Below are 144179 nucleotides of genomic sequence, written 5' to 3'. Positions count from 1 at the left end.
CGCCGCCACTGTCCGCCCGCCGCCGCCACTGTCCGCCCGCCGCCACCACTGTCCGCCTGCCGCCACCACTGTCCGCCCGCCGCCACCACTGTCCGCCCGCCGCCACCACTGTCCGCCCGCCGCCTCCACTGTCCGCCCGCCGCCTCCACTGTCCGCCCGCCGCCGCCACTGTCCGCCCGCCGCCGCCACTGTTCGCCCGCCGCCGCCACTGTCCGCCCGCCGCCGCCACTGTCCGCCCGCCGCCACTGTCCACCACCGCCACCAAAGCCGCCACGGTCCGCCCGCCGCCACTATCCGCCACAGCCGCCACTGTCCGCCCGCCGCCACTGTCCGCCCGCCGCCACTATCCGCCACCGCCGCCACTGTCCTCCCGCCGCCACTGTCCGCCCGCCGCCACTGTCCGCCCGCCGCCGCCACTGTCCGCCCGCCGCCGCCACTGTCCACCCGCCGCCACTGTCCACCACCGCCGCCAAAGCCGCCACGGTCCGCCCGCCGCCACGGTCCGCCCGCCGCCACTATCCGCCACAGCCGCCACTGTCCGCCCGCCGCCACTGTCCGCCACCGCCGCCACTGTCCGCCCGCCGCCGCCACTGTCCGCCCGCCGCCACTATCCGCCACCGCCGCCACTGTCCGCCCGCCGCCACTGTCCGCCCGCCGCCACTATCCGCCACCGCCGCCACTGTCCGCCACAGCCGCCACTCTCCGCCGTACAGCCTCCCCTCTCTCCGTTAGTAAATAATTATAAGTGTTAGTAAATAATAAAAGAAATATAAATTATTAGATTTTTTTACCCTTAAATTGGTTTTAATATTTAAATTGAAAATAATAATATAATATAAAATATAATAAAAATAATATAATATAAAATATAATTTAATTTCAAGAAATTTAACTTTAAACACAAAGTTGTAAAAAGGGTTCAGATTATTGGCTCAAACCTTTCATAAGAGATTCATATTGGTATATGAATGGATTATGAATGACTCATGTTAGGAGTGTAAAGTTGCCACAACATCTCAAATTAGTGTTAGATACATATGTCTTGGTTATAAGTTTTGGAAACCTATTTAAGTCCACACACAATATCGTATCTGATACGATAAAACAAACGTTTCCAATACTTTCAAATACTTTCCAGATATGTTGTGGCAACCTAAAATTGTTTGCTGGGAGGTCTGTGTATGGCTGTAACAGAACCTAAATAATCCTCAGTGCTTAAGTAGCACTCAAAATCGAGAAAGACCACATGGGATTGGGGGTAACTTTCCCCGTATTTTTGAAATGAAAGGTGTCCCCCTCCTGAGGGTAAATAATTTTCTGAGTGATCTCACAGGAAGATGTATGATTTGCTGGATCACTAGAATTATGATATTCTGAAAGACAGTTTCTACAGAAGACAGTCTTTCATCTGTGGCTGCGAGTAAAGTTCTGTAGGAACTTGTTGAAGCCATTGATAAGGGCCACATGAGACTCCCCCAACAACAATAATGGTACTATGACCGAGTACTGACTACTGCCACGTCGGCAAAGTGAGACGTCTGTATGTTTGTGTATTGAATACAAAAAAATGGAGAGTTTATTCCTATTCTGCAATTTAGAGATTTCTCATGAGAGAGGGATGGATAAATGACCGTATTTGACCATTTTCCTAACCCTAGTGTGAGACTCTACAAGTCTCCCTATATGTCTCCATTTCCATCCTTGTTGTGACGCCAGAAAAGCAGCAATGCATTTAATAATGCATGTTCTATTGTTACTGGAGAGGATTTGGGTTGAAGACCTCATGTCGCCCCCTTAAAAAGGGGAAATAAGGGACATAATCCCCCAAATCTGACCTTACACTAGCATTACAGATAACGATTTTGAAGAAATCAACATTATATAAGATAAATCCACTACCTTCAGTTTCTGAAAGGAGATCCTCCAGACGTGTAATCATATAACCCACCCAGCTATCAATAAGATTGCCCACCTCCTCAAGTGTTCCCTGTCTAGCAGGTGTCGTTATGAAGTGTTCCCTATAGTCATCATCTTCTGTGAGACGTTGTTTTAAAAGTGTTAGTTCCACTTCAAGAATGATTTTAAATGATGAAGTAAAATTGCCATATCCCACAAGAGAATTCATGTAATTCTCTATTTCACTGGAGTAATACCCCCAAAAGTTGCTTGGGAGTCCTATAGGGCTTGTGGCATAGGCTGTGAGGATGGAATATTCCATTCTAGTAAGGAGATCCCCCAGGGCCCCCACCCTATTAATTAAGTGGGGGTTGTCAATAACATCATCCCAATCTGACGAATTTTCATCACTTATTAGCCCACTATCTCGATTGTTGTCATGAGGTCTAAGACCACTAAGGCCTGCCTGAGAGATGTCACCACCATCATCATCACTCATCACTTCCTCTCTCCCCTCCCCCCCCCCCCCATTTGCACTGGGCTGTCTAACTCCACTACCGCCTAAGAGGCTATTGTCACGCTGTGCTTTGTCATATTTTTCCCCTCCTACCAGACCCTGTGACGTCTTTACCTGCTTCTGAATCACTTCTGGAAATAATAATAATAATAATAATAATAATAATAATAAAGGCAACAGCTCTAAGCTGCTAAACCCCATGACATAAGCACTCAAGATGCTTCTTAAGAGAAATAAAGCAGGTGAGGGTATATTCACACACCTTGGAGACATGTTTGTAGATGTTCAGAGGCCAAGTCCCCACACAGAGAGGTCCCACAACGATCACAGGTGAATGTAGAGTGAGGCCTCAAGGTAGTATTACCACACAAGAAGCATACAAATCCGTCCATTCGGGTAGGAAGGGTAGACGAGTGATGTTTATCTCCTAACAAGAAAATAACATATAAATATATAAACTCACACTCTCACTCTCATACTCGCAAAGATAGGGAACCATCTTAATATTTCGTAAATAAATAAATAAATAAATAAATAAAATAATCATACCTCTACTACACGATTCCCTGTGAACACCACTGGACTGAACACAGACAGTTTCCCCACAAAAGAGACAGCAGTAAGTCGTATGCACGAAGAGCGGGGATGACCCCAGCCACAGAATCTGCAAATATCACCCGGTTGCAACATCACTCTTTACCTAAAATACTATGCCCAAGATTACCATCCGAGTGCCGGCTGAGAGGTGGTTCAAACAGCTTCGGCTATCACCTCCTTATTGTCCGGTCATGATGGTTGAGTGGATTAAGGTGTCCTGTACATACCAGTTGCATTGCTCCTGGAAGTATGGGTTTGAGTCAATTCTGGGATGTGAGTTTTCAGTTGCATATAGTCCTGGGGACCATTCAGGCTTGTTTGCATTTGTGTTCCTCACGTGTGCCCCAAAGAATGAGGTGATTTGATAAAATACCATGCCCAAGATTACCATCTGAGTGCCGGCGGGGAAGTGGTTCAAACAGCTTCGGCTATCACCTCCTTATTGTCCGGTCGTGATGATCGAGTGGATTAAGGTTTCCTGTACATACCAGTTGCATTGCTCCTGGCAGTATGGGTTCGAGACACTTCTGGGGTGTGAGTTTTTAGTGATATATATATATATATATATATATATATATATATATATATATATATATATATATATATATATATATATATATATATATATATATATATATATATATATATGTCGTACCTAGTAGCCAGAACGCACTTCTCAGCCTATTATGCAAGGCCCGATTTGCCTAATAAGCCAAGTTTTCATGAATTAATTGTTTTCCGACTACCTAACCTACCTAACCTAACCTAACCTAACTTTTTCGGCTACCTAACCAAACCTAAACTATAAAGATAGGTTAGGTTAGGTTAGGTAGGGTTGGTTAGGTTCGGTCATATATCTACGTTAATTTTAACTCCAATAAAAAAAAATTGACCTCATACATAATGAAATGGGTAGCTTTATCATTTCATAAGAAAAAAATTAGAGAAAATATATTAATTCAGGAAAACTTGGCTTATTAGGCAAATCGGGCCTTGCATAGTAGGCTGAGAAGTGCGTTCTGGCTACTAGGTACGACATATATATATATATATATATATATATATATATATATATATATATATATATATATATATATATATATATATATATATATATATATATATATAATACATATATATATATATATATACATTTATATATATATATATATATATATATATATAAATATATATATATATATATATATATATATATATATATATATATACATATATATGTATATATATACATATATATGTATATATATACATATATATACATATATATATATGTGTATATCACGAAAGTAAACACGTGATTAAAAATGTGACAATGTCAGACCACGGAGGAAAAATGAAACAGGAATTTCCTTAAGTACTTTCGTATATTAATACATCTTCAGAAGGAGTGAAGGAGTGAAATCTCCTTCTGAAGATGTATTAATATACGAAAGTACTTAAGGAAATTCCTGTTTCATTTTTCCTCCGTGGTCTGACATTGTCATATATATATATACATATATATATATATATATATATATATATATATATATATATATATATATATTTATATATATATATATATATATATATATATATATATATATATATACATATATATATATATATATATACATATATATTATTAAATATGACCGAAAAAGTAAGATTAATAATTCTAACACGAATTTTCTCAATCTTTCGTACATTACGCTTCACTGTAGGAGGTAAATCAAAAATCACTTCTCCAAAATTCATTTTTATTTCTAGTCTGACGCGACACGGGCGCGTTTCGTAAAACTTATTACATTTTCAAAGACTTCACAAATACACAACTGATTAGAACTTGCGTTTCCCTGATTTTATATCTACATTTGAGTGAGGTGGGAAGGATGATGTGGCATTACATTTGAGTGAGGTGGGAAGGGTGATGTGGCATTAACACAAGACAGAACACTAGGGGATATTAATAGGGTATTAAAAGTATCAACACAAGACAGAACAGAAACAATGGGTATTGAATAAAAGTGTTTGTAGAAAGCCTATTGGTCCATATTTCTTGATGCTTCTATATTGGAGCGGAGTCTTGAGGTGGGTAGAATATAGTTGTGCAATAATTGGCTGTTGATTGCTGGTGTTGACTTCTTGATGTGTAGTGCCTCGCAAACGTCAAGCCGCCTGCTATCGCTGTATCTATCGATGATTTCTGTGTTGTTTACTAGGATTTCTCTGGCGATGGTTTGGTTATGGGAAGAGATTATATGTTCCTTAATGGAGCCCTGTTGTTTATGCATCGTTAAACGCCTAGAAAGAGATGTTGTTGTCTTGCCTATATACTGGGTTTTTTGGAGCTTACAGTCCCCAAGTGGGCATTTGAAGGCATAGACGACGTTAGTCTCTTTTAAAGCGTTCTGTTTTGTGTCTGGAGAGTTTCTCATGAGTAGGCTGGCCGTTTTTCTGGTTTTATAGTAAATCGTCAGTTGTATCCTCTGATTTTTGTCTGTAGGGATAACGTTTCTATTAACAATATCTTTCAGGACCCTTTCCTCTGTTTTATGAGCTGTGGAAAAGAAGTTCCTGTAAAATAGTCTAATAGAGGGTATAGGTGTTGTGTTAGTTGTCTCTTCGGAGGTTGCATGGCTTTTCACTTTCCTTCTTATGATGTCTTCGATGAAACCATTGGAGAAGCCGTTATTGACTAGGACCTGCCTTACCCTACAGAGTTCTTCGTCGACTTGCTTCCATTCTGAGCTGTGGCTGAGAGCACGGTCGACGTATGCGTTAACAACACTCCTCTTGTACCTGTCGTAAAATGTTTTTTGGAGCTTACAGTCCCCAAGTGGGCATTTGAAGGCATAGACGACGTTAGTCTCTTTTAAAGCGTTCTGTTTTGTGTCTGGAGAGTTTCTCATGAGTAGGCTGGCCGTTTTTCTGGTTTTATAGTAAATCGTCAGTTGTATCCTCTGATTTTTGTCTGTAGGGATAACGTTTCTATTAACAATATCTGGCCGTTTTTCTGGTTTTATAGTAAATCGTCAGTTGTATCCTCTGATTTTTGTCTGTAGGGATAACGTTTCTATTAACAATATCTTTCAGGACCCTTTCCTCCGTTTTATGAGCTGTGGAAAAGAAGTTCCTGTAAAATAGGCACCCTTCTTGAGCCCGGATGGGCACATGTATAAGCAAGTAGATGGGGTCGCCATGGGTTCTCCCCTAGGTGTCCTGTTTGCAAACTTCTACATGGGTACCATCGAGCAAAAAGTCTTAGTCGACATGAACTTGAAACCGGCCATATACTGCAGGTATGTTGACGACATTTTTACACAGGTACCTGATGTCAGACATCTGCAGGAGCTGAAGGAGGCATTTGAGCAGAGTTCCGTGCTGCGTTTCACTTACGAGACGGAAAAGGATGGGAAGCTGCCTTTTCTAGATGTAATAGTCATGGAAAAGGGCGGAGGTTTCCACACTGCAGTCTACACAAAGGTAACAAACATAGGAATGTGCCTAAATGCCAACAGCGACTGCCCTGACAGGTACAAGAGGAGTGTTGTTAACGCATACGTCGACCGTGCTCTCAGCCACAGCTCAGAATGGAAGCAAGTCGACGAAGAACTCTGTAGGGTAAGGCAGGTCCTAGTCAATAACGGCTTCTCCAATGGTTTCATCGAAGACATCATAAGAAGGAAAGTGAAAAGCCATGCAACCTCCGAAGAGACAACTAACACACCACCTATACCCCCTATTAGACTATTTTACAGGAACTTCTTTTCCACAGCTCATAAAACAGAGGAAAGGGTCCTGAAAGATATTGTTAATAGAAACGTTATCCCTACAGACAAAAATCAGAGGATACAACTGACGATTTACTATAAAACCAGAAAAACGGCCAGCCTACTCATGAGAAACTCTCCAGACACAAAACAGAACGCTTTAAAAGAGACTAACGTCGTCTATGCCTTCAAATGCCCACTTGGGGACTGTAAGCTCCAAAAAACCCAGTATATAGGCAAGACAACAACATCTCTTTCTAGGCGTTTAACGATGCATAAACAACAGGGCTCCATTAAGGAACATATAATCTCTTCCCATAACCAAACCATCGCCAGAGAAATCCTAGTAAACAACACAGAAATCATCGATAGATACAGCGATAGCAGGCGGCTTGACGTTTGCGAGGCACTACACATCAAGAAGTCAACACCAGCAATCAACAGCCAATTATTGCACAACTATATTCTACCCACCTCAAGACTCCGCTCCAATATAGAAGCATCAAGAAATATGGACCAATAGGCTTTCTACAAACACTTCTATTCAATACCCATTGTTTCTGTTCTGTCTTGTGTTGATACTTTTAATACCCTATTAATATCCCCTAGTGTTCTGTCTTGTGTTAATGCCACATCACCCTTCCCACCTCACTCAAATGTAGATATAAAATCAGGGAAACGCAAGTTCTAATCAGTTGTGTATTTGTGAAGTCTTTGAAAATGTAATAAGTTTTACGAAACGCGCCCGTGTCGCGTCAGACTAGAAATAAAAATGAATTTTCGAGAAGTGATTTTTGATTTACCTCCAACAGTGAAGCGTAATGTACGAAAGATTGAGAAAATTCGTGTTAGAATTATTAATCTTACTTTTTCGGTCATATTTAATAATATATGTCTACAGGAAAGACTGCTACCAAAATATACTAATATACATATATATATATATACATATATATATATATACATATATATATATATACATATATATATATATACATATACATATACATATATATATATACATATATATATATATATATATATATATATATATATATATATATATATATATATATATATATATATATTATTAAATATGACCGAAAAAGTAAGATTAATAATTCTAACACGAATTTTCTCGATCTTTCTTTGTTTCTTTTCACTGTTGATGGTAATTGAAAAATCAATTCTCCAAAATTTATTTTTATTTTTAGTCTGACGCGACACTTGAACGCGTTTCGTAATAACTTATTACATTCTCAAAGACTTTTAGTTTACACAGACACAACTATTACCTGCAAACACTAAACAGAGTTCTTACTTATGCTATGATTTAAACAGCTTTCATTTTTCATTTTATACCCGCATTTTGGGTGAGGTGATATGTTACAACAGTTTTGAATGAGGTGAACAAAACTTTCAACACAGGATAGAACACGAAACAATGGGTATTGAAGGTAAGAATGGAAGTAATTGCAGAGGGCCTATTGGCCCATATTTCTTGATGCTTCTATATTGGAGAGGAGTCTTGAAGTGGGTAGAATATAGTTGTGCATTATTTGGCTGTTGATTGCTGGTGTTGACTTCTTGATGTGTAGTTCCTCGCAGATGTTAAGCCGCCTGCTAATGCTGTATCTATAGATGATTTCTGTGTTGTTTGCTAAGATTTCTCTGGTGATGGGTTGGTTGTGGGAAGAGATTATGTGTTCCTTAATGGAGCCCTGTTGCTTATGCATCGTTAAACGCCTGGAAAGAGATGTTGTTGTCTTGCCTATATACTGAGTTTTTTGAGGCTTACAGTCCCCAAGAGGGCATTTGAAGGCATAGACGACGTTGGTCTCTTTTAAAGCGTTCTGCTTTGTGTCTGGAGAGTTTCTCATGAGTAGGCTGCCGTTTTTTGGCTTTATAGTAAATTGTCAGTTGTATCTTCTGATTTTTGATAGAACTGAATTTTGATAGAACTTTCTCGATCTTTCTTATGTTTCTTTTCACTGTTGATGGTAATTGAAAAATCAATTTCTCTAACATACCAGAAAACATTCTAAGGAAACTACTCCAAGGTTGTACTAAAGAGGCACCCTTCTTGAGCCCGGATGGGCACATGTATAAGCAAGTAGATGGGGTCGCCATGGGTTCTCCCCTAGGTGTCCTGTTTGCAAACTTCTACATGGGTACCATCGAGCAAAAAGTCTTAGTCGATATGAACTTGAAACCGGCTATATACTGCAGGTATGCTGACGACATTTATACACAAGTACCTGATGTCAGACATCTGCAGGAGCTGAAGGAGGCATTTGGGCAGAATTCTGTGTTGCGTTTCACTTACGAGATGGAGAAGGATGGGAAGCTGCCCTTTCTAGATGTAACAGTCATGGAAAGGAGCAGAGGTTTCCACACTTCAGTCTACACTAAGGAAACAAGCATAGGAATGTGCCTAAATGCCAACAGTGACTGCCCAGACAGGTACAAGAGGAGTGTTGTTAATGCTTATGTCGACCGTGCTCTCAGCCACAGCTCAGGATGGAAGCAAGTCGACGAAGAACTCTGTAGGGTAAGGCAGGTCCTAGTCAATAACGGCTTCTCCAATGGTTTCGTTGAAGACATCATAAGAAGGAAAGAGAAACGCCATGCAACCTCTGAGGAGACAACTAACACAACACCTATACCCCTATTAGACTATTTTACAGGAACTTCTTTTCCACAGCTCATAAAACGGAGGAAAGGGTCCTGAAAGATATTGCTAATAGAAACGTTATCCCTACAGACAAAAATCAGAAGATACAACTGACGATTTACTATAAAACCAGAAAAACGGCCAGCCTACTCATGAGAAACTCTCTTGACACAAAGCAGAACGCTTTAAAAGAGACCAACGTCGTCTATGCCTTCAAATGCCCTCTTGGGGACTGTAAGCCTCAAAACACTCAGTATATAGGCAAGACAAGAACATCTCTTTCCAGGCGTTTAACGATGCATAAGCATCAGGGCTCCATTAAGGAACATATAATCTCTTCCCACAACCAAACCATCACCAGAGAAATCTTAGCAAACAACACAAAAATCATTGATAGATACAGCGATAGCAGGCGGCTTGACATCTGTGAGGCACTACATATATATATATATATATATATATATATATATATATATATATATATATATATATATATATATATATATATATATATATATATATATATATATATATATATATATATATATTATGGTGTTCATAAGTAATTGAACCATTTATGAGGAAAATATGGAGGAGTGTACTTTTGTTACAGTCGACCAACTTAATATTTTTAATCAACCGGCGAGAATATTTGTAGCTGGATTCAGCAACTCTGGGAAAACTACATTGGTGGTAAATTTATGTGTTAAATACCACAGAAAATGCTCAAAAATTATTGTCAACTGCAAATAATGCAGAACATCCTCTTTCAAAAATCCCCATTCTGCGAAACAAGATTACTCTCTTCCAAGGGCTGATTAATCTGTCAGAGTATCAGAATCCTTTTTTAAATAAATCAGTTTTGTATAAAATTGATGACTTATACCTGGAAGCCATACAGAGTTCAATTATAACCAATTTCTTCACCTGAGGGAGGCAGGATAATATTTCTGTAATTCTAATTAGTCAAAATTTGTTTTCCTGGGGGAAATATGCCAGAACAATAACTCTCAATTGTAGTCATTATATATTAATGAAGCAGAGACACAACCCAACTTGAAATTTTAAGTGGGCAGTTATATGGACGAGAAACTATTAATAATTTCGTTGAAATATACCTCCGGGCAATATCCCAGAGCAAGTATAGCAATTTATTGTTTGATCTGAAGTTTCCTGAGGCATTACAACTATGAACGAGCAACGTCAACGAAGACCAGTGTGAAATTGTTTATCAAATGTGAACAAAAAATGCCTCTAACGACACAGAAACGGTCAGTTCTTACCTCCAACTATAATGATTTTTCTAGCTTGGGTGATTTTACAGGGTCAATTCAACAGCTATATAAATCCGCCAGACTTAAAGACACCCCCATCAGTATTGCACAAGTGAGGGAATTTCTTCGTGGCGAGCGATCTTATACCTTACATAAGAGAAATATTGTTAGATTCCCTCGGCGAAATATATTAGCTCCTAAGCCCCTCACTATAATTGCCTGTGATCTAGGAGACTTTTGTAGTTTACAAAAATACAATAATGGTGTTAAATATATTTTGATTTGTGTTGACGTTTATTCTCGCTTAATGCAGGCTCAAACATTAAAAACAAAAAATTCGGGGGAAGTGCTAGCTGCTCTAAAGAAAATGTTAAAGGAAACCCCACAGTTTCTCAGTGTAAGACGAATATTCACTGACCGAGGCAGAGAATTTTACAACAGGTCAGTTCAAAATTATTATAATAAGAAAAATATTAAATTATAGTGTGTTTTCGGAAATGAAATCTAATATAGTGGAGCGTGCCATCAAAACCTTAAAATATAAACTGTATCATTATATGACCCAAGCTAATTCATTAAAATACATTCACATCCTCCCAAAAGTTGTGGTCGTTTACAACCACACTTTCCACAGAATACTAAAAAATACTCCACATGCCATTCATAAGTTACAAAACATTAAAGATATGCGTAGACAGTTTAAGGTCATTTATTTAAACAATGACTTCCCCCATAACCCCCATCAGTCCACAACTGCAGGTTGGGCAGCAAGTGCATCTGGCAAAGCATAGGAATACATTTCATAAAGGCTTTTGGCTCCAAAATACAGAGGAAATATTTTAAGTGTCACATATTGAAGAAAACACAACCAATCCCAACCTATAAAATCAAAGATTTAAGCAATGAGCCAGTCAGTGGAATGTTTTACGAGCAAGAGTTGATACCAACCTCACCCTCAGACTATTTCCCTATAACGATATTACAGACTAGGAGGACATCGAAAGGACACAGAGAATATTACGTCAAGTGGAGAGGGTACCACTTGACGTAATATTCTTACCCGACTCTAGCAATTGCTGGATTAAAGCTCAAGACATCATCAAATTTTGAGAAAAAATGACAGTTCATCACGACTCTCTCGTAGAGAAACACCATCAACCGTTATTTTTATTAAACAATTTATCGCCCAAGAAGCGGAATATACTAATCAAAGCTTTAAAACGGCAGGAAAATGATTCAATTTGTGAAATTTTTGCTAATTTTCAGAAACGAAACATCCCAGTTAAACCGCAGATAATTAATGGGTTACAGAGGTATCAGAATGGCATTCGTTGTGTAGCACATAAGAAAACCCCACTGTACACAAAGAAGCACATCCTAACCTCTAGGCGAGGTGGGGCTTTATTGGCAGCATTATTACCTTTAGCTGTATCGTTAATTTTCTCCCTAGTAAAGTAATTAAGTAAATAAATAACGAGGGAAAATATGGTGAAAGAATATTGTCTGGTACCACTGCTTGTTGCTGAAAAATATTTATTCAATAAAAACAAGACTACACCATCACCTCTTAATGTGATGGCTCCACCCTCTTCCACCAGGGGTAATGGTGGAAGTAAGTCCTTCTCTTTAAAAAACGAAAGTAAATAGGACAATTCTCCTCAGAAACACCACCATTATTTAGGTAATAATGTTGGTGGATATGGTGGTAGCTGTAAGCACCTCGACTGTGATGGGTGTGGGGGGGGGGGAGTGGACGCTCCCCCACACGCCTGGTAACAACAGGTTGTGGGCGGTGTTGTCACGGTAGCACCTGTGAACGTTATAATTCTACCACCCAGGCGAGGCGGGTCAGACAACCTTTAAATGACATCGCCGCCACCGCCGCCACCACGGTGCCCGCCGCGCCGCCACCACGGTGCCCGCCGCGCCGCCACCACGGTGCCCGCCGCGCCGCCCTTTAAATAAAAAATCATGCGGGCTGGGAGCGACCATCGCCTTTTAAAAAATCAAAACAAAAAAAGGAAACATTCCACTCTACCACCTGAAATACAGGTTGTTGGGATCACCCCCATAAAGCCACCATCACCCCCCCTAAAGCCACCATCACCCCCCATAAAGCCACCATCACCCCCCCATAAAGCCACCATCACCCCCCATAAAGCCACCATCACCCCCCATAAAGCCACCATCACCCCCCATAAAGCCACCATCACCCCCCCATAAAGCCACCATCACCCCCCATAAAGCCACCATCACCCCCCATAAAGCCACCATCACCCCCCATAAAGCCACCATCACCCCCCAAAACCCAAGTCTGCAACCCATGCTTTGTGGGATTGTTATGACCGTCTTGTGTTGAGTGCTTCCCCCAGAACGGTTTTTTAAGTCATTTACCGAAACGGTGAAAAGTTATGAAACGTATTCATCTCAGGAGATCCAGACGGAGATTTGGAAGATGGAAAAATTAACCTTCCAACATCGAGACATGATTACAGCCTTCAAGTCATGGCGGAGTGTCTATGGACTAATACGGTGAGGAAGGTGACCTCTACCCCACACCCCTACATCCCTCCCCCCATGTGTGCCACAAGTGTATTTAAAGGTCCCCTGCATAGGTCCTGGCCACTATAGAAGTGTTGTCGACACGCTCCTCACAACCACCCTCTCCAACCACCCTGCCACTCTACACCATGGCTCTTCAAAACATCAAGATAATCTCTGCTGACATCACTGACCTCCACGCCTTTAAGGTTTGTGATGTTATTATTTATGAATTGCCAGCCACCATTGTGCGACCCTATGGACTAAGGTCGATTATGTGGAAAACTTACCCCTATTCACGCGTGGAACGTGTTGCTCTGACCAACGTCAATAAGGGCCATAACACATTCACGGGCCACCCCAGGGAATATGGACGTGAAGATAGCCCCACACCCCACCGACGGACAAGACCTCATGGAAGAGCCCGTCCTGTATTTTCGCCCCTCAACAATGGCGATGATAACTTCGTTCGGCCCAGGACCAGCCTTCGAGTCCAACCCAATAGCACAGAAGCATGTGCAGACTTCCGCTGACATCCACTGCGTCACAAATATCTTCCTCGATTCAGCTAAAAACGTATCTACTGGCTGAAAACAGCCCTAACGAAGGTGGGTAATCTAATGGTGAGAACCCCAACCATGTTTCGTCTGGTGGTGCCCTATGGTTTAGGGGCCAGCCGCAATACCATTGACAATTGGCACAAGGACATCAGCCCCATGTTGCTCTCACTACATCACGAACTAGAGAAATACAATAAGGAGCTCGTCCTCCTCAAACGACCTGCTGCTGTTGCCTCATCAATGGTACCCCTTCCGATTGACGACCCTAGAGGTGATGCTGACGGTAAAACTATTGCCCTTGATGTGGTGGTGGGAGAGGGCAGTACCACCCCAGGAATCTTTTCTCGTTCTACACAACCACCACCAGCTACCCCCAGGAAGAAGAGACAGCTGCAGAAATACTCATCCAGCACCACCACCCCACCACCATCTACAGCAACAACCACAGCCAAACGACAGATTGAAGCTGTCCTTGACATCGAGTCTCAGGGAAATGGACGGATCGACACCATCCTCGACGGGGAGCTGTGGTGTTGTGTGTTACTGAGGAAGCCTTGGTTGTAGGGTTGATATAAAGTCATGGCTTGGTTACTGACTTTAATACTTAAACTGATACATGACTAGTGGCTTCCAAGCTGGTAGCGTCCTGTACGCTCCATTGTTTACCTCTCTCGGCGTCTGACTCGCCGCACATAGAAAACGGATGGTACCATTTTCTGTGAACATGACATCCCTCCTTTTCTTTAAAAAGAATGAATACAGGATGTCTACCATGCTTGTAGCACAAAGCAAAGTTATTGACACAAAGTAAGTTATTAACATATCAAGAGATATTGCATACATTTAACATTAATTAAGCACACAAAGAATTTAAACAACTTAATCTTTACCACAAAGGATTTCAATGTTAAAATACATATGCAATGTTAAACATGAAAGAAACTGTAATACAAGGTTACAAAATATTGAATGAGATATCTGCATTATTCAAACAATATTAAATTTAGTTTAGCATGATAAGTAAATACTTTGCATTACATAGGAACACAATTAATCATCAAATCGTGTAAGGCGTTTAACATGACGTTTAGGACGAGAGTCCCCAAATACAAGAATATCCCTTGATGAATTGTTTATTGAGTTATAACTCATTTTTTCTTTTTCCTTTACACGACTTTGCACTTCATCATTTTCTACACTAGTTGGAATCACTTTGAAATAGGCCATATTACGTGTTATACTATGATCTCTATTACTAGCTGTTACCATAGTTCCTTTTACACTAATCACTTTATATGGTTTTGTATCATACGGCATATCTAGCTTTCCCTCTTTTTTCTTTTTAACTAGAACAGTGTCTCCAACCTTTATGAATTGTTCCTTTGCACGTTGACCATGAGCAATTTTCATTTTGTCCTTGGCTAGTGCATCCTTCTGAGCGAGACGTTTATCCGTTACCTCGGCTGGCGTGACAGGTAGTGTGATCCTCATAGGACGTCCAAATAAAAGTTCGCCAGGCGACTTGCCCAGTGTTCCATGTGGTGTTGCACGGTAGTTCCTCAGAAAAGCATACATAGCTTGTTTCCAGGATCGTCCTTCGGCAAGAGCACAGCGTACCGCTTTCATGAAAGGTTACATGAATCTCTCAACTTCTCCATTTGGTTGAGGATGTAGTGGCATCACACGGCGGTGTTTGAATCCAATATGCTCAGAAAAGTTGACGAAGTCTTATCCATTGAATGGGGGTCCATTGTTCGTCTTGACAACTTCAGGAATGCCAAAGTTTGAAAAGATCTTGTCTAGTTTCGGGATGACAGCCTTTGCAGATGTGGAAGTGATGTTTCTACTTCTGGATAACGTGAGTGATCATCAATGACTACCATCAAGTACTCTCCAGTTGGTAGTAGTCCGCAGAAGTCCATCGATACTTCCGTCCATGGTGCAGCAGGTAGTGGTGAAGGTTGTAGAGGTGTTGGTCTTGAAGTATCCACTGCAGCTTGGCAAGGGACACAGGCATCATGCATGTCCTTTGCTTGATGATCAATGCCAGGAAACCACACTTTTTCTCGTAGCTGCTGTTTGGTCCTAGCAAGACCTTGGTGTCCTTGATGTGCAAGCTTCAGAGCACGTTGCTGGAGAACAGCTGGAATGACGATACGAGTACCTCGCAGCACGGTGTCGCGTTGTTGCGTAACACTTAATTCTGTCTGGATGCGTTCAAGTGCTTTGAATGCATCTTGGTCAACTCCTGAGGGTGGGATGCGTGGAAACTTTTTCTTAGTCAATGCTTCCACTGTTGCTTGCAGAGTTGGGTCCTCTAGGGTTGCTGTACGGATTTCATCAAGAGTGAGAGCCTTAGGGACTGCATCACAGGTTACAGAGTGTACATATTCCTCGGCAACTTGCTGATGCTTGGTGATGGTGAAACTGTTTGCAGGATGTCGACTGATATAATCAGCAGGATTGCCTGCACCCGGCTTGTACTTCACCGTAAAGTTGTATGGTTGCAGACGAAGAGCCCATATCTCAATGCGAGCTGGTGGTTTGGACTTTGGATTATTGAAGATGGTCTCCAACGGTTTGTGGTCAGTGGCTATCGTGGTGAAAGGCGCACCAAGCAGATACACATTGAAGTGTTCACAGCCCCATACAAGAGCAAGAGCTTCCTTCTCTGTCTGACTGTATCGTTGCTCAACATCTGTGAGAGAACGGCTGGCGTAGGCAATTACTACTCTGGAATCTGGTTGACCAGGTTTGTGTTGGGCTAAAACAGCACCTAATCCAACAGGACTAGCATCTACTGTTAACTCAGTGTCCATTGATGGATCAAAGTATGCAGCAGTCGCATTCTCTACTAGTGCATCTTTCACAGCATCAAATGCATTTTGTTCGATATCGCTCTAGTACCATGATGCATTTTTCTTCAGGAGCTCACGTAGAGGCTTCGTAATGGTACCAAAATCTGGAATGAAGCGAGAACAATAGTTTGCCATTCCCAGAAAACTATGTACTTCAGTGGACGTTGAAGGAGGTGCAGCATTCTTGACATCTGCAACTTTATTAGGATCTGGAGACAGACCTTTGTCACTAAGTACATGTCCAAAGAATTCAATTTTATGTTGATTGAACTCACACTTTGCTCGGCTTAGCGTCAGATTCTTTTCTCGTAAGCGTTGCAATGTTGCACGAAGAGCTTTGTCGTGTTCAGCTTGGGTTCGGCCATAAATAATGATGGCATCACACATGTTGTCAGCATTTGGTATATCTTGCAATACCTGGCTGATGATGTGCTGGAATACCTCGGCAGCACTGTTAATACCAAAACCCAGGCGCTTGTACCTATACAGACCTCGATGTGTCGTAAACGTTGTGATGAATCGACTCTCATCATCAAGTTCAAGCTGATGATAGCCCTTGTTTAAATCTAACTTGCTGAATACAGTTGCACCATTCAGGCGGTAGATCATATCATCTACAGTGGGTGTAGGATGGCGTTCACGCATTATTGCTTTGTTGGGAACACGCATGTCCACACAGATGCGTATCTCATCTGGATTCTTCGGGTTTGGTGGAGTGACAATTGGGCTTACCCATGGTGTTGGGCCTGTTACTGGTTCAATGATATCTAGTTCTATCAGCCTATCCAGTTCGGCATCAACTTTCTTGCGAGTATGGAATGGTTGTCGGCGATGTGGTTGGGCAACTGGAATTACATCTGGGTTGATATGCAGATGTACTTTGCTATCAGTATAACAACCTATGGATTTAAATCGATCAGAAAATTCAGCAACAATAGCATCAACATTGTTTGCAAATTCCACTGCTACAACATTAGAAAGCTGAAGTAGCCCCAATTTGGTTGAAGTCTTGTAACTGAGTAGAGACTCCTTTGCATTCCTAACAACATGGAATGTAGTAGTGAGCAATGCACTTTTTGACTTAATCTCTGCAGTGAAAGTTCCAATCACTGGCAAGGCTACCTTTGAAGCATAGGCAGTGGCTTTACCATTGTAGTTTTCTAGCTTTGGGAACTGTTTTTTAAATTTCTCATAGTGGCACTCAGCAATGGTGTCAATGTTTGATCCAGTGTCAATGAGAACTTTGAGACAAATACCAGCAATGTATACACATGTCTCTGGGTTGTTTGGAAGATCATTCCATTCTGTGATTGATTGTACTCCATAAGTATAATCACATTCACTGTCACCTGAGACTGATTGTAATGAAATGTTGTCTTGTACATTATTAACATTCTGGATATGAGGTGCAATATTGTGTTTACCACCTCGACCCCTATGACCTGATCCTCGTACAGTGCTTTTATTCATTGACTGTGGTTTCTTTAGTGCGGAACGACACATAGCACCAAAATGACCTAGTTTTCCACACTCATAGCACTTCTTACCTTGAGCAGGACAAACATTATCTTGGTGTGGGTAGTCTCCTCCACAATTGTAACATTTATTGTTGACACCCTCTGATGTGGGTCGTTGTGATTGCTTGAGTTTTGTTCCTTGACCCCATTTGTGATGTGGTTCTCGGCTCAATTTGCTGTTAGGTTTGTCATGATATCTTCTATGATCACGGTGTCCTCCCTGAACCTTACGTACCTCATCACTGTTAGTAACAGTGGCAGAACCGTTGTTGGCACTGCACTCCATGACACGAGCATCACGTGCAGCATCTTCCATTCGACGAGCCATATCCAGTATCTTGGTAAGAGAACTTTCATCATCAACAAGTTCTAGAGCTCTTCGACGAAGACGTGTAGATGTGCATGATTCAATTATTTGCTGTTTGATTTCTTTGTCAACATCAGCAAACTCACAATGGGCTGCTAAACCCTGCAGACGTGTGTGGTATTGATCAACGGTTTCATTAGAGAGTTGTCTGGCTCTCCTGAAATGCATAATTTCCATTGCAATATTTTGTCTTGGTTTGAAATGTTCTGTTAATTTGGCTTTGGCAAATTAACAGATTATGTGTCATAATCTTTGGCACCACCAGTGTCTTTCAGTGTATCAAAGATGTCACAAACTCGATCACCTACATAATGAAGTTGAAAGGCACGCTTTCTTTCAGCACTTCTGATGTCAGAAACTATCAACATATTTTCAAACCTTTTAAGCCATTTGATCCACCTCTGTGACAAGTTTGTCTGGGCACAGTCAGGATCAAATGCAGGAAGCTAAGGTATATTTGCCATTTTTACTGAATAAATGTAAACTTATCACTTAAATGTTCCTCAGAATACTAAGCACTTACTGCACTGTATATGTTAGTTAAGAATTCACTGTAATTACTTTAATTTTGCAAAGCACACAAGAATTTTAATGCAAAATTTCACAGCAGAGCACAATACAGCAGCAACTGACTTCTTACCTAGCCCTTGTGTCCATGTGTTGTTCCTACTCACAGCAACACAGCAGTTGTCAGCAGTTGGTACAGCAGTTGTTAGCAGTTGATACAGCAGTTGGTACAGCAGTTGTTAGCAGTTGATACAGCAGTTGGTAGCAGTTGGTACAACAGTTGGTACAGCAGTTGTCAGCAGTTGGTACAGCAGTTGTTAGCAGTTGATACAGCAGTTGGTACAGCAGTTGGTAGCAGTTGGTACAGCAGTTGGTAGCAGTTGGTACAGCAGTTGGTACAGCAGTTGGTAGCAGTTGGTACAGCAGTTGGTAGCAGTTGGTACAGCAGTTGGTACAGCAGTTGGCAGCAGTTGGTACAGCAGTTGGTACAGCAGTTGGTAGCAGTTGGTACAGCAGTTGGTAGCAGTTGGTACAGCAGTTGGTAGCAGTTGGTACAGCAGTTGGTACAGCAGTTGGTACAGCAGTTGGCAGCAGTTGGTACAGCAGTCAGTTCACAGCGTGAAGAATTGTAGCACACAGCGCGTTTCGTATACAAAACATCAGGTTTTGTATGCAGCATCAAAGCGTCATTTCGTACACAGCGTCGGCACACATAGATTGAAGATTTCTCAGTACACAGCTTGTCAGCACAGCTTGGGTAGCATACAGCATGTTAGCACACAGCATCGTTTAGCACACAGCATTGGTTAGCACACAGCATTGGTTAGCACACAGCATTGGTTAGCACACAGCATTGGTTAGCACACAGCATTGGTTAGCACACAGCATTGGTTAGCACGCAGCATCGGGTATGATGCTTACAGACAGCACGACTTCCCTCCTCCTCCGGGCGTGAGACAGCATGCTTCTCCCTTGTGTTTTAAACTGAACAAATACCTGCGTTCACAGTTCATGCTCGTCGCCAATGTGGTGTTGTGTGTTACTGAGGAAGTCTTGGTTGTAGGGTTGATATAAAGTCATGGCTTGGTTACTGACTTTAATACTTAAACTGTTACATGACTAGTAGCTTCCAAGCTGGTAGCGTCCTGTACGCTCCATTGTTTACCTCTCTCGGCGTCTGACTCGCCGTACATAGAAAACGGATGGTATTATTTTATTTGAACATGACAGGATTCACAGGAGATATTCCTACTCTCGTCCCCACCAAAAAAAGCAACGAAAGCTGTAACCACCACCACCAGGAAAGAAGAGGCAGTGGGGGCGGCAGCAGCAGTGGTTAATCACTATTCTTAAGGTGACTTGTTGAGGGATCTTTCCCGATGTAGTTCTTTAAAGCAAACAGTACAATTACCATTATGTAGTTAAATAAAGAAAATATAAGCAATGTTGTTTATTTTCCCTTTCATACAAAAACTCCTCCTTTTTCTATTCCTCATCATTACATATCAGGACAATGACAGACGAACATTACATACACCTTACTAGTCTCGATCATGGACATATATACAACAACATGAGTTCAGCATTTACAGACATCATTCCCACATTACATTAAACCCTTCCATAAAACAAGAAATTAGTTAGTAAACATACTCCTACCCAGACGAATTAATGCCATTATCAAGGATGAAGGGGAGTCTGGTATAGATATCTACGCTACTTTTAAACGTGGAACTCATTCTGAGAGTCCAGAACATTTAATATATTCTTTTCTACCTAAAAGCAACATCTTATCACGAAACATCAAATACATAACAAGCGAACTTAGCCGGCAAATAACCACCAATATGAAGCTAAGTTTTAAAGGTGATTTTAACACTTACTTCTCAGATAAGGAACCAATCCTCTCCTACGACCAATCTTTAGAGAGGGTATTACTAGCTTCAACTCTTAACAGTAGAGGTACTGGCTCATTATATTCTCTCAGCCTTCAATTTGAACACAGAATAGCTAAGGGGGCATTATCATTGTTTGGCCGAAAAAATTCGGCCAAACACGAAATATTTATAAAAATACTACAACGTTCTGGCAACACCGTGGTGCAAACCGTTTAATGTTATGATAATAAATAACGTAATTAGAGTAAATTTTCCAGCCGCAATTGTCCGAAATCTGGTCCTCGCGGCTCGGGTGCGCCGTAGGGTAATGCGTCATTCGTTGTAAGCGTCTAGTATTTCGCAATAGAGTGGAAAATATCTTGTTATGCATATACAAATTATAAACACACTCATTGGCAACTGTCTTGTGTGAGAGGGAGGGTCGATAAGCCGATTACTGGCTCAGTCACCCCCTCTGTGTCTGTGCAGGCGGTCGTATGCCTGACGCGCTCTCACAGATCGTATTTTCTTGCATATACTGCACAATGGATATAGTATCGGACAAGAGGAAAGCTCTAAAGGCAAGAGCTCTACGCGTTAGCCAAGTAAAGAAGGAGCGTAAAGCCACACTGAGGCAAAACAAGAGTTCTCTTGAGTGAAGAGAGAGGGCAGCCTCCCGCCCCACAACACACTACCTCGCCTCACTCCCTCACACAACCAGGCACCCACACCTCCTGTGGCACCTGCCACACCTCTGTGGCACCTGCCACACCTCCTGCTGCACCTGCCACACCACCTGCGGCACCTGCCACACCACCTGCGGCACCTGCCACTCAAGATCTTAGACCTGCAACTCAAGACGTTCTCCCTCTTGATGTTGCAAGATGCTGCATATTTCAGACCAATTATATTAGGTTAGTATGTATTATTTTTTATATCTTGATACTACATCATAAATAATTGTAAATATAAAGCTGCTGTCTTTTTTTTTATTTTTTTTTTATTTTTTTTTTTATTTTTTTTTTAATAATTTTTTTTTTTTTTATCAGGCGATCTTCATGGAACTTACACACCTTACTGAAGGAATGCCAATCTACAAGGGTGGTAATTTTGATTGAAATTGGTCGTTCATCAACCTCAGCCAAAGGTGGCTGAACTTTGATCTTGATTTTTTACAGGTAACTAATTTGCAACTATATGGTTGAATAACTTTTTTATTTATTATTCAATTTACATGGAACTTGCACATTATATGTAGAGTCTGTGCCTCTAAAAACCCAAGTTATATATTTCCCCTAAGATCATTTATTGATTTTATATATATTTATAAACATCATTTTGTTGCATAATTTTTTGGGTGAACTTTGAAAATTTGTATTATTGCACTAAATAGGTTTGGGATAATAATGCCACTAGACAACCTTTATTATATAGTATTGTGATAGGTGAGTATCATAGAAATAATTTCAGTTGTTATTTGTATTTGTTATATCAACTTTAAAACATGTAAAAAAATGGTTAAAAAATGTTTTTTTTTTTTCTCCCTCTCTATTTAGGCTGCGATGCTGAAACTTGGACCACTTGCAGCCCTCCTCACGTGTAACACGTCAATAAATTTTCATTGCACTAGAACAACTTTTATGAACCCTATCTAATCCCCCCTAATGGACTTGGTTTTGACAGCAGTCGCAAATACACCATTTATCGAGCAAAAACAGATGACCTTACCATAGCCTTCAAGGTTGTGGCCTTATTCCCCCCAGACAATGACGGAGGTTGTGACTATTTACTCATTTATAGTGACGTCATTGAGCCGGAATGATACGGAGGACAGATTGTAAATATCTTAGATATATGAGGTGGCCTCGTAGCCTGGTGGATAGCGCGCAGGATTCGTAATTCTGTGGCGCGGGTTCGATTCCCGCACGAGGCAGAAACAAATGGGCAAAGTTTCTTTCACCCTGAATGCCCCTGTTACCTAGCAGTAAATAGGTACCTGGGAGTTAGTCAGCTGTCACGGGCTGCTTCCTGGGGGTGGAGGCCTGGTCGAGGACCGGGCCGCGGGGACACTAAAGCCCCGAAATCATCTTAAGATAACCTCAAGATAGATGCGATTAATTTTCATGACTCATATTCTAGAGGAGCACACCCCCTAATGTACTAGACATTAAATATTAACACACTGGAGAAAGTCAGTATTAAAATAACAGATCAGTTTGGGCAAATGGTTAGTTTTGAAGATGGAAGATCGGTTACAGCAATCTTACATATCCGCCCTAAAATATAGCAATATATATATAGAACTGTTTACCCATGACTTTGGTTATTATAAGAAGAGACGTCAAAATGCGCATACCTTTTCACCTGAGTATTCAAAATGAATTTAGGGAGATATTTGCCTCTCCCTCTAGGAGACAAGGGTTGAAAGGGGGTGGGATGAATGACATACGCACATTCCAAGCTCCTTATCTCAGATCTGGTGGCGTTTCTTCGGAACCTTGGCTGGTATGGCCCGACGGGCCATACCATTTATCATGAGGGCTGTAACGCCGAGTGCTATCGATTTTGGGAAAAATGTACTTGGTGATTTATCCAGCGGTAAACGGGATGAAAAGAGTGCTCTGAGAACTCATGGTACTGATCCTCCTAAGAGTGTGGGGAAGAAATTGCTAGCAGGAGGAAAAATTAAAAACTCTCTAGGGAAAAGATTCTCTCTAAGGGAATAAAAAAAAAAAAAAATGTTAACGAGGTCTTGGCTATAAAAATGACGTATTTTCACTATCGTAAGTAGTCACTGTTTGACTTTCGGGGGGGGATCATGGTAGCAACTAGTGGAGCTGGGGTGAAAATACCACTAGAATATTATAGCTCCATTATTATTTACCAATTTCCTAGAAGTAACAGAATACGCAATGTGGAGAGTTCAATTGCCTCTACGCAACAAATAGACATTCTACCAGTCAACCTGCCCATCAATCAATGTTTGCGGGATAATTACTTAGAATTCCGCATCCCTGGTACCCAGGGCGCCTTTTTAGATCTAGCTAATATTGTTATAGATTTTAAGGTATCTTTAACCAAAGAAGACGATACAACAAAAGTGGAAGAGGATGACTATGTGGAATTATTAGAAATTATTTATTATTATTATTGAATTATTGGAATTAACATAGAGGACATCAACCTTGCAGTACAATCTTTTCTTCAAAAAACTCTTAGCCTTTATAATACCCACTGTCCTATGCTTACAAAACAAGTCACAACCAAAAGGCTTAACAATCCCTGGCTTACAAAGGGAATACTTAAATCTATTAATAAAAAACATGACCTTGAGAAGAAGTATAGGTTAGGAATTGTCTCCAAAGAATTCTCAAAGAATTACTCATTATTGCTGTCTAAGATAATTAGACGAGCCAAAACTAAATACTACGAAGATAAATTTACCCAAATAAAGAGCAACATTAAACAAACTTGGAAAACAATTTCTCAAATATTGGGATCAAAGAAGTCTTTAAATAACAAACCGACTCTCCTGTCTAATAACGATGGTCAGCTTTCAGCCTCTGATTCTGCTACTGAGTTCAATAGGTTCTTCTCTTCCATTGGTTCATCCCTTGCAAATGATATTCCATCTTCCAGTGCAGACATTAATGACTATCTTTCAGGTAACTATCCACAGTCTCTGTACCTAAAGCCTATTAATTCCACTGACGTCAATGAGATAATCCTTTCCCTTAAAACCAAGTCTGGTGCCCTTGAGGAGATACCAACTTTAATTTACAAAAAAGCCTCCAGATCTTTAGCCCCTGCTATTGCTTTGCTCTTCAACAAGTCACTTGAACTCCAAACCTTCCCAGATATTCTAAAAAAAGCGAGAGTAATGCCTGTCCACAAATGTGGTAATCTCACAGATGTTAACAACTACAGACCTATATCTATCCTGCCAAACTTGTCAAAAAATTTGAAAAACTAATCTATAAGCAGCTTTACTCATATCTAGCCAAACTCAATATACTTAGCCCTTGCCAATATGGCTTCAGACCCAAAAAAAGCACTAACGATACACTTATTAGTATGCTTAACTCGATTCATACAGCTCTTGATAAAAATGAGTTCTCTGTTGGGTTGTTTGGGGACCTGCGTAAAGCTTTTGACACTGTCAACCACCAAAACCTTCTTCTTAAATTACATCATTATGGAGTCAGAGGACACTCCCTACAATACCTCAAATCCTACCTTACTGACAGGCTCCAATATGTTTCTGTGAATAATACAATTTCTCCCACCCTACCCATCAACATTGGTGTTCCCCAGGGCAGCATACTTGGCCCTCTCCTCTTTCTCATCTACATTAATGACCTTCCAAATGCCTCCCAACACCTCAAACCAATTCTATTTGCTGACGACACAACCTTCATTTACTCCAGTCCTGATCCCCTTGCTCTAAATGCCACAGTAAATACTGAGCTAAATAAAGTCCATCTGTGGCTAACTGCCAACAAACTCACCCTTAACATTGACAAAACCTTTTATATTCTGTTTGGCAATAAATCCTCTAATCAAATAAATCTCAAAATAAACAATACCCAAATTTGTAACAAATTAGATGGCAAATTCCTTGGCATTCTCATTGACCACAAGCTTAATTTCCAGGGACACATTCTAAACATATCAAAAAAAGTTTCAAAAACTGTGGGCATTCTTTCTAAGATCAGATATTATGTACCACGCCCTGCCCTGGTAACTCTCTATTACTCCCTTATCTATCCATATCTCAACTATGGTATTTGTGCTTGGGGCTCTACTACCCAAAATCACTTACGTCCTCTAATTACTCAACACAAAGCTGCTATTAGGACAATATCCAATTCTGGCCCCAGACATCACTCGGTACCCCTACTTAAATCTCTGAATATGTTAGACATTAAGTCACTGCACATTCTCTCATGTGTATTATACATATATAAAACGCTAAACTATAATGCCAATCCTGATCTCAAAAGCTTCATAGAAGGTTGTATCAGAACCCATGAGCATCACACCAGAAATAAATACAGTTTTGATATTCCTAGAGTACGACTTAATCAAACTAGAAATGCTCTACAAATCAAGGGGCCCAGAATGTGGAATGACCTTCCCAACCATGTTAAAGACTGTACCTCTCTCAACCAGTTTAAGTTAAAAGCGAAGCTATACCTAATAAATATCCTGTAACCTACCTTACCCTTCTATTGTCAACCAATGTCTGTTTTTTTCTTTAAAGAGCGCTGTTTGTCGACATAATTGTATTTGTGCTGCTTTTTCATCTATGTTTTCATTTCTTGTTTTCATTCTACTCATTATGCTCAATTAGTATTAAGCTTGTCATTTAAGTTTATCATGCCCGAAACGCTTTGCGTAATAGTGGCTTTAGGCATTGTATGTACTAGCTATACCTATAAGTTAAACAATCCTTGTAAATATTTATTGTATGTATGTACCTTACCTAAATAAAATTGTATTGTATTGTATTGTTGTATTGTAATTTGTGAATGGGTTGTCAAATACCATGTTTAAAGGTGTTCAGGTGTTTTTAGGGGAGCAGGTAGTTGAAACAAATTCTAATTTTAATTATTGGTCTTTTATTAAATTAATTACCTCCATGCATCTATCAAAAATGTCTTCCTTGGAGAGAATTGGAGCCTTTCGTAGGGACTGGAATGATGACGATGGTATAATCACTAATGAATTCGCTAATACTTATTTTACTGGAGCAAGCATCAAGGATAAAAAATTTATGTCTGATTTAAAAAGCAAAGATTTGTCAATGTGTTTCCCCCTAGTATTGGATATAAGAACCCTAGTATAATATGTATTGGACAATATAGATGTACGTCTAAGATCTGAGCGCTCTCTTCATGCTTGGGTGCTAAATATAAGTGTGACCGATGGCTCTAAGTATCGCATGCATATGGATTATGCTAAATTATAGTTCACGCGTGTGTTCCCCTTCTCAAGTGCTTACCTAGCCTTAAACAGTTCACTGTTAGCATCCCCTGATACCATAAGCTATACTTTCAATAGAACCATTTCTAAAACTTATGTCCTAGCAGGGAATCAAGCTAGTCTCTTAATTGATCATCCTTGGGCTCAAGTAATTCCACACAAGATATATATGGTAATTGTTCCAATGAATTATTATGGCGGTCTTCACCAAGGTAATGTTTTATATTTTGAAAATGCAAAGCTGAAAAGTATCGTCATGTATTTGAACAATAATGCAATTTACCAAATTGGGGGAGATTTCAACAACCACTATTCACGTCTTTATTACGAAACTTTGAAGACATTAGGGTTAAAGCGTGACTCACTACTGGGCTATGACACTTTTAATAAGGGAAGATCAATATTTGCCTTTGACTTAAGCACCATTCAAACAAAGGATTCCCTCCCTGTGGAGAAATCTGGCAATTTGCGTATGTAGCTTGAATTTGGTGGTGGTGTTACATATAACAGACTGGTTTTACTGTTCGGGGAAACGACCGGGGTACTATCCATCGACGGGCAGAGAACTGTTCTATGTGATTTGTGGGCTTAAAACATAATGAATTGTTATAATAAAAATATTAATTTAAAAAATAATCTGGGGGATCGCATGCTCTACCTAGGTAGTTATAATGCAGAAGAGATATAACATTTAAATATCACATCAAGGAAACCTGTAGTCTTTATAACTAATATATTACCATCATACAGTAGAATAACTATGGGGCATTGGGTAGGTATTTATGTTGATAAAGTTAAACATTGAATGTTTTTTTTATAGTTATGCAATGTCACCGGTTACTTACGGGTATTATTTTGAGGGATTTATTAAAACTAACAAAATAACAGAGGTGTTTGGAATATGCTACAGATTCCAGAGTGATTTTAGTCTTGCCTGCGGGCTATATGTTTGTTATATGCTACATGTTTGTTCACAGAATAACCCACCTGGGGTTGCCTCCGACACTACATTACTTACATAATGTATTTTCCAGCGTTACTTTAAAATTAAACGATAAACGAGCCCTTGCTTATGGGAGGCGATATTTTCCTATGAAACAACATTGTGTTAGGACATTTTGTAGAGGTGTTGGGGTTGGTTCTTTTAGGAGGTGTAGAGAATATTTTTGTTAGTTAGGCAACCTAAATATCTTTCTAGGGGGGGGTGAGTGGGGTGGGATTACCCCTATAAAAACCCCTCTCACTCTCAGCTTTTCCAGAAGACCACCAACCCCTCCTACAAAATGGACGGTGTCTCTCCAAAAACACCTGCAGGGACGATTGAAGTCCTTGAAGGACCTGGTTAGTATTGCCCACACTTTCTGGTAATATTTATTTTATTTTATTTTATTTCTATAGCAAAAAGGTTTTTATATCCTCTATTTTTGCCTCTATTTTTCTTCAGTACAGTTCTTGGGACCCGTCCATATTTGCAGAGTAGTAAGTCTACGTGGAGTGTCTGCCCCAAACAAGATGCTGTTACATAGCCTAATTGACGATGCCTGCTGTAAAGGACACAAGGCCGCACCTGCAGGGGAAGAGGTATGTGGTAGTTGTTCTTAGAGAAAATAAAATATTTTTTCTAATAAAAGATATAATCCTATAAAAAACTTTAAACACTATAAATCATAATTTTTTTCCTCCACCTCTTCCAGAACACTCCCGATGGGGGAGAGAAGGAAACTCGACCCAAAGCCACCCATCCAACTCACCCCCTACCCCCAAGTGAAGAGGATGGGGGTCAAGATCTTCCCCCACTCATTATTGACGAAGAGACGTCAATTCTACCCAGATGAGGATGGGGAAGTGGAGGAGGGTGAGGAATATGAGGGGAGCCATAACTACCATTATTAACTATCATAATTAACTTATACATTATTTGTGGTCTTTACCTAATGAAAGCATTAATAAATTATTTGATATTTTTTTAACCTCCCTGGGGATATTTATAATATAATACTTCTTAAATACTCTTATATATAAGACCACAGACTGTATAAAGCTCATAATAATGATATATAGTAACCTCTGAGGAGGAAGGGAACCCACTCCATTCGAGAGTGGAACCAGTTCAGCAGACAAGACAACCAGCTACCACTTGTTGAGGGTTGGGGGCCACTGTCCTACTGGCTGAAACCTGTTTTACAGCTGGGGATTACTGGATGCAACTACCTCAGTATTATATTATATATACTTATTACCACCCTCTTTTGGTGTATAAAGCTCATGGACATAGTGGTACCTACTGACACTCATGTTTATTATAATATATTATGATCTCTCTCTTATGGTACAGACAAGCCCCAGTCAGGTATGGGGAGGGGGGGGGCCACCCTACTGAGAGGAACCTGTTTTACACTTGCCCATACAGACATCCTGCCGGGGCACTTTTTTAGAGGTGGGTGTAGCTGGCACCCACCTATGCTTACTATATACATTTTGTGACGGTAAACGTTGGTGGTCGTGCAGTGTCTGTAATGCCAGTCACAAAATATTAAAAAAAAAAGAAAAAAAGTTAAACTGCAAAGGTGTCTTCACAGTGTGGTAAACTGTAGGATAAAGCACAGGGAAAAAACATTTAAAAATACTTTACTTTAAAAATAAATTAAACAAATTACAAAAAATATCCAGGCTTGGCTTTAATACAAATTGTGCAAAACAAACAAGATGAACAATCAAATTTACGTTACGTTAAGACGCAAAATAAAATATGGTGCGGAATACCATGAGCTAGTCTGACTAAATGCGCTACCACACCAAGATGTGTTAACAGGTCTACTCAGTTGAGCACTCAGGAGTAATCTGAATCTTTGAGAGCTTGGAAGCCCTATTTATACAGAATATCGGCTGAACGGATGGCGCTGATGTCTTCTTTTAACTATGAACCAGCTGTTAAACTGCTTGTTATGGAGAGCGTGGCCTCCCAGCGACCCAGGTGCGAGGTGGGGTGACGGGCCGTGGTGCACGAGGGAGATTGGTAGACTGTCTAGACGTCTGGAAGTAGTTGTTGTTGTTGTTGTTCTTGGCTGCAGTTCTTGATTACATAGACGTGAATGAGTAGAATAGGCGATAATGGAGTAGGCCAAATCTATTCCTAGAGATTTTACCGTGACAGCTATCCCCCGAAGCCTGCTCCTATTGCCTACTCGACTGCAGCGGAGTGTAGAATAGTAGGAGTGGACGAGTCCACCCCGTGGACTCATGAAAGTGCGTTGGCGACGACGTTGTCCGAGCCTTTGATGATGATGATGTTGATGTTGATGTTGAAGTTCTGTAGGTGTAGGGTCCAGTGAAGCAGATGTTGGTTGGTGAACTGGGTCTGCTGCAGAAGCTGGAAATGATGGTGCTTGAAGATATTGAGGTAGTACTGCAGGACTCTGTGAAGTATGAATTTGCTGTAGTATCGAGCCTGCTGAATGGATCGACGAGAATGATGATCCAAGGAGGTGGTGAGATTGTTCCTCTGATGCAACACCCAGCGTAGCAAGCACTGATTGGAGAACTGGGCTAGCAGTAGGATTTGAAGGAGATTGTGATACGTGATGTTCACATGAAGAAAGTTGAAGTCCGAGGTGAAGTTGAAGTTGTAACCTAGTAGATTGGATGATACGTTGTGTTGCATGTCGGGCAGGATGTTGAGTGGCTCCTCTCTGATGATTGTAGCTATAGTTCATGATCCCATCTCGCAATGGTATGATGGTGTTCCTATCGCCAGGGGTGGAAGTCTGAAGGTTTTTTAATACCTGGCAAGGCGAGAATGGAGTTAGTACTAGACAAGGATTTACGCCTTTCAAATGCAATGGAAGGCAAGTTTGTCTTACAATATTTTAGCCGAGGGCTGGTAAAGCAGTCTGGAGGAGCACGTTTATTGGGATTTGGTTCGTAGAGAGAGGGAGCTTTCCTGGTGTTGGAATTGATCGAGAATTTAGAACCATTGTAGTCAGTCCAAGTACAACGAGAAGGATTAGATAATACCTTGGTGATAGTGGTTGTCTTACTCAGGTCGTTGGAGAAGATGGTATCACACTTTTCCTGACGGTGTCCATACTGCGGGCACTGCTTCCCGAGGTGTTTCACAACGTTAGAAGCTGTACTGTTCTGGACGGAAACTGCTGCAGAATACCTGATGGTAGAACACGGGATAGAACACAAAGCACCATTACCGGAGCCTGTCTGGGACAGAGGCTTGTCATAGCTGATGGTATGGCTGAACAGCTCAGAAGACACTGGTACCTGTATTAGGGATGTCTTTAATAGAGGAGCGTTCGGCTTGTCTGTCATCTGAGACCTGCGACAATTTTTTACGAAGGTTTTGACATCTCGAATCATACCTGGCCAGTAGTAGTCTTGTTTCAGGGCCTTGTAGAAGCCGTAGTGTGAGCGAGATCTCCGGTCCAGACGCAAGATATCTGATCGTAGGCTGTAGGGAACTACCAGTTGTTTGATGTTGGCCCGATCGTCGTTCACCTTCAATTTCCTGGTTCTATAATGCCGGTACAACACTTTATTTTCTACAAGGAAACCAGGGATAGTGTTAGGTTGAGTCTCAGTCTGTAAGAATAAAGATGTTTACCCATGAGAGGATCCCAGGAGGGATCCTCTCTCTGCAACTTACAGAACTCCAGCACTGAGATTCGATGGGAGGCTCGGAGGATCTTGAGGAACAGCTGCAGCAGCTGGTTTCAGGCTAGCAGCTGTGGCCAGCTTCGTCACCACAACAGGAGGGAAGGTATCGTTAGAATCTTTTGATTGGACCTCTTCACCCAACTGCAAAACAGGGTTTTCCACTGCCGAGTCACATACCTGGGGATCTTCCTTGATGATTACATTCGTAGGCTGTTGATCTTTTGCCAAGTCGTTACCCAGAAGAAGTTGAACTTCTGACATGGGAAAAGGCTTTTCCAGGATGGCGACTTGGACTTCACTTTGCATAAACGGACAATCCAGGCGGACTCTGGCAAGTGGATATGGTGTAGTAGCAGTTAGGTGATGAGAACAGTTTCTTCAGTGTAGGTGACGCTGGGTATAGCTGATTTCAAAAGAATGGACTGTAGAGCAGCTGTGTCCCTCAAGATCTTCCCTTTGAACCTTTCCTCCGAATTTCCACGGCTGGCAAAGACTGTTCCAGAGTACAAGTGTCTGTTGAAGAGAGAAAGATCATTGGAAGAAACAAAAATATTCATTACAGGCTTAGGACTCTTGTGAATTTTAGGAGGAGGTGATTTGGGCTTATTTTCACTGCTGACCTTACAGTGAGGATTGGTACACTTTTCTATGGTATGCCCATAGTCTTTGCAATAATTGCAATACAACGAGGAGTTCACATTACAGGTACTCACTTTTTCAGGACTAAACCAGGAGTTCTTACTTGATGGCGGGTCGGCTGGTACTCCATGAATAAGACTGTAGGAGTCAGCCAATTGAGCACACAGGGTAAGATCGTCTTCTTCCTTGTCGGCTAGGTAGAGACGTATTGAAGTAGGTACAGGCCTGAGGAATTCTTCTACTAAGACGAGATTGACAAGATCTGTAAAGGTGGAGACTTTTGCGGCTTCCAGCCACTTCATAAAATATCTCTTTTTGTTACTTGCAAACTCTAGATAAGTGGTAGCACTTGCTTTAAGGTAATCCCTGAATTTACGTCTGTAGGTCTCGGTGGAGAGGAGGTAGGCATCGAGCACTGCTTGCCTCAGTACCTGGTAGTCGGTTTCAGACGCAATAGTACTGAGAGTCACTGCAGCTCTACCTGTTAAATGAGACCTGAGAAGCACAGACCATTGATCCTGAGTCCAGCTAAGTTAGGTAGCTAGAGCCTCAAATGAAGTAAAAAAGACATCTACTTCTGCCTCAACTAAAGATGGCATTAACTTAATTGCATGTGAAAGGTTAAAACGTACTAGAAGTTTAGCTTCAGCTTGTTGGCGCCGAGTGTGGTGTGTAGTTTCCAAGTCGAGTCCTTTTCTACGGTGGTCTAGAGCACTATCGGCTTGCTTCTTATTGTGTTCACGTTGTATCGCCAGGTCGAGTTTTTTTAATTCAAGCTGTTCCCTCTCACGCTCACGTTGTAGGGCAGCTTGTTCTTTCTGGAGCTGAAGAGCTTCTCTCTGAAGGGTGGCTTCCCGTTCCTTCCTTTATAGAGCTTCTTTCTCAAAGGCAGCTTAATTTTCAGACGTTCACGTTCGGCATTAGCGAGTTCTAGCTTCATTTTCTTGGCTGCCAAGGCGTTCTTGTCTGCAAATAAGTAATGTTCATGAGATTCAGGAGTAATAGCATCATTGTCTAATAAGTGGTCCAGGATGAGGTTGTGCAGATCAGTTTTAGTGGCTCCAAGTGGGGCTGTAAGGTGGTACTCAATTACTAGAGTCAGCATCTCCGCCTTGGTGGCACGAATTAGTGTGCTCACTTCATCGTTTGGATTCTGCCTAAATGTGCAAAGACGAAACATTGTGAATGATAGCAAATATATGCAAAAGAATAAATACTCAGGTGGATGTACTAAAATATGAAATGTCAGTGACAGGATGACGTGGCAACGGTAAACTATCCAGTTAAACTTAATAATGAAGGTTACAATCAAGATCAAAAATGAAACTAAGCGTTTCAAGAAAGTAGGGAATCTTGTACCGAGTATTCTATATGACGAGGATAAGGGCAAGAAGGATCCTACTTGAATGTGAGACAATTGTCTGGAAGGTAGTCCATAAGATGTAGGGATTTTTTACCTTGTCTCTAATGATGAGAGCAAAGTTAAGAGGTTTCCTACTAAAACTAGATAGTACTTACAGAATTAAGAATCTTTGTGCTCTGGAAAAGAATGTTAACGCCCTACCTGTGTAAGTACCATACCGCTGACCGACGCATAGGGGTGCGAAGTGTCAATTAATGACGAGAACTGCTTGTAAGGGGTCCCAACCTTACAGCATAATCCGTGCGAGAGGAACTTTGGCCCTCTATATCCTCCTACGTTTGAGTTACAAAGATGTGGGTGTACTTGACCCGAAGACAGACCAAAGTACCAGGGTACCAAAGGGGGTGATCTGTCTGAATGAGAACTCTCCTGTAGGGACGAGAATAAGGTGGAAACACAGGATATAGCAAAGATTATGGAACAACCAGTCACGAGTATGACTGTGGCCACAAGACACCACGTAATCCAAAGTCATTCAACAATCAAATAATGCTACATCTGGAAAGCAAACAGTATGAAGCACCATTAAACTTAGTCAAAGAATAAGAGTTCTGAAAAATTTAATTTGTAATAAAGCCAAGTACAGTTACCACAACTTTAAGTGAAGAGTCTAGAAGCATTACCTGAGTGAGGCTCCTTGACAGGCCCCCAATTTGTGATGGTAAACGTTGGTGATCCTGCAGTCTCTGTAATTCAGTCACAAAATACTAAACATTACCACACTGTTTTCACAGTGTGGTAAACTGTAGGATAAAGCAGAGGGAAAAACATTTAAAAATACTTTACTTTAAAAATAAATTTAACAAATTACAAAAATATCCAGGCTTGGCTTTAATACAAATTGTGCAAAATAAACAAGATGAACAATCAAATATACATTACGTTAAGACGCAAAATAAAATATGGTACGGAATACCATGAGCTAGTCTGACTAAATGCGCTACCACACCAAGATGTGTTAACAGGTCTACTCAGTTGAGCACTCAGGAGTAATCTGAATCTTTGAGAGCTTGGAAGCCCTATTTATACAGAATATCGGCTGAACGGATGGCGCTGATGTCTTCTTTTAACTATGAACCAGCTGTTAAACTGCTTGTTATGGAGAGCGTGGCCTCCCAGCGACCCAGGTGCGAGGTGGGGTGACGGGCCGTGGTGCACGAGGGAGATTGGTAGACTGTCTAGACGTCTGGAAGTAGTTGTTGTTGTTGTTGTTCTTGGCTGCAGGTCTTGATTACATAGACGTGAATGAGTAGAATAGGCGATAATGGAGTAGGCCAAATCTATTCCTAGAGATTTTATCGTGACAATTTATATATACATTTTATACTTATACATACTTTTGGAGTATAAAGAACATGGACATAGTAGTATATAATGGATACCTATCTACACTGTTTTTTGGTTGGCTGCCACACCCCCCTCTGATGACCTAATTTGGATGGCTCTTCTCTGACACTCTGCCTCTGATTTCCTTCTGATTGCCATGTATAGGTGAAATTATCTGACTCTAGAATAACTACTAGGACTTGCCCGAAACGCTACGCGTACTAGTGGCTGTACAAGAATGTGACAACTCTTGTATATATCTCAAAAAAAAAAAAAAAAAAAAATATAACTATAACTATTGTTATAATATATAATAACTACTAGTAAGGCGTAGAAAGACTCAATTTATGTTGAAGTGTATTAAAAACATAATTTTCAGAGGTAACCAACATACTTTCTCAAGGCACTTTAGACAAAGTTCACAACATTTTATACAACACCTTAAGAAAGGATATAGGTTTCCTCCGACAATTTTGTTTTTAAAACCCTTAAACATTAACTGGGTATTTCCTTCGCCTTCATTAAAACACTACGGCTTTGTATTAAGTTTCTCTATAAATACTACTATCAATAATAACATACTCAACAGTAATAACAATCTCAAATGTAATAAATTGAAAGTTAAACTGTATTTCAAAACATTTTAAGGATATACAGGAATAAATTATTATCAAAGAAGGTAAGGAGAGTGGGATTTAAAACAGACTTTCTTTGCATGGTGAATAGCAATAGGATGTATATAAATATTGTGTTAAACAATGTTCTTGATTGTAATGTTGTGTTATCTAGGAGTGTAAACTGTGTTGGTGAATGTTCTTTGTGAACATGTCATAGTATATAATCGTGACTGTGTATATATGTAAGGATAATATATATTTGTATTGGGTTATATATGAATGCTTTGTCTAATGCTAAGCATTTATTCATTAATAATAATACATAGATTCCCTAATATAGGCCATATTTTTTCTGTCTTAGGCTTTTATTTTACTTCTAAACGTGATTACAATTTATGTTAACAAGAATGAGGGGTGGCTATATCCTACTAGCAAGAAACACCCACAACAGTATTTTCTTATCTCAGTTGACATTAGACGAGTTGATATCTGAAGACTTCTGTATGCAAACACTCGCAGTTTCCAGCAGCAACACCAGGAGACCAACAACATAACCTCCAAGCACAATTATGAACATTCCCTAAAACAACAGATACAAAAATTAGAAAATAATTACAATTTATAATAATATGTTTATAATTATACTGGTCGTCATTACGAGTAAAAAGCTGCATTACCCAAAGGTCTGAAACCGCGAGGGCCGTGTTTACAGTGACCTTGATGGGTGGGTAGGCACAGGTTGTTGCACTGGCGCCTGAGGCCAGTGAGTAGAGGTAAAAACCTGCCTCCGTCAAGTCCAGCACTCTGAAAACCCATAAATAATTATATATACACTAGATAGGTTAAAAAGAGTGCACACGTCAACCCCAAAAGGTATAGAGAACCCCAAAATTTGAAGATGACTTGCAATGCAAAAACAGCAAGACCCTATCAAATGAAGAAGTGGTTTCTACCAGGTCACCAGAGTTATCCTAATCAAAGAACACTAAATTAATCGACAGATTCAACGACAATAGAAGATTAGACATTGACGAGGCGCTACACATCAAACAGACCCAACCACCAAAACATTAGCGAGGCCCTGCACATCAAACAGACCCAACCACCAAAACATTAGCGAGGCCCTGCACATCAAACAGACCCAACCACCAAAACATTGGCGAGGCCCTGCACATCAAACAGACCCAGCCACCAAAACATTGGCGAGACCCTGCACACCAAACAGACCCAGCCACCAAAACATTGGCGAGACCCTGCACACCAAACAGACCCAGCCACCAAAACATTGGCGAGGCCCTGCACACCAAACAGACCCAGCCACCAAAACATTGGCGAGGCCCTGCACACCAAACAGACCCAGCCACCAAAACATTAGCGAGGCCCTGCACACCAAACAAACCCAGCCACCAAAACATTGTGATGTTATCATCACAACATTATGCTCATCATTATCACAATATTATCACATTGGAGTAGGACAGCACCTGCACCCAAATCGGAAGTATCTATATACATTATATAAGGCTTATTAAAATCAGGACTAGCGAAGACTGGAGATGAAGATAAGAGACTTTTTAAACCATCACAGGCTTCTTGACACTGGGTAGTCCACTTAAATTTACTTCTCTGCTGCAACAAATCAGTCAGCGGTGAAGCTACCATAGAAACGTTCTCACAGTACCTACGGTAATAGGCACACAGCCCTAAAAATCGCTGAACCTGTTTCTTGTTATTCAAGATAGGATAATTAACAATGGCATTAGTTTGGTCAGATCAATCTACCTTGACCAACCTCGTGCCCTAGAGAGACAATTGTACCTTTGGTAAAGTTATATTTCTGAGGGTTAACAGTAAGATTGACCTCCCGCAACTTGGCAAACAAACATTTTAAACCCTGTAAATGGTCTTGCTAGGAATCACTAAACAAAACAATGTCATTTAAATAAGCACGACAATTGGGAATATCCTGCAACAACAAATTCATTAACCTCTGGAAAGTTGCTGTGGCATTCTTAATACCAAAATGCATAACAGTATTCTGAAAACGACCATTAGGTCTTATAAAAGTTGAAACTTCACTAGCTCGACTTGTCAAGGGCACTTGATGATAACCTTTTGACAAATTGAGTTTCGATATAAATTGACAGTGACCAATCTGGTCAATACAGTCCTCAAGCAATGGTAATGGAAATGTATCTACTGCAGTTACCTTATTCAATCGCCTGTAGTCAGTACATAGGCGCCATTTCCCATCTGGTTTAGGAACTAGTAAGCATGGCGAACATCAGGACCTTTGACTGGGTTTAACTAGACCATGTTCAAGGAGGAACTCCACTTCCCTCCTGATAACATCCCTTTTTCCGGTGATACTCTATACAGATGCATGCGAATAGGGGTGGTGTCTGTGAGCTGAATATCATGACTAATGACACGGGTCTGGGTAGGCACTTCTCCAAACAGATTAGAATACTGGTGTAGTAAGATTCTCAATTCTCCCTTTTTCTCCTCATCCAAGTGTTCCAACATCTCCTCAAAGCTAGAACGACAAGGGGTAGGATTAGACAAGTCGTCAGTTATATGGTTCTCAGGGGTGACTGTCCGGTGCCACACATATGACACTGGCCTGGAGCCTTTTATTCCTTTCAACCTGTAAATGTGGACTTCTGAATCTTTGGAAGGGTCCTGCAGAATTATAATTTTATAATTCAATTCAGAGCGTCTGCAAACAACTTCAAAAGGACCTTCAAAATGATGAGCTAAAGCAGCCTCCACTCTGGATTTCAAAACAAGAACAAGATCACCTGGCTGGAAACATCTCAACTTCACCCTGAGCTTCTTGGTATGGTGTTGTTTCATCTTAACACCTATTGACCCAAGACCATAAGGTATCAGGTGTCCTGTGAACTCTTCACATTTTCCAGGGAAGGGAAAATGTCTGTAAATTATGTTATGGTCGAACAAGAGAATCACAAACGTATCTTCAAAACTCAAGTTCAATCAGGGAAAATTGCCAAACATTATCCACTTAACTTCTTCAGAGTAGGAGCCATCCGCCCAAGACAACCAAGGAGCACACCAGGAGTTCACAAAGACCCGCCAACGTATGAAACTTCTCGGTCAAGCTTGCACACGACACCATCTCACTGCCCTGAGGTCTAACCAGACGATAAGTGTTACATGCACATATAAATCTGGGCCGCTGAAGAGGAGTGCATGACAGCAGTAATGAGACACAGTGGTGAAATACTTGTCACGTGTTTCGGTGGTTCTCGGGGAAGAGTAGGTGCAGGAGTCCAAACTCAATAACAATATATGCAATAACTAGAGTTTTAAATGTTTTTTGTCCCGACGAGCGAATTCAGTAACGGCACTCATTCTCTGAATGAAACCTGTGCAATGGTGGCATGTACAATACTCCCATAATGGAGAAAACTAGCTGGGTTGTTCAGCATGTCACTTAGAACCAGTCTCAGCTGGGTTGTTTATCGTGCCATGTGCATTGAGACTAAGCGATGACTTACTTCAATGTTTCAAGTAAACTAATCGTCAAGCATGGAAATTGACATTAACGATATCATTAGAGGTACAAACTGGAAAAATCTTGAGTATTTTCCTTACAAAAACAATATGAGATTTAGTGTACACTACATATTTTTGATGCATCACAGATGGGCAAGATGGTCTAAGTGCTCATCTTCCTCCATGTTCCACTTTACGCCGTCCTCGCTACCAACCCGAGTTTGAATGGGTATCAAAGACGAAGTCTCACTATACAATATACTGTTAGTTCATGTATAGCTATATAAACATGAAAGCACACAGTCACATATGTGGATATAAGATCACACATACACATCAAACTATTCATACGCATGTCCAAGTGTAGTTATTCACACATTAATTACAAGTATTTACACATACAAAAATAATAACACAAACATAATAAAACATACAAACCAAATAATTCACATATATAAACATAATTATTCACACATAGTTATTCACATATACATAATTATTCACAAATACAACTAATTATTTACAAATTCAACAAATTATTCACATAAACACAATTATTTGCTCATAAACCTACATTAAGGGGCAGGGAGACTGATTTCTCAACTTTCCTCAACACTCAAACATTTTTGTGCATAATCTACATGGTAAATGCTCCAACTTTTAATAATGGTTCAATATCATAACATGAACAGGAAATATTAAAAATAAATGAAAATTTCACAATTTAAAAATAAGCTGACAAATTTAATATTTCATCCATTTTTATTTAATTCATTATGGGCTCAGAATGGCATATAATGTTCATTTTCCTCAATTTAGAATTTTGTTTGAGAGTATAGTTACTGTAAACAAAAATAGTCACTTAGGCCTTCAAAATATGCGAAAAATGTAGACGCAAAAATTTAATACTCCCAAAGATATAGGTTTATGAATAAACGCAATTGAAGAAACTTTAAAACTAAGAACTTTGCACATAATATGTAAAAATGGTTAGAATCGCTCAGAAACTAAATTTAACAGCTTGTCTCAAAGTTGAAAATCCTGTACATGGAGAAAAATGAAGGTAAACTTCTTGACAATAAATGCAGTATTTATGTCAATAGGTAAATATGATAAGGACCGCACCTGGTCTCTGTTCTTCAATACAACCTAAAAAGACAAAGAGAATTGAGCTTGAAATCTGTAATTGCCACCCCCCCCCCCAAAAAAAAAAATCACAAAAGTCACAAATTCAACCTGTAACTGATTAACTTGTTGATCAATTTCGTTCACCAGTCACACTCATAGTAACGGGAAGGTATTCCCCGAGATGCAGAGGCTACAACAAAATCCAAATATAAACAAAAGGCGAAAAAAAACATTGCCCCCCCCCAAAAAAAAAAAAAAAATGTTGGACATTGGTGAAGCTAACAGATGTTGGAATTGTGCAATGTATGTATGTATATGATATGTAACAAAATACAGCATAATAACATACTCATTATTATTTGTGTTATTACGCATTACTCAGTAATGCTAGAAAGGCACCAGCTGTATATCCACTTTGTGGACCCTCCTTACTAATGTTCTTCTTCTTCGTGCGTCAGACAGGTGCTTGCATCTCTTTATCACTGTATTATCCCTCAGTTTTAGTTAATAGGAACTGTTCTCCTTATTATCAGAACTTTTTTTTGTTTTTAATATTCGTATAAAATCCATTTCTTAACATATTGAAATGAAATTTTCACGACGCTGTTGTCAAATAATTGGAAATTTGAATACAATTTTTAAGTAATTATCATTAAATTCAAATATTTTTGGGTCTCCCGGCCCCTTATTCTAGTGAAATAACACAACTGATATCATACATTTACCTGCTAAAGAAATATACAAATTCATTAATAGATGAAACATGGTAAAAGAAAAATAAATGAAATCACAACTACCTTTTGTTAATTACATGAAGAAGAGGACTGTTTTTCTGCAGGACTAGCGAGTATAGGAAGCACAAGTACCCTTGTTTGGACTTATAAAAATCACACTTTCCTGTCAAAACAAATATCTGTATATAGCAGGAGCAATACATAGTCATATATAAATTAATAGTTATTAGGGCTGGTGTTGCAAATCTCACATATGAAATGTGAATATGAATGTATAATGTTTTATTATCAATATTTTCATTGTAATCGATGCAGTTAAAAAAGGTATTATGTCTCAATAGTTCAATCTTCCAGAAAAGTGAGTTATAAATCATAATAGATCTTAAATTAGATTATATCTCTCATTTAGGGAAAGGACTTCATACCACCACTGTTGTTTCAGGCAAGGTCACAGTCATGGAAAAGAGCGGAGGTTTCCACACTGCAGTCTACACTAAGGAAACGAACATAGGAATGTGCCTAAATGCCAACAGCGACTGCCCAGACAGGTACAAGAGGAGTGTTGTTAACGCTTATGTCGACCATGCTCTCAGCCACAGCTCAGAATGGAAGCAAGTCGACGAAGAACTCTGTAGGGTAAGGCAGGTCCTAGTCAACAACGGCTTCTCCAATGTTTTCGTCGAAGACATCATAAGAAGGAAAGTGAAACGCCATGCAACCTCTGAAGAGACAACTAACACAACACCTATACCCCCTATTAGACTATTTTACAGGAACTTCTTTTTCACAGCTCATAAAACGGAGGAAAGGGTCCTGAAAGATATTGTTAATAGAAACGTTATCCCTACAGACAAAAATCAGAGGATACAACTGACGATTTACTATAAAACCAGAAAAACGGCCAGCCTACTCATGAGAAACTCTCCAGACACAAAGCAGAACGCTTTAAAAGAGACCAACGTCGTCTATGCCTTCAAATGCTCTCTTGGGGACTATAAGCTCCAAAAAAACCAGTATATAGGCAAGACAACAACATCTCTTTCTAGGCGTTTAACGATGCATAAGCAACAGGGCTCCATTAAGGAACATATAATCTCTTCCCACAACCAAACCATTGCAAGAAAAATCCTAGTAAACAACACAGAAATCATCGATAGATACAGCGATAGCAGGCGGCTTGACGTCTGCGAGGCTCTACACATCAAGAAGTCAACACCAGCAATCAACAGCCAATTAATGCACAACTATATTCTACCCACCTCAAGACTCCGCTCCAATATAGAAGCATCAAGAAATATGGACCAATAGGCTTTCTACAAAATCACTTCCATTCAATACCCATTGTTTCGTGTTCTGTCTTGTGTTTAGGAATTTAATACCCTATTAATACCACCTCACCCCATCCACCTCACTCAAATGTAGATATAAACAAATCGAAGATGTGTAAGTTCTATTCAGTTGTGTATGTGTAAGCTAAAGTCTTTGAAAATGTAATAAGTGTTGCGCAACGCGCTCAAGTGTCGCGTCAGACTAGAAATAAAAATGAATTTTGAAGAATTGATTTTTGAATTACCACCAACAGTGAAAAGAAACTTACGAAAGATTGAGAAAATTCGTGTTAGAATTATTAATCTTACTTTTTCGGTAATATTTAATAATATATGTCTACAGGAAAGACTGTTACCAAAATATACTAATATATATATATATATATATATATATATATATATATATATATATATATATATATATATATATATATATATATATATATATATATATATATATATATATATATATATATATATATATATATATATATATATATATATATATATATATATATATATATATATATATATATATATATATATATATATATATATATATATATATATATATATATATATATATATATATATATATATATATATATATATATATATATATATATATATATATATATATATATATATATATATATATATATATATATATATATATATATATATATATATATGTTATTAAATATGACCGAAGAAGTAGGATTAATAATTCTAAAACGAATTTTCTCAATATTTCTTATGTTTCTTTTCACTGTCGATGGTAATTGAAAAATCAATTCCCCAAAATTCATTCTTATTTCTAGTCTGATGTGACACTTGAATGCATTTCGTAATAACTTATTACATTTTCAAAGACTTTAGTTTACACACACACAACTATAACCTGCAAACACTAAACAGAGTTTTACTATGCTATCATTTAAACAGCTTTTATCTTATATACTCGCATTTGGGTGAGGTGATATGTTACAACAGTTTTGGAAGAGGTGAACAAAACTTTCAACACAAGACGGAGCAAACTTTCCACACAAGACAGAACACGGTGCATTGGGTATAAATTGGATAAATTAAAGGGAAGAATGGAAGTAACTGCAAAGGGCTTATTGGCCCATATATCTTGATGCTTCTATATTGGTGCGGAGTCTTGAAGTGGGTAGAATATGGTTGTGCATTAATTGGCTGTTGATTGCTGGTGTTGACTTCTTGATGTGTAGTGCCTCGCAGATGTCAAGCCGCCTGCTATCGCTGTATCTATTGATGATTTCTGTGTTGTTTCTTAAGACTTCTCTGGTGATGGTCTGGTTGTGGGAAGAGACTATATGTTACTTAATGGAGCCCTGTTGCTTATGCATCGTTAATCGCCTGGAAAGAGATGTTGTCGTGCCTATATAAATATATATATCTCATAAAATATCTCTTTATAAATATATATTATAAATATCTCTTTGATATCCCCAGAGTTAAACTTAATCTGTGTAAACACTCTATGCAAATAAAGGGACCCAGTTTATGGAACTCACTCCCTACTGAATTGAAAAGCAGTCCAGCTTTTACATCATTCAAAATCAATACTAAAAAGTACCTAATTTCATCTTCATAGTTTTCACTTTTTGCCTTAAAATTGCACTGTATCAATTGCTACCCAATCTCCCAACCTTTATGTTCCCAATTTGAACATCTTTACCATTGTGATCATTGCTGTTTTCTTATATGTGCTGCCAATCTGTTGTATGGTGTTTATAAATCTTGTTTATCTGTATCTTTTGCTACCCAGTCTCCCAATCTTTATGTACCCAATCTGAACATCTTTACCATTGTGATCATTGCTGTCTTATATGTGCTGTCAATCTGCTGTATGGTGTCTATTAACCTTGTTTAAATTACTAATCAAGCTGTCAATGTAATCAATCAGAGCTTTAATAGAACAATGTGCTTTAATATACCTACTTATCTCTCTCATCTCATTTTTCTCTTGTAATGTATCTTTATCATTTATCAATTCTGATTGAAATTACCTACTTAAAATTATCTGCTAGATTAAGGACCTGCCCGAAACGCTGTGCGTACTAGTGGCTTTACAAGAATGTAAATACTGTACTATCCAATGTATTCTCACAAACCCAATGTACCTTCTTTTATATATATAAATAAATAAATAAATAAATAAATATATACTGAGTTCTTTGAGGCTTAAAGTCCCCAAGTGGGCATTTGAAGACATAGACGACGTTGGTCTCTTTTAAAGCGTTCTGCTTTGTGTCTGGAGAGTTTCTCGTGAGTAGGTTGGCCGTTTTTTTGGTTTTATAGTAAATCGACAATCATATCTTCTTATTTGTGTCTGTAGGGATAACGTTCCTATTAACAATATCTTTCAGGACACTTTCCTCCGTTTTATGAGCTGTGGAAAAGAAGTTCCTGTAAAGCAGTCTAATAGGGGGTACAGGTGTTGTGTTAGTTGTCTCTTCAGAGGTTGCATGGCGTTTCACCTTCCTTCTTATGATGTCTTCAACGAAACCATTGGAGAAGCCGTTGTTGACTAGGACCTGCCTTACCCTACAGAGTTCTGCATCAACTTGCTTCCATCCTGAGCTGTGGCTGAGAGCACGGTCGACATAAGGGTTAACAATACTCCTCTTGTACCTGTCTGGGCAGTCACTTTTGGCATTTAGGCACATTCCTATGTTTGTTTCCTTCGAGTAGACTGCTGTGTGTAAACACCCCCCCCCCCCGCTCCTTTCCATGACTGTTACATCTAGAAAGGGCAGTTTCCCATCCTTCTCCATCTCGTAAGTGAAACGCAACACAGAATTCCGCTTAAATGCTTTGTTTGTTTGCGAACTTCTACATGGGTACCATCGAACCGAAGGTCTTAGTCGACATAAACTTGAAACCGGCCATATACTGCAGGTATGTTGACAATATTTTTAGACAGGTACCTGATGTCAGACATCTTCAGGAGCTGAAGGAGGCATTTGAGCAAAATTCTGGGTTGCGTTTCACTTATGAGATTGGGAAGGATGGGAAGCTGCCCTTTCTAGATGTAACAGTCATGGAAAGGAGCGGGGGTTTCCACCCTGCAGTCTACACTAAGGAATCAAACATAGGAATGTGCCTCAGTGCCAACAGTGACTGCCCAGACAGGTACAAGAGGAGTGTTGTTAACGCATATGTCGACCGTGCTCTCAGCCACAGCTCAGGATGGAAGAAGTCGATGCAGAACTTTGTAGGGTAAGGCAGGTCCTAGTCAACAACGGCTTCTCCAATGGTTTCGATGAAGACATCATAAGAAGGAAAGTGAAAAGCCATGCAACCTCTAAAGAGACAACTAACACAACACCTATACCCCCTATTAGACTATTTTACAGGAACGTCTTTTCCACAGCTCATAAAATGGATGAAAGCGTCTTGAAAGATATTGTTAATAGAAACGTTATCCCTACAGATAAAAATCATTAGATACAATTGACGATTTACTATAAAACAAAAAAAACGGCCAACCTACTCATGAGAAACTCTCCAGACAAAAAGCAGAACGCTTTATTAGAGACCAATGTCGTCTATGCCTTCAAATGCCTACTTGGGGACTGTAAGCCTCAAAAAATTCAGTACATAGGCAAGACAACAACATCTCTTTCCAGGCGATTAACGATGCATAAGCAACAGGGTTCCATTAAGTAACATATAATCTCTTCCCACAACCAGACCATCACCTGAGAAGTCTTAACAAACAACACAGAAATCATCGATAGATACAGCAATAGCAGGCGGCTTGATATCTGTGAGGCACTACACATCAAGAAGTCAACACCAGCAATCAACAGCCAATTAATGCACAACCATATTCTACCCACTTCAAGGCTCCGCACGAATATAGAAGTATCAAGATATATGGGCCAATAGGCCCTTTGCAGTTACTTCCATTCTTCCCTTTAATTTATCGAATTTATACCCAATGCACCGTGTTCTGTCTTGTGTTGAAAGTTTGCTCCATCTTGTGTTGAAAGTTTGCTCCATCTTGTGTTGAAAGTTTGCTCCATCTTGTGTTGAAAGTTTGCTCCATCTTGTGTTGAAAGTTTGCTCCATCTTGTGTTGAAAGTTTGCTCCATCTTGTGTTGAAAGTTTGCTCCATCTTGTGTTGAAAGTTTGCTCCATCTTGTGTTGAAAGTTTATTAATCATATAACATTATTAATCATATAACATTATTAATCATATAACTTGTGCTTAATCACTTACTAACCACGGTGTAGTAGTTTAGCTTAAATATATTTCATTATTTGTGGTTACTAGTAGTGTACTACATATGTTAGCCTAACCCACACCAATTAATAATATTTGCTATCTATACCTCATTACCTTGTGTAAGGTAGCATTAGTGGGACACAGTCAGTTGCCCACAACACTTAGACCCATACCTTACACTGAGGTAAAAAATTTCAGGTCACCAGGAGCAACAGCTCATAACTTTTACAATAATTCACATTTTGCAGCCAGACCATATAGGCAAAACCTGGCATCCGATGGTGTACACCTGTCAGGTGAGTCTAGGTCACATGTTGTTGACAAATTGGTCAACACTATCAACCATCACAAAGGGTTGTGTCTAGCAAGCCAAATTTAGCTGTATATATATATATATATATATATATATATATATATATATATATATATATATATATATATATATATATATATATATATATATTCATAATCTCTACTTGTGTGTGCATGTGCACATTTATCTATTACAGAATATAAAAAACAAAAACACAGCACAATTATATTAACATTACTGCACCAGTAGTTAATTTATGCCAACCTTGATTAGGTAGGAATTTAGGCTGTGATTGTGCTAAATTTTGCACAAATGTAGACTAAATAACTTAGTAGTTTCATAAGTACAAATGATCACAACTAGTCTTGAACTAGTCATTAGCGTACATTTATTACATTTACTATTGTGCTGACCCTGATTAGGGTAGGATATAAATCATGTATTGTTTATTCACTATTTTGTGCACATATTTTGAGAGCTACTGAATGTTCACTATCCCATCGAATGGTGATAAAGAAGGGCTAGCCAGATGAAATCCAATAGTGACATTCAAGTATTACTCACATCTTAACTACTGTTAAGCATCTAGTTTAAAACAAAAAGTTTTTAATAAGAAGAGACATGTTCAATAAAAATACTTTACATCATCCTACATCTATGAGCAATAAGAGGGACAGGGATCCTCACATACAGTTTCCAAACATTACAATGCTGGCGAGGTAAACACAACATAATCAAAAAGACAAAAATAGGGGTTTTACTACTATTACTACTACTTACTACTTTACTACTTTTTTACTACTACCCTTTTACTACTACTAATTTTGTTCTGAATACAGAGATACTTGATATGAATACAGGGACATAAATAATGTGTTTAGCGAAATTAAAAATATGTCTATCTCTGGCTATAGTCATTATTTGATATGAATACAGTAACATATATAATGTGTTTACTATTTTTTACCACGTTTATCCAGGATTGGGGAAATGTGTAGTGGGGAATTGTCGAGTAATTTGTAACTGTCACCTGCATGGGAGGGAGTGAGGGGGGAGGAGAGGGTGCGACACATGACACTTCCTTGATGTGAACACAGTCCACTCCTGCGTGGGCCGTTAAAGACCACACACTGGTCATAAACCCTCTGCTACGATGTGCTGGTGGTGGAAAATTACATGACTATGTGCTGCCGCTGCTGCTGCTATGTGATGGTGTGAGCTATGCTAAACTGTATTGCTGTCATTCAATGCAGTAATGCCTCAGGCTTCAAAGAGCTGAGCCGTACAAATGCTTGCTCCCACACACACATACATGTGGGCCTGTGGGTATGTGCTCGTGTGATGGTGCTGGGTATGTTCCACTCTGGAAGCAAGATAGGGGTTCATCCCCTCTTTACAAAAACAATTATGGGTCATTGACACACTCCATTTGTTGCTGAGACGCTCTACTGCGACATTGGAGACCTACGCCAGAAACAGATTTGGGTGCGAAAGTTATACGTTTTTCTTAAAAAATAAACAGACATTTTGTTTGAAAAAACACACGAGAATGAGACCCTGGCTATCAGTCAAAGCTACGGCCTACCTCCCTGCTCAGTCTCCTGCCCTGGTCCAACCATGGGAAGGGGGTCCCTCTAGGCCCTCAACATATCCTTCCTATATACTCTTATTTAACTATGTATCTACATACGATTAACTCTACGGCACATATTCATACATATTCATCTACTACTACTACTACTATTGCTTACCTGTTCAGTTCACTACTCCCCCCTTTTACCCTCAGCAACCCTCAACGCCACGGGGGACGTCACCCTTCCTGCCTCATCTGCGAGCATCCCCTTCCCCTTCTCTCTACCTTTGTTGATGTACACCTGTCCCATATTTACCCCCCCCCCCTCCCCCTCTTACCCATACACACTCCTTTTACCCCCCGCGACACACAACGTCCCCTGCGACATCACCCATCCCACTCTACAGACTCCCCCACCCACTTTTGATGTAGACTGAGTTCGATCCCCGAGGTTCTCCTCGGGGTATGGGACGGTCTACATCTCAATTTACACTACTAACAAGCACCTATATGTGCTTGCGGGAGTTGAGCCCTGGCTCTTTGGTTCCCATGTAAGTATTTACCTAGTTGTATTCACCTAGTTGTGCTTGCGGGGGTTGAGCTCTGCTCTTTCGGCCCGCCTCTGAACTGTCAATCTACAATCAATCAACTGTTACTAACTACCAAATAACAATTTTTTTTTCACACACACACACACACACACACACACACACACACACACACACACACACACACACACACACACACACACACACACACACACACACACACACACAGAGGAAGCAGCCCATAGCAGCTGTCTAACTTCCAGGTACCTATTTACTTCTAGATAACAGGAGCATCAGGGTAAAGGCATCATCTCTGCCCATTTGTTTTTCCGCCGACTGCCGAGATCGAACACAGGTCCCTAGATCTACGAGTCTAGAGCACTGTCCACTCAGCCACCCAGCCCTTTAAGCCCCTGTGTGTGTGTGTGTGTGTGTGTGTGTGTGTGTGTGTGTGTGTGTGTGTGTGTGTGTGTGTGTGTGTGTGTGTGTGTACTTACCTAGTTGTGCTTGCGGGGGGTTGAGCTCTGGCTCTTTGGTCCCGCCTCGCAACGGTCAATCAACTAATGTACACTTTCCTGAGCCTACTGGGCTCTATGATATCTACACATGAAGCTGTGTATGGAGTCAGCCTCCACCACATCACTTCCTAATGCTTTCCATTTGTCTACTACTCTGACACTGAAAAAACTCTTTCTAACGTCTCTAGTGCTCATTTGGGCACTCAATGTCCACCTGTGTCCCCTAGTGCATGTGCTCCTCGTGTTAACAAGTCTGTCTTTATCTACCCTATCAATTCCTCTGAGAATCTTGTATGTGGTGATCATGTCCCCTCTAACTCTTCTGTCTCCCAGTGACGTGAGGTATAATTCCCGTAGTCTCTCCTCGTAGCTCATACCCCTCAGTTCGGGTACTATTCTGGTGGCAAACCTTTGAAACTTTTCCAGTTTAGTCTTATGCTTGACTAGATATGGACTCCATGCTGGAGCCGCATACTCCAGGAATGGTCTGACATATGTGGTATATATTGTTCTGAAAGATTCCATACACAATTTTCTTAAGGCCGTTCATATGTTAACCAGCCTGGCATATGCCGCTGATGTTATCCTCTTGATATGAGCTTCAGGGGACAGGTCTGGCGTGATATCAACCCCCAGGTCTTTCTCTCTCTTTGAATCTTGAAGTATTTCACGTCCCAAATGATACCTTGTATCTGGTCTCCTGGTCCCTACACCTATATTCATTACATTACATTTGCTTGGGTTAAACGCTAACAACCATTTGTTCGACCACTCCTGCAGCTTGTCCAGGTCTTTTTGAAGCCTCAAGCTGTCCTCCTCTATCTTAATCATTCTCATAATTTTGACGTCGTCAGCAAACATTGAGAGGAATAAGTCTATACCCACTGGGAGATCATTTACGTATATGAGAAACAGGATAGGTCCGAGTACAGTGGCCTGTGGGACTCCACTGGTGACTTCACGCCAATCTGAAGTCTTACCCCTCACTGTAACTCTTTGCTTCCTATTGCTTAGGTACTCCCTTATCCACTGGAGCGCCCAACCAGTTACTCCTGCCTGTTTCTCCAGCTTATGCATCAGCCTTTTATGGGGTACTGTGTCAAAGGCTTTCCGACAGTCCAAAAAAATGCAGTCCGCCCAGCCCTCTCTTTCTTGCTTAATCTTTGTCACCTGATCATAGAATTCTCTTATGCCTGTAAGGCAAGATTTACCATTCCTGATCCCATGTTGATGGGGTGTTACGAAGTCCCTTCTCTCGAGATGTGTTACTAGGTTTTTTCTCACGATCTTCACCATCACCTTGCATGGTATACAAGTTAAGGACACTGGCCTGTAGTTCAGTGCCTGTTGTCTGTCACCCTTTTTGTATATTGGGATTACATTAGCAGTCTTCCATATTTCCGGTAAGTCTCTCGTTTCCAGTGACCTACTATACACTGTGGAGAGTGGCAAACAAAGTGCTCCTGCACACTCTTTCAATACCCATGGTGAAATTCCGTCCGGCCCAGCAGCCTTTCTCACGTCCAGCTCCAATAGGTGCCTTTTGACCTCATCTCATGTAAATTCGTACACTTCCAAGGTCGCCTGGTTTGCTGCCACCTCTTCTAGCGCCATGACCTCTCCTTGTAATATTGTAAAGATCTCCTAGAGCCACTTGTTGAGTTCTTTACACACCTCTTTGTCACTCTCTGTGTACCTGTCCTCACCCGTTCTAAGTTTCATCACCTGTTCCTTCACTGTTGTTTTCCTCCTGATATGACTGTGTAGAAGCTTTGTTTCGGTCTTGGCTTTATTAGCTATACCATTTTCATGCATTTTCTCAGCAGCTCTTCTCACACTAACTCGTTCCTGGTTCTCTGGAATCTCTCAATGCTTTCTGGTGTTCTGTTATTATGGAAGTTCCTCGAAGCCCTTTTGTTCAGCTCCATTGCTCTCATAAATTCCCTATTAAACCCCAGATTCTTCTTTTGCTTCTCGGTTTTTCCTGTCAGGTTGGGATGAACCTGTTTACCGCCTCCTGACACTTTTGGGTGACATAGTCCATCATGTCTTGTACGGACTTAGTTCTGAGTTCTGTGTCCCATGGTATATCCCTTAGGAATTTATTCATCTTCTCATAGTTTCCCTTTCGGTACGCCAGCCCTTTGTTTCACTGTTTTTTTTTTGGGGGGGAGATAATTCCTAGCTCAAACAGATAAATAAAGCTCAATACACTATGATCACTCATTCCCAAGGGGGCTTCCAACTTAACTTCTCTTATATCCGACTCATTTAGGGTAAATATTAGATCAAGCAAAGCTGGTTCATCCCCTCCTCTTATTCCTGTTGGTCCCTTGACGTGTTGACTTAGAAAGTTTCTTGTTGCCGCACCCAGCAGCTTAGCTCTCCATGTGTCTGGGCCTCCATGTGGGTCTCTGTTCCCCCAATCTGTCTTCCCGTGGTTGAAGTCTCTTCATGATTAGTAGTCTGAATCCGCTCCTGCTAGCCACAGGATCTGCTCTCTCTATTATATTGATGGTGGCCATGTTGTTTCTATCATATTCCTGTCTGGGTCTTCTGTCGTTTAGTGGGGGGTTATATATGACTACTACTGTATTTTTCTGTCCTCCAGTTGCTATGGTGCCTGATATGTAGTCACTGAAACCATCACAGCTCTGATTAATAATCTCTTCAAAACTCCAACCTTTTCTTATCAGCAAAGCTACACTACCTCCTCTCCCTTCTCTCTCTTTCCTCACTACATAGTAGTCCTGTGGAAACACTGCACTTGTTATGGTTTTCGTTAGCTTTGTTTCTGTGAGTGCTATTATGTCTGGGTTTTCTTCTAGTGCCCATTCTCCGAGTTCACTTGTTTTATTTGTAATCCCATCTCTGTTAGTGTACATTGCCTTCAAGCTCATTATTTTCTGTTTGTTTTCTTGTCCCCTTCTTGGTGAGCGTTCTGCTGGTGGGGGAAAGCTGTTCCCTGGGTGAGAAGATCTGTGAGGTGGTTTACAGGATCTCAGAGGATTTTGGGTGGGGGTGGGGGTTCAAGAGAAGGGGGGACAGGTAGGATATGTGGTAAGGAGATAGGGGAGACTTGGAGGATACGGGGTGAGAGGGGAGGAAGGATAGGGAGGGTTTGAGATGAAGGGGGGTGGGGGGACAGGAGGGGAAAGGCAGGAGGGGGTACATGGTGGGAATAGGGGGAGGGGTGACAGGGTCAGAATGGTAGGGGGCAGGGAGGGTTGAGTGACCATTTGAATGGGGGCAGGTAGGGTGGGGGAAGGGAGGGTTTCTATGTAGAGGGGGGAGGGGGGTGTTGCCCTCCCATCTGGTGTTGCTGGGATGCTGGCTGTGGGTTCCCCTCTTGTCTCTGGGACTGTTGTGTTGGGGCTGTGATTTCCGGGTATACTCCTCTCTCCCTGCGCTTCCTCCTTGCCTTTGCTGCCCTGGCTCTCTCCTCCTTCGTCCTGTCTCTCTGCAGGAATACTTTTTTGTATTCCTCCACATACTGCAGATGACTCTTCCTTTCTAGAATAATCTCCTTCGTGGTTTTGTTTGCGAACACCACCTTTACCAGTCGGTTTCTGTCCTTGTTGTACCAGCCCAACCTGAAAACCTTCTGAATGTTTTGTTCAGCCCCTTCCATCTGTAACCCCCTCAGTATCCCATGTACTGCCTCTGTCTTTGCTATTCCATTCCTGCCTATTGGACCTTTTTTGTTCTTTGATGCCTACAACAACCACTGATCTTTTTCTTTCCAACAGGTGACTGGTGCACCTTGCTGCTTCCTGTGAAGTGGCTGCTTGCATGGCTACCTCCCTCACTGTGTCCATTGCTTCTGAACTCTTTCTCAGTATTTCTGCAAATGTTTCAGGTACAGAGGCATTTCCTTCAACATACCCAACTTCCCTTTGGATGATAATCTGATATTCAGCCTCTTTATTTTTCTTTGTGAGGGATTTGATCTCCTCACTTGCTGATGTCAGCTCACTTTGCAGGTTGTAATCCTCATTTCATGCATCTCCCTCTTGAATTCCTTCAAAAATTGGACTAACATTTCCTTCGTTTGGTTACTTTGACTAGAGCAGGTGAGAGAGCAAGAGAAACAGAACAAGAGATAGATAGCAAGATAGAGAGAGCAAAAGAGAGAGAGAGAGAGAGAGAGAGAGAGAGAGAGAGAGAGAGAGAGAGAGAGAGAGAGAGAGAGAGAGAGAGAGAGAGAGAGAGAGAGAGGAAGAGAGAGGGAGCAAGAGAGAGAGAGGGCAAGAGAGAGAGAGAGGGCAAGAGAGAGAGCAATAAAGATAGGGAGAGGGCGAGAGGAGAGGAGGGGGGAGAGGGCGAGAGAGGGAGAGGGCGAGAGAGAGAGAGGGAGAGAGAGAGAGAGAGGGGTGGGGGGGGGAGGAGGGAGACTGTATGTCACTCTATCTATAGTGTCCAGTTGAAGTGTAGGAAAAAGGGAGGGAGAGCAGTGTTACTCTGATTTGTTAATTCCTACACAAACAGTACAATTCAGGTCCCAACACAGTGTGTTACTGCCTCATTCGCTCTCAATCTATCAAGATTACTATTCTATTATGGAATGAAATGCATTATATGTGACTACTATATGATATTATATAAGCACACGTGTTAAAGACTTCAGAGAGAGGGACACTTACCAGTCACCAGCCAACAAGCACAACCAGGCAGTTACATGGCGGGTCTTCCCAAGCTGGCCGTCAGGTCTTGTTGCTCCACGTGGTTCTCCACTGTATATGCACCGGTGATGCCACTAGCTCCACTTTGGTTTCTTCGCTCTGTTGCTTGCGATATGACTATGCTACGTTGCACCCTGCTTGCTACACAGTAAGAGGCCAAATACTATGATCTAGCCTCTATACTCCTTCAATGTCCCGAATATTTGAGGAATCTCCGTGGACCTCACTAACATGTGTGTCTCTCACCAGGGCAGCCTACTACACACACACACACACACACACACACACCGGCAGCTTATATGTGTGTGTGTGTGTAATTACCTAAGTGTAGTTACAGGATGAGAGCTACGCTCGTGGTGTCCCGTCTTCCCAGCACTCTTTGTCATATAACGCTTTGAAACTACTGACGGTCTTGGCCTCCACCACCTTCTCACCTAACTTTTCTTTAGAATTTTCTTATATTTCTTCGGCATCTGTGTTTAGCTAGTTTAAATCTATGACCTCTTCTTCTTAAAGTTCCAGGTCTCAGGAAATCTTCCCTATCGATTTTATCAATTCCTGTTACTATTTTGTATGTAGTGATCATGTCACCTCTTTTTCTTCTGTCTTCTAGTTTTGGCATATTTAATGCCTCTAACCTCTCCTCATATCTCTTTCCCTTCAGTTCTGGGAGCCACTTAGTAGCATGTCTTTGCACCTTTTCCAGTTTACTTGATGTGCTTCTTAAGATATGGGCACCACACAGCCGCTGCATATTCTAGCTTTGGCCTAACAAAAGTCGTGAACAATTTCTTTAGTATATCGCCATCCATGTATTTAAAAGCAATTCTGAAATTATAAAGCGTGGCATAGGCTCCTCGCACAACATTCTTTATGTGGTCCTCAGGTGATAGTTTTCTATCTAGAACCACCCCTAGATCTCTTTCTTTATCAGAATTCTTTAAAGATTTCTCATATAATATATAGGTTGTGTGGGGTCTATGTTCTCCTATTCAACACTCCATAACATGGCATTTATTAACATTAAATTCCATTTGCCAAGTGGTGCTCCATATACTTATTTTGTCCAGGTCATCTTGAAGGGCATGACAATCATCTAAGTTTCTAATCCTTCCTGTGTGTGTGTGTGTTTGTGTGTGTGTGTGTGTGTGTGTGTGTGTGTGTGTATGTGTGTGTGTGTGTGTGTGTGTGTGTGTGTGTGTGTGTGTGTGTGTGTGTGTGTATGTGTGTGTGTGTGTGTGTGTGTGTGTGTGTGTGTACTCACCTAATTGTACTCACCTAATTGTGCTTGCGGGGGTTGAGCTCTGGCTCTTTGGTCCCGTCTCTCAACCGTCAATCAACTGGTGTACAGATTCCTAAGCCTACTGGGCTCTATCATATCTACATTTGAAACTGTGTATGGAGTCAGCCTCCACCACATCACTTCCTAGTGCATTCCATTTACTAACTACTCTGACACTGAAAAAGTTCTTTCTAATGTCTCTGTGGCTCATTTGGGTACTCAGCTTCCACCTGTGTCCCCTTGTTCGCGTCCCTCCAGTGTTGAATAGTTCATCCTTGTTTACCCGGTCGATTCCCCTGAGGATTTTGTAGGTTGTGATCATGTCCCCCTTACTCTTCTGTCTTCCAGTGTCGTAAGGTGCATTTCCCGCAGCCTTTCCTCATAACTCATGCCTCTTGTGGGAAATTTTTACCCACCATATCTAATAATCATCTAAGAAATGTATAATTTCTATATCATATCTAAATCATATCAAAATCATATCTAAATCGTATCAAATCATATTTGAATCATTAAAGATTCATTATAGCTTGATCCTGGATGACAATGGCACCATGAACACGTACGCAACAGGGGCCCTTTTGATGCCTACGTGACTTTGTACATGATCTCTCAAGGATCCAGAAGCTTCTAGAAGGACTTCTTAATTAAAAAACTATTGGAACATTGATTCAACATCCGGTAGGATTAAAAATCGAATCCTTAATAAGATTCAGTGGTACTTTCAAATACTACTTATAATCTTTAAATCTTATATCTAATTATATTATAATCACATCTTATCTTAATCATAAGTCTAGACTGTAAAAATAATCAATCAATATTCATAGAAGGCTACCGTGCTCAGAGAGCATGGCAGGGCGATGGGGGGAGTGAAGCGCCCACCAACAAAGCCCAGCGGCACTCCGCGTTTGTTTACAAATGAGTGAACAAGTGACTGATCCTTAGCGAACATTACCAGCTCAAGGACTCCTTATCTAATATTTTTTATCGCCAGTGAATACTCTCTAGAACTGGGGGAGTACCTGGACAATATCTACAAGGAAAATCCTGGAACATTACATAAAATAAGAGTGTATAGTGGAGATCACGGTGACACGGTTTCCTCCACCTTCATTCATAAACTTTTATCTCGAATCATTCTTCTGCAACTGCAGGATAATCACGTAGCAACGCTACCAGATCATCATACAGCAACGCTGTAGCAAAATATCGTGCCTAAACTCAACAAGAGAGAGTTAATCAGTCTGGCAAACTTGTCAGACAGGCACCCCGACTGGCAGAGAAGTATATTGAAGGTTATTTGGTATATGATTGGCCAATTGTATGCTTGTGTAGCTTTAATATCCTATAAATCTGTCTGTTGGTTAAAAAGCGAGGCTAAGCCTCACATATCGGTACGTTTATTAAAATTGTAGTGTAGCTGTGAATCTTATCCAAGCACTGAACCTCATGAGTGTCCATTCTGTCAGAAAAGAATTCAGCCTCAATAAGTAAAAACCTCACAAGTGTCCACAGTCTTGGAAGAGATTCAGTCAAGCTAACTGTATAAAGTGAATATGTCTGCATATATATTTGAATATATAAATTAAGTTATCAATTGCTTGCTTAGTTATTTATAAGTTATCATATAAGTTCATTTAATTGAATATAATTTCTAGTACTAAGTTAATAGTATTAAGACTACATTTAAGGTCATTTATTATACTTTTACAATTTAATTTGTTGTTTATAGTATAAGTACATATTGGCTGTTAAGTTATGGTGCTAGGTTAGACTATGTATGTTTAAATCCCTGATTTAAACAGAGCCAGTGTTCAGTCAGATAACTGAATTTATCAAATCTTATCCTTGTATAAAATACAAGCTGATGTGAGATCCCTGTCTACAGGTGGATTGGAACTTCTATCAACTAAGTCATTCACCCCACCTGTCCCTTACAGCCCACAGTTTGTCATTAGGAAAAGAGGATCTAGGATTTACAACCCTAGCTAGAGATTTTAGTTGAATTAATTTGCAGACAGTAAATTTTTAATTTAGTTCAGTACAAGTCCCTGGTAGTCTCCTCTTATATCAATCCCAGCAGGTTTTTCCCACATTAATGGTCCTTCGAACCTAGATAATAATGGTCCTTTGTACCTAGATATTTATGATCATTCGTTTACCGAATATTTCAATGCCAAATACATAAGAAACTTCTTGATTTTGCATTGGAATAATTCTTACATATTCTAGCCTAACCTAGCTATCAGCCAATATTTATCATAGCTATATATCTAAGTAAACAAATAGTTTGCAGTGGCTTAAGCCACCATATCCATTAACTAGTAAGCATTCATAACAAACTGATACTGTTTTGTGTTAAGAAACCACAGTAATTAAGTATATCAGTGTCAAAGACACAACTGCATCTTAATCATAAATACCAATTACCTACCTCATTGTGGTAACATTACATGCATATTTAAATGTATTATCTAGCATTATCTCTAATCTACTGATTTTCAGAGCTGCTCATTACATAATATTCTTTAAAAAAGTGTTACTGTATCATCACTGTAAGAGCATTCTTTACAATCTAACCATAATCAACTGTACAAACCCTATAACAGGTAAAACCAGTAGACATTCTACTGTATTTTATCTAACAACTATTAGGGTAACAGATCTTGTAATAACTTTGCAAAAATAGTGCCATTTACTATTTTTAAAAAATTATTACAAGATTTACCAACTTGGTGCATTCGTGCATTCGGGTCACAAATCAAATTATTACAATACTTTTGATAATTGAACACCTGCTACAACCAGATTCCAGGGAGGAAATGAAGGACGATCTTTGGAATCATTACCTAAGTAGACAGGAAAGCTCATTTATCAAAATACATTAACATCAAACATATTTATCAGAAAAAAGAGAAAAATCTCGGAATCTCCGAAACTCGGAAAAGGTCAAAATGACTAACAGTATTCCACCAGCAGCTGAAACAGAAAAGAAAAGGACACAAAGTGTCTAAAAAAATCACTTGAATCTACAGCCTACAGACCATTTAAATCAGGTGATAGACAAATGTCATCATCACTTGGCTACAATAGTCTACAATTGGGGATTAAGACCAATCTTAATCTCACATCACAATCTGAAAGGCTAACAACACATTGACAATGTCAATACAAATATTATCATCCATCTAAGATAACTATCTTAATCCAAGAATATAGTCTTGATCACCTAATCTCATGCTTTCACTGGAGTGAAAGCAGCCTCAGAAAATCTGAAATTAATCAAGCATCTCAAAGAGACTTACTTAATAGAAAAGGCAAAGCCGAGAAAAAAAAAAGAAAAAGCAAAATGCTTCATCACATCATGAATAATGTAGATACACATTATTACAGATACAATTCATCCTTTAAGGAAATCCTTGGAGGAGTACAAGTGTTACATGCTTGTATCACCTACTTGCATGTAATTACTTACCTACAAGTTTTACATACTTGTAACAACATCTTATCACAAAGCCAAATCTTTGATGGACTTCGAGCTTACGTACAAAGATTACGAAGCCGAGGAAAACTTAGATCTCAAGAAAAAATCCCCAAAGGTGAATCTACGGACAAAAACAAAAATGTCCAAAATGGCAGTCAAAAATCAAGGCAACAAAACTCTTCTGCAAAGTGGAAACAGAATAATGTTGGCTCTTATGCTATATCCCCCACAGTTAACAGAACTGTAGGAAACCAAGCTCCTAAGACAGATAAGACAAAAGGAGCTACAAGTGCCCCAAAATGTTTATTCTGTCAAGAAGCACATACCATTTATCAATGCACAGTTTATGTAGGCCGTGCCAGTCGAATCGATCGACTGAAATCTCTGAACAGGTGCATCCGTTGTCTACGGAAGCACGATACTAGTGAGTGTATCACTCAATTGCAGAACTGCCAATATTGTCATAAAAGTGTACATCACACAGCACTCTGTGGTGATATGAACACTCAATCCAGATCACAGACTTCCAATAATCAACCTGCATCTCAGGCAAAGCCCAAAGATGATACCACAACAGCCGTACAATTCTGTACAGTAATGAGCAATGTCAACGACTTGGATACAGAAATTGTTACAGCAGCCATATTGCCTACTGCACAGCTAGAACTATGCAATCAAGGAATTTGTATTCCAACTAGAGGCTTTTTTGATCAAGGGTCACAGAAAACCTTTATCAGTAAAAAGATGGCAGAAGATTTACAACTTAAATCTTCAAAGCAAGTATCTACATCTATATCAGGGTTTTTTACTAATTCTGGTCGTAGAACCTTTCCAGTAGTAAAACTCAATGTCTGTCTAGGTACATCCCAAAGGACAGTAGAAGCCATAGTAGTTGATAAAATTCCTACTGAAATGGAAGTGACTGGTCTGACAGCAACAATTAAATTCCTAAAAGAAAAAGGAATCCAATTAGCAGATCCTCTGCTTGAGTCTGACTACATAGGGGATATCGGAATCCTGATTGGAGCTGACTACTATCATCGATTCATTCTGGGATCAGAAGAATCTATGGGTATGAATATACTCAAATCAGCAGGAGGCATATTGATGACAGGACCTATACTAGATCTTGAACCTTCAACTCCTGAAAAATCACATCATACAGAAACTGTAATAGTGGCATGACTAGGCAAAGAACAGTCACCACTTAAAATCCCCCACATGATTGATGATGGATTGGAATCTGTACCTCAATTGTGGGAACTTGATGCCATAGGAATAATTCCTGAACAACCAAGTCCTGATGATGTCTGTGCATATAATCAATACTTAGAAACTGTACAGTACTATGATGGACAGTACTGGGTAAGGCTACCATGGAAAATCAACCATAAAACCTTACCTACCAATTATCACATGGCTTATAGTCAATTTAAATCGCAACTAGCAAAGCTAAGAAAAAGGCCTGAGCATTTAAAACTCTATCATGAGATTATTGCTCAACAATTAAAGAATAAATTCATCGAAGTCGTGAAACATGACAATACGCAAACAGGCCATTTTTTACCGAACATGGCTGTAATGAGAGAATCAAAAACGACTCCTTTATGGATAGTTTTTAATTGTAGCTCTAAATCTGGACCCCAAGGAACCAGTCTAAATGATTGTTTACAAACAGGTCCAAGTCTAACTCAGAAATTGTATGACATACTGTTGAAGTTTAGACTTAACAAATATGCGTATTCAGCAGATATAAGTAAGGCCTTTCTAAGAGTTGGCTTACAAGAAGAAGATAGAGACTTCACTAAGTTTCTATGGGTAGAGAATCCAGAAGATGTCAATAGTCCTGTAGTGACTTTCAGATTCTCATCAGTTCTTTTTGGCGCGACAAGCAGTCCATTTCTATTGCAAGCAACTCTAGATACTCATCTGAAGAAATCATCAAGTCCCTGTAAGACTGAAATCAGTCAAAATCTATATGTAGATAATTTTCAAGGGACAGTTAACAGTACTACTGAACTGTTACAATTATATCAAGAGGCTAACAAGGAGCTACAAGGTGCAAACATGCCACTACAATCTTGGGCCTCTAATAATGCAACATTGAATAATCAAATAGCAAGAGATTACCCTGAATATCACGTACCAGAATCACAAAAGGTGTTAGGTATGGATTGGGATTTAATCTCGGACACAATATCGATCAAATCTGTGCCAGTAAATTACAACATCACTACAAAAAGGGATTTGCTTTCACAAGTTAGCAAAGTATTCGACCCACTTGGTCTACTAAATCCTTTGACTATCAAGTGGCGTTTATTGGTGCAACAAGCATGGAAAGCTAAGGTTGGTTGGGATGATCCACTACCAATCCAGTTACAAAAAGCTTGGATGGAAGTGGCTCAAGAACAAACTTTAGTTGAAAAGATAATCTTTCCGAGACACATAGTCGAGGAAAATGAAGAAGTATCACTACATGTATTCGCAGACTCGTCAGCCAAAGCTTTTGGAGCTTGTGCTTACTTAGTGACTTCTAATCAATCTTATCTTATCACCTCTAAGGCCAGAGTCGCTCCATTAAAAAAGAGGACTTTGCCTCAGATGGAACTAACAGCACTGCTAACTGGTACACGCTTAGCTGTGCATATCAAACAAGTCTTGTCTACCATGAACATCAAAGATGTCATTATATGGTCTGACAATGAAGCTGTCTTACAATGGGTACGAAACGACAACTGTCCAACTCCATATGTAAAAAATCGCGTCTCGGAAATTAAAGAAATTTCCGCAGGCTTTCAATTGTTGCATGTACCAACAAAGGATAATCCAGCTGATCTCTTATCAAGAGGTATGACATTTAAACAGTTTGCAAAGGCAGATATTTGGTTTCATGGGCCTCGATGGTTAGTGAATGGTAGTTGGCCTGAACAAAAGCCACACGTCATTACGACACAAACCATAACTACCACCAGGCAGCAAGCTCAAATATCAGTCTTGGATTGTACTCGTTACTCCTCGCTCATCAAATTAATCAATGTAACACAGAACGTGTTTCATTATCTCAGGAAAAAAGGTATAAAATACACTTTTCCTGATGCACTTATCTATTGGGTAAGACAAGCCCAGAGAGAAACTTATGGGAATAACTATGAAAATCTTCCGCATAAGTTAAAACACAATCTCGGTCTGTGGATAGACCAAGAAAATCACAACATTCTGCGTTGTGGAGGGAGACTTAAACACGCAGATATCAATCTAGATACCGTGCATCCATGGCTTTTACCAAAAAATCATTGGATCACAAGGTTGATTGTGTTGCATACACATCAACAAATCATCAAACATGGAGGAGTGTTAGACACACTCACACAAATCAGACAGCAGTACTGGATTCCTCAGGGAAGACAGTCAGTCAAATCAATCTTGAAGAATTGCATGATATGCCGAAGGTACGATGCAAGAACTTGCTCTTATCCAGGGCCACCACCCCTACCAAAGGAACGAGTGGTCCATCTACAACCTTTTGAAACGACAGGAGTAGATTATACAGGAGCAATATATCTAACAGGGACTGCAGATAAGCAACCTATCAAGGCATACATCTGTCTGTTCACCTGTGCTACCACCAGGGCAGTACATCTAGAGGTAACACCCGATATGACTGCTCAATCATTTATTCAAGCTTTCCGCAGATTCGCAGCACGCCGATCATGCCCTAAGCTGATGATTTCAGATAACGGAGCAAACTTGGTAGCTGGAGAAGCATGTCTACGGGAAATCTGTTCCCATCCTGCAGTTACTTCCACACTGGAACAGCGTCATTGCAGATGGAAATTTATCCCTCCGAGAGCCCCATGGCACGGAGGATTTTATGAACGGTTAATAGGAACTGTAAAAAGATCCTTGAGAAAATCTCTACACCGTCAGAAAATCAATCTTCAAGAACTCCAGACAGTAATCACGGAAATAGAATCAAGGGTGAATAACCGGCCGTTGACTTACTTGTCTGAGGATCCTACTCAACATGAGCCATTAAGTCCTGCCCACCTAATGTATGGAAGACTTCTGTCTCCAGTACCATCTCTAGTGGATGATGAGATCAGAGATCCCTCATATGTGGGTGAGAGCGAGTTGGTTCAGGGGTATAAGCATCTGTCCAGCATAATCCAAAAATGAAATGATGTTTGGACAAAAGAATATCTTACATCTCTACGAGAACATCACTATGGGGCCAACGTCCCACATAATATAGCTAATCTCCAACCTGGCGATATTGTCTTGGTAGACAGTGATGGCCCTAGGGCTGACTGGCCATTAGGTAAAGTTGTCTCAGTCCATCCGGATAGTCAGGGGATTTTGAGAATAGTCAAAATCCTGTCTAAAGGAACAACTTCCCTGAAGACATTGGACAAACTCATCCACATGGAATCAGTGAGCCAGCTGCAGTTAGATCCTGAGAGACCTCAAGACACTCTAACTCCACAAGACCCACAGACTCCTAACAGACACAATCGTCCACAACGGACAGCAGCACAAAAGTGCAAGCAAAATTTGCACTTGTATTATCAATCCAATGGAGAGTAAATAAATACATATGGTTACTATTGTCCTAAGTATTGGACTCTGTGCCAGTTCTCTCCCTCTGGAAGATGTGGGAAATTTTTACCCACCATATCTAATAATCATCTAAGAAATGTATAATTTCTATATCATATCTAAATCATATCAAAATCATATCTAAATCGTATCAAATCATATTTGAATCATTAAAGATTCATTATAGCTTGATCCTGGATGACAATGGCACCATGAACACGTACGCAACAGGGGCCCTTTTGATGCCTACGTGACTTTGTACATGATCTCTCAAGGATCCAGAAGCTTCTAGAAGGACTTCTTAATTAAAAAACTATTGGAACATTGATTCAACATCCGGTAGGATTAAAAATCGAATCCTTAATAAGATTCAGTGGTACTTTCAAATACTACTTATAATCTTTAAATCTTATATCTAATTATATTATAATCACATCTTATCTTAATCATAAGTCTAGACTGTAAAAATAATCAATCAATATTCATAGAAGGCTACCGTGCTCAGAGAGCATGGCAGGGCGATGGGGGGAGTGAAGCGCCCACCAACAAAGCCCAGCGGCACTCCGCGTTTGTTTACAAATGAGTGAACAAGTGACTGATCCTTAGCGAACATTACCAGCTCAAGGACTCCTTATCTAATATTTTTTATCGCCAGTGAATACTCTCTAGAACTGGGGGAGTACCTGGACAATATCTACAAGGAAAATCCTGGAACATTACATAAAATAAGAGTGTATAGTGGAGATCACGGTGACACGGTTTCCTCCACCTTCATTCATAAACTTTTATCTCGAATCATTCTTCTGCAACTGCAGGATAATCACGTAGCAACGCTACCAGATCATCATACAGCAACGCTGTAGCAAAATATCGTGCCTAAACTCAACAAGAGAGAGTTAATCAGTCTGGCAAACTTGTCAGACAGGCACCCCGACTGGCAGAGAAGTATATTGAAGGTTATTTGGTATATGATTGGCCAATTGTATGCTTGTGTAGCTTTAATATCCTATAAATCTGTCTGTTGGTTAAAAAGCGAGGCTAAGCCTCACATATCGGTACGTTTATTAAAATTGTAGTGTAGCTGTGAATCTTATCCAAGCACTGAACCTCATGAGTGTCCATTCTGTCAGAAAAGAATTCAGCCTCAATAAGTAAAAACCTCACAAGTGTCCACAGTCTTGGAAGAGATTCAGTCAAGCTAACTGTATAAAGTGAATATGTCTGCATATATATTTGAATATATAAATTAAGTTATCAATTGCTTGCTTAGTTATTTATAAGTTATCATATAAGTTCATTTAATTGAATATAATTTCTAGTACTAAGTTAATAGTATTAAGACTACATTTAAGGTCATTTATTATACTTTTACAATTTAATTTGTTGTTTATAGTATAAGTACATATTGGCTGTTAAGTTATGGTGCTAGGTTAGACTATGTATGTTTAAATCCCTGATTTAAACAGAGCCAGTGTTCAGTCAGATAACTGAATTTATCAAATCTTATCCTTGTATAAAATACAAGCTGATGTGAGATCCCTGTCTACAGGTGGATTGGAACTTCTATCAACTAAGTCATTCACCCCACCTGTCCCTTACAGCCCACAGTTTGTCATTAGGAAAAGAGGATCTAGGATTTACAACCCTAGCTAGAGATTTTAGTTGAATTAATTTGCAGACAGTAAATTTTTAATTTAGTTCAGTACAAGTCCCTGGTAGTCTCCTCTTATATCAATCCCAGCAGGTTTTTCCCACACCTCTTAGTTCTGGGACTAGTCTAGTAGCATACCTTTGGACTTTTTCCAGCTTCGTCTTGTGCTTGATAAGGTACGGGATCCATGCTGGGGCCGCATACTCCAGGATTGGTCTTACATATGTTGTGTACAAGATTCTGAATGATTCCGTACACAGGTTCCTGAACGCCGTTCTGATGTTAGCCAGCCTCGCATATGCCGCAGACGTTATTCTCTTTATGTGGGCTTCAGGAGACAGGTTTGGTGTGATATCAACTCCTAGATCTTTCTCTCTGTCTGTTTCATTAAGTACTTCATCTCCTATTCTGTATCCTGTGTCTGGCCTCCTGTTTCCGCTGCCTAGTTTCATTACTTTGCATTTACTCGGGTTGAACTTCAACAGCCATTTGTTGGACCATTCACTCAGTCTATCTAGGTCATCTTGTAGCCTCCTACTATCATCCTCTGTTTCAATCCTCCTCATAATTTTTGCATCGTCGGCAAACATTGAGAGGAACGAATCTATACCCTCTGGGAGATCATTTACATATACCAGAAACAGTATAGGTCCAAGGACTGACCCCTGCGGGACTCCACTTGTAACGTCTCGCCAATCTGAGACCTCACCCCTCACACAGACTCGTTGTCTCCTGTTGTTTAGGTACTCCTCTATCCACCGGAGTACCTTCCCTTTCACTCCAGCCTGCGTCTCCAACTTTCGCACTAGCCTCTTGTGTGGCACTGTATCAAAGGCTTTCTGTCAATCCAAAAATATGCAGTCTGCCCACCCTTCTCTTTCTTACCTTATTTTTGTTGCCTGGTCGTAGAATTCAAGTAACCCTGTGAGGCAGGATCTGCCATCCCTGAAACCATGTTGATGCTGTGTTGCAAAGTTCCTTCGCTCCAGATGCTCCACTAGTTTTTTTCGCACAATCTTCTCCATCAGCTTGCATGGTATGCAGGTTAGGGACACAGGCCTGTAGTTCAGTGCCTCCTGTCTATCCCCTTTCTTGTATATCGGGACTACGTTAGCTGCTTTCCAAATATCTGGCAGTTCCCCTGTTGCCAATGATTTGTTATACACTATGGAGAGTGGTAGGCACAGTTCTCCTGCTCCTTCCTTTAGAACCCAAGGGGAGATTCCATCTGGGCCTATAGCCTTTGTCACATCCAACTCTAGTAAACACTTCCTTACTTCCCCGCTGGTAATCTCAAACTCTTCCAGTGGTTCCTGGTTAGCTATTCCCACACTTACCTCTGGAATTTCTCCTTGCTCTAGGGTGAACACCTCCTGGATTTCTTATTCAATTCCTCACACACTTCCTTGTCATTTGTAGTGAATCCTCCCGCCCCTATCCTTAATTTCATAACCTGTTCCTTTACTGTTGTTTTTCTCCTGATGTGGCTATGCAACAATTTAGGCTGAGTCTTTGCCTTGCTTGCGATGTCATTTTCGTATTGTCTTTCTGCCTCTCTTCTCATCCTGACATATTCATTCCTGGCATTCTGGTATCTTTCTCTGCTCTGCAGTGTCCTGTTATTCCTATAGTTTCTCCATGCCCTTTTACTTTGCTGCTTAGCTAGCCCATATCTCTGATTAAACCATGGGTTTCTCATTTTCATTTCTCTGTTTTCCTTTTGGACTGGGACAAACTTGTTTGCTGCGGCCTTGCACTTCTGTGTGATGTAATCCATCATATCTTGGGCCGTCTTTCCCCTGATCTCTGTTTCCCATGCTATATCTGTTAGGAATTTTCTTATCCCCTCATAGTTCCCTTTCGGTATGCTAACCTTTTGGTTTCGGTATCCCTCCTCGAGTTCAATAACCCTTCTTCAATCAAGTACTCAAACACCAATACACTGTGGTCGCTCATTCCTACTGGGTCCTCAAAACCGATTTTTCTTATGTCGGAGTCGTTCAGAGTGAAGACTAGGTCGCGTCTCGCTGGTTTATCATTGCCTCTCATCCTTGTGGGTTCTCCGACATGCTGGGTTAAAAAGTTTCTTGTCACCACCTCCAATAGTTTGGCTCTCCATGTATCCTCGCCTCCATGCGGTTCCTTGTTCTCCCAGTCAATCCTTCTGTGATTGAAGTCGCCCATGATGAGCAGGTGGGATCTATTTCTACAGGCAGCAGAGGCTGCCCTCTCAATTATAGTGTTAACTGCCATGTTGTTGTTTTCATACTCATGACTGGGTCTTCTGTCATTTGGTGGAGGGTTGTATATTACTGCTACTACTATTCTTGGTCCTCCCATTGTTATGGTGCCTGCTATGTAGTCTCTGAACTCCTCACAGCCCAGGATAGCCAGCTCCTTAAAACTCCATTCCTTTCTCATGAGTAGGGCCACTCCGCCTCCTCCCCTACCTTCCCTCTCTTTCCTTATTACTGTGTACTCCTGGGGAATCACGGCATTCGTTATGATTCCAGAGAGTTTTGTTTCAGTGAGTCCGATCACATCTGGGTTAACTTCCTGTGCTCTTTCCCTTAGTTCACTTGTCTTGCTTGTGATCCCATCTATGTTCGAGTACATCACTCTGAAACTGACTCTCTTCTGCTTCTTCTCTGGGGGGGGGACCTTTGGGATCTGGGGTGAGTGGGAGCTGGGGGGGCCTGGCACGGGGAGGCTGGTGGAGGAGAGAGGGCTTGGGGGGTGGGGGAGAGGGGGTGGTTGGGGAGAGGGGGAGGGTAAGGGGGGTTGGTAAGAGGGGGAGGGTAGGGGGGGAGAGTGAGAGGGTTGGGGGGAAGAGTGAGAGGGGGAGGGTTGGGGGGGTGAGAGAGGGAGGGTTGGGGAAGCATGTGGGGAGGAGAGGCTGTGAGGGATAGGGGAGATGGGGGAGAAAAGGGTGGAGGGCTTGGGGGGCGTGGGGGAAAAAAGAGGGCTGAGGTGGGTGAGGAAGAGGGGGAGGGTTTAGGGGAGAGGGGAAGACTTAGGTGGGGTGGGGGAGAGTGGGGGGCTTAGGGGGGCGGGGGAGAAGGGAGGGCTTGGGGGTGGGAGAGACGGGAAGGCATGTGGAAGAGGGGAGGGCTTGAGGGATGTGGGAGAAGGGAGGTCCTGGGGAGAGGGGTGAGTGGGAGGAGGGGGGTGGGTAGGAGGAGGGGTGTGAGTGGGAGGAAGGGGGTGGGTGGGGGGAGGGTGCAATAGGTGGGTACTTAGTGGGGGGCTGACAGGGGATGGGGCAGGTTGGGTGTCTGTTGGGTAGAATGTGGGGGTGGTGCCCCAATCCCTGTGGCTGTTGCACTGTTTGAGGAGGTTTCCCCATTCCCCCTCTGAGATTGTAGGGGTCGGGGTTGTGGCTCCCCGATTCCTTTCGCTCTCCCTGCGCTCCTTCCTCGCGTCTGTTGCCTGCTTTATCTCTTCTGAACTCTTTTGAACTTCTCTACATAAGCTAGACAGCTCTTCCTTTCTAACAGTTCCTCTTTCGCGATTTCACTCATGAATACCACCTTTATCATTCGATCTCTGTCCTTGTTGTACTTTCCAAGCCTAAAAACCTTTTCAACATTTTGTTCAGCTCCTTCCATCCTTACCTCTTTTAGGATCTCTTTAACCATGTTTTTGTCCTTGTCTCTCCGCTCCTTTGGTCTGGTCCCTGTTTGCTCTTTAATGCCTGCTACTACTACTGCTCTTTTGTGTGTGTGTGTGTGTGTGTGTGTGTGTGTGTGTGTGTGTGTGTGTGTGTGTGTGTGTGTGTGTGTGTGTGTGTGCATGTGTGTGTGTGTGTGTGTGTGTGTGTGTGTGTGTGTGTGTGTGTGTGTGTGTGTTTTTGTGTGTGTACAAACCTATTTGAACTTACCTGCTTGTGCTTGTGGGGGTTGAGCTCTGGCTCTTTGGTCCTGCCTCTTAACAATCAATCATCTGGTGTACAGATTCCTGAGCCTACTGGGCTCTGTCGTATCTACATTTGAAACTGTGTATGGAGTCAGCCTCTACCACATCATTGCTTAATGCATCTCACCTATTAACTACTCTGACATTGAAAAAGTTCTTCTTATGTCCCTGTGGCTCATCTGGGTACTCAGTTTCCACCTGTGTCCCCTTGTTCGCATTCCACCCGTGTTAAACAGTTTATCTTCACCCCTGTCAATTTCTCTGAGAATTATGTAGGTAGTGATCATGTCTCTCCTTACTCTTTTGTCTTCCGGTGTCGTGAGGAGCATTTCACGTAGCCTTTCCTCGTCACCCATGCCTCTTTGTTCTGGGACTGGCCTAGTGGCATACCTAGTTGTGATGTTAGTGTCTGGCCCCCTGTTTCCAATGCCTAGTTTCATTATCTTATATTTACTCGGTGGAACTTTAGTTCAAGTGTGTGTGTGTGTGTGTGTGTGTGTGTGTGTGTGTGTGTGTGTGTGTGTGTGTGTGTGTGTGTGTGTGTCTGTGCGTGTGTGTGTGTGTGTGTGTGTGTGTAAAAAATACCTTTTATTTAATGCATTAAATTTAAATGACAGTATTTTTTAGGACTTTATCAAAATCTGTTCATAAATCCTTGACATTTTGGTTTGCTGCTAATGACTCAAAAAATATTGTTAAAGTGATCTTGAAATTGCAAGATTTTCATGATCTAAACCAGTATATATCTAATATGCATAACTTATTTTATTCAAAATAACTGGTAAGTTCTCATCTTAGCACTGTCTAAAATATCTTTTCAGTGTGCAATAACAGCATAAACAATCAGTAATTTTTCTCAGTGCTTAACTACATCCCTTCTAAAGTGGAACGATGTCAAGAGTTTTTACGATCTGGATAATATCTAGGTCATGATATGTTGTCGAAAAACCCGACACCATTTAATAATATTACATGCAATATGCAGATAATATTGCTGCTGTTGTATACACAAGTTACCCATAAAATATGTAGCTTGTAGCGGAATTTTCTGTCAATAGAAAACGGGATATCATTGCCACAAAGTACTATAAATTCACCAGCTATTATGTTGGGAATTATTCTTAAATACATTATTCTTTGGACTTTTAATATCATAAAAACATCTCATTTGAATTAACTTAATTATCAGTATCAAAATAGAGTAAATTTTACACTTCTATCACTTATTGACATTGGACAAGGAGAGCCAAGGCGTCAGTAGTGAAGGAGTGGTCAGCCATTGTTTGTTAAGACCAGAGGCGCAGGGGAGCAAATTCAGCTCCTATAATTTCTCTTGGACGAAGTGTTATGGAGATCAAAGTGTTCTACCATCATCAACACGCTGTCACCATAAACAAGGGAAGTGTCCTACCGAAACCCGTTTATCAAATCATTTCTGGCCAGTTAATGTTAGGTAGAAATGGGCGGACCAGTTAGAACACGAACCAGCCTCTTAATAAAGGTAATTAAGCCTTGATCCTTATTATTTAATATACAGTGTTTTCTCTGATATAGCTGTCATATATTAGAATTCCGGCTTTATAGCTAGTGCCCTTTGACAGGAACAAGAAGAGGAAGCAAGACTTTGTATATCAGTTACTTGGGGTGTAGGAAGCTAACCTCACACGAGGATAATTTGGTGTCTACATCCTAGTTATACCTGGTGGACTAAGCCTGCTGTACAATAAGATAAGGCACCTCCAATTTATTTACTAATATATGTAATTATTACTGTAGTTTGATTGGCTGCATATATATCAATTTTATATAAACCCTCCCTAATGTGTAAAGATCGATTTGTGAGATTATTGCCGAAATACAGTCCACTTAACATCATACCAATTGCTATCGAAATATATAAATTTACGTAAATATAAATTCCATATAAATTCATATAAATTGAATAAATATAAATGTCACAGGTCGGTTCCCACATTATATGTTCCTTCGAACCGGATTATATCGTCTTTCGAACCTAGATGGTCTAGAGAGCTAGATTGTCATTAAATAAACTAGTGCAATAAATTAGTGAACAATATATTGCCAGTCAAAGACCGGCAGCCTCGAGCAAGCTCATGAGCCCCTCAGCTCAGTCCAGCCTCATCAGCGGTTTCATGGTCAACCACCGATTTGGTGGGATGTTATTCTGTGAAGTGACAGCGCTTATATTGAAGTCAGCCAAATTAGTGGCTGTGTCCTCGCAAGATTATTCACGGATTTCGTGGTGTTATATTTCGCGAGAGATTATCCACAAATTTTGTGGAGTTTATTTCGCGAGGTCACTAATAATATTTAATACTTCTAGATAATATTAGAAGTTTCATAGAGGCTAATTAAGAGGCTATCGTCAATAATGGTGTATATTATTTCTCCAAAATAGAGAATTATTTAATATATATTGCACTAGTGTTCTCAATACAATATTTACCAATTGCCAACCAACAACAGGGTAGGATATACATTGACTAGTGTTCATAGATAACCTAGTCCCCTATTAACATTGATTAGTTGAACTATTTATTGTTCATCCTAGTCCCATTTCTTACCATAGTCTAGTTGTACTATATTGAACAACCTAACACCGTTAATGAATGGTGTATCTTCTTGAGGTTATCTTGAGACGATTTCGGGGCTTTTAGTGTCCCTGCGGCCCGGTCCTCGACCAGGCCTCCACCCCCAGGAAGCAGCCCGTGATAGCTGACTAACACCCAGGTACCTATTTTACTGCTAGGTAACAGGGGCATAGGGTGAAAGAAACTCTGCCCATTGTTTCTCGCTGGCGCCTGAGATCGAACCCAGGACCACAGGATCACAAGTCCAATGTGCTATCCGCTCGGCCGACTGGCTCCCGGTCGACTCTATTTTGGGTGTAATTGTTATCAGCTCGAGTTGAGTTGTGTATATATAATAATTTACTTATGATCATTACACCTTTGAGTGATTAATTAATCTCTATACCATTCTAGGGTGGTAATCGAGGAGCTAGCCTAAAGGTACTTCCTCTGACACTGGTTTATCACTCAAATCATTAGTGTGTATTGTAGACACGATATTATCCTCGTGTGAGGTTAGCTTCCTACACCCCAAGTAACTGATATACCAAGTCTTGCTTCCTCTTCTTTTTCCTGTCAAAGGGCACTAGCTATAAAGCCGGGATCCTAATATATGACAGCTAAATCAGAGAAAACATTGTATATTAAAAATTAAGGACCAAGGCTTAATTACCTTTATTAAGAGGCAGGTTCGCATTCTAACCGGTTCGCCCATATCTACCTAACATTAACTGGCCAGAAATGATTAGATAAACATGTTTCAGTAGGACACTTCCCTTGTTTATGTTGATAGCGTGTTGATGATGTTAGAACACTTTGATCTCCATAACACTTCGTCCAAGAGAAATTATAGGAACTGAATTTGCTCCCCTGCGCCTCTGGTCTTAACAAACAATGGCTGACCACTCCTTCACTACTGACGCCTTGGCTCTCCTTGTCCAATGTCAATAAGTGATAGAAGTGTAAAATTTACTCTATTTTGATCCTGATAATTAAGTTAATTCAAATGAGATGTTTTTATGATATTAAAAGTCCAAAGAATAATGTATTTAAGAATAATACCCATCAGAATTGCTGGTGAATTTATAGTACTATGTGGCAATGATATCCCGTTTTCTATTGATGGAAAATTCCACTACAAGCTACATTTTCTTTGGGTAACTTGTGTATACAACAGCAGCAATATTATCTGCATATTGCATGTAATATTATTAAATGGTGTCGGACATCCTACACCATTTAAGGGAAGTGTACTCCCGAAACCCGTTTATCTAATCATTTCTGGCCAGTTAATGTTAGGTAGACATGGGGGAACCAGTTAAAACGCGAACCAGCCTCTTAATAAAGGTAATTAAGCTTTGCTCCTTATTATTTAATATACAGTGTTTTCTCTGATATAGCTATCATACATTAGGATTCCGGCTTTATAGCTAGTGCCCTTTAACAGGTACAAGAAGAGGAAGCAAGACTTGGTATATCAGTTACTTGGGGTGTAGGAAGCTAGCCTCACACGAGGATAATTTGGTGTCTACATCCCAATTATACCTGGTGGACTAAGCCTGCTGTACAATAAGATAAGGCACCTCCAATTTATTTACTAATATATGTAGTTAATACTGTAGTTTGATTGGCTTCATATATATAAATTTAATATAAACCCCCCCTAATGTGTCAGGATCGATTTGTGAGATTATTGCAGAAATACAGTCCACTTAACATCATACCAGTTGCTATCGAAATATATAAATTAACGTAAATATAAATTCCATATAAATTCATATAAATTAAATATATATAAATCTCACAGGTCGGTTCCCACATATGTGATGACTTGGATATGTTTCCATTTGATAGATGGAAATAGAAGTGATGTGTTTCAAAGTTTGTCTGATTATTATAATGTGTACACATGCTAGTGTTATTGTACACTTATTTATAAACAATGAATCCGATGCATCTTGCAACATAGCCGAATGAGTGTGCACCTTGTCTATTCTTTTTTCCGAGGACGGTGGGGGTTGTTGTAATATTCGACATAAGCTTTTAAATATGGACCATGTTCGTTTAGTCTTTCATTTTCAATGTATCAATTGAATTGTTCACATGATTCATATTGTTATTATAGGGTTTCACTCATTCCTCTACATTCTTCGGTACACCAGAAGTATTTTGTGTTTTCTATTTCTTTCATGGCTGTTTTTACATTCTAGTATGAATGATATTTTTTTCCCCTGTATTTATGTCGATATATGAAACATTTTGACTTTTTCTTTAATCTCTTCGTTTGTAATAGTAATCAACATTCTCTTTTTAAGCTGAACAAAAAAATCTTCCTCAGACGACAGGTTTATAGCATATGAAATATGTTTCTGCATTTAGTGTCTATAACTTATTTCAGAGTTTGAAGACTTTAGTATTGCAAGGGAAATACTTGCTATTGCAAAGTTTAATTTTTTCCACATTTTTCTATGATCAAGTTAAATTTATTAAATGCATCCTTCTGTTGCTCATTATAAATTTACATATCAATTTACATCAATTTTGCTCTTGTCCCTACTGTTTTTTCCTGACTGTTTTTTGCCTAACAGAAGCATACCTGTTCGCAGGAAATCATCGAACATAAGGCTGATGATGTTGTCGTCCATATCCATGAGGACATGGTCTCCCTGCCTCACCAGAGTGTCCAGGGCAGCGATGATCTCCGAGTGAGGTCTGCGCACCACTCGCCCCTTCGTCTCCAGATCACCAACCTCGCGGTAAATGCCAGACGTTGAGGTCTTCCATGAGGTATGAGGGTTAAGAGGATTAGTGTAGGTAAGTACTCAAAACAACATTTACCGTGAATATTACCATGACTCTCATATAGTTGTTGATCTAATGTATTGTTGTATATATTTGCTTAAAGTGAAAAAACAAAAATAATAATGATCGAGTATGTTTGCACTTAATCATGCCATAATCATGACTTTCTGAACTGATATATAGTAGTAACAGAGGTTTATAAATACATATTAATATTAAATAAATATAAATTAAGGTTTATTAATAAAATATGGAAACTGTCCCACAGTAATAATCTTTTCGAAATACAACAAAAGTATTAAAATTTTGACATATAAGACAATACGATAGAGTGAAATGACATACACGAAAATAGTTTTCGTATATGGTGTTAGCTTTCCATATCATTTTGACTGACGGGTCGCGCACAACATCTTCCAGAGTCTGGTAGGGCTGAGGAATGTATTTGACGGCCAGGAGAGCAAGAAGGTTGCCAGAGTAGCTCCTTGTCAATACGAGCGTCACCATCATCCACGCCAGCATCACCATCCTCTCCCACCACCACTCATCCGAGGTGCTGAAGTCTGAAGACACAACACTATATATACCATATGTGACAATGTTTGACCATGATGGAAAGTCAGACAGGAAATTCCTTAAGTACATTCATATTAGTTGTCAGGAGACAGATTTTTCCTGCTCTCTCGTGCACTGGATGAGGTACAAAATTGCATAGTGTACCAGTGATGTGCACCGTGATTCACAACTTTTCCACAGTCGTGTTGAGTGTCGTTAGACAGCCCGTGACATTTGCTAGTCATTGATGTCATTCTGATCGCTGTATCAAGTCTGTGAATGATATTACAGGAGGGAGTTGATTTCAGGGAAATTTTTGTACAAGTCAAGTGTAGAGAGGGAGGTTTGGGGGTTAACGGCTGTAGACCCCCCCCCCCCTCGCCCATCACGTGTCCACCTCGTGAGAGAGGGGGCAGCGTCGTGAGGCAGGTACGCCATTGGCCAAGGCGCTTAGGCCTCAGGAATGCTGAACCGTGAGTGGTCAACACGCTGACGGGTACCACATGGGCACCCTGGGGCCGTCTTGGTGCCAAAATAATGATTCTTACCAAGAACGTTGCTAGAGAAGGACGTACTTTGTCGTGCTAAGGCCAAGCACCGGGAAATACCACCTGCAACATTACTAAAGTCACGCTCATCGTCTTGCTATCTTTCCAGGTGCCGTCCGTAAGAATCTGGCGTCGAGGGAAGGTGCATTCAATGATTTAGCAGTGTGAACTTTGTCATCTAAGCCGCGTGATCGTGAGACGCTATCTCAGAGCAACTGGACTGAGAGAAGCTATCATAATGTGTTAGTGACATCCGCCGTCTGTCGTATCTTAGCTTGAAAGTACCGCAGTGAAACGAGCTCGAGAAGGTTTCAGTGTTATGAGAGAATCCTTAAATTTATAATTTCGAGGAATTGGCAGTGAACAGTGAAGAACTTTGTCTCGTGTACCGTCGTGCCGTGTAACACTGTGTACCATCGTATCCTAGGGTACCGTGTCAAGTGGATGGGTGTGGTACCGCATTACAGCTGTGTGTGTGTGTGTGTGTGTGATCTCTTTTGGGCGCATTCTTGGCTGCCTTAAGCTGGCGTGTCCGCGCCAATTGGTCTCTGTGTATGGTGCTATCCCGTAGTCTAGGACCCCGTGTTCCAACCGACCACGTGTACGAATTGAGGACGCCTACGTCATCACCCAGCAGCAGCAGCAGCAGCAGCAGCAGCAGCAGCAGTGGGAGTGAGGTTGTCGTGTATGTGTGTGTGTGTATGGCGCGCCCGCGCGATTGATGTAAGTACACTGTTTCCGTTTTGGGTAATAAAACTCTGAAGCTGAGTTCGCCCCCAGTGTTCCGTCTGTCCTCTGTCCCTGTAGACCACCGGGGGAGGTGAATAGGAATTGGAGACGTGTGAGTTTACCCAGTTTGACGTCATCAAGTTGAGAATGTCAGCACTGTGGAGAAATGCCCGACAGACCACTGGAACATTATCTAACACAGTGCACAGTTACAAACCCATTAAGATTTCAACTTAGATTCAACAGAGCAGAAGTTGTTAAACACATATGGCAAAATCTTACTGAAGCGACCTTACGAGTCATACTCATACTCCGCCCAAGTAAAACAGAAACAAGCAACACTTTGTGGGCCAGCCAGAGGCTTAGGGCCCGCGCAGGAATATCCCTGCAAAAAAAACAAAAATCAAGTTGAGGTGGAGCCCAACTGTGAGGTTGACGTGTGTGAGGACACCTTCTTGAGGTTATCTTGAGATGATTTCGGGGCTTTAGTGTCCCCGCGGCCCGGTCCTCGACCAGGCCTCCACCCCCAGGAAGCAGCCCGTGACAGCTGACTAACACCCAGGTACCTATTTTACTGCTAGGTAACAGGGGCACAGGGTGAAAGAAACTCTGCCCATTGTTTCTCGCCGGCGCCTGGGATCGAACCCAGGACCACAGGATCACAAGTCCAGCGTGCTGTCCGCTCGGCCGACCGGCTCCCTAGAGACACATTCAGTGGTGGAGTAAACTGATTCTTTTATTGTTTCCATTTTCTCTATGTGCCGTGTATATAATTCGCTGTAATTTGATTCCCTTCTTTTTCAGCAGTGAAAGTGGTAACAGCGAGGTTTCCCTTGGTTATTGATATTCTTTATTATATTGGCCAGCGCTTATTTTACTGTTGTGTTGTGGTAAAGTTGTGAATTATTGGTGGATAATTTACTTGGGAAGTCAATTACAAGTTTTGCCGTGAGTGACAGGGATGTACTGTGATGTACTGTGTTGTACCGTGTGTAAACTGTAAACAAGTTGTGTCCTTGGTGGAATGCGTTGTGTACTGTGAAGGATTCCGTAAGAATTAAAGTCATTAACGTCATTAACGAATTAACGTCACCCGGGGTCATGATTTACTTAACGAGGTCATTGTTGTTTTGTTGAACATCGTTGTGATTAACGTAGAGTCGTGTAACGGCAACAGTCACAGTGAAGTTCACGTAGTGGAGGAATTGTCAAGAGAAGACTAACGTAGTGTTAACGATTTAACGAGCTGTAGTTAATTGTTTGATTAACGTAAGGGGTTGACGGTCTGTTATGATCGGAGTCAATTGCGCTGAAATTAAGCTGCTGTAATTCGTTGGACTGATCAGATCTGTCTCCGGGCAGATGGATTTAGCACTCGTAGCTATTTAAGGAGAATTAATACCCACCACTTAGTGAATTCACAAGGTGTTGATTTTGTTGTTTACATGGACTGTGTTGTAACCTTGTGTGGTACAGTAGTGTACCCTCGTTAAGGTGATCTTGTCGTAAGACAGGAAATGAACTGTCAGTTGAGAGACAGAAGGCTTTAACAATACTCGTCTGAATTAATAGGCTGTTGTTTTCAGTAATTAATTGGGAATTACTCACCGAATGTTTGACTTTGAAGTTGATGTAATTATTTGATTTACGAGTTATTGCTGCCATTTAAGGGTCGTTGAGAAACGTGTGTGTTAACGTAATTGTTTAAATTCAATTAGTGTAACTTTTGTTGTTGATTGTCCTGAGAGACAAGTGTTAACGTAAGATTTTTATGAGGAGTTATCATTCTTGGATTAACCGCCTTGTTACTTGGCACCTCGTTGAGAGCAGCGAGCGCCAGTCAAGTTTTGGGGATTATAATATTTGTTCACGGTGAAGCCGTGACAATATTGATTGCAAGCTTGCGTCACCAGTGGGCACCACTGTGTTCAGTTAGTGTCATTAGTCAGTCAGCGACGACGACAGGATAAGGAGACCGTGGGTCCATCAGGTTGTTGAATAGCTGTTCTTGAATGTGCCACGGGAGTGACAGTAAAGTAACGTAAACTCTTTGTTGTAGTAGTTCTAGTTTTTTGTGATTAAATTGTTATATTATAGAAAACGGTCGTTTACGTCAAACCTTCAAATATTACTGCCCCACATTTCATGTTCTGCAACGCTTTGCCTGCTTATGTTCATATCATGTCTGTATCTAAAGCTCGAGTCCATTGCACAGCACCACACTTCTATAAATAAGAGGTGAGAATCTGTCGGCTACCCTTTATTAGTTGTCAACTAGGAGGAGCCAGCGACCTAAGTGACAGGTGTTACCCGTGTGGTTTCGCCTGGTTTGCTCCCGCGGTCCTATGATCTTAGGCTTTAAGATTAAATATCTGCCACTGGCAGCTCTTGCTGTTTAAGGTCTGCCTCTCTTGCGAGGTAGTTGCGATTAACGTAACATCAAGAGGAATTAATTTCTTTGATAATTGTCAAAGAAAAAAATCTCACATCTAACTTAAATTATTGACTTAGCTGTGTTAGTTTACGTTAGGTTAAGATAGGCTAGGTTAGGTTAGGTAGGGTTGGTTAGGTTCGGTCATATATACATTAGTTTTAACTCAAATTTAAACAAGTTAACTCATTCATAATGAAATGGATAGCTTTATCATTTCATAAGAAAAAAAACTGAAACATATATGAATTCAGGAAAACTTGGCTTATTAGGCAAATCGGGCCTTGCAAAGTAGGCCAATAACTGCATTCTGGCTACTAGGTACAACATATATATATATATATATATATATATATATATATATATATATATATATATATATATATATATATATATATATATATATATGTATATATATATATATATATATATATATATATATATATATATATATATATATATGTATATATGTATATATATATATATATATATATATATATATATATATATATATATATATATATATGTCGTACCTAGTAGCCAGAACGCACTTCTGGGCATATTATGCAAGGCCCAATTTGCCTAATAGGCGAAGTTTTCCTGAATTAATATATTTTCTCTAATTTTTTTCTTATGAAATGATAAAGCTATCCATTTCATTATGTATGAGGTCAATTTTTTTATTGGAGTTAAAATTAACGTAGATATATGACCGAACCTAGCCAACCCTACCCAACCTAACCTAACCTATCTTCATAGGTTAGGTTAGGTTAGGTAGCCGAAAAAGTTAGGTTAGGTTAGGTTAGGTAGGTTAGGTAGTCGAAAAACAATTAATTCATGAAAACTTGGCTTATTAGGCAAATCGGGCCTTGCATAGTAGGCTGAGAAGAGCGTTCTGGCTACTAGGTACGACATATATATATATATATATATATATATATATATATATATATATATATATATATATATATATATATATGTCGTACCTAGTAGCCAGAACTCACTTTTTGGCCTACTATTCAAGGCCCGATTTGCCTAATAAGCCAAGTTTTCCTGAATTAATATATTTTTTCTAATTTTTTTCTTATGAAATGATAAAGCTACCCATTTCATTATGTATGAGGTCAATTTTTTTTTATTGGAGTTAAAATTAACGTAGATATATGACCGAACCTAACCAACCCTACCTAACCTAACCTAACCTATCTTTATAGGTTAGGTTTGGTTAGGTAGCCGACAAAGTTAGGTTAGGTTAGGTTAGGTAGGTTAGGTAGTCGAAAAACAATTAATTCATGAAAACTTGGCTTACTAGGCAAATTTGGCCTTGCATAGTAGGCTGAGAAGTGAGTTCTGGCTACTAGGTACGACATATATATATATATATATATATATATATATATATATATATATATATATATATATATATATATATATATATATATATATATATATATATATGCTCAGAAAAAGAGTGCCTTCTCTAATTAGAGTGAAGGCTAATAACATTGGGAAAAATCAATAAATAATTCAAGGAGACAACAATGGTGTTCTCGAATACTGGCTTATAATCTTATAACCACTTTTTTCTGAATTTAACAGTAAAGTGTTACAGATATATATATATATATATATATATATATATATATATATATATATATATATATATATATATATATATATATATATATATATATATATATATAACTGAAAACTCACACCCCAGAAGTGACTCGAACCCATACTCCCAGAAGCAACGCATCTGGTATGTACAAGACGCCTTAATCCACTTGACCATCACGACCGGACAAAATGAGGTGATAGCCGAGGCTATTTGAACCACCCCACCGCCGGCACTCGGATAGTTATCTTGGGCATAGCATTTTACCAAATCACCTCATTCTTTGGGGCAACACGTGAGGAACACAAATGCGAACAAGCCTGAATGGTCCCCAGGACATATGCAACTGAAAACTCACACCCCAGAAGTGACTCGAACCCATACTCCCAGAAGCAACGCATCTGGTATGTACAAGACGCCTTAATCCACTTGACCATCACGACCGGACAAAATGAGGTGATAGCCGAGGCTATTTGAACCACCCCACCGCCGGCACTCGGATAGTTATCTTGGGCATAGCATTTTACCAAATCACCTCATTCTTTGGGGCAACACGTGAGGAACACAAATGCGAACAAGCCTGAATGGTCCCCAGGACATATGCAACTGAAAACTCACACCCCAGAAGTGACTCGAACCCATACTCCCAGAAGCAACGCATCTGGTATGTACAAGACGCCTTAATCCACTTGACCATCACGACCGGACAAAATGAGGTGATAGCCGAGGCTATTTGAACCACCCCACCGCCGGCACTCGGATAGTTATCTTGGGCATAGCATTTTACCAAATCACCTCATTCTTTGGGGCAACACGTGAGGAACACAAATGCGAACAAGCCTGAATGGTCCCCAGGACATATGCAACTGAAAACTCACACCCCAGAAGTGACTCGAACCCATACTCCCAGAAGCAACGCATCTGGTATGTACAAGACGCCTTAATCCACTTGACCATCACGACCGGACAAAATGAGGTGATAGCCGAGGCTATTTGAACCACCCCACCGCCGGCACTCGGATAGTTATCTTGGGCATAGCATTTTACCAAATCACCTCATTCTTTGGGGCAACACGTGAGGAACACAAATGCGAACAAGCCTGAATGGTCCCCAGGACATATGCAACTGAAAACTCACACCCCAGAAGTGACTCGAACCCATACTCCCAGAAGCAACGCATCTGGTATGTACAAGACGCCTTAATCCACTTGACCATCACGACCGGACAAAATGAGGTGATAGCCGAGGCTATTTGAACCACCCCACCGCCGGCACTCGGATAGTTATCTTGGGCATAGCATTTTACCAAATCACCTCATTCTTTGAGGTCGTGATGGTCAAGTGGATTAAGGCGTCTTGTACATACCAGATGCGTTGCTTCTGGGAGTATGGGTTCGAGTCACTTCTGGGGTGTGAGTTTTCAGTTGCATATGTCCTGGGGACCATTCAGGCTTGTTCGCATTTGTGTTCCTCACGTGTTGCCCCAAAGAATGAGGTGATTTGGTAAAATGCTATGCCCAAGATAACTATCCGAGTGCCGGCGGTGGGGTGGTTCAAATAGCCTCGGCTATCACCTCATTTTGTCCGGTCGTGATGGTCAAGTGGATTAAGGCGTCTTGTACATACCAGATGCGTTGCTTCTGGGAGTATGGGTTCGAGTCACTTCTGGGGTGTGAGTTTTCAGTTGCATATGTCCTGGGGACCATTCAGGCTTGTTCGCATATATATATATATATATATATATATATATATGTTGTACCTAGTAGCCAGAACACAATACTCGGCCTACTATGCAAGGCCCGATTTGCCTAATAGGCCAAGTTTTCATGAATTAATTGTTTTTCGACTACCTAACCTACCTAACCTAACCTAACCTAACTTTTTCAGCTACCTAACCTACCCTTACCTATAAAGATAGGTTAGGTTAGGTTAGGTAGGGTTGGTTAGGTTCGGTCATATATCTACATTAATTTTAACTCCAATAAAAAAAATGACCTCATACATAATGAAATGGGTAGCTTGGGTATATATATATGCGAACAAGCCTTAATGGTCCCCAGGACTATATGCAACTGAAAACTCACACCCCAGAAGTGACTCGAACCGATACTGCCAGGAGCAATGAAACTGGTATGTACAGGACGCCTTAATCCGCTTGACCATCCAGTCCAGTCGTGATGGTCAAGCGGATTAAGGCGTCCTGTACATACCAGTTGCGTTGCTCCTGGCAGTATGGGTTCGAGTCACTTTTGGGGTGTGAGTTTTCAGTTTATATATATATATATATATATATATATATATATATATATATATATATATATATATATATATATATATATATATATATATGCATATACAATATGATGGAGACAACGCCAGAGGTTACCTACCCTGTTGCAATAATACGCGAATGTAAGTGAATATTTTTGACAATGAAACACCTGCGTCAGCCATCTTAAGGGAGAAGCAGGAGCTCAAGAGGAGCACCGTCAGAGGCAGCACCAGCACCGACGACAGGGTCGCCACCCACACAAGGGGCGTCAGGGGAAACAGGAAGCTCCACGGGTCCTTCACCGGCCGGCCTCGGCCGCCCAGGATTTTTGACACTCCTACATGTAGTGGCCACGAGAAGTCGACAACTTCAAGTCGACTGTAACTTACAACGAAGGGACCAAGCGCGATATCTGCCTCCTACGAAGATGTGTAAAGTTTTATGAATGAACACGAGAAAAAAAGTTAAGATAATAGATAGTATAAATATTCGACATCAAGAAAAAAAAATTCCCTAGACGAATTGTATATATATACAATTTTGGTCTAACTGGCTGAACATCGCACATCGCATATATATATACATTTTAAAGTACTGCGTAAGATTTATAAAAGTCCCACGGCTACATGGGATTCACATCAGCCTCTTCAGGGCTCAAAAAAAAAGCCTTAAAAAAATCGTAGAATACATTCCCGGGAGTGAGGGCCTCAGTACTGAGTGAGCAACCACGGCAGGCGCACAAAGTATGAGCTAACAGCACTGCTGTTCGGCTTGTGATCACAGCATCGCCCAAAAATGTAAAATTATATATGTAACTGGTATTAGTTAGCTATGATAGTATTACAGAAGAGCCTGGCTGTGATAAAGACAGTGTACAAAGTTCAGATATCAGTGAACTCCATGCTGTTCAAAATGTTTACAGTGCCCATTGAACAGCATGGAGTTCTCTGCCCATTGTTTCTAGCCGGCGCCCGAATCGAACCCTGGACCACTAGATCACGCTCCCAGCGTGCTGTCCACTCAGCCACCAGCCCTTTACTACTTCCCATGCCGGGAATCGAACCCGGGCCTCCCGGGTGAAAGCCAGGTATCCTAGCCACTAGACCACATGGGATCTATATAGTGTGTATATAGTGCTATAACAGCACAAACAGTATGGTATGGTATGAGGGATCTCTTACACAATCATTTAGTAAGACTGGTGCTGGAGTCAGTGGTCCACCGTACATTAAATGGGTAGAATTATTGTCAATGGCTATTTCTTTATTCTCGACTCGATTTCTGAGACTGCTGTTTGGAGCTCCGTGAGGCCTATCTTTTGGCAATGTTGAATTTTTCTGACATCTAGTCATTATACCCTGGAGATCTAGGAGGAATTAATTTATTTCCTTCGAACTGTTTTTCCCCAAGTGCATTACAGACTTCAGGATAACTTGAGCAGTCATATCAGGTGTTACTTCTAAGTGAACTGTCCTAGTTATCACACAGGTAAATAAACAGATAAACGCCTTATTAGACGTCCATCTTATATATCTATATATTGTATTTATCAGCCTCATTAGTGAAGAGAAGCCGGTACAGTACAGACTGCGTCACAATGACCTGTGGCTTTGTTCTGGCCAACTACCATCAACTAACCATCGAAGCCCCTTGTACCAAATTTAAACCTTTAGAAGGTACTTAAGCCATCCTTCCTCTTACTAAGAGGTTCAGGAAGATTTCTTATTGTATCTGGATCCCGCAGTTTATGGACTGACTCCAGTTCGTCATCAATCATTTTACTGATTCCTAGAAGTGATTGCTCTTGGCCTAGTTATGCTACAATGATAGTTTCGGAATATTCCTGCTCCACAGGAGTTGTTGTCTTTAAGCATAGTACCGAACTAGACAATAACTTTCCTCCTGCATACTCTATCAAGTACGTTACTAATGTTTTATGTTTCCCCAAGATAAATTTATGGTACTAGTCAGCGCCCATAAAGATGCCGATATATGTTATGTTGTGGGAACCGACCTGTGAGATTTATATTTATTTAATTTATATGAATTTATATTTACGTTAATTTATATACTTCGATAGCAATTTGTATAATGTTAAGTGGACTGTATTTCTGCAATAATCTCTTAATCTCACAAATCGATCCTCTACACATTAGGGGGGGGGTTATTAAATTAATATATATATGCAGCCAATCAAACTACAGAAATAACTACATACATTAAAGAGGTTCCTTATCTTATAGTACAGCAGGTTAGTCCACCAGGTATAACTAGGGTGTAGACACCTAATTATCCTCTTTGAGGTAGCTTCCATATCACCCAGTAACTGGTGCACAAATCTTGCATCCTCGACTTGACCTGTCAAAAGTGCGCTAGCTGTGAAGCCAGAATCCTATATATGACAAGTATATCAGAGAAAACAGTACATGGAACATGAAGACCTGGCTTAATTACCTTTAGTTTGAGGCTTCCATGTGATCTAACCGGGTCACCCTATATAATGACATTAATGGCCACTAATGATAAATAATGGGTTTCGGAAAGAACACTTAACTTGATTTGTTGACAGCGTGTTGACAGATGGTACACCTTTGGTATCCATAACACTACGTCCAAGTAAAATTAACAGGAGCCGAATTTGCTCCCGTGTGAGCCTCTGGTCTCGTATAACAATGGCTGCCCTCCTTCCCCACTGACGCCTGGCCTACTTTGTCCAGATTTCAGAAAGTGATAGAAGGGTCACATTTACTCTACTTTAATATTGATAATTAAGTTAATTTATATAAGATGTTTTTATGATGGTAAAGTCCAAAGACTTATGTATTTAAGAATAATTCCCAGCAGAATAGCTGGTGAATTATAATAGTATGTGGTGATGATATCCCGTTTTCTATAGACGGTAATTCCACTACAAGTTACGTTTTCTATGGGTAACTTGTTGGTAATACAGCTATTATCTGTATGATATATTAAATGGTGTCGGATTTTCCGACATATGTAGTCGGAATGTATCTGGGGAATCTGTTAAGATAATCCATTTTTGTATAAGGAATCTCACTGTGGCTCCAAGAACAGTCACTTGTAGGTCTGTCGGCATTGCTTCCATAACATTTGCATACACTGGCCTTATATTTCCCTACATGAACTAAGAGTATTACCACTTTGTATTCTTGGTAACTTGTGTTGGTCAAAAAATTTTTAGGGTGACTGTTTGTACAGTCTCAAGATGCAGATCCTTTGCAAGTTTCCTTGTGATAAAAGTTCTCTGGGATCCCTAATCAAACAACCCTTGAGTATTGATCTGAGGGCCTTTATTATATTAGTAGTGTTGTAGTTGGCAAAGCAGCTGCTGCAGCAGATTTTGCCATCAAAGTAATTACATCACTTTGTATGCTAAAGCACTGTACTGTTGCCGTGGATGTCTCCTCTGGTTCAGGTTTTGCAGTTCGACTAGCATTATTGTTAAATAATACATCTAATAACAGATCACCTAATAGATCTGCAGGAAATTCTATGATGTTAGTGGCTGTGCAAGAATGAAAGAACAAAAATGTCATGTACTCTCACAAACTATATGCACCTTCTTGTATATAAAAAATAAACTAATAAATAATTGAATAAATAGACTGTTTGCCGAGTGCAGTGTGGTGTTGCCAATTGCCACATTTTGTCACGTTCTTAGTTCTTACTTCATTAGTACACCTTGCAGGGTCGCGCTTTCTCAAACAATGTGTATATCAATTAAACTGTTTTAACCTATTAATTCTGCTGGATCAGTCAGTATATGTATGATAAACATACATATGTTTATCATACATATCATTCTGTGCATACGTATATTTATAATACATATCATCTGACCCATACATATGTTTATAATATATATCATCCTGTTTTACATATGTTTATCATCCTGTTCCCTGTTCTCTACTTACCAGAACTAGCAGTATCTTCTTAGTGTTCACAAGTCCTTACCTTCCAGACGACCCTGTTCAACATGGTGCCAAAATTGCCATCATGCTCCCTGATATAGGTGTACCTGTTGGAAATAATAAAAGATTTATAGTTTCCACTAACCTAGAAGACTTGTACGCATAGTTATATGCGTACAAGTCCTCTACGCATATAATCGTAGAAAACATTTATTTTAACTACACTAACTGTAAGATATTCTTCATTAAGTACCGCCAACCTGCTTAAGAAGAACTCTCAGGAGACCAAAGGGAACCAACTAAAAGAGATGAATGTCCTCTACACCTTTTCGTGCCTAATAAAATTATGCTGTAATTCATGTTAATGAAACTAATGTTACATAAAACACGTAGTTTGTTGTAGCGTATGTTACATACTGTAGATGAAATTGAGGCTGAAAAGAAAGAGCTACGTTACAGTTTATAATTATTATGATCCCAGGCAGCCGAAAAACGAGTCTTCCCTTTGAGAATTATTCTATCAGGCCTGACCTGACTAGGAGGTCGGAGATATACAGACATGAAGATTCATGTGTAAAAATAATGGGGTAAATTTTACAGAGAGTTTAAGAACGTGGGCAGTGAATAAGAAAATAGATAAATGACTGGTTATGAGATGTGGATAATTTGCTGGAGGCGTGAGGCTCGTTTCGGGAGGGCTCTGACTCCACTTGAGTACTAGACATCGTGAGGGGAAGCTGCGCTCCGTTTGAGCTCCCATTGGAGAGAATCCCCTGTTGGATATACCTTCAAGAGAAAGGAAGTGTGCAGATGTTCCAGCAGTGGAATCGAGCTAGGAACGTTGTGGTCTCAAGTCCTGGACGGCAAGGAGAGTTTGTTAAGCCGCCCAGAGACATTATCGTGGGCCGTGGGAGCGCCCTGATCAGACTGTCAGAGGAATAGCACCCTCGACTAGACAATCTGTGGTAAGCACGATTTTAAGCCAGTTTATAGTGATTACTTGTAGTTGGTCGTGTACCCAGCGATAGTAGCGAATATTTATTGATAAGTTAGACATGTTTTTGTAAGGCAGGAAGCCTAAGATAAGAGAGTGGAGATGGAGGAACATCCTGGAGGATGGAGCGACATCCGTCTCCTCTGAGCTCTGGCAGATGACTGAGGGAGCCCAGCTGTTGGCGGGGTAGCTGCCTCGAGGGCCGCCTGGCCAGGCGGAGCATGGGACCAGCCTAAACGGGGGAGTCCACTCTCACAGCATGTAGAGAGCAGATAGATGTTGGATGCAAACATATTGTGTGGATTCTTTCGTCTATGTGTTTATAAGGAAACATTTTTATTGGCGTGTCAATGGGGTGCAGGTTTGTCTTTGGAAGAAGTTGCTGAGAACTTCGAAGCCAGCACAGAGGGAGTAGTTGATGAGACTCCAAGGTAGTGGAAAGTACTGAGCTCTGTGGGAGAGCAGCCATACAGTGAGGAAGAGAACCTCAAGCTGTGAGAAGAGGAGTAATGGAATGAAGTTTCACAAGTTTTTGTGATACCAGTGGTGAAGCACCATTGTTGATCAAGGTAGACTTCATGGTGTAGCAGCCTGGAAGAGCTGCGGAGAATCCTGGTAGATAAACCCGGAAGAACCTGAAGATGTCAGGGTAGCGAGCTTCCAGATGTGGAGGGGAAGTTCTAGTTGATTACTTGTAGGGAGTTGGTAGTGTGTTTGGTTGTCATTAGCGTGCAAGACGCAGTGAAAGGTAAGTGATTGTTTGCCATTTTTGTGCCAAGGAGTACTTATACTGAAGTATAGAGTTACAGTCGTAGGCTGGATTACCTGCAGAGACATACATATGTGTTCTAGGATTAATAGGGTGATCGATTGATCATTGTTGTATATCAAGGAACATTTATACTAATATTTATGTTATTGCAGTCATACGCTGGTTTTCCTTGTATGTGTTTATATTTGTATTCTCTTGCTGATAGTGCAACATTGTGTTATAAGACTTGACCTACTTGAGGAGATTGGTAGTATTAGGTGGTGAATCAGGAGATAGGATACCACTTGATAAGCAGATGATAGAGTTCTGATGGTGTTGGAGTGCAACCTGGCTGAAATAGTATAGATGTGTAGGATTCATTATTATTATATGTGTGTATGTATTGTGTATGTGCTTTGTCCGGTAAATGTATTCAAATTTGCTGGTGTTTGCCCTTGTCCTAATGAGGCTTCCCAGGAAGTATGAAAGGAGGAGAAAAAGAGAAAGAACCAAGAACCACAGCTGTGGAAAGGGTAGAACGGAAAACTAATAAGTCAAAGGGATTGAGGAGATCATATCACATAAGGAGAGAGTGGGGAGTCACAGCGGCTCGAGTGGGTGTGTACACGTGAAAACGAGGCTAAGTGTTGGAGCCGCATCCCCTAAACGTGTGACATTGGGCCCCTCTCCAAGAGCACTCTACCGAGTTTGGGTTGGGTTGTCCATAAAAAAGGATCAACGACGCCACCCAACCAACAATAATAAATATATTATGTTCAAATTCACTTGCATCATTTATAATTGATTTCATATGCATCAGTGTGTCAAATGTGCGAAGGTGCTTTCCAAAAAAAGATGTTTAATACTAAAGCATAAAGAAACTATGTTGAACCAAGCAAATCTGGATAATTCAGGAAACATTCATTAGTCAAAGACACTCGTAGTGTTTGGTTAATATTTTCACTGTAGATTGCTCAGCGGAAATGTCCTTACTCCACTGAAGTGACGCTGATCCTGCCATACACGTAGTAAAACTTATGCCGAGGAACAATATCTTAATCAATATTTTGGCATTGTTAGATAACTCCACCCACCAAAATATAATTTTATATTATAAAATGAAAACAGCCGCCCTTATGTAACTTATCCTGGAGCTGTCAAAATGATCCACGATGTCGTTTCTGCGGAAAGTCTCACCTCTCTACTGTGTGTAGAAACAGACTGAATCTGGGTGAGAAAATAGTTCCCAGATGCTGCAACTGTGGAGGTGTTCACAATGCGAGCTCGGCTGTGTGTAGCAAGAGGCCGAGTATGGCTGTTCTCCGGCCGGTGAATGTTACAGAGCAAGCAAGAGCTCTTACCCAGACACCGGGAGCACAGCAAAACAGTCTGCCCCAAACAGTGCCAGTGAACCGGACGAATGCGTGGGTAAAGGAGTCACCTTTACTTAGGCAGGCTCCAGCAACAAGCAGCCACGCCACCACTCAGGACTCCGGCAGTGACAGTGTAACGGTGAGTGAAGTGGTTACTGTGGCTCAGAAAGAGGGTCATAATAATATGGTCAAGGAAGTGTGGGCTGAACTTAAAAAAGTTGGTGAGTTCCTCCAAAATCTGGGGCAGAGAATCGAGTCCATCGAGGCTAAATTAAACGTTCAGGAGGTCAAGGAAAATCACAAAACGGTGAAGGATAGTCAGGATATAGTGGTTGAGGACAAAAATGAAATATTGAGTGATGAAATGAAGGAAAGTGAAGTGTGTGTGAATGATGATAGTCGTAGGGAAAGGAAGAACCCTATAATTACACATAAAATGAAAGAATCATTTGGGCCAATAATGGACGTCTCAGGGCTGAAAAAATCTCTTGAGAATCGCAATGTCGCTTTTACTGGTGAACTTGGGAGGAGGTGGGAGATGTTATACAAGGTATGGCTATCATTTAGTGAACTTATTGGGGATGACTTAGGCAATGAATTGATTAATAATGGATCACCCTAGACTGAAAGTGTTGTCATGGAATGTTAATGGTTTGAGAAACAGGGTTACAGATGTTCATTGTTATGTGATGGGAAATGATATTGATGTTGTAGCTCTCCAAGAGACAGGGGATAGGAATGAAGGATTATTGAAATTAAATGGCTATAAAGGGTTTCACCTCTTCGCTGCAAATAACATCAGAGGCACGTCGATTTATGTTAAGAACTCCATACCAGCAGAGTTAGTAGAACCGCCATCAAAAACGCAAGGTATAGAGAGTGTCTGTGTTAAATTATCATTAAGGGAAGGGGAATTTATTGTAGTTAATTTGTATGTATCCAGGAACTGCTTCGACGCTAACTATTTAACTGACTGCATTTATACTAATCCTTCACTGGTCATTGGGGACCTTAATGCTCGGCACACAAGCCTTGGGACAGTGGGTAGTATTAATGCTAATGGGGTCAAGTGGTTACAGTTTCTACAAGATCATCCAGATACCTGTCTCTTGGGAAACAATGAACCAACTCACATCAGGGGAGGACGGCTTGACTATGCCTGCGTTTTAAACTCTCAGGGGATTATGGGGGAGGCTCGGGTTGTTCGGGAACTACTTAGTGACCACTTTGCCTTGAACGTTGAATTACCACTGGGGAAAAAACAAGTCCACTTTCAAAGGAAAAGGCTAAATATTAATAAAGATATGAAAAATTATTTTATTCAAAATATGGGAGATTGGTATCAACATTACACGCCGCTCTGCATTGATAGCTTTTACGAGGACATGGTCGAGAACATAGAGAAATTAGTACAGAGGGAAAATAACGGGGGCAGGGGAAGCAAGACGCACGGACCTAAGAAATTTAAATATTCGAATGATCAGCAAGTCAAGGGATGGGAGAGAATGCTACGGAGTGCGCATAAAGCATGGTTAAAAAATGGAATGAGGGATGAAGAGAAAAATACAATGTTGGAAGTGGCTAGGGAATGCAGTCAGGTGAGGAAGGAGGCGCGGGACAGATACTGGCAAGAATTTGCTCAGTCCATTGGTAATACTAAGAACCTTAAAGACATATGGAGAGCAGTAAACAAAATCAGGGGTTGTAAGACCAAATTCATTGCTCACTCAGATCCAGGGAAAGTTGCTTTTGTTGAAAGGATTTTGTTAAATAGGCTACTCTACCTTGTAGGTGATAACATGTCCAGTAATCTCTTTGGTTTTATCAAAGGCAAAAGTACTGCGGATTGTCTCTTAAAGTGTTTGTCTAATGTGGATGACAATTGTAGAGTTTTTGTTGATCTACAAGGAGCGTTTGATAAAGCCAATGGGGAAGTAATCTTATACGAATTAGCCAATCTGGGAATAACAGGGAGATTGCTACACTGGATAAGGGATTATCTACAAGGCAGAAAAGGTCAGGTGTATTACCAGGGATACATGTCTGAGGAACGGAGGTTTCAGTTAGGTACCCCACAAGGGGGAGTATTAAGTCCCACCTTATTCAATGTATTAATGAACAGATTAGCATCAGAGATGTATCCTCCAGGGGTCACGACGATCATATATGCTGATGACATTCTTATACAAGGCACTTCTGGGAACAAAATTCAAGATGCTCTTAACATACTTGGTACAACCTGTCACAAGTTAGGCTTAGTTATAAATGCAGATAAAACCAAATACGAGTATAGGAAACGAAGAAATATAACACTTACTCTAAATGGTGTGGAACTGAGCCGTGTACAGAAGTACAAATATCTGGGCATGTATGTTGGATACACATGTGAGAGTAAAAATGCTGAAATAAATCATATCAGCACCTTATGTAAAGCCCGTCTGCATCCTCTAAAAGCACTGGCTTTTTCTGGTAAAGGTGTTGGGGTACCTATCTTGCGAATGTTATACATAAGCACTGTTCGCTCCCTGATAGACTACGCAGCACCCGTATTGCTTTACACAGGCCAAGGCAGAATTCAAAAAATAGAGCTGATACAGAACGAGGCTATGAGGATTATTCTTGGATGTCAAAGAAATGCAATGATTGAAATAATGAGGATGGAATTAAATTTACAGTGTGTGTGATAGAGTCCGTGACATTAACACTAGAGTATCTATTCGTTTCATGCGGAGAAAAGGAGGGGATAAGCTGTTTGAGAGCGTTCAGACCTGCTTGAGTGACGTACACACTTCCAGGAAACTGAGGGAGACACGCTATACGAGAGGATTAGCTCATGACCTCAGGGAATACGACGTACTTGACTGCTGTAAACCCTCTCGACAGTGTAATATGTCTGCTCCCTGGAAAGTACAGAAAATAGACGTCGAAATTGTACCCCTCAAGGTGAAAAAGATTCTTCATGAACCGGGACAATTACGGTGTTTGTATGGAAGCATGATATCTCGGTTACCAAGAGGCAACAGTTTACATGTATATTGCGACGGGTCGGTGGCGGAAGATGGCAGGGCAGGGTGTGGTGTCCTAATAAGGGATTATACGGAGTTTGGGACTGTGGACAGGATAATTGAACTCCGGCTTAGTAATTATATATCATCCACACAAGCTGAACTGCAGGCCATTCTGGCGTGTTTGGAGGAAGTACGTCATGACGACAAAAATGTTTTTGTATTTGTCGATAGCCGAGGAGCACTGGAGTCCTTAAACAGTCGAAACCCAGTCTTCATGTCTATAGTGGAGGACTGTAAGAGAAGAATAACTGAGATACAGCTGAAAGGTTATAGTGTGAAATTCATGTGGATTCCATCTCATGTTGGAATAGTGCTCAACGAGGTGGCGGATGACTTGGCCAAACGTGCCACATCAAAACCACAAGTTGACATTGAATGTGAATTCACAATGAAACAAATAAGAAGCAAAATCAGAAATATTCAGGCACAGGCGGGAGTGGAGAGGAGAGAGATAATGTATGAGAGAAGTCAAACCATGCAACACTACATGTATGTGAGTCAAAACACCCATTTCACTTATGGTAAAAGGAGAAATGCTTGGAGTGACTCTGTGTACATGCGGCTCAGGCTTGGGTACAAATATTACTGGGAATATGGGATAGATGTTCATGGTAATGACACGAAGTGTAAACTATGTGGTATGTTAAGGTCTCACACCCTTGCCCATTATATTCTTGATTGTCCGTTGATTAATGTATATAGAAACACTGAGATAAGGACTGTTCCTGAACAAATAGCCTGGATGTGTCACAACGGAAAGGTTGATGATATTCTTGAGAGATATAAGAATTTTGCACCAAGATTGTAATATTTTGTTGAATTATCTGCAGGTGTCTTGCAAATTGTCTATACAGTATGCCTAGGTCATAAAAGTATTTGTGTGTACGTCTGATAACATACTACTTGTGAGGGAGGAAATGTATATTTTTACCTCTCAGCATGTTTGGCAATATGTTTATTTGTGATGTGTGTCTATGTATATATTAACACGTTGTACTGAATGGGGTGAGAATAGCTTGAGCTACCTCATCCCTTTGTGTGTATTTTACCTCAATAAACTTATTTCAATTTCAATTTCAATTATGTAACTTAACTATCCACTTGGATGAAACCAGAGTTAAAACTAGTAGTGCTCAGTTGTTGTCTTTCACAGGATATATAAAAGATAACTTTAAGGAAGAGCTCCGTTTTTGTCAGCCTGGAGAAGATTCAGCTTCAGGTTCATATATTTGTTTAACCAATTAATTCCAACATGGAAGCAGAAGGTCTACAGCGGTGTAATGCATATGGTTGGACTACACGTGGAACTCCTGCCATGCTTGCCGGTCAGTAAAGACTTAAAACAAGAAGCTGAAGCTATAAAAATAATCTAAAACATTTGCACTTTACGATACAAAGACAGGTTTTAACATTACGGACTCTTCTTACAGAACTAAAGGATGCATTTGATACCAGAGTAAAGATAACTGACTTCGTAAAGTCAAGTGATTCAATATTAGACTGATTATAGACTTCTGTTCTCATATTTAGATTCTGATTAAGAAACATTTCTGTATAGCATATAAGTTCGATGGTTATCTGGAGGAAATGTTGTCAGGAGAGTGTATGACCTCCAGGACGAGATGTATTGCCGATGTATAATGCAGAGTTCAGTCATCCAAAGTGGGGTCCTCATCCTGCCTGACTTCTTGATATATTTTCTTTGTAAAATTTTCTCAACAATTCTTTGCGCGGGACTAATGTTGTTGTCTTTGATTTTTATTGACAAACTGAAGCGTTTTCTAATGAAACAAGATCTGTAACAGACAAAATTAAATAATTACAATTTCATTAAGACTCTGGCTACCATGTAGGGCACCTCTAACTCAGAGCAGGTGACCAATTTAATAGTGCAACATCATTATTCCCAATGAAGTGAACTGAGGAGATGTTTTCTAGATATATTTGGATTTAAAAATAATTAAAAACCTTTCTCACAAAGATATTGTTCCTGTTAATGATGATTTTAGGGATGAAATAATTAGCTCTATGAATGACTACAGTTCTTGTGATTTATTTGAAAAAGAATGTGATTTTATCTTCTTATGTAAGATAACCGATGCCTTCCCACGTGATGCAGAGAAACATGTTCACTTTCCCCAACAATATATTTATGCGAATCTGGATTTTCTATGTAACTTTTAAAGAAATCTAAAATGTGATCTTTACTGAATCTGAATCTACCTCGCTTCGATGTGCCTTCACCAAATTTGATCCAAGGCTTCCTTAGTCAATAGTCTCCGTGGCATAGTGGTGAGACGCTCGCCTGGCGTTCCGTGAGCGCTTTGTCTTGCTTTCGTATCCTGGCCGGGGAGGATTTACTGGGCGCAAATCCTTAACTGTAGACCTCTGCTTAACTTAACAATAAAATGTGCACTTGGCTGTAAAAACGATTCTTCGCGGGGTCGTATTCCAAAGGAACATAGGATTAAGGACTGGCCCGAAACACTACCCGTACTAGTGGCTGTAGAAGAAAGCAAGAACTCTTGTATATATAAATAAAAAAAAAGGTCAACAGCAACCATCTCAGTTGTACACTTTGAACTTGAGGCCTTTTTTTATTTATATTTAAAAAAGTTAAGCAATGATTGCTGCCAACGTTTCCTTTGGTTTGGCAGTATTTTATATATAAATATTTCTAACACTGGTAAATCCGATGATTTATGTGATTAAAACACAGTACATTAGGCACGAAATAAAATCCGCACATTAACTGGTGAAGTATGTTCAATTGTTTAGTAATCTTTTTTTAATGAGTTGTTTAATTTTATGGAAACGCATTAGTAAATGGTTATGTAATTAACTATTTATTTATATCTCTATGTATACAATAGAAAGTCTGTTTGTCTGACTATTTATAATAAAGAGCTGAATAATAACTAAATATAATAACTAATTGTCTGCCTGTCCAAAGTGCGATGCTTGACCTTTGGCCTGACCTAACTTACCCAGACGACACATGAGGGAAGGGACAAGTATGCCAGTGTCACGGGTCAGGGGGGACTGCCAGTGTCACGGGTCAGGGGGGACTGGTCACGGGTCAGGGGGGACTGGTCACGGGTCAGGGGGGACTGGTCACGGGTCAGGGGGGACTGGTCACGGGTCAGGGGGGACTGGTCACGGGTCAGGGGGGACTGGACTCTGAACAAACCTTAACAAAATATCTATGTTGACTCTACGATTTTCGTGAGTCCTGAAATCGGGATTTTTACCTTAGAGTTTTAGTTGGCCTTTCAGTGCGTCTTAATATTACATGTCATGTGAGATAGATTAACAGACAGATAGATAGATAGATAGATAGATATATAGATAGATAGATAGACAGATATATAGATATATAGATATATAGATAGATAGATAGATAGATAGATTGTGCGGTGAAGGGAGGGGAGAGAAGGGGTGAAAGAAAGTGCAGATGAGGAGGGAGAGGGTAGGAGAATGAGTTGCGAAATGTGGAGAGGAATGGTGAGAAAAGGAAAACAGGGGAGAGGGTAGAGAAGGCGAGAAGGGGAGGATAGGGCGAGAGGAGAAGAGGGGATGTTAGGAATGAAGTGGGAGAAAGGTGAATAGAGGAGACAGGGTAATAGAGGGAGGGAGGAAGATAAGGAGAGAGACCCGGGTACAGCCGGGTACCACATCTACTTTACAGATATACATAAATTAATGTAATTCATCAGATTTATTATTGGTCATTACCCAGGGATGACACAAATGATGTTCAGTCAGTTGAACCTCAGTTTTAGAGGAGCAACTCACTTCCCCGAACAACCAGACCAACACTACATACCTCGGTCAGCAACACCACAGATACCGTGGCCTGCAGCACTATAGATACCTCGGTCAGCAGCACTACATACCTCGGCCCGCAGCACTATAGATACCTCGGCCAGTAACACCAGAGATACCTCGGCCAGCAACACCAGAGTTACCTCGGCCCGCAGCACTACATACCTCGGTCAGCAACACCACAGATACCGTGGCCCGCAGCACTATAGATACCTCGGCCAGCAACACCAGAGATACCTCGGCCAGCAACACCACAGATACCTCGGCCAGCAACACCACAGATACCTCGGTCAGCAACACCACAGATACCGTGGCCTGCAGCACTATAGATACCTCGGCCAGCAACACCAGAGATACCTCGGCCAGCAACACCACAGATACCTCGGTCAGCAACACCACAGATACCGTGGTCCTGCAGCACTATAGATACCTCGGCCAGCAACACCAGAGATACCTCGGCCAGCAACACCACAGATACCTCGGCCAGCAGCACTACAGATACCTCGGCCAGCAACACCAGAGATACCTCGGCCAGCAACACTACAGATACCTCGGCCAGCAACACCACAGATACCTCGGCCAGCAACACTACAGATACCTCGGCCAGCAACACCAGAGTTACCTTGGCCAGCAGCACTATAGATACCTCGGCCAGCAACACCAGAGATACCTCGGCCAGCAACACCAGAGATACCTCGGCCAGCAACACCAGAGTTACCTTGGCCAGCAGCACTATAGATACCTCGGCCAGCAACACCAGAGATACCTCGGCCAGCAACACCAGAGATACCTCGGCCAGCAACACCAGAGTTACCTTGGCCAGCAGCACTATAGATACCTCGGCCAGCAACACCAGAGTTACCTTGGCCAGCAGCACTATAGATACCTCGGCCAGCAACACCAGAGATACCTCGGCCAGCAACACCAGAGATACCTCGGCCAGCAACACCAGAGTTACCTTGGCCAGCAGCACTATAGATACCTCGGCCAGCAACACCAGAGATACCTCGGCCAGCAACACCAGAGTTACCTCGGCCAGCAACACCAGAGTTACCTTGGCCAGCAACACCAGAGTTACCTTGGCCAGCAGCACTATAGATACCTCGGCCAGCAACACCACAGATACCTCGGCCAGCAGCACTATAGATACCTCGGCCAGCAACACCAGAGATACCTCGGCCAGCAACACCAGAGTTACCTTGGCCAGCAGCACTATAGATACCTCGGCCAGCAACACCAGAGATACCTCGGCCAGCAACACCACAGATACCTCGGCCAGCAGCACTATAGATACCTCGGCCAGCAACACCAGAGATACCTCGGCCAGCAACACCAGAGTTACCTTGGCCAGCAGCACTATAGATACCTCGGCCAGCAACACCAGAGATACCTCGGCCAGCAACACCAGAGTTACCTCGGCCAGCAACACCAGAGTTACCTTGGCCAGCAGCACTATAGATACCTCGGCCAGCAACACCACAGATACCTCGGCCAGCAACACTACCGATACCTGGGACAACAACACCAGAGATACCTCGGCCAGCAACACTACCGATACCTGGGACAACAACACCAGAGATACCTCGGCCAGCAACACTACCGATACCTGGGACAACAACACCAGAGATACCTCGGCCAGCAACACTACCGATACCTGGGACAACAACACCAGAGATACCTCGGCCAGCAACACTACCGATACCTGGGACAACAACACCAGAGATACCTCGGCCAGCAACACTACCGATACCTGGGACAACAACACCAGAGATACCTCGGCCAGCAACACTACCGATACCTGGGACAACAACACCAGAGATACCTCGACTAGCAACACTACCGATACCTCGGTTAGCAACACCACAGATACCGCGGCGAGCAACACTACACATTTCTCGGCCAGCAGCACCACAGATACCTTGGCCAGTAACATTACATACCTCGGCCAGCAACACCTGAGATACCTCGGCCAGCAATATCACAGATACCTTGGCCAGCAACACCTGAGATACCTCGGCCAGCAACACCTGAGATACCTCGGCCAGCAATATCACAGATACCTTGGCCAGCAACACCACATACCTCGGCCAGCAACACTACAGATACCTCGGCCAACAACACCAGAAATACCTCGGACAGCAACACCACAGATTCCTCGGCCAGCATCACCACATATGCTGCGGCCAGCAACACAACAGATTCCTCGGCCAGCATCACCACAGTTACCTTGGCCAGCAACTCCAGAGATACCTCGGCCAGCAACACCAAAGATACCTCGATAGCGTAAATTATGACGTAGAGCGCCCTTTGCACCTGAGTAGGTGAGCCAGGTGTGGCCCACTGCTCAGGTTTAGGGGACGTCCTACGTCAGAGAGGGTGTTGTAGGTGACCCCGTGGGGCCATGCCACGTCAAGCAGGACGTTCTGGGTCAAGGGGGGTTGAAACGGGACGTTCTGTGTCGGTGGGGGTGAAAGGGGTAAAAAAAGGGGGTGTAAGGGTAGGAGGAGTAAGTACAGGACCAGGTGTGCAGCAACACGTGTGTAAGATGAAGGTGTATGTGACGGGGAGGAGTAAGTACAGGACCAGGTGTGCAGCAACACGTGTGTAAGATGAAGGTGTATGTGACGGGGAGGAGTAAGTATAGGACCAGGTGTGCAGCAACAGGTGTGTAAGATGAAGGTGTATGTGACGGGGAGGAGTAAGTACAGGACCAGGTGTGCAGCAACAGGTGTGTAAGATGAAGGTGTATGTGACGGGAGCGTAGAGTTAAGCAGATGTAGATTTGTAGTAAGTTAAAAGGCCTGGCCACTAAACAGGATTGTCATCGTCTGGGAACGTGAAATGCCGCCCCCCAATCATCACAAGTTCCTAGGCCCCTACCGGCCAGCCTGTCCCATAACACCCTGGGTGTCCTCAGCTGTCATGTGTTTTAACTGTCAACACTTTGGTCACGTAGCCAAGCACTGCAAATCTTCAGTCACCTGTACCCGCTGTGCAGCCAATCATCTCACTAAAGACTGCCCCATCAAGAATATGTACCAGTGTACACTATATGTAACAGTGTACACTATACGTACCAGTGTTCAATATATGTACTGTTACGGACCCGAGTCCAGCGTCGGAGCACGAAGCCATGAAGTCAGCGCCATCTGTGAGTCGCCAGCCGAAAACCCCGCAACATGGACAACGCCATCTAGTGAGGACGGGATATACTGGCCACAGGTGCTGGATTCCCGTTTTAATCAGCTCATAACGTAGCCGCTGCTGATCTCTGGTGAGGTGGCGCTTAAACAGTGAACGCCATCTATGAAGCAAATAGGTGGACGTTTCTGTCTAAGCTAGTAAGTGATGTTTCCTAGTGACCCCATGTAGTATCCCCAGTACTAATGACGTGTCTGATTGCAGAGTCGACCTGGGACTGCTGTATTGGACGATGGATCAGTTTACCCAAGGCAGCCAAGGTCTCTTCACGAGTCTGCTTTGAAGAAGCTGTGAGTCACCCCTGGACGAACTCTGTTGAGAGTGTAATAGCCTGCCTGAGGCGTGGCGGTATCAGGAATCGCCTTATCCGGGGCTGGCTGGTGGAAGAGACTAGCTACTGTGGTGTTTAGTGAGAAGAGTGATCAGCGGGATCACACGAGGCTCCTGCCTAGGGCTCGCAACCCTAGTATTAGTCGTGGAGTGGCCTATACAGCGGAGCTGATCGGTACCTGCCAGCTACAGGCTGGATTGTGGTAGAAGGCCTCCACGACGAAGCACCCAGTGGTACGGTGATTTGGCTGGCCTGTGGCCAGGGTAGATTCATCATAGAATCATAGTGGATTCATCGTGGGCCACGGAAGAAGGAACCAGGGCTACCCAGAGTGAGCACCGTGGAGCATCTAGTGTCTTCGGAGGAAGACGAACCTGTACATAATAGTGTAGTTATAATCCCCGCATGTGACTGATATTTATTTATTACATGGTGATGTAAATATATATATAAATTGGAACATTTGTATCCCTCCCCCTTTAATTTAACTTGCGTTATGGAACACACCCCTTGAAAGCCTCTACTAACTTGGGGCCGGATTCCCAAACTCTACTACCATCAGAGAAGAACCCGGTTGCGTCCCAGTAGGGCCGTAACATGTACCAGTGTTCATTATGTGTACCAATGTTCACAATATGTACCAGTGTTTAAGCTATGTATCTGTCTCCAAAATATACCTATATGTTCAAGACATTGCATCTACGTTCATGACGAGCAGCTGTGTTCATCATATACACCTGTGTTCCATATATACACCTATGTTCCAAATATACCCCTGTGGTCCATATGGGCATGTGTATTCCATATATACATGTGTTCCATATATACACCTGTTTCATATATACCCCTGTGTTCCAAATATACCCCTGTGTTCCAAATATACACCTGTTTACTTTTTGGTATCTGTGATTATTATGGGCACCTGTATCCGTGTCATACAGTTCCTAATAAAAGTGCAGGTATGTGAACCACTACAGCAGGAACATTAGTAAGAATATACTGTGACAATAATCTCCTTCAAGAGATTGAGCCTGCTCTTCCCTCTACAATTACGTCGTAACAAACTATATAAAACTACTAGGGAAGAAATGTCCAACAACGACAACATCTCCAAGGTTTGCCAGAGCGCAAAACGTTGCAGCCAGAGACACCTGTTCAGACTCAAACCGCCAAACTACCTGTTGATCGCTACCGGCTCCGCTGATTGGTCGCCGGCCGGGCTGCAACTGCACTCCACCCCCCCATACTACTTGATGTCTGGGGTCGCCACGACCTCAGACCTCAGAATATTCTGTGCTTTCGCAGGTATCACTCCTCCCGGCTAGACGTTAGCGTGTACTGAGAGAGGTGGTAGCTTAAAGCCAATATTCCAGCACCTCCCTTTAATTTTGTGTTGCACTTCTTGTTATTTTATCTTAACGTAACTTTTCATTGTGTCATTTAATTATTCTTATTATTTTGATTGATTGATTTTATTATACGAATTTGTTTGTCCATTTTTTCATGTTTTGATTTATTTAACGTAATTAAAATTTCATTGTTAAAATTTACTTGTGTTTTGTGTGTCTTCTCCTTACCTTACCACAGACGAAGTTCCAGTTTTCTATTTTTTTTTATAACTATGTGACGAGGCCATACCCCTAGCCTTAAACAGCCGAACACCAACGCGTTACCGTCACAATACGATGTTGAAACTTTAAGAAACTGGAAGAATCTGTTGAAACCTTAATTAAGAAATTTGTGGTCCATATTAGATTAGATAACTAAAATTAGATAATCAAATCTAAAGTCACTCTGTGATTGACATATTTGAAACAATTAAATAACAATATTTATAATTTGGAAACTATGCGAACCAGTAAAATGTTAAATAATAATAAAGATATCATTCTTAGCAGCAGAAAGTTTAGGCCTGGGAAAAATCATTGTAAATAAGTTTTAAGTCATACCGATTAAAACATTTTCAGTAACTTTAACTCAGACTATAAACTATACCAAATTAAGCTGATCAAATAAGCTGTATTCATTATTATAGTTAGTTCTCAAGACTTCCTTTGTAAAGAGTGTCTAGCAAAGACTAGAAACAGCATCTACTCAAGATATATTGTCAGCTTTTGTCTATGACAACGGAACTATGACTTTGAGTTTAGAAACATTCCATATGGCATTTCCTGTTAAAGTTCTATTAAATGGGATCTCATTGCTAATAATATTAATAAACGTACGAGAAGTTGAGAGCCTGCGCAAGGTAGTCGAGGACGCTAGCAGCGGGCCCCCTGAAGACCAGCCTCCTGCCGTCGGGAGCCTGAGGGTCGTCGACCAGCGCCTCCGTCTGGCCGGGGTACACCTCCCCGGCCACTACTAACGTCGGGTGATGCACGAGTCTGCCAAACATCATTAATTATAGTAATAACGATAAAACCTATTTTAACAACAATATTAATAAAAATAATTAATAAAAAACACAATAATATTATTGTTATTACTAATATTATTTTTAAATATTAACATTTTAATGATAATTATAATAAAAATATTATTGAGAAAACCCATAGGAGCTGAAATGAGGATTCAAACCTAAGCGCTGGGTATTCCCACGGACACGCCCTAGACAACTAGGCCACGACATGGTCAAAAGGATTGCAATCTGGGGTTCTACTGAACCCTCGAGGATTCCTAGAGCTTCCACTGAAGCCAAACCCGGGTTTCACACACTCCCCCCCCCCCTCCCATGCACTCTGGCCTTTTCGTCTAAGAATGTTCTACTGCTCATGCCTCCCTTTCAAAGCAGAGAGAAATCACACTAATATGATGATGAGAATATGTGTAGGTGCCGTGATGAGGATTCGAACCTGTGAGGTAGGTATTCTCATGCACATGATTCAAGCAAGTAGGCCATGACATTGGATTCCTGAGGCTTCCAATGAAGTCTCGGGGATTTTGATGGATGAATGGATTTTCTCATTGATACATCACGTAAGTGTGATTACTAATTAACTTTCAATTACTCTGTGATTGAAAGAGCATCGTCAGAAGATGAACATTGCTAGATAACAGAAGCCCTTGTAAATGGAGGGGGGGGGGGATTGTGTGAAAACCCTGGTCTGGCTTCAGAGGAATTGAACTGAATTATCAGGGGAAAGCGCCAAGTCATAACGACTATACAGCACTGGAAGGGGTCAGGATAAGGATTTGGGATGAGACGGGGAGAGGGATATGAGGATAATGAGTTGGTAAAGGAGAGAGGGAAGGAATGGTGCCCAATCACTTGTACGGTCGGAGATTGAATGCCATCCTGCATGAAGAGAGACCGTCACTCTACCGCCCAACCAAAGTGGTTGCCTCAGGAAGTATTGTGTGTTCACTAGAACTCAAAGTTACAATCTTTTTGACCATGTCGTGGCACAGTTGCTTGGAGCGAGTGTCTAGCAATACTCAGCACATAGGCTCGAATCTTCATCATTACACCATAGGACTTTTTAAATGATGCATCACATTAGTGTGATTACTCTCTGAATAATAATAATAATAATAATAATAATAATATTAATAATAATAATATTATTATTATTATTATTATTTATTATTATTATTATCATTATTATTTAATAATAATAAATAATAATAATAATAATAATAATAATAATTATTATTATTATTATTATTATTATTATATAGTAATGGTAATGTCATCTCACAGACATAATAACAGTAGTTTAAGGCATTTGCTTGGGAGCCCCCAGAGCATAGGGTCGAATCCTTCTCATGGGTCCTAATGATTTTCTCACTGATACATAATTTATGTGATTTCTTTGTGCAAATGATTTTGTGTTCTGGTATTGCGCAAATGCTTCTCTTCCAACATTTTTATCATATTTTGATATATGAAGTAAATACCTTACAAAAGTGTGTCTAATTTTCGAAAGATAAGAAAAAGTGTAGATGCTTGCAGAACTTTAAAGTTAAGATACTCACCTGGAGAACTTGTCAGGGAAGAGTGGGACACTGGAGGTGAGGGCGAGGCCTCGGTGGGGCGTCCAGGAGGCCACCTTCAGCGCCTGGCCTCCCCGGGGGCTGTACGGTAACTGGATGTACACACTGCACCTGTACAGTAACCGAGTACTTTATTTATTAAGTAAATACATATTAACATGTTTGGCTATGTGGAGGGAGCCAAAATTGCCTGCAGGTACGTCCTGCCTCCAGGTGGTCAGAGCAAGATCACCCAGTATTCTAAATAGAACATTATCTTGAGCGCACCAGCACCCGATGGCCCACAAACACTTTTCTTTTGTACCATAAAATGGATAAACAGTTAAATCCGGCCTCGCTGGTGGTGATTGGCTGCACCACTTTCGGGGCAGTGCGCCTCCCTCTGTACACACCCACACTTCGTTGATACCATTTCTTTTACCTGCATCTGCCCTCGATTTTGGAGCACTTTATTTTACTTTTGGCTGATCTACCCTGGACCTCATCTATCCATCCCTAGTTACCCAGGGAGCCTAGTGTTGCCGCCAACTAGGCTCTGAAGACCCTGACACACGGCTTGTCTTATTCTTGTATAACTCATGCCAACTCATGGAGAAGCCGTCTTTAACCTTCAGTACAACAACACCTTGATAATGACGCAGTAAAAGATCCTGCGTGGCATTCATGAGGACATCACCCACAATAATTTATTGTTGTCACCCTGCTAATTTCGACTCAGAATTTCCTAGTTGTGTTCTAAGCTCCAGATGAAAACTACTAGTGTTCAATTCACCACAGATCATTCTCTGGTGTGCTTGCTGCTCATTTGTGATTAAGACAGTAGCGTTGCTTCTGGAATATCACCAGGTGAGTGTGGTATCCGTGCATAATACCCCCCCCCCCCTCCCTAGGTAATCAAACGCTTTACCAGACAGGCTTTATTGATCAAATAATTACCATACAGTTACATCCTGCAATAATACAACCCATATGTGAATGTCTCCTCAGTGGTAACAGGAGAGTTCGACTCGTCATCTAGCTATTTGATCATTTTTAATCTTACCAGCTGATTTAGAGTTAAACATAAAAAACAACACTACGCTTGTCAGTCAAAAGCCGAAAATGGCGTCCAATGAGGTAGTGTCGCCACTTCCTTTGAGCTTCAACAATGGCATGGGCTTCCTTTTCCAATGACTAGTGCCTCTGTTCATTATTTGAAAGCGTTCGGGAGAAGAAGTTCATTCTGAGTTTGGGTAACGGCAATGGCGTTATCTGAAGCATCAGTATTCACAGCGAAAGGAGCTGTTGGGTCAAGTGCTCGAGACATTACCTTTGCAATGTCTCGTCTCAATCCTTCAAGTACTTTTGCAGTGGCAGCAGATAAGGAAAACCCATTGGAATGAGAGAGGGAGCGGATCTTTTCAGAAAACCCCCGCATCTAAAGGGATTAAGGTACAAGCATTCCCATCGTTCTGCACAAAGATCCTGTGTCGCTTAAAGAAGAAGTTTTAACAGTTTCGAAGCGTTCCGGATCAGGTCTAATTTCTTCTTCTTGTATAACATATCCCAATAACTTTATAGACCGGAGTCGACAAGTACACTTTTCAAGACAAGTACACTTTTCAGGGTCAGGTGATATCTTTTTGTAACGTCCATAAAATGTTTCAGAGTTTTATTATGGTCTTCAGAATCTCCACACACACACACACACACACACACACAGATATCATTTACTTAAGCAAAAGTACCCTCAACACTCTTTTTCACTAGAATGCCATCAATTACTCTTTAAAAACTGGCCACTCCAATATTGACTCCAAAAGGGATACGATTATATTTAATAAGCTTTCAACAAGCTTCGAAGGCTGTAAAGAGTTTTTTTTCCTCTTGTAGACCCACTTGATGGTAAGCATTTCTCAAATCCAGCGCTCTGTTTACTGTAAATCAAGCAACATTATTCACTTAGCCCGTCCTCCTCCTCAGGTTTCACAACGTCAAGAAAACGGTCAATATAAATTTTCCTCTTCTAACTAACCAGACATCGACCATGCTTGATTTTATTTCAGACTTTAGGCTCCTTTTTGCGACTCGTAGAAAACGTCAGCCGATAATTTGATGCTCTGTCGCAGCTCCAAAACTTAATACTTTAATCTGGCACTTAGCACAAGAATCACGCATTTAACACCCTAAACATCGATCTCTAAAGTTAGAGCTGTAAAATCAATCGCTCTAAGAGCATGTACAAGAAGCTGGACACATGAGGTACAGGTGTGGCTAACATTTGCAATAAGCTTGACAACATGGATAAGAATCTTGGGGGCAAATTAGACAGTTTGAATGACAGTTTGCAGAGCCTTGCAGTGATCATATTGCTTCCTACATCTAGACGTATTCCTTCGCTTAGGGGGTTTATAGCAGTGTTACACCTGTGGTAAGGACGGCCATTATGCTAGTGATTGTCCTGGTGAAGGAGAGGTGTAGGGAGGCAACCATTGGGAAGAAACATATAGCCACAAACCAAGAGTTTCTTCCAATGATGAATAGCTGATTACTTTAGACATGACCTAGACTTACCTCCGACCCAGCCACCATCAGGTCTATAACACCCCCACCTTCCTTCTTGCGATGATTTCGGGGTTTAAGTGTCCCCGCGGCCCGGTCCTCGACCAGACCTCCACTCCCAGGAAGCAGCCCGTGACAGCTGACTAACTCCCAGGTACCTATTTACTGCTAGGTAACAGGTGCATCAGGGTGAAAGGAACTTTGCCCATCGTTTCTCGCCGGCGCCCGGGATCGAACCCGGGTCCACAGAATCACACGTCCAGTGTTCTGTCCGGTCAGCCACTGGCTGAGTAACCCTTGGTTACGAGCACAGACTGTTTTATGTAAACAGACATCAGGGGTCAGCAGGATTATCCCTTTACCTTTTGAATACCCTGGGGAACGTAACCTGATTCTGACAGGCAGTGCCTTCGAATACTAGAGTGCAGGACCAGGGAAGAGTGAGGCTCAGGAATAGCATACAGAACAAGGGGAATAGAGTGCAGCTTAGGAATAGAGTGAAGGACAAGGGAAGAGAGTGCGGCTCAGGATTAGAGTGCGGGACAAGGGAAGAGAGTGCGACTCCGGAATACATGATAGTAGAACTGCCTGACAGAGGGCAGAAGGCAACCCCGACAAATATTCAATCATCTGGAGAGGAGGCAAAAAAAAGACACAACTCATTCAGGAATTGACTAAGAAATTAGTTCAAGGGCAGAAACAGGAGATGCTAACGAGGAGATTTAATGGAGTCCATCAACGATGGCCGAGAGCTCCCCAGGTGAAGTTTCTTCAGTGCTCAAGTGCAGGACAGGAACAGAAAAGACACGTAAGCGTCTCAAATTGATGCTGAAATTGTTGTTCTCTGCTGAAGAAGGAACACAATCGAGGAGCAGCGCTTAGTCGTGAGGGCCGTTGTTAGGGAAGGATCCCTTGGAGCGAATCTCTCGGAACTGAAGGACCTTAATTGCTTGGAGTTATCAGAAGGGATCAAGATAGTGGCAAGAGGAGTGATGAGCGTAGGGCTGAAGAAACAAGGTGAAGTAAGAAACTGATGGAAGGGTAGGGAACTATCAGGGGGAAGCGCCAAGCCATTAAAACTACATAGCACTTGGAAATGATCAGGATAAGGATTTGGGATACCATTCCTTCCGGGGGGAAGGAATGGTGCCTAGCCACTTAAACGGTCGGGGACTGAGCGCCGACCTGCATAGAGCGACCATCTAAACTAAAATATGGAAAACTATCACCTCAGTTTAATTAAAATATACTGTAAATACGTAGTTATATAATTCTGAAACATTAATTTGTTACTTTTTATGAATGAACTTAGCAATCTTTTTTTTCTACCAACTTCCCATAGGCCTAGATATATGACGCCCAGCTATCCATTTTAGGAAACATTAAATCAAGCGTTACTCTCTTTAACCTACACTTACTTTATAGTGACAGGAGGAGTGTGAAAGGGGGCAAATTTAAAATGCCGCTGGCGAAAGCATTTCCCTCCAGATTATATCCGGCAGTGATTAGCGGCGCCGAGCCCTGGGCAGTGCCCGTCCGTCAGTGGACACCTACACCACGTTGATGCCACAGGTCTTATGGGCCCTGCCCTCATCTTAGGAGCCGTCTATTTTACTTCTGTCTGACCTTCTCTGGACCTTGTCTATCATCCCCAGTTACCCAGTTAAGGGGCCTCGTAGCCTGGTGGATAGCGCGCAGGACTCGTAATTCTGTGGCGCGGGTTCGATTCCCGCACGAGGCAGAAACAAATGGGCAAAGTTTCTGCCCCTGAATGCCCCTGTTACCTAGCAGTAAATAGGTACCTGGGAGTTAGTCAGCTGTCACGGGCTGCTTCCTGGGGGTGGAGGCCTGGTCGAGGACCGGGCCACGGGGACACTAAAGCCCCAAAATCATCTCAAGATAACCTCAAGAAGATAACCCAGGGCACCTAGGCGTTGCTGCTAACATGGCTTTGATGATTCCAGACTCAAGATGAACCTTATATCTTGTATAACCCTAACCACAGTGTGGAGCAGACGTCATTATCCCCTAGTGTGGCAACACCTCTGCAGCTATTCAATTTAGTCAACACCTTATCCATACACTTAAAGGAAGAAAATATATGGTTACCTTTGAATTTTCGATGCACCTTCCACAAGGAGGAGCATGGAGTTGGTGATGGAGAAGGTGTTGTGGAGGACGTGCAGGTGGTGGAGGGGAAGGCGGGTGACCACCAGGAGCCTCGTCGACCACACCAGGAGGCCGCTCTTGAGGGACCACTGGGCGACGGCGGCGAGGAAGGCGAGGTCGTCACTCACCACCACCACCGTAACGCACCATGACGCCTGCCGCACCTGTTGACGTCAACATGGTAGACCTTATGTGAGTGACCAACCCGCCTCATCTGTGATGTGTGAGTGACCAACCCGCCTCAGTTGTGATGTGTGAGTGACCAACCCGCCTCATCTTGTGATGTGTGAGTGACCAACCCGCCTCATTAGTGATGTGTGAGTGACCAACCCGCCTCATGTTGTGATGTGTGAGTGACCAACCCGCCTCAGTTGTGATGTGTGAGTGACCAACCCGCCTCATTTGTGATGTGTGAGTGACCAACCCGCCTCATTTGTGATGTGTGAGTGACCAACCCGCCTCTGTTGTGATGTGTGAGTGACCAACCCGCCTCATTTGTGATGTGTGAGTGACCAACCCGCCTCATTTGTGATGTGTGAGTGACCAACCCGCCTCATTTGTGATGTGTGAGTGACCAACCCGCCTCATTTGTGATGTGTGAGTGACCAACCCGCCTCATGTTGTGATGTGTGAGTGACCAACCCGCCTCATTTGTGATGTGTGAGTGACCAACCCGCCTCATTTGTGATGTGTGAGTGACCAACCCGCCTCATTTGTGATGTGTGAGTGACCAACCCGCCTCAGTTGTGATGTGTGAGTGACCAACCCGCCTCAGTTGTGATGTGAGAGTGACCAACCCGCCTCAGTTGTGATGTGTGAGTGACCAACCCGCCTCAGTTGTGATGTGAGAGTGACCAACCCGCCTCAGTTGTGATGTGTGAGTGACCAACCCGCCTCAGTTGTGATATGTGAGTGACCAACCCGCCTCAGTTGTGATATGTGAGTGACCAACCCGCCTCAATTGTGATGTGTGAGTGACCAACCCGCCTCAGTTGTGATGTGAGAGTGACCACCCTGCCTCAGTTGTAATGTGTGAGTGACCAACCCACCTCTGTTGTGATGTGTGAGTGACCAACCCGCCTCAGTTGTGATGTGAGAGTGACCAACCCGCCTCTGTTGTGATGTGAGAGTGACCAACCCGCCTCAGTTGTGATGTGTGAGTGACCAACCCGCCTCAGTTGTGATGTGAGAGTGACCAACCCGCCTCAGTTGTGATGTGTGAGTGACCAACCCGCCTCAGTTGTGATATGTGAGTGACCAACCCGCCTCAGTTGTGATATGTGAGTGACCAACCCGCCTCAATTGTGATGTGTGAGTGACCAACCCGCCTCAGTTGTGATGTGAGAGTGACCACCCTGCCTCAGTTGTAATGTGTGAGTGACCAACCCACCTCTGTTGTGATGTGTGAGTGACCAACCCGCCTCAGTTGTGATGTGAGAGTGACCAACCCGCCTCTGTTGTGATGTGAGAGTGACCAACCCGCCTCAGTTGTGATGTGTGAGTGACCAACCTGCCTCAGTTGTGATGTGTGAGTGACCAACCCGCCACAGTTGTGATGTGTGAGTGACCAACCCGCCTCTGTTGTGATGTGTGAGCTGACCAACCCGCCTCATTTGTGATGTGTGAGTGACCAACCCGCCTCAGTTGTGATGTGTGAGTGACCAACCCGCCTCAGTTGTGATGTGAGAGTGACCAACCCGCCTCAGTTGTGATGTGAGAGTGACCAACCTGCCTCAGTTGTGATGTGTGAGTGACCAACCCGCCTCAGTTGTGATGTGTGAGTGACCAACCCGCCTCAGTTGTGATGTGTGAGTGACCAACCCGCCTCAGTTGTGATGTGTGATTGACCAACCCGCCTCTGTTGTCATGTGTGAGTGACCATCCCGCCTCTGTTGTGATGTGTGAGTGACCAACCCGCCTCAATTGTGATGTGTGAGTGACCAACCCTGCCTCAGTTGTGATGTGTGAGTGACCACCCTGCCTCATGTTGTGATGTGTGAGTGACCAACCCGCCTCAGTTGTGATGTGAGAGTGACCAACCTGCCTCAGTTGTGATGTGTGAGTGACCAACCCGCCTCAGTTGTGATGTGTGAGTGACCAACCCGCCTCAGTTGTGATGTGAGAGTGACCAACCTGCCTCAGTTGTGATGTGTGAGTGACCAACCCGCCTCTGTTGTGATGTGTGAGTGACCAACCCGCCTCAGTTGTGATGTGAGAGTGACCAACCTGCCTCAGTTGTGATGTGTGAGTGACCAACCCGCCTCAGTTGTGATGTGTGAGTGACCAACCTGCCTCAGTTGTGATGTGAGAGTGACCAACCTGCCTCAGTTGTGGTGTGAGAGTGACCAACCTGCCTCAGTTGTGATGTGTGAGTGACCAACCTGCCTCAGTTGTGATGTGTGAGTGACCAACCTGCCTCAGTTGTGATGTGTGAGTGACCAACCTGCCTCAGTTGTGATGTGTGAGTGACCAACCTGCCTCAGTTGTGATGTGAGAGTGACCAACCTGCCTCAGTTGTGATGTGAGAGTGACCAACCCGCCTCAGTTGTGATGTGTGAGTGACCAACCCGCCTCAGTTGTGATGTGTGAGTGACCAACCCGCCTCAGTTGTGATGTGAGAGTGACCAACCCGCCTCAGTTGTGATGTGAGAGTGACCAACCCGCCTCATTTCTGATGTGTGAGTGACCAACCCGCCTCAGTTGTGATGTGAGAGTGACCAACCCGCCTCAGTTGTGATGTGTGAGTGACCAACCCGCCTCAGTTGTGATGTGAGAGTGACCAACCCGCCTCAGTTGTGTTGTGAGAGTGACCAACCCGCCTCATTTCTGATGTGTGAGTGACCAACCCGCCTCATTTCTGATGTGAGAGTGACCAACCCGCCTCATTTCTGATGTGTGAGTGACCAACCCGCCTCAATTGTGATGTGTGAGTGACCAACCCGCCTCATTTCTGATGTGTGAGTGACCAACCCGCCTCATTTCTGATGTGTGAGTGACCAACCCGCCTCAGTTGTTATGTGTGAGTGACCAACCCGCCTCATTTCTGATGTGTGAGTGACCAACCCGCCTCAGTTGTTATGTGAGAGTGACCAACCCGCCTCATTTCTGATGTGTGAGTGACCAACCCGCCTCAGTTGTTATGTGTGAGTGACCAACCCGCCTCAGTTGTTATGTGTGAGTGACCAACCCGCCTCAGTTGTGATGTGTGAGTGACCAACCCGCCTCAGTTGTTATGTGTGAGTGACCAACCCGCCTCAGTTGTTATGTGTGAGTGACCAACCTGCCTCAGTTGTTATGTGTGAGTGACCAACCCGCCTCAGTTGTGATGTGAGAGTGACCAACCCGCCTCATTTCTGATGTGTGAGTGACCAACCCGCCTCAGTTGTTATGTGTGAGTGACCAACCTGCCTCAGTTGTTATGTGTGAGTGACCAACCCGCCTCAGTTGTTATGTGTGAGTGACCAACCCGCCTCAGTTGTGATGTGAGAGTGACCAACCTGCCTCAGTTGTTATGTGTGAGTGACCAACCCGCCTCAGTTGTGATGTGTGAGTGACCAACCCGCCTCAGTTGTTATGTGTGAGTGACCAACCCGCCTCAGTTGTTATGTGTGAGTGACCAACCTGCCTCAGTTGTTATGTGTGAGTGACCAACCCGCCTCAGTTGTGATGTGTGAGTGACCAACCTGCCTCAGTTGTTATGTGTGAGTGACCAACCTGCCTCAGTTGTTATGTGTGAGTGACCAACCCGCCTCAGTTGTTATGTGTGAGTGACCAACCTGCCTCAGTTGTTATGTGTGAGTGACCAACCCGCCTCAGTTGTGATGTGTGAGTGACCAACCCGCCTCAGTTGTGATGTGTGAGTGACCAACCCGCCTCAGTTGTTATGTGTGAGTGACCAACCTGCCTCAGTTGTTATGTGTGAGTGACCAACCCGCCTCAGTTGTTATGTGTGAGTGACCAACCCGCCTCAGTTGTGATGTGAGAGTGACCAACCCGCCTCATTTCTGATGTGTGAGTGACCAACCCGCCTCAGTTGTTATGTGTGAGTGACCAACCCGCCTCAGTTGTTATGTGTGAGTGACCAACCCGCCTCAGTTGTGATGTGTGAGTGACCAACCCGCCTCAGTTGTTATGTGTGAGTGACCAACCCGCCTCAGTTGTTATGTGTGAGTGACCAACCTGCCTCAGTTGTTATGTGTGAGTGACCAACCCGCCTCAGTTGTGATGTGTGAGTGACCAACCTGCCTCAGTTGTTACGTGTGAGTGACCAACCTGCCTCAGTTGTTATGTGTGAGTGACCAACCTGCCTCAGTTGTTATGTGTGAGTGACCAACCCGCCTCAGTTGTGATGTGTGAGTGACCAACCTGCCTCAGTTGTGATGTGTGAGTGACCAACCCGCCTCAGTTGTTATGTGTGAGTGACCAACCTGCCTCAGTTGTGGTGTGTGAATGACCAACCCGCCTCAGTTGTGATGTGTGAGTGACCAACCCGCCTCAGTTGTGATGTGTGAGTGACCAACCTGCCTCAGTTGTGGTGTGAGAGTAACCAACCCGCCTCAGTTGTGGTGTGAGAGTGACCAACCCGCCTCAGTTGTGGTGTGAGAGTGATCAACCCGCCTCAGTTGTGGTGTGAGAGTGACCAACCCGCCTCAGTTGTGGTGTGAGAGTGACCAACCCGCCTCAGTTGTGATGTGTGAGTGACCAACCTGCCTCAGTTGTGGTGTGAAATTAACCAACCCGCGTCAGTTGTGGTGTGAGAGTGATCAACCCGCCTCAGTTGTGGTGTGAGAGTGACCAACCCGCCTCAGTTGTGATGTGTGAGTGACCAACCTGCCTCAGTTGTGGTGTGAAATTAACCAACCCGCGTCAGTTGTGGTGTGAGAGTGATCAACCCGCCTCAGTTGTGGTGTGAGAGTGACCAACCCGCCTCAGTTGTGGTGTGAGAGTGACCAACCCGCCTCAGTTGTGGTGTGAGAGTGACCAACCCGCCTCAGTTGTGGTGTGAAAGTAACCAACCCGCCTCAGTTGTGGTGTGAGAGTGACCAACCCGCCTCAGTTGTGGTGTGAGAGTGACCAACCCGCCTCAGTTGTGGTGTGAGAGTGACCAACCCGCCTCAGTTGTGGTGTGAGAGTGACCAACCCGCCTCAGTTGTGATGTGTGAGTGACCAACCTGCCTCAGTTGTGGTGTGAAAGTAACCAACCCGCGTCAGTTGTGGTGTGAGAGTGATCAACCCGCCTCAGTTGTGGTGTGAAAGTAACCAACCCGCCTCAGTTGTGGTGTGAGAGTAACCAACCCGCCTCAGTTGTGGTGTGAGAGTGACCAACCCGCCTCAGTTGTGGTGTGAGAGTGACCAACCACTGTCAGCAGTAATGTGAGAGTGATCTACCTTCCGAGCCTCGCCGACCACCTGGGAGAGCTGTGCCAGCGTCACGTTAGCGTCCGGGCCGCCCGCTGACACCTCGAAAACTGACAAACCCGATGAAAAGTTCTTTTCTCCTGTTACCTAAATTGGATCAATAATTACATAAACATACATAAATGAATTTAAAGTATTGGGACTATTGCCAATTTTTATTTGTTTACATATTTGGAGACTGGAATGCAATCTTACTTACTGATATTAGAAATGAGTTGTAGGTGCGGTCATCAGTAAGGAAGATAACAGAACAGAGATGCTGCGGTTCTCTAACAAGCACATCTCCCAGAACACTGGGTGCATGTGTCAGGGAATCATCGTCATCTGTAAACAAATTGTTCTCTATAAACTGAGTAAACATTAGGGCTAAACACTCATTATCTCATAATATCGGATGGTGTGATGTAGGGCTTACCAGAGGTGCCTGGCAGATGACACGCAGCCAAAAGTGTTTGAGAAACAAGTATGAGCAGCGAGGGTTGTACTGTCAGCGCCATTCTTACTTCGCTACAGGTGGCTGCACACACAGAAAACAGGTGTTAATATTGTATAATTATTATTGTATTTTTACATTTTAAAAGTTGCTTTGTAGTAAACAAGAGATGCATTTCAGAACGGTAGGTATGTGTAGCATTTATTGTTGTTGTTGAATTTAATATTTAATAATTAATTTTTACTATCAGGATTTATGAATTGTTGAAGTGACTGTTTTGGTTGCTAACCAGTTTTCTGGCTGGTAACCGTCATCCAACTTTCATGCGATGCTCTAGCTTTGTTCGTCGTATCAAAGTAATATTAGAATACAAACTACTGAATTGTAACCAGTCTTTGAAACAATGCTATGATTCCACGTCTATTATGTTACGCTGTGATTCATTTCATTAATCTACAACCTTATTTTCCACCTAGTATTTACCATTGTCTTTTGAGTAAACTTAATCATTACAACATGATATGATTTGGGAAAGGTGAAGGATTTCCTATCATAGGTGGAGTTATGCCAAGGGACAGTGTTATAGTTATGAAACGCACTTCATCAACAACTGTGTTACGGCCTCACAGCCAGGAACTCGGGTTCTTTTCCGTAGCTCTCTCTATAGAGCCTTCTTCTTCTTGAGATCTTGAGGATATCTTGAGATGATTTCGGGGGCTTAGTGTCCCCGCGGCCCGGTCCTCGACCAGGCCTCCTTTTTGTTGCACCCCCCTCCCCCCTCCCCCCAGGAAGCAACTCGTAGCAGGTGTCTTACTCCCAGGTACCTATTTACTGCTATGTGAATAGGTGCATCAGAGTGAAAGAAACTCTGCCCATTTGTTTCCGCCTCCACTTGGGATCAAATCCGGAACCTCAGGACCACGAATCACGAGCGCTGTCCACGCAGCTGTCAGACCCCTCTGACAGTCTTACTTCCTCTTTCTTCACAGATCCAACCCCAAGTCAGTTACTAAGAACTGAGCAGTAATTGACAACTAAAAGGAGGAAGGGGGCTAAACAACACTAGACAGTCCCCATCACCAACTAAATCTACTTAAATATTATGTACAGGTAATTATTTACAAGAAATATACACCAATATATATATATATATATATATATATATATATATATATATATATATATATATATATATATATATATATATTTATATATATATATATATATATATTTATATATTATATATATATATATATATATATATATATATATATATATATATATATATATATATTTATATATTATATATATATATATATATATATATATATATATATATATATATATATACATATATGTATATATATATATATATATATATATATATATATATATATATATATATATTTATATATATATATTTATATATATATTTATATATATATTGGTGTATACTGGCAGAAGGTTTTCTTTCAAACATGTTTCATTGAATATGACCGCATATTCTGTATTTATTATTTTCTGGTTTAGGGCTTCTATCCCTCTAACTATTTTCTTAGCATCAGGACTTAGTTGAAATAGGAGTTATCCAAAACTCATTTTCGTACTTTTAAGGTGAAGAAAAGAAGTGATTTACTATAGAGTGTATTACACTTATTTATACAATTTGCACAACGTTTCGAACCTCCATGGTTCATTCTCAAGTGAACAGATCTTACAATGCTGGTTGATTTTATACCCGCACTGGGTTAGGTGATAATACAATAAAGGTGAATACATGGGGGGATACATAAGGGATAAATGGGAGGTGAAACATAGAGGTAACTGCAGAAGGCTTATTGGCCCATGCGAGGCAGCTCCTATCTAAACACAAAGATTAATCCAGTGTAATTGGCCTGTTATGTTGGACATTGTCTTCTGTGTTGGCATCGTTATGTTCTGGTCTTGTCCTTACTCTCATGGTGGGTAGAGTAAATAGTTCCGTGATTTGGGTGTTCATGGAAGGGGTTTCTATTCTTATGTGAATTGCCTCAAGAATTTGTAATCTTCTTGCATCTTGAGTTTTGTCTATTATGCAAGTATTCTTGTTCAACATTTCTCTTGTTAGAGTGATGGCATTGGCTTGTCTCATGTGATTCCTAGGAGCACCGGATTGAAGATGGCATGTCAAACGCCTCGTCAGCTTGGTCGACGTCATACCTATGTACTTACATTGAAGGTTACATCCTTCGTGGGGGAAAGTGTACATGTATACAACGCTTGACTGCTGTAGAGGGTTCTCCGTCGGCTTCGGGCTGTTTTTGATAAGGAGTTCGGAAGTCTTCTTGGTTTTGTAGAATATTATCAGGTTTATGTTTTGGTTAGGAGTAGTGCTTTTTACTCCTTTACGGATTATTTCTTTCATTATTCTTTCCTCTTTTATATGTTCACTGTGCATGGTTGATTTGTAATATAATTTTATTGGAGGTATTGTGGTTTCTGTTCTAGGTTCTGGATTATACCAACGGTTCAAGTGTCTTCTTATAGCAGCGTTTATTTCCGCGTTGCTATATCCGTTATTCACCAATACCTGAGTTACTCTTTCAAACTCTCTACTCACGTTGCTCCATTCAGAGCAGTGGGTAAGCGCTCGACGAATATAAGCATTGAGAACACTGGCTTTGTATCTTTGGGGGCACTCACTTCTACCGTTCAGGCATAATCCTATGTTGATGGGCTTGGTATATACGTTGGTGCTTAAAGAGGTTCTTCTTTTTGTTATTAGTACATCCAGGAATGGCAGACTGTTATTTTCACTATTTTCATGTGTAAATCGGAGTACTGACTCTCTCTCTAGATATCTTTTTAGGTCAATTAGTTCATCTGAGTCTTTTACTATTACGAATATGTCATCTACATAACGGCAATATACAGTTGGTTTTTGTCTGCTACTGAAGACTCTGTCTTCGATGGTTCCCATATAAAAATTAGCAAAACTCCTAAGGGGGAGCCCATTGCTACTCCGTCTATTTACCATAGGAATGATACTGGACAGAGTATACAGAGACGAGAGCACCCCCAAATTAGACATACCTGAGCCACACTTGAAGAGTCTTCTCGAAGCATGTACAAAGGAAGCCCCTTTCATCAGTCCACAAGGAGACATGTATTTACAAATAGACGGAGTAGCAATGGGGTCCCCCTTAGGAGTTTTATTTGCTAATTTTTATATGGGAAGTCTAAGAAGAAGAGCCCACCAGGAAGGAGCCCTGAGTGTTGGCTAGAAGGAAGACACCACATGATAGATGATCGCAGAGGGTTTTCTGGTGTCCTGTGGGAGTGACACGTTGGGTGCTGTCTGTGGTGTGTATAGACATATATATATATATATATATATATATATATATATATATATATATATATATATATATATATATATATATATATATATATATATATATATATATATATATATATATATTAGTATATTTTGGTACACAGGTACCTGATGTCAGACATCTGCAGGAGCTGAAGGAGGCATTTGAGCAGAGTTCCGTGCTGCGTTTTACTTACGAGATGGAAAAGGATGGGAAGCTGCCCTTTCTAGATGTAACAGTCATGGAAAGGAGCGGAGGTTTCCACACTGCAGTCTACACTAAGGAAACAAACATAGGAATGTGCCTAAATACCAACAGCGACTGCCCAGACAGGTACAAGAGGAGTGTTGTTAACGCATATGTCGACCGTGCTCTCAGCCACAGCTCAGAATGGAAGCAAGTCGACGAAGAACTCTGTAGGGTAAGGCAGGTCCTAGTCAATAACGGCTTCTCCAATGGTTTCGTCGAAGACATCATAAGAAGGAAAGTGAAAAGCCATGCAACCTCTGAAGAGACTACTAACACAACACCTATACCCCCTATTAGACTATTTTACAGGAACTTCTTTTCCACAGCTCATAAAACGGAGGAAAGGGTCCTGAAAGATATTGTTAATAGAAATGTTATCCCTACAGACAAAAATCAGAGGATACAACTGACGATTTACTATAAAACCAGAAAAACGGCCAGCCTACTCATGAGAAACTCTCCAGACACAAAACAGAACGCTTTAAAAGAGACTAACGTCGTCTATGCCTTCAAATGCCCTCTTGGGGACTGTAAGCTCCAAAAAACCCAGTATATAGGCAAGACAACAACATCTCTTTCTAGGTGTTTAACGATGCATAAGCAACAGGGCTCCATTTAGGAACATATAATCTCTTCCCACAACCAAACCATCGCCAGAGAAATCCTAGTAAACAACACAGAAATCATCGATAGATACAGCGATAGCAGGCGGCTTGACGTTTGCGAGGCACTACACATCAAGAAGTCAACACCAGCAATCAACAGCCAATTATTGCACAACTATATTCTACCCACCTCAAGAATCCGCTCCTATATAGAAGCATCAAGAAATATGGACCAATAGGCTTTCTACAAACATTTCTATTCAATATCCATTGTTTCGTGTTCTGTCTTGTGTTGATGAAATTAATACCCTATTAATACTCTTGTTCTGTCTTGTGTTGATGAAATTAATACCCTATTAATACCACATCTTGTTCTGTCTTGTGTTAATGCCACATCACCCCTTCCACCTCACTCAAATGTAGATATAAAAACGGAGATGCGTAAGTTCTATTCAGTTGGTTGTGTATTTGTGAACTAAAGTCTTTGAAAATGTAATAAGTTTTACGAAACGCGCTCGTGTCGCGTCAGACTAGAAATAAAAATGAATTTTGGAGAATTGATTTTTGATTTACCTCCAACAGTGAAACGAAATGTACGAAAGATTGAGAAAATTCGTGTTAGAATTATTAATCTTACTTTTTCGGTCATATTTAATAATATATATATATATATATATATATATATATATATATATATATATATATATATATATATATATATATATATATATATATATATATATATATATATATATATATATATATATATATATATATATATATTTTGGTAGCAGTCTTTCTTGTAAACATATGTTGTTGAATATGACCAAAAGGGTAAGATTAATAATTCTAAACACGAATCTTCTAAATATGTTTTACGTTTAACTGTTGTTGGAACCAGTTGAACGACTTCCTGTTCGAAACTGACTTCCTCATTCTCAATTCTTAATTCTTTTGTACCACGCTCTTTTTTTACCTATAATGTTTTTCAGATCCTTTGTTATCCATTCTGGGTCATTAGCATTCCTTCTATTCAACCCACGGGAGACATCTCCCGTCACGCAGGGTGCAGTCGCGCCTCCACAGATCTCCAGTATCAGCTCTTGATACTGGTAATGGCTCAAAAGGGCCACCACTTACGGGCTATTCATTCCCGTGCCACCTCTTGGGTGACTTAATCTTTATCAATCAATCATTCTATTCAATTTGTTTGGTATACTACGTTCCTGTGCTATGCTTAGAATATTTTTAAATAAGTTGTATTTTGAACCCACATCGAAATCCCTTTTTACGTCACCTATCATGTGGGTTCACGCCTCGCTCCAAAACCGGCCCACCCCCCATACTCAAGACTTTCCAATCTATTTGACCCAAAAGATTTCTTAGTCTATTAAAATCAGCTTTTCGAAAATCTGGCACTTTAAGAAAATTTTCTCCTACAGATCTATTACATTTTATGCTAAATCTGAATTCTTGCGATCACTGTTCCCTAGCTCACTCCCTATTTCGATGTCATTAATATGTGTTTCCTTGTTAGTTAACACTAAATCACAATCGACTTGAGAATGGTCCAGGACGGACCGAGTCTTCGTCATCGTCCCTTTGCTTTCTAGTGTGTGGTTTGGTCAACATATTTCAGCCACGTTATTGTGACTCCTCGTCTGCACTAAATCTAAAATATTACTTTCTCGCGTTGGTTCATTAATGTGTTGCGTAAGAAAGCAGTCGTCAATCAATTCTAGAAAATCTTCTGCTTCATTATTCCCTGTTCTGTTAAACCAATTTATTCCACTAAAATTAAAGTCACCCATAACACAAATACTGCTAGATCTAGATGCTCTCGATATTTCATCCCATAGGTGCTTTGCTTCTATCCTGTCTAAGTTTGGTGGCCTGTATATAACTCCTATAATAAGATTATTTGCTTTTCCGTTTAATTCTCCAAATAGTTTCTGTGTGTGGCTCAGTTTTGATTTCATATTTGAGACAACATTTTAAATATTCCTTTACATATATGGCTACTCCCCTTCCTCGTCTAATATATCTATCTGTGTGAAATAGTTTAAATCCATTTATTAGATATTCAGCTAATAGTTCTCTATTTTCTACATTCATCCACGCTTCTGTAAGTGCAATAATATAATTTTTTTCTGTGCAGACAACACCCACACAATTTCTTATTCAGTTCCTCACACACTTCCTTGTCGTTTGTAGTGAATCCTTCTTCCCCTATTCTTATGAAATTAAGAATAAGGGAAGAAGGATTCACTACAAACGACAAAGAAGTGTGTGAGGAACTGAATAAGAAATTCCAGGAGGTCTTCACCTTAGAGCAAGGAGAAATCCCAGAGATAAGAGAGGGAATAGCTAACCAGGATCCACTGGAAGAGTTTGAGATTACCAGCGGGGAAGTAAGGAAGTGTTAACTAGAGTTGGATGTGACAAAGGCTATAGGCCCGGATGGAATCTCCCCTTGGATAATAAATGAAGGAGCAGATAAACTGTGCCTGCCACTCTCCATAGTGTACAACAAATCACTGGTAACAGGGGAACTGCCAGAAATTTGGAAAGCAGCTAACGTAGTCCCGATATACAAGAAAGGGGATAGACAGGAGGCACTGAACTACAGGCCAGTGTCCCTAACCTGCATACCATGCAAGCTGATGGAGAAGATTGTGCGAAGAAAGCTAGTGGAACATCTGGAGCAAAAGAACTTTGTAACACAGCATCAACATGGGTTCAGGGATGGCAGGTCCTGCCTCACAGGGTTACTTGAATTCTACGACCAGGCAAGAAAGAGAAGGGTGGGCAGACTGCATATTTTTGGATTGTCAGAAAGCCTCTGATACAGTACCACACAAGAGGCGAGAGAAAAAGCTGGAGATGCAGGCCTGTGTGAAAGGGAAGATACTCCATTGGATAAAGGAGTACCTAAGCAACAGGATACAACGAGTTAGTGTGAGGGGTGAGGTCTCAGATTGGCGAGACGTTACAAATGGAGTCCCGCAGGGATCAGTCCTTGGACCTATACTGTTTGTGATACATGTAAATGATCTCCCAGAGGGTATAGACTCGTTTCTCTCAATCTTTGCTGATGATGCAAAAATAATGAGGAGGATTGAAACAGAGGATGATAGTATGAGGCTACAAGATGACCTAGACAGACTGAATGGTCCAACAAATGGCTGTTGAAGTTCAACCCGAGTAAATGCTAAGTAATGAAACTAGGCAGTGGAAACAGGAGGCCAGACACAGGATACAGAATAGGAGATGAAGTACTTAATGAAACGGACAGAGAGAAAGATGTAGGAGTTGATATCACACCAAACCTGTCTCCTGAAACCCACATAAAAGGAATAATGTCTGCTACATATGCGAGGCTGGCTAACATCAGAACAGCGTTCACCAACCTGTGTAAGAAATCATTCAGAATCTTGTACACCACATACGTAAGATCAATCCTGAAGTAAGCGGCCCCAGCATGGAGCCCGTACCTTGTCAAGTACAAGACGAAGCTGGAAAAAGCCAAAAGGTATGCCACTAGACTAGTCCCAGAACTAAGAGGCATGAGTTATGAGGAAAGATTGCGGGAAATGCACCTTACGACCCTAGAAAACAGAAGAGTAAGGGGAGACATGATCACAACCTACAAAATCCTCATGGGAATCGACCGGGTAAACAAGGATAAACTATTCAACACTGGTGGTACGCGAACAAGGGGACACAGGTGGAAACTGAGTACCCACTTGAGCCACAGGGATGTTAGAAGGAACTTTTTCAGTGTCAGAGTAGTTAACGGATGGAATGCATTAGGCAGTGATGTGGTGGAGGCTGACTCTATACACAGTTTTAAATGTAGATATGATAAAACACAGTAGGCTCAGGAATCTGTACACCAGTTGATTGACAGTTGAGAGACGGGACCAAAGAACCAAAGCTCAACCCCCTCAAGCACAAATAGGTGAGTACACACACACACACACACACACACACACACACACACACACACACACACACACACACACACACACCACAACGGTAGGAGACGGTAGGAGAGACACACGATTAGTGAGGTCCGCGGAAATTCGTCAATTTCTCGGGACATTGAAGGAGTATAGAGGCTAGATCATAGTATTTGGCCTCTCGCAGTGTGTAGCTAGCAGGGTGCAACATAGCATAGTCATATCGCTAGCGATAGTGCAAAGATTTGGCAAAGAAACCAAAGTGGAGCTAGGGCATCACCGGTGCATGTAAGTGTGTGACCTGACCGGGTGGGACGCCCCGCCGTGGAACTACCTGATTGTGCTGTTGAGTGGTGATTGTGATCAGTGGTACAGTGAATTAGTGAACTGTCACATAGCGATACAGTGACTGTCTCCAGAGCTTTGTGTAGACAGAGAAGAACCGACCTCATCAATCTACCAGCACTTAGTGAATCACCTAGTGGGAGACGACGACGGATAACCATCGTCATCATACATCGTCCTTACTCATCTGGTTGTGTGAGCGGGAGGAGACTGGTATGTACCCCCTCTCTGGTCAATTAATCAGGTGTACAGATTGAGGTAAAATATTATCAAATTTTTGTTCAGGATATCATATATGGTTAAAAATCTCAGAGTGGCTCATTTAGGCAGAGGTAACGCATAAGGGATATCTTGACACATACAAGCACGCCCGCCCACGTACGTATACACGCACACAAGTGTGCACACGCTAAAACAGACACACACACACGTGCACACACACACACACACACACACACACACACACACACACACACACACACACACACACACACACACACACACACACACACAATTGTTCAGTCAGGGGAAAAGGCATTAACACCTGGGATCAGGACCTTACTATCCCCCCCCCCCCCCGTCTTGACCCCACCATCTGACCTGACCTGACCTAGTCGCCATCTCCGCGACCCCCCCACCCCCAGTCCCCCGCATCGCCCATACACACACTCTTCCCCTCCCCACTCTCCCTCTCTCCCACTCCCTGTCTCCCATTCCCACTATCTCTCTCCTGCTCTCTCTCTCTCTCTCTCTCTCTCTCTCTCTCTCTCTCTCTCTCTCTCTCTCTCTCTCTCTCTCTCTCTCTCTCTCTCTCTCTCTCTCTCTCCCCCTCTCCCTCCCTCTCTTTCCTTCCCCCTCCCTCTCTGCCCACACACACACACACACACACACACACACACTCACACACACACACACACACACACACACACACATACACACACACACACACACACACACACCTCCCCCCCCCCTCTCTCCCTCACCCGCTCTCTCCCTCACCCACTCTCTCCCTCTCCATCTCTCTCCCTCTCCTCTCTCTCCCTCTCTCCCTCCCGCCTCTCTCTCCATCTCCTCCCCCCCCTCCCCTTCTACTTTCTTCTCACTTCAGTGGAAGGGTCGGATCCCCCCCACCCACCCATTTATCTCTCCCTTTATCACTCCCTATTTCTCTCTCTCTCTTTCTCTCTCTCTTCCTCTCTCTCTCTCTCTCCCTCCCCCATCCCAACAGGGTCAAGCATGGCAGCCAGAGGTACCAGGGGAACAGGAAAGAGCCAAGGTGACGAGATGAAGGAAATGTTCGCCCAGTTTCTGGAGGACATCAAGAGTGAGATGCAAGAAATGATGCAGGAAATGAAGAACGAAATAAACAACCTGAAAAGAGAGCTGACAGCAGCAAAGGAGGAGATTAGAGCCCTCAAAGAGAATGGTATCGAGGCTGAGAATCAGAAAACCATCCAGGGAGAAGGTGGTAATAGTTTTTTGGATGAGAATGCCACAATAAAAGCAACATTTGCGGAAATACTAAAAAAAAATAACTCTGAAGTAATGACTGCAGTGATGGAGGTGGCCATGAAAGCAGCCACCTCACAGGAGGCGGCACGCTCCACTTGCCAACTGCGGGAAAGGAACAGATTAGTGGTTGCTGTGGGTATTAAAGAGCAGGAAGGATCTAATAGGACAGAGTGGAATGACAAGGACAAAGCAGCAGTGAATGAAGTACTAAAGGCACTAAACATGGAAGGGGCTGAGCATAGCATTGAGAAGGTTTTTCAGGCTAGGCTGGTACAACAAAGACCGAGACCGAATGATAAAGATAGTGTTTGCAAACGAGAACACAAAGGAGAAGATCCTATCAAGGAAGAGCTCCCTGAAAAACGTGGAAAAATTCAAAAATGTATTCCTCCAGAGAGACATGACAAGGGAGGAGAGAGCCGTGGCAGCAGAAGCCAGGAAGAGGCGCAGGGCGAGAGGGGAAAACCAGGAAGTCACAGCTCCCAACACAACACCCCCAGAGGCGAGGGGGAAACCCACAACCAGCTACCCAGTAACACCAGAAGGGAGGACAACCCCGCCTCCCTCCTCTGCATAGAAAACCCCCCTACCCCAAACCCTCCCTGCCCCCACTCAAATGGTCAGCCAAATCTCCCTCCCCCACACCCAATCCCAACCCTTCTACCCCTCCCCTCCTCCCGAGTCCTCCCTCCCCCCTCTTTCCTTCCCGTCCTCCCTCCCCTTTCACCCCATACCCTCCCTGTCCCTCCCCCTTCACTGGATCCCCCGCCCCTCATCCCAGTATCCTCTGAGACCCTGTTATCCACCTCACAGGTCCTCACACCCATGGAACAGCCTCCCCCACCAGCAGAACACTCACCAAGGAGGCGATTTGAGAAGGGACAGAAGAAAGTGAGCCTCAAAGCGATGTACACTAACATAGATGGAATTACAAATAAAGCAAATGAGCTTGGAGAACTGGTACTACAGGAAAACCCAGACATAATAGCCCTCACAGAAACAAAGATCACGAAAACGATAACAAATGCAGTGTTCCCACAGGACTATTATGTTATGAGGAAAGAGAGGGAAGGAAGAGGTGGGGGTGGTGTAGCTCTGCTGGTAAGAAAAGGCTGGGATTTTGAGGAGATGGATATTCAGGGCTGTGAAGGTTTCAGTGACTACATAGCAGGTACTGTAACAAATGGAGGGAAAAAAATTATAGGCGTAGTCATATATAATCCACCACCAAATGACAGAAGACCTAGACAGGAATATGATAGAAACAACATGGCCACCATTAACATAATAGAACGAGCAGCTTCTGTTGCTAGCAGGAATGGATCTGGACTACTAATTATGGGAGACTTCAACCATGGGAAGATAGATTGGAAGAACAGAGACCCGCATGGAGGACCAGAAACATGGAGAGCTAAGCTGCTGGACGTGGCAACAAGAAACTTTCTAAGCCAGCACACCAAAGAACCAACAAGAATGAGAGGAGAAGATGAACCAGCAATGCTTGATTTGATATTTACCCTAAATGAATGGGATATAAGGGAAGTTAAGATGGAAGCGCCCTTGGGAATGAGTGACCACAGTGTATTGAACTTTGATTACCTGGTAGAGCTAGGACTTATCTCCCCCCAAAAAGAACTAGGAATCAAAAGGCTAGCATACCGAAAGGGGAATTATGAACAGATGAGAAGTTTCCTAAGTGAAATACCTTGGGACACAGACCTAAGAGACAAGTCTGTACAGGGTATGATGGACTATGTTACCCAAAAGTGTCAGGAGGCAGAAAACAGGTTCATCCCGGCCCAAAGGGAAAAATCCGAGAAGCAACAGAAGAATCCATGGTATAATAGGGCATGTATGGAAGCGAAGAAACTGAACAAAAGGGCGTGGAGGAACTTCCGGAATAACAGAACACCAGAAAGAAGAGAGAGATACCAGAGAACCAGGAATGAGTTCGTCAGGGTGAGAAGAGAAGCAGAGAAAAGTTTTGAAAATGATATAGCAAACAAAGCCAAGACCGAACCAAAGCTACTCCACAGTCACATCAGAAGGAAAACAACAGTGAAAGAACAGGTATTGAAACTTCGAACAGGCGAGGACAGGTATACAGAGAATGACAGAGAGGTGTGTGAGGAACTCAACAAGAGGTTCCAGGAGGTCTTCACAATAGAACAGGGTGAGGTCACTGTGCTAGGAGAAAGGGAGGTAAACCAGGCGTCCTTGGAGGAGTTCGAAATTACGAGAGAGGAGGTCAAGAGACACCTGCTGGATCTGGATGTTAGAAAGGCTGTTGGTCCAGATGGGATCTCACCATGGGTACTGAAAGAGTGTGCAGAGGCACTTTGCTTGCCACTCTCCATAGTGTATAGTAAGTCACTAAAGACGGGAGACCTACCAGAAATATGGAAGACGGCGAATGTGGTCCCAATATACAAAAAGGGCGACAGACAAGAGGCACTGAACTACAGGCCAGTTTCCTTGACTTGTATACCATGCAAGGTGATGGAGAAGATCGTGAGAAAAAACCTGGTAACACATCTGGAGAGAAGGGACTTCGTGACAAATCGCCAACATGGGTTCAGGGAGGGTAAATCTTGCCTTACAGGCTTGATAGAATTCTACGATCAGGTGACACAGATTAAGCAAGAAAGAGAGGGCTGGGCGGACTGCATTTTCTTGGATTGTCGGAAAGCCTTTGACACAGTACCGCATAAGAGGCTGGTACATAAGCTGGAGAGACAGGCAGGTGTAGCTGGTAAGGTGCTCCAGGGGATAAGAGAGTATCTAAGCAATAGGAAGCAGAGAGTTACGGTGAGGGGTGAGACCTCCGATTGGCGTGAAGTCACCAGTGGAGTCCCACAGGGCTCTGTACTCGGTCCTATCTTGTTTCTGATATATGTAAATGATCTCCCGGAGGGTATCGATTCATTTCTCTCAATGTTTGCGGACGATGCTAAAATTATGAGAAGGATTAAAACAGAAGAGGACTGTTTGAGGCTTCAAGAAGACCTAGACAAGCTGAAGGAATGGTCGAACAAATGGTTGTTAGAGTTTAACCCAACCAAATGTAATGTAATGAAGATAGGTGTAGGGAGCAGGAGGCCAGATACAAGGTATCATCTGGGAGAGGAAATTCTTCAGGAGTCAGAGAAGGAAAAAGACTTGGGGGTTGATATCACTCCAGACCTGTCTCCTGCAGCACATATCAAGCAGATAACATCAGCGGCATATGCCAGGCTGGCCAGCATACGAACGGCATTCAGAAACTTGTGTAAAGAATCATTCAGAACTTTGTATACCACATATGTCAGGCCAATCCTGGAGTATGCAGCCCCAGCATGGAGTCCATATCTAGTCAAGGATAAGACTAAACTGGAAAAGGTTCAAAGGTTTGCCACCAGACTAGTACCCGAGCTGAGAGGTATAAGCTACGAGGAGAGACTACGGGAATTAAACCTCACTTCGCTGGAAGACAGAAGAGTTAGGGGGGACATGATCACCACATTCAAGATTCTGAAGGGAATTGATAGGGTAGATAAAGACAGTCTATTTAACACAAGGGGAACACGCACAAGGGGACACAGGTGGAAACTGAGTGCCCAAATGAGCCACAGAGATATTAGAAAGAACTTTTTTAGTGTCAGAGTGGTTGACAAATGGAATGCATTAGGGGGTGATGTGGTGGAGGCTGACTCCAAACACAGTTTCAAATGTAGATATGACAGAGCCCGACAGGCTCAGGAATCTGTACACCTGTTGATTGACGGTTGAGAGGCGGGACCAAAGAGCCAGAGCTCAACCCCCGCAAACACAACTAGGTGAGTACAACTAGGTGAGTGAGTACACACACACACACACACACACACACACACACACACACACACACACACACACACACACACACACACACACACACACACACACACACAGTGCTACACACCCCAGTGCTAATCCACCCCATGCTAACCAGCTCACACTTGCTTCTCATGTCACCTCTTCCCCAAATCAGCCGCCCCTGCTTATCTCCATAACACATCCCTTGACCCCTCTGACCCCACTGCAGTCAAATTCATCCCACATTCCAAGGACCCCCTCATGACCTCAACCCCCAAAACCCGTCCAGCCCTCATCCCCTCAACCCCCAAAACCCATCCAGCACTCATCCCCTCAACCCCCAAAACCCACCCAGCCCTCATCCCCTCAACCCCAAGATCCCACCTAGCCCTCATCCCCTCAACACCCAAAGCCTACCCAGCCCTCACCCCTCGTCATCCCCTCTCCTTCCACGTGACCCCCCACCCTTGCGAGGGGGGGGGGGGTGGGAGGTTCCCCCCACCCCCTCTATCCTTCCCCCTCCCAACCTCTCAACCTCTATCTGACTCCCAACCTTACGCTATCTCCCAACCCCTCTATGCCCTCCCTAATCTTCAGACCCAGTATGCCCTTCCTACTCCAGACCTACCTACCCAGGCCCTACCCCAGACCCTACTACCTACCTTCCTAGAAGCCCAGCCCCCAGTAGCCCCCCAAGCACCCCTCCTGACCTCTTTCACCCCCCATACACCCCCCGGACCCCCCCAGACACCCCCCCGGATCCCCCCCGGACATCCCCCGGATCCTCCCCGCCCTCAGTCATCCCCCAGACATCCCCCAGATCACCCCAGACCCCCAGAGAAAGGGAGAACTCTGGTACAAGAGTTTCCATGAAGAATTTCAAGGTTTGGTACACCAATGCTGATGGGGTATCTAATAAAGCAGAAGAGATAAAAGAAAGAGTGAGTGAAGCAGATCCTGACAGTTGCAATTGTGGAAACTAAAATTAGTGACATGATTTCAGATGCAATCTTTCCTGAAGGGTACCAGGTGATACGAAAGAGAGGACACAGAGACAGGGAGGGGGAGTAGCACTCCTAATAAAGCGGAAATGGAAGTTTGAAGACCTGGGAAATCGAGTTACCAATGAGTGCACAAGCTTCATACATGGAACTCTGACAGTAGATGGGAGGAAGATTGTGATCTTGGTAATCTACAATCCCCCACCAAACAGTAGAAGACCCAGGCAGGAGTATGATGACAACAACAAAGCATGTATAGATGAACTGCAGAAGGCAGCAACACTAGCCCACAGAATGAGAGCAAAGCTTCTGATCATGGGGGACCTAAATCATGGAGAGATAAATTGGGAATCAAGGAATCCCCATGGAGGGGACGAAACGAGGGGAGCAAAATTAGTAGATGTTATAGACAGGAATTTCCTGACACAACATGTGAAGGAAGACACAAGGGAAAGAGGAGGAGATGCACCGAGCCTATTAGACCTGATTTTCACCCAGAACGCAGAAGATATCGAGAATTTAGAGCATGAAATACCTCTAGGGGCCAGTGACTATTGTGTCCTAGTCTTTGACTACATGATGGAATTCAAACTTATGACCATGGGACAAGAGATCTGGGAAAGGAGAGCTGATTACAGGAAAGGGGACTATAAGAGGATAAGGGACTATCTGGGTGAAGTGCAGTGGGAGGAAGAAATTAGAGGAAAAACAGTCCAAGATATGATGGACCTATGGTCGACGACCGGGCCGCGGGGACGCTAAGCCCCGGAAGCACCTCAAGGTAACCTCAAGGTAACCTATTCATACAGAAATGCCAGGAGGCCGAAGAGAGATATATACGAACAGTAAAGGGAAAAAATAAGAAGGAATATAATAACCCATGGTTTAATAGACAGTGTCAGGAAGCAAAAATGGCCAGCAGGCGGGAGTGGAGGAAGTACAGAAGATAAAGAACAGAGGACAACAGGATCAGATACAACAGAGCTAGGAACGATTACATTAACATAAGAGGAACATCGGAAAGGGACTATGAGAACGATATTGCAATCAAAGCGAAAAAACAACCTAAGTTACTACACAGTCATATAAGAAGAAAAATGTCGGTGAACGACCAAGTGACAAGACTAAGGAAGACAGAGGGGGCATATACTGAAAGTGACAAGGAAATCTGCGAGGCACTGAATGCCGGTTTCCATGGAGTGTTCACTACCGAGCCTGAGCAGCTCCAATTGTTGGAAGGGGTTACCCTAGATGAAAGACTATCAGATATAGAGGTGACAGCAGAGGAGGTAATGAAACAGTTGACAACTCTAGATGCAACTAAAGCAGTTGGACCAGACAAAGTATCACCGTGGATACTAAAAGAAGCAGCACAGGCCCTCAGCGTGCCTCTGGCAATGATCTTTAATGAGTCACTTATGTCAGGAGAATTGCCCAGTTGCTGGAAGAAGGCAAATGTCGTGCCGATCTTCAAGAAAGGTGATAGGGCGGAGGCACTTAACTATAGACCTGTATCACTGACAAGCATCCCCTGTAAAATACTGGAAAAAATATTTAGGCTATGACTGGTTGCACACCTGGAGAACATTAGGTTTGTGAACAAACATCAACATGGGTTCTGGACAGGGAAATCGTGCCTAACAAACCTTCTGGAATTCTATGATAAACTAACGAGGATAAGACAGGACAGAGATGGTTGGGCAGACTGCATATTTCTGGACTGCCAAAAAGCCTTTGATACAGTACCGCACATGAGACTGCTGTTCAAGCTCGAGAGGCAGGCGGGGGTGGAGGGAAAGGTCCTAGCATGGATAAGGAACTACCTAACAGGAAGGAGCCAAAGAGTTACGGTAAGGGACGAGAAGTCGGACTGGCGAACAGTAACAAGTGGAGTACCACAAGGATCGGTGCTGGGACCAATTCTATTTCTTGTATATGTTAACGACATGTTTACAGGAGTAGAGTTCTACATGTCGATGTTTGCGGATGACGCAAAGTTGATGAGAAGAGTTGTGACAGATGAGGATTGCAGGATCCTCCAAGAGGACCTGAACAGGTTGCAGAGATGGTCAGAGAAATGGCTACTGGAATTCAACACGAGCAAATGTAAAGTTATGGAAATGGGACTAGGAGATAGAAGACCAAAGGGACAGTACACAATGAAATGGAACAGCCTACCTGTGACGAAACGTGAAAGAGACCTGGGGGTGGACGTAACACCTAATCTATCTCCTGAGGCACATATAAATAGGATAACGACAGCAGCGTACTCTACACTGGCAAAAGTTAGAACATCATTCAGAAACCTAAGTAAGGAGGTATTTAGGGCGCTTTACACTGCCTACGTAAGGCCAGTCTTAGAGTATGCCGCCTCATCATGGAGTCTCCATCTAAAGAAGCATATAATGAAACTGGAAATGGTTCAGAGGTTTGCAACGAGACTCGTCCCAGAGCTACGAGGGATGGGGTATGAGGAGCGCCTGAGGGAACTGTGCCTTACGACACTAGAAAGAAGAGGGGAGAGGGGGGACATGATAGGAATGTATAAGATACTCAGAGGGATTGACAGAGTGGACATAGACGAAATGTTCACACGGAATAGTAACAGAACGAGGGGACATGGATGGAAGCTTGAAACTCAGATGAGTCACAGAGATGTTAGGAAGTTTTCTTTTAGCGTGAGAGTAGTGGGAAAATGGAATGCACTTCAGGAACAGGTTGTGGAAGCAAATACTATTCATAATTTTAAAACCAGGTATGATAGGGAAATGGGACAGGAGTCATTGCTGTAAACAACCGATGCTCGAATGGCGGGATCCAAGAGTCAATGCTCGATCCTGCAGACACAACTAGGTGAGTACACACACACACACACACACACACAACACAACACAACACACACACACAAACACACACACTCAAACACACACAACACACACACACACAACACACACACACACACACACACAACACAACACACACACACACACACACACACACACACACACACACACACACACACACACACACACCCAACACCTCCCCACACACAAGCACACAACACACAGTGTGGGCTTCGTAGCCTGGTGGATAGCGCACAGGACTCGTAATTCTGTGCCGCAGGTTCGATTCCCGCACGAGGCAGAAACAAATGGGCAAAGTTTCTTTCACCCTGAATGCCCCTGTTACCTAGGAGTAAATAGGTACCTGGGAGTTAGTCAGCTGTCACGGGCGGCTTCCTGGGGTATGTGTGTGTGTGTGCGGTGTGGAAAAAAAAGGAGTTAGTAAACAGTTGATTAACAGTTGAGAAGCGGGTCGAAAGAGCAAAGCTCAACCCCCGCAAACACAACTAGGTGAACTAGGTGAACACACACACACACACAATTCTAAATATGTTACAAATTCCATTTTAATGTTTCCAATTGCATTGATAAATTTTATTTTCATAGACTTCGATTTATTTAAATTTTTATTTAATTATTTTGTGTGACATTGTGTATGAATTGAGCTGTGTTGTTTACCATACAGTTCATTTCATAAGAATAAGTATTAATGACACACTTGTTACAGGTAAAAATATTTTTTTTTTTAAGAAATAGTGTATCTGTTGCATGTCAGAGCCACACACACTATACTAAATATGTTACGATTCTATTTCATTGTCTTCGATTGCATTGACAAATTAAATTTTCATACATTTTGATTTATTTTCAGTTTCATTTAATTATTTTGTGTGACAATGCATTGAAACTGAGCTATGTTGTTTACCATACCGTTCATTTCGTGAGTATAAGTATAGATACCACACCTGTGACCAGTAAAAACAGGATTTAGGAAAAAACTGCGCCATCAGTTACACGTAAGAGCAACTCACGCTATACTAAATATGTTTCGATTCCATTTCAATATTTCGATTTCATTGGTAAATTGAATTTTCACAGATTTCGAATTATTTTCATTTTGATTTAATTATTTTGTGTGACATAGCATTGGAATTGAGCTTTGCTGTTTACCATACCGTTCATTTCGCGATTAAAGTTAATTTTTTATTTTTTTCATTGTTTTTCATTTCGTGTTTAATTGTTTTCTTATATTTCAGTGATGGGAACATCAGATCATTTGATGTTCCCAATTTTCTGATAGGAACATCAGATCATTTGGGAATGCATCGGATGAGGGAGTGGGGAATGGTAGGGAGGACGAGGGGGACAGGGGAGGGGGTAATGGTCGGGAGGACGAGGGGTTGGGGATTGTGGGGATGAGGGGACAGAAGAATGGAGATTGGTGGGAGGAGGGCAAGGGGACAGGGAAGTGGGAGATGGTGGGGAGGACAAGGGACCGGGGAGAGGGGAACGGTAGAGAGGATGAGGGAAAGGGGCGTGGGAGATGGAAAAAAGGACGAAGAGACGGTGGAGTGGGGAATGGTTGGGAGGACGAGGGGATGGGGGAGGTGGGAATGGTGGGGAGGACTGATAGACAATGGGATGGGTTGCTGTTGCTCAGCAATGCACATGCGTTGCTGAGCCACACCAGCGTGTGGCCGGGTACAGCTAGTGGGAAATAAAGTTACTGCAATGTATATGTTTCACTATAAGAACATACGAATACAGGTAACTGCAGAAGACCTATTGACCCACACGAGGCAGCTCATATTTATAACCACCCAATTCCTCGAATATGTGTATATATATATATATATATATATATATATATATATATATATATATATATATATATATATATATATATATATATATATATATATATATATATATATATATATATATTATTAAATATGACCGAAAAAGTAAGATTAATAATTCTAACACGAATTTTCTCTATGTTTCTTATATTTCTTTTCACTGTTGATGGTAACTGAAAAATCAATTCTCCAAAATTCATTTTTATTTCTAGTCTGACTCGACACTTGAACGCGTTTCGTAAAACTTATTACATTTTCAAAGACTTTAGTTTACACACACACACAACCATAACTGAACAGAGTTAAAACAGCTTCCATTTTATATCTGCATTTGGGTGAGGTGATATGTTACAACAGTTTTGGATGAGGTGAAAACAAACTTTCAACACAAGACAGAACACGAAACAATGGGTATAATATTTTGTAAGTTAAAGGGAAGAATGGAAGTAACTGCAAAGGGCCTATTGGCCCATATTTCTTGATGCTTCTATATTGGAGAGGAGTCTTGAAGTGGGTAGAATATAGTTGTGCATTAATTGGCTGTTGATTGCTGGTGTTGACTTCTTGATGTGTAGTGCCTCGCAGATGTTAAGCCGCCTGCTATCGTTGTATCTATCAATGATTTCTGTGTTGTTTGCTAAGATTTCTCTGGTGATGGTTTGGTTGTGGGAAGAGATTATATGTTCCTTAATGGAGCCCTACACATAAGGAACTACACATAAGGGGCATAACTGGCCGACCCCTCACAGTGTTCAAGAGAGAACTGGATAAGCACCTCCAAAGGATACCTGATCAACCAGGCTGTGATTCATACGTCAGGCTGTGAGCAGCCGCGTCCAACTGCCTGGTTGATCAGTCCGGCAACCAGGAGGCCTGGTCGACGACCTGGCCGCGGAGACGCTAAGCCCCGGAAGCACCTCAACGTAACCTCAAGGTAAGGTAGCCCTGTTGCTTATGCATCGTTAAACGCCTGGAAAGAGATGTTGTTGTCTTGCCTATGTACTGAGTTTTTTGAGACTTACAGTCCCCAAAAGGGCATTTGAAGGCATAGACGACGTTGGTCTCTTTTAAAGCGTTCTGCTTTGTGTCTGGAGAGTTTCTCATGAGTAGGCTGGCCGTTTTTTTTGGTTTTATAGTAAATCGTCAGTTGTATCTTCTGATTTTTGTCAGTAGGGATAACGTTTCTATTAGCAATATCTTTCAGGACCCTTTCCTCCGTTTTATGAGCTGTGGAAAAGAAGTTCCTGTAAAATAGTCTAATAGGGGGTATGGGTGTTGTGTTAGTTGTCTCTTCAGAGTTTGCATGGCGTTTATCTTTCCTTCTTATGATGTCTTCAACGAAACCATTGGAGAAGCCGTTGTTGACTAGGACCTGCCTTACCCTACAGAGTTCTTCGTCGACTTGCTTCCATCCTGAACTGTGGCTGAGAGCACGGTTGACATAAGCGTTAACAACACTCCTCTTGTACCTGTCTGGGCAGTCACTGTTGGCATTTAGGCACATTCCTATGTTTGTTTCCTTAGTGTAGACTGCAGTGTGGAAACCTCCGCTCCTTTCCATGACTGTTTCATTTAGAAAGGGCAGCTTCCCATCCTTCTCCATCTCGTAAGTGAAACGCAACACAGAATTCTGCTCAAATGCCTCCTTCAACTCCTGCAGATGTCTGACATCAGGTACCTGTGTAAAAATATCGTCAACATACCTGCAGTATATGGCCGGTTTCAAGTTCATGTTGTGACGGAAAAGTGTTGGAGTGTTGATGTTCGGCAGTCCTCCAATGGCAGGTGTCAAAGCCTGATCACACTTTAAACAAAATATAGACTGCTTGCCTGTTGTCTGTGATAAGTTAGAGGGAGGAACACGTAAAACACAAAATATGAACAATGAAACTTTAATATATGTACTTTAAACGTAAATGAAAATAAAGACAAATCTCGGGAAGTTAAATTACAGTTAAATAATAAAGAAAATTCAAAGACAATGTGAAATACAAAATTACAATGTTAAAATAGTGCTGAGAATATCGGCTATGGCTGAAACCTCCCTTCGTATACGAGCTAATGAGCGAGTATACCAGAGAGAGAGATGTCATCCGTAAGAGCACAAGGAATATTCTGGAGTGGATAGCTGGTCAGGCTCAGACGCCGATTCGTGTAGAGGGCGCTGAGGTGCTGTGTGCCGGTGCGCGGCTGGCGAGTCGCCAATCAGAGGCAGGCAAGCTGGTGAAGGGTAGTTAGCTGGTTTGATGTCGAGCCGGCGCGTGGAGGGTGTGTGGAGTAGGGGGATCTTGGATACGTTTTGCCTCCTGGTCAAAACGTTTTGTGCTACTGGTGACGTATCTTGAATGTAGCATCTTATACTTGTGTCTTTGGCGTAACTTAAAGTAGGGAAGAGCAGGCTCAATCTCTCTTGAAAGAGATTATCGTCACAATGTCGACTAAGACTTTTTGCTCGATGGTACCCATGTAGAAGTTCACAAACAGGACACCTAGGGGAGAACCCATGGCGACCCCATCTACTTGCTTATACATGTGCCTGTCCGGGCTTAAGAAGGGTGCCTCTTTATTACAAGCTTGGAGTAGTTTCCAAGCTTGGAGTAGTACAGGAAAGACTGCTACCAAAATATACTAATATATATATATATATATATATATATATATATATATATATATATATATATGTGTGTGTGTGTGTGTGTGTGTGTGTGTGTGTTTGTGTGTGTGTGTGTGTGTGTGTGTGTGTGTGTGTGTGTGTGTGTGTGTGTGTGTGTGTGTGTGTGTGTGTGTGTGTGTGTGTCCAACTCACGCTTGAAACAATCAAGGGACCCAACCTCCACCACGTTATGCGGTAATTGGTTCCACAAATCAACATATAAATCAATAATAAATGGAAGCAAAGCATTTATGGGAGGAAATATCTAGAGCATCTAGGACAAGCAGTATTTGGGGTCATGGGTGACTTTAATTTTAGTGGAATAAACTGGATTAACAGAACATGGAATTATGAAGCAGAAGATTTTCTTGGATTAATTAACAATTGCTTCTTTAAGCAACACATTAAGCAACCAATGCGTGAAAATAATATTCTAGACTTAGTGTTAACTAACAGGTAAATTAAAATTAATGATATCGAAAGAGGAAGTGAGCTAGGGAACAGTGATCACAAAGAAATCAGATTTAGAATGGAATGGAATAGATTTGCAGGAAAAAATTCTGTTAAAGTGCCAGATTTTCAGAAAGCTGATTTTTAAGGTCTAAGAATTGTTTTTGGGGAAATACATTATAAAGTCCTGAGAATGAGGGGGGGGATTTGGTCGTGGAGTGAGTCTTGAACCCAGCAATTGGCTATGTAAATAGGGATTTGTATGCGGATTCAAAATATAACTTATTTTTAAATATTCTAACCAAAGCACAGGAACGTAGTATACCATACAAATTGAATAGATCAAATAATAATGACCCAAAATGAGTAACAAAGAGTCTGAAGAACCTTATAAGTAGAAAGAGAGCGTGGTACAAAAGGATTAAGAATGAGGAAGTCAGTTTAGAATAAGAATTCGTGCAACTGGTTAGAAATGTTAAAAAAAGAGATAAGGAGGGCAAAAAGAGTCTATGAACTTCGCATAGCAGGGCAAGTAAAGACAAAATCTGAAAGATTTTGTCAGTTATATCGAACAAAGATTAGAGAAAGGATAGGTCCATTAAAAACTGAGACAAGTCAGATAACTGATAATGACGAAGAGACGAGTAGAATTTTTAATAAATATTTTATGTTTGTATATACTAAAAACGAACAGTACATTATGCCTTCAGCCGAACAATTCTATGTGGGTGGGGAAGAGGACAGTTTGACTAGTTTAGCAGTTACCAGGGAGGATGTAATTAAACAAATAGTGAAACTCAAGCCAGACACATCCCCAGGGCCAGGTGAAGTGTTTGCTAGGGTGCTTAACGAATGCAAAGAGGAACTTTGTGAGCCATTGTCTACCATATTTAACAAATCATTAGAGTCAGACAGAGTGCCAGAGTTGTGGGAGGTTGCTAATGAAATATAAATTTTCAGGAAAGGAGATGGATCACTTTCATCAAACTATCGGAAATTTGCTTATTGTCTATTGTGGGAAAGTTACTTCAATCGATAAATGCAAATACTGTTCGTCTTCATCTTGAAAAACATAGATTAATAAATGATTCACAATATGGTTTTACAAATTGCCGTTCATGTTAAACAAATTTGCTATCATTTTATTCCAGCATTATTCCATTATTCGGGGAGCCGGTCGGCCGAGCGGCCAGCACGCGGGACTAGTGATCCTGTGGTCCTGGGTTCGATCCCAGGCGCCGGCGAGAAACAATGGGCAGAGTTTCTTTCACCCTATGCCGCTGTTACCTAGCAGTAAATTAGGTACCTGGGTGTTAGTCAGCTGTCACGGGCTGCTTCCTGGGGGTGGAGGCCTGGTCGTGGACCGGGCTGCGGGGACACTAAAAAAGCCCCGAAATCATCTCAAGATAACCTCAAGATAACCTCAAGCATAGTTGAGGCAGTTGAAAGTGGTAAAGTATGTGATGTTGTGTACCTTGACTTTAGCAAAGATTTTTTTTTTAGGGATATTCCTGCATGGGCCCTTAGCCTCTGGCTGGCCCACTAAGTGTTGCATGTTTCTGTTTTACTTGGGCGGAGTATGAGTATTTATGACTCGTATGGTCGCTTCAGTAAGATTTTTCCATATGGGTTTAACAACTTCTTCTGCTCTGTTGAATCTAAGTTGAAATCTTAATGGATTTGTAACTGTGCACTGTGTCAGATAATGTTCCAGTGGTCTGTCGGGCATTTCTCCACAGTGCTGACATTTCCTCTCATCTTCCGGAACCTGTAAGCCTATTTCCCATGCACATGGGTATCCAAGCCTGATGCGATGTAAGTGTACTTCTGTTGCTCTACTGTTCCCTTTCATCATACTAAGTGGTTCGTAGTTGGTTGAATTCTTGTACCAACCCGCAGATCCTGATGTTGCAACTGCTGTATTGTGGTCACTGTACATCTTTTGCATTGCTCTGTTTCTAATTAAGCAAAACTTTTGATAATGCACCACATGAAAAAGTGATTAAAATGATAGAGGCTCACGGTATTGGGGGTGCTATATTAAGTTAGATTTGGGCATGGCTATCCCAAAGGAAACACAGAGTTAGTATAAAGGGGGTTAAGTCAGAGTTTTAAGTGGAGTGCCTCAAGGCTTTGTCCTGGGACCTTTGTTACTCATAATAAATATAAATGATTTATATTCAGGATTGAGCAGCAATGTTTAGATATTTGCAGATGATAAAAAAAATCCGGAGGGAAATAAACACGGAAAAAGACTTACAATCACTTCAAGACGAACATTATAGGGTTTTGAAATGGCTAAAAGATTGGCAGATGCAGTTTAATGCTGAAAAATGTAAAATTTTGAGGCTAGGTAATGATGATAGAGTTACAAGATACGAGCTAGTTGGTGTTGAGATTGCTAAGTCGGATTAAGACAGGGATCTGGGAGTTATGATTAGTAAGAATTTAAAACCATAAAATCAATGCATAAATTTTCGTAATAAGGCAAATAGGACACTGGGATTTATTTATCAAAGAATTAGTAATAAGACTCCTGGTGTTGTTCTTCAGCTATATCTTGCTCTTGTTAGGCCCCATTTAGATTGTGCAGTTCAGCTCTGGTCACCATACTATAGCAGGTGATTTTCCAGCAGGTATTTCATTCAATTTAATTTATGTTATTGAGTGAAGTGTATTAGAAAAAAGTGGAATGTATTAAAGTTCTTGTCTTCTTGCTGGGTGTTACCTTTTACACAAATTTGGGCGCTATTTAATTATAGCCTCTCACTCGAGAATTATCGATAGATAGGAATTTGGAAATAATTATTAGTTGACTAAACTACTGGTATTAGTTTGAATGCTTAATGGCCTTATCTGACTTGAAGGCTTCAACATGAGTATAAGAATGGAGCGTTTGGACAATCAGTCAGATATGATCCTCATGGGTTATGGCAGCTGTTCCCACATGTTGCAACAGGTGAATGTCTCGTGGTTCCCTGATGACAACCGCAGATCTGCCAAAAGATTACAATGTAACTACTGCAAATATTCCCTATCACAGATATGTCACATGCAGTAGAATTCTATGTTTTTTTTTAAATCACTTGCCTCATAACCAGTTGTCGTCCAACATATTAAATGGCCATAAAATATGTACAGACAAATACTGACAAACCGGAAAGAGATTTTCTCATAATTTTAGGTAGCGGCAGCTGAAGTACACAGATGACCCAATACACAAGCACAAAACGTGGCTGCACAAGGAGAGCTTCCTCACGAGAGATCTGCTCATTCCCCAGGTCTCGCCTAACATTGGCGTTCCCTCCTCCATATTATCTAGTCACACCACTAATACAGGTTTAAATTAATTTCCGCCCATTTATGGACGAGGATAGAGAAGCGTTATTTTATGTATTATTGTATTTGTTCCAGTCACAGAGAACAGTTTTTTCTGTTTATAATGCTGGACTGAAAGTTTAAGGAGTTGAATTATTTTCAGAGTATATAAAGTTTATGGCGTGACTTTCATCTCATGCAGACGAGTCTAGTCACATCGATTAGATCTTCCTTCAGGGAGAAAGTTACTTAGTTCTATCTAAGATTTAATTAAATCCAGTCTAATATAATACTTTTAAAGTATAATTAAATTGTAGACTGGAGGAATTAGGAATTTGGGAGAAATAATAGTTAAATTGTCTATGTTGGCTGACACAATATTTCTCCATGCTTTCCAGGGAGCTTCTAGACATTTCCTCAATGGAAAATTAATACAGTTAGTATGGTAAGTTTCATGACAACAAATTTAGCTTGCTATATCAGGGGTTAGTAATTAGGGGGTCGGATATTTCCGACATAAGTAGACGAGGAGTCACAGTAACGTGGCCGAAATATGTATATGACCAAACCACACACTAGAAAGTGAAGGGACGATGACGTTTCGCTTCCTCCTGCAACATTCTCAAGTCCACTGTGATAAGAGAAGGAGGCAAAGTCAATAAATAGGCAAGAGAGAGGTGAGGAGAAGGAAATCTTAGAGGAAGGAAAAGCAAGGCAAAAGGTACAAAACATATGGTGTAATAAAGGGGATAGTAATAGGAATAAGAAAGGGATCGTAAAAGAAAACAAGGGGAAAGAAAAAGAATGAAAGATAAATGGAAGATAAATTTCGATAGAATAAATCGAAATAATAAATTTAAGATTGGGTTAGTAATAGGGCTGTACATTTCCGACATAATTCTAGGGGAGAGAAACACGGGTTGTGGTTCACTTTTTAGTACTGTAATACACTGATTCTCCACCTCGAAATAATAAATTTAAGATTGGGTTAATAATAGGGCTGAACATCTGTTCACACAATACAGATGTTACAGGTTTAGGACAACTCTAAGTGATTCCTCTGTCCTGCTAACTCGGACATTTCAAGATCTATTCATGATAATAATATTGGTTGAATTTGATTCTGCCCTGCTGTGCAGCAGTCCATTTCAGACGTGTATTTCCTTCTAGAGAAATGTTCCTTTCTGGTGTTGCAGGTGTATTTGGGATTTGAGTAACCTCATGTCGTGCTAATTCCAGAGGAAGCCATTTTTTTAGTGTCTTAAGAGTATGGGTGCCTCGACACTTCACCCCTCACTCTTCACAACTCCCTGGTGGTCCAGATGTACCAAAACAATTTTGCCTATAGGGCACACTGAACGTGATCCATCACTGTTAATGTTATTAACAGTGACGTTACTGTTATTAACAGTAACACCAGGACAGTATCACCCGGTTTTAAGTTAATGTTATTGTATGGGCTGCCTGCTTCATAGTCATGCTCTCTCAGAGCAATTAGATACTCTCGAGTCCACATTTCATTCCACCGTCCTATCACCCTTGAGAGATATTTGTAACTCTGGACCAAGTCACACCCTACGACATATGAAGGATCTCCAGGTTCCTCATCCGTTAGGGAGTATTAGAGGACTAAGAAGTCCTCCATTCATCAAATGGTAGGGACTCAGTGGTTCTTGCTGCGAGATATTGTAAGAGAGGTCGGTCAGTGGTCTGTTGTTGACTCGAGCTTCTATTTCCTGTGACAATAGTTTGGAGTTACCTGTAGGTTAATTTTTTGGTGGTGTAGGACTTTTCCTAAGACCACGCTTCACCGCACCTACCATTCATCCATAAAACCCACCGTGCCACGGTGCTCTGGGAGGTATAAACTTACTAGTGGCACTGTCTTTGCTTCTAGACTGCATGTGCCTTTATGTGACTACATATTTATCTCAGACAAGCCTCCCCTGCCACGAAGTTGAACCCATTGTCAGAAATTATCAAATTGGGCAGGATCTACGGGCTGCAAACCTGTGGAATGCCTGTAAAATGACTCAGCACTCATATTGGGACTCACTTCTAAGTTTACTACCTCTTGTGGTTGCACCAGTGAAGAGGCAAATGTATGCTTTCACTGAACCTTATCCTTAGTGCCTGTGAGTGTTAATGCTCCTCTGTAATCTACTCCAGTGATCTCAAAGAGACGAAGGTGGACAACTTGTTCCTTAGGGAAGTGGTGGAGGTCAAGGAATAAGGACACACCCAAGCGACGTAACTCCAGCAGATAACACAATATTTTCATGATAGACTTTAGAGTCTGACGACCTTGAGGACATCAGAACTGTTGTCTCAGGTCAGTAAGAGTATTTAGTACTCCACCATGTAAACTGCCGTTCTTGTGTATGTATAACACAATCAGTCGACTGATAATGTGGTGTAAGGGGAGGAACATTGTATTTTTTACATCCAAGCCAAGCTTGGCATGTGCTAATTATCCTCCACACCTTAGAATGTTGCGATTGTCCGAGTCAAACTAGTGACCACAAATTCTTTATTAAATTGTCAGGGAGGTTTTCATAATCTTTCCCGCAAGTTTCAGTCTGGGCTCGCTTGACCCAATACTTTAATGGACTAGGAAATTGGTGTTTGATCCCCATTCTGTTCAGGAAATCAAATACTACTTGTGTTACACCTAGTAATTTGCTTAGTTTTGAGTACTGACTAAGATCAATAGCCAGGGTTCGAGATGGTTCTGGTACCTGAGTGGGAACAGAGACATTCGTCACTATGACTTGTGGCTTTTGTTTAGGCCACTAGTCACTAATTAGCCACTGAGGTCCATTGAACCACATCTCGGCTTTGGTTAATTGGCTTAACGTCAGTCCCCTGGGTAGATAGTTAGCTGGATTTTCCTTAGTAGATACATATCTTAATTTGTATCTTGCTGACAGTTCCTTTATTTCCCTAACGTGATTACTTACGTAGAGAGTTTTGTTACTATTATTCCATACCCACTGTAAAGCTTCATTATCTGACCATACCTCTGTTTCTGTAAAGTGGAGGTTATTTAATATTTTTGTCAGATAATGAGCCAATCTAACTCCTAACAGTAGGGCTGTTAATTCTAATTGTGGCATTGACCGTTTCTTTAAAGGTGCCACTCTAACTTTGAATGTGAGCAGTGTCACCTGTTCAGTGGTACCTAGATATGCTACAGTGCCATACACCTTTCCTGAGGTATCATAAAACACATGGTGTTTGATAGGTTGATCAGGGATTATAGTATTACGAGGAAACATAAGGTTGCTTAGAATACTTAGATCCGTTGTTAACTGCTGTCATTTTTCTTGCAAGTTGTTTGGTAATTGATCATCCCAACCTATTTTATTTTGTCAGCATTGCTGCATAAGCAGTTTGCCTTTAATTAATATGGGACTTACCAGTCCCAAAGTGTCAAACGGTTTGCTGGCATGTGATAACAGTTTTCTCATAGTT

The 144179-nt window shown here is 41.8% G+C and overlaps 1 protein-coding gene and 1 non-coding gene across 2 annotated transcripts; both read right to left on the bottom strand.

The window, feature by feature from the left end:
- Positions 1–35471: 35471 nt before the first annotated feature.
- Positions 35472–114785, bottom strand: LOC123750118 (probable glutamate receptor). Its single transcript, XM_069326870.1, has 13 exons — positions 114704–114785; positions 114488–114612; positions 114259–114375; positions 108811–109034; positions 104143–104271; positions 102393–102551; positions 86668–86731; positions 82811–83111; positions 74884–75101; positions 74333–74513; positions 41058–41157; positions 36291–36417; positions 35472–36193 (listed from the first exon to the last, which is right to left on the bottom strand). Exons 1-13 carry the CDS (start codon positions 114783–114785, stop codon positions 36077–36079), a joined length of 1944 nt encoding a protein of 647 aa, XP_069182971.1. The 3' UTR covers positions 35472–36076.
- Positions 83735–83806, bottom strand: TRNAE-UUC (transfer RNA glutamic acid (anticodon UUC)). Its single transcript has one exon. It is a non-coding gene; the product is annotated as a tRNA-Glu (tRNA).
- Positions 114786–144179: the final 29394 nt, after the last annotated feature.

This window comes from Procambarus clarkii, chromosome 18 (genome assembly GCF_040958095.1).
Source record: "Procambarus clarkii isolate CNS0578487 chromosome 18, FALCON_Pclarkii_2.0, whole genome shotgun sequence".
NCBI lineage: Eukaryota > Metazoa > Arthropoda > Malacostraca > Decapoda > Cambaridae > Procambarus > Procambarus clarkii.
Note: the sequence above shows the minus strand (reverse complement) of the source record. Positions and strands in the feature narration are given on the sequence as shown.

Coding starts and splice junctions, on each gene's coding strand:
- LOC123750118 (XM_069326870.1), bottom strand. CDS start 114,785: ATGGCGCTGACAGTACAACCCTCGCTGCTCATACTTGTTTCTCAAACA. Junction 102,552..104,142: donor TTCCCTGACAAGTTCTCCAG/GTGAGTATCTTA, acceptor GATGTTTGGCAG/ACTCGTGCATCACCCGACGT. Junction 41,158..74,332: donor CGATGATTTCCTGCGAACAG/GTATGCTTCTGT, acceptor TTGTTTTGACAG/GAAAGTGTGATTTTTATAAG.